Source organism: Bos grunniens, chromosome 3 (genome assembly GCF_055505025.1).
Source record: "Bos grunniens cultivar Pamir isolate PY7600 chromosome 3, Bosgru_T2T1.0, whole genome shotgun sequence".
In the NCBI taxonomy this organism is placed as follows: Eukaryota; Metazoa; Chordata; class Mammalia; order Artiodactyla; family Bovidae; genus Bos; species Bos grunniens.
Window position 1 is genome coordinate 91,225,872 of NC_141167.1, and position 144,179 is coordinate 91,370,050.

General features: G+C 43.5%; 1 long non-coding RNA gene and 1 pseudogene across 7 annotated transcripts; one reads left to right on the top strand and one right to left on the bottom strand.

Annotated features, from left to right (window-relative positions):
- Positions 1 to 22,307: 22,307 nt before the first annotated feature.
- On the bottom strand, positions 22,308 to 22,933 carry LOC147376079 (large ribosomal subunit protein uL11 pseudogene; annotated as a pseudogene). The gene has a single exon (XR_015160706.1). The product of XR_015160706.1 is annotated as a large ribosomal subunit protein uL11 pseudogene (transcript).
- A 7,575-nt stretch (positions 22,934 to 30,508) lies between these two features.
- Positions 30,509 to 88,461, top strand: LOC147376080 (uncharacterized). 6 transcript variants are annotated; one of them, XR_015160707.1, is made up of 4 exons: positions 30,509 to 31,466; positions 34,238 to 34,351; positions 83,755 to 83,952; positions 88,332 to 88,461. It is a non-coding gene; the product is annotated as an uncharacterized LOC147376080 (long non-coding RNA). The 6 variants fall into 6 exon arrangements; XR_015160708.1 differs by lacking the exon at positions 30,509 to 31,466 and adding an exon at positions 32,031 to 32,216; XR_015160711.1 differs by lacking the exon at positions 30,509 to 31,466 and adding an exon at positions 33,506 to 33,726.
- Positions 88,462 to 144,179: the final 55,718 nt, after the last annotated feature.

Here is a 144,179-nt window from a genome sequence, read left to right on the forward strand (position 1 = left end):
CCCTTGTGTTAAGACTCACTTGGTAAAAGCTCCTCTTGGGTTTCGTGAACAAAGTTTATCTCATTTGGAAGTTGGGAAAAGAAAGGTGGTTGGATGGTGAACTATGCTCACTTAAGTAAATCTAGATGGATCTTGGAAGTCCTGGTAGTGAGTTCTCTTGGCTAGGTTTTTATTTTTGCAGTGGCTACTAGGAAGCTCGGGTTTCTATTTGTTGCTTAAGAGAATACTCTACCCAGTTTTGAGTTCTTGATGAAATTAACTCCCCCCTGTCTAGTTTTCCCTCCAATTTTAAAGTGTATTAATCTCTGAATCAGTTTTTTTTTAGGTCATGCCATGCGGCATGCAGGATCTTAGTCCCCAGCTAGGGACCCAGCCCATGCCCCCTGCATTGGGAGCATGGAGTCTTAACCATTGGATCACCAGGAAAGTTTCATCTCTGAACCAATTTTCATTTGTCATGCTTCTAACTACAATATATGAGACTATCACTTTCATCGCCTCCTCTATTAATCTGACATTTTTAATAAGTTGTTTTTTGGTTGGTATTTAAATTGGTTTATCTTTATTGAGCACTTTTTCATGTTATTTTCTCCTATAAATTTTTGTGCTTTATGTCCTGTCCTCATCAATCTAAGTGGTGTTAGTGCTTACTTATTGATCTGTATGATTTCTTTAAATATAAAAATTACCCTTGTGTTGTAAAAAATTTTTTTAAATTGCCCAATAGAGTGTGTGCTTTTATTTTAAGCTGCTCCAGAAATAAGCAGGGCAGAAAATGAATGAACTAATTAAATTTCTTATTTTGTACTACAGTAAGTGTTCATGGAGCAGTCTTTTTTGATATTCTACTTTATCTGCTTTTGGTTTCTGGTGATAAGAGCAATAGCATTTATTGAGTGGTTATTATGTGCTAGACACTCTTCCTTACACATATTATTTCATAACAATATTCTGAGATAGATATTACTATTATCCCATTTTACAGATAAGAAAACTAAGGCCTGGATTAAACAAACTGCAGTGCTCACGCAGCAGCCAATGATAGAGCCAAGATTCAAGCCTGAAGCCTTGAAGCCTATACAGCAGTGGTTCCTAATCAAGGACCAGTCTTACCCACCAGGGTACATAGGAAATGGTTTGAAACATTTTTGGTTGTCACAACTGGGGAATTGCTCACTACCACATAGTGAGTAGAGGCTACAGAAGCTGCTGAACATTCTACACGACACAAGGCAAAGAATGATATGATTCAGATGTCAGTAGTGCCAAGGTTGAGAAATCCCATGTAGATCAACCATTCCATCATCTCTTTAGGACTCCCTGAAAACTCTTACCAGGTTCTTTGATCTACTTGTGCAGCTGAAATGCCTCCCAAGAGGGTGGGCCACTATATTCATCCTGGAGGGCACACCTGGCTCTCTGGGAGCCTGAAGGGCAGAAACCTCCTGGGGAAAGAATGCTGAGTGCCAGAAGCAGAAAACAAAGAGCATTTAGGTCCAAAGTCATTGCTGGTCCCAAAGGGCAGAGGCTGCGGAAGGAGTTTGTGGGCTTGTTACCGTAGGAAGGAGTGCCCCCGTCCCCTGACAGGAACCAACCAAAAAGTCCCAGGTCACTGAAGCCCCCGAACACAGCATGTCACAGGCCCTGCATACCTGCACCCAGCCACCCCGCCCCGGTACTAACCCTGTATCTTACCTCATCCAGACCTCGGAGAGCAGGTCCTTCTTACCCTCTCCATCTCATCTAGATACTGACCCAGCCACCACTGGAAGGATCCTGGGATAGGACGAGTCCTGTTCACCCAGGAATGCTCTCACCGGCTCACTGCAGAACCCTTGTACAGAAGTCCCAGGTTCATCTTTCCAGAGGATACAGAAGGGAAGAATGCTCCTAATCCTGGCAGCTTAGACATCCTCTTTGGAAGGCAGTGCTGCTGTGGAAAGAATACCACGCAAGGAATTGGCAGACTTAGGCTGGTGGATCTGTGTACCCAGGAGCCTGGCATGGGACTCAGCGCAAGCCTGAGTTGCATTTGTCTCCTCCACAGTACCTGGCACAGGACTTTGCATGGGGTTGACTGTCAACAATTACTTGTTGGGTAGAATAAATGCATCACTGCTCAGCTCTGTTCTCTGATCTGGACAGATCAAAGCCATTTCCACAGATGGACCCAGGTGGCTGCAGCCATCTGCTCCATGGCAGAGGATGTGGGATCCATGTCGATCTATGTATGGTACACGACTGAAGGCCGTACCAACCTCCTCCTGCCTGCTGTGCAGGCGCTGGGACACAGCGGTGAGTCCTGCTCTTGCCTGTGGGCTTGTCTCGGCCCACCTCATTCCCCGTCCCAAACATACGCACCTAGGCTAGAGGACCTTTGAGGTGAGGGACTATTAGTGAATTGAACTTATAATTGAGACTTATTAGGGGCCTGTGTGTGTTTAGTTGCTAAGTTGTATCCAACTCTTTGTGACCTCATGCACTGTAGCCCACCAGGTTCTTCTCTCCATGGGATTTCCAAGGTAAGAATACTAGAGTGGGTTGCCGTTTCCTTCTCCAGGGGATCTTCCCAACCCAGGGATCGAACCAACATCTCCCGCATTGACAGGAGCCGGGCCTACTCTGTGCCAGATGCTGGGTCTAGTGTTCAGAAGCAGCAATGAATAAGAAAGACATGGTCCTTGACTAGTGGGGAACAGGGATTTTGAACAAGGAAATATTAGTGGGATGTACATAATGAAGGAAGTACAGCAGAGTTTGTTACTGTTTATTACTATTATAGAAAAATGATAGAAATTTGATGGATATAGTTTTCATCCCAGAAGCCACATTAGTGTCCCATTCCTTCTGTGCTGTTCCGGCCCTTAGGCAAAGGTGATGGTTATGTCTAGGGCATGATTTAATCGCAACTGAGAGTTACATCCACCCCAAATTATCTGACCCAATAGTCTTTTATGATATAAAGAATACAGGAATTTTGAAACGATCTGGATTTGAATCCTGTCTCTTCTGAGACAGTCTCCCCACTCTGTAAGATTAGATTAACAATAACCATCTCCAGCATCTCAGGAAGTACCCCTTGAGTGGCCTTGGGACAGCTTTCATCCTCTCTGACTGGAAGTTCCCACAACCAGAGTGAGGGATGGCCACAGGACTAGGCCACGTCCTAAGAGGCAATAATTAAAAATCCATGTAAGCTGAGAGAGGAACAAAGGCAAGGCCTGGTCCTCTACCCAGTGGGCTGGTTTGTTAGACGAGCCTTGAAGACCCCAGTCCAGGATCCCCAAATGGTAGGAATCAGACGGTGACGTGGGGAGTGAACACTTCTAAATTTACCACCTGATGTTGATTTCAGTGTGTTTTGGGAAAATGCAACCAGCACAGCAAATGCATGATTTTATCAATATTTTTGTCTAGGCTGATGCTAGGTTTTAAAGAATGCATTTATTTAAAGAACCAGGTAAATAATCCTTCAGCTGACATAATAATAATCGTGAAGATGGCTCACGAATGACTCAAGTATGGGAAACACTGATCTTATAAGCCCCCTCTTGTTACCGCTGAAAACACAGAGGTCCAAAAAAGTGAAGTTTTAGGTTGTCAAGAAGCAGAACTGGGTTGAGAAGTGAACCCTCCAGAACCCAGGGTGGTGGTCTTCTTAGGAGCCCAGGCCACCTTCCCACCTTGAGCTCCTTGCACCAGAAGGCATTTTTTTTTCTTTTTTTTAACCAGAAGCTATTTTGATTAGAGCTCTTTTTTTTTTTTTTTCCAAATAATTTTATTTATTTATTTTTGGCCATGCTCGGTTGTGCACAGGCTTTTCTCTAGTTGCAGTGAGCGAGGGCTGCTCTCTAATCGCAGTGCATGGGCTCCTCATTGCAGTGGTTTCTCTTGTTGTGGAGCACAGGCTCTAGGGAGCACAGACTTCAGTAGATCCTGCGCCCTGGGTCCAGAGCATAGGCTCAGTAGTTGTGGCACATGGGCTTAGTTCCACGTGGGATCTTCCTGGACCAGGGATTGAACTCATGTCTCCTGCATTGGCTGGTGGATTCTTTACCACTGAACCAAGAAATCCTCAGGGCTCTTTTGTTTTTAAATAATGCTTTATTGTAATATGACTCACATACCATAAAATTCACCCTTTTGAAGTGTGTCATTCTACGGGGTTTAACCAACAGCATGGTCAATATTAGGACATTTATCACTATCAATATCAGTACATGAGTGTGTGGTCAGTCAGTCGTGTCTAACTCTTTACGACCTCATGGACTGTATAGCCCACCAGGCTCCTCTGTCCAAAAAGTTTTCCAGGCAAAATACTAGGTGGGTTGCAATACCATATCCATTGGTAATCACCTTCCCCCTCAAGCCCTGTCAACAACTAATCCACCTTCTGTCTCTATAGGTTTGCCTGTTCTGGGGCTTTTACATAAATGGAATCACATAGTATGTGGTCTTTTGTGTCAACTTCTTTCACTTAGTGTATGTTTTCAAAGTTCATTCGTGTTGCAGCATCTGTCAGCACCTCATTTCTTTCATGGCTGAGTAGTATTCCATTGTGTGGATATACTACATTTCAGTTACTCATTTATCAGTTAACGGACTTTTGAGTCATTTCCACTTTTGGCTGTCATGATGAATGCTGCTAAGAACACTGGTGTACAAGTTTTTGCATGGATATATGTTACTTCCCAAAGGGCAGCAATATGAAGTTAAAGTTGAAGGGAATGATGGATACCCCCTAAAAGACAAACATCTACTACAACATGGCCAGATTTTGAGAGGGAAAGTCCAGGACTCCTGGAGTAGCAGAACCGGTCAAACCTAGGGCAGGAAGAGGAGGCTGAATGAAATGCAGAGATAGGAGGAGGCGAGGAGAGCAGGTGAGAGAGGCTCAGCCATAGGATGGCCCAGGTTGGGGCCCAGACTAATCTGCCCCTCTATTCCTGCCATCTTAACTTTTCTTCCTTTCTCCTGTCTGGCTCAGGAGTTGTGCTGCACAGGCTTAGTTGCTCTGTGGCATGTGGTATTGAACTGTGTCCCCTGCATTAGGAGGCAGATTCTTAACCACTGAACCACCAGGGAAGTTTGAGACTCAAAATTTTAACCTTGTCCAAATAAAGGATGAGTGTTCCAAAGAGACAGACTCTGCCACACGATTGGCTCCAGTTTGAGAAAATGAGGCCCAACAGCATTGTTGGTTGGAATCTCTTAGGAAGAATCTTCCTCATTTATAAGACAGACACAATAAGAGACTTTCTTTTCCTCTGGACATTGTGATGTGTTGGTTGGAGGGCAATAAATAATTTTGGCATGGGAGAAGCCAGCCTGAAAATGAAGCCAGTGCACAGATGAGGAAAGAAACAAGAGAGGGGCAGAGTGGACAGAGTCACAGTCCTTGGCTCCTACCAAAGACATCCAACCTCTGCGTTTCCAGTTATATGAGCAAGTGTTGCTTGGCTTTTTGGTTGCTTGCAGCCAAATGGATCCTAACCAATACAGTAGTGATAATACATAAAAAACTACTAGAGAAACCAAAAGGCAAGGGAATCAGTGAAGACCTGGGTCCTGTCCCATTTCTGCCTCGCGCCTCTTAGCCAAAGCATTTAATACCTGAGTCGCAGTTTGCCTCTTTCACAGAGCTGCTGCAGAGTGAAACCAAGGGTGGGAGATCCCTGTGTAGACTAGTCTAAGCCGACGGATTTTCATTTTTCCCACAGACTCTTGTAATCAAATGAGACAGGGGCAAGAGTATGGTGATAAATGAACAAACAAACGGCTGTTTTCTCAAAGGCTTTAACATCCCAGGTTCCCACTTGGCCTAAGTTTTCATGAATTCTCTGTACTTGGCAGCTGGGTGGGAGGCAGTGGGAGGTAGGAAAGAGAAGGAAAGGCTTTGAAGTAGAATTGGGTCAAAGCGGATCACTAAACTGCATGTAGATGTGTTCTTAAAGATGCATTGAGAAAGCTATGGGCTCTTGTTCAGGAGGGAGGGAGGAAGGCTGTCTGATGTGCCAAATGTTTTATTTTCTTATCCTCCTAGCAGCCCTTGGAGGTAGGGATATTTGCTTCTGTTTTTAGGTGTGGAAATGCCTTAGCGAGGTCAAGTCACCAGTGCTCGGCATGAACTTGAACTTAGTCCTATCAGATTCCAGACCGCATGCTCTGTTCTGTATCCCTCACCAGCTCTTAGGAAAACATAAAAGCATACTCCATTGTATCTGAGCTCCAGAAGTTTAAAACTGAAGCTTAGAGAGGGCTGAGGGGAGGCACTGTTTCTTCCGGTTAACTTCAAACATTCTTTTTCCCTGAAGGCTACACCCTCAGGGAAATATGTGTAAATACCTAGGGTATCTCTGAAGGACACTCAGGAACTGGTCAGAATGGGTAATGGTCAGAGTGGGTAATATGAGGCTGGCAGGGAAGGGAACTGGGGGGTGGTGAAGAGAGAGGCTTTAACTCTTCACTGCTGACCTTTTCCTTGGTAAACACTGTCCTATGTGTATGTTACCTACTGAGAAAGTAAATTACATGATTTTTGGCGTTAGGTCTTAGATCTGCTGCTTTTCACCAGCAACCTGGTTTAGTAACTCTTTAATATTTCCTCATTTGTAAAATAGGGATTAAAACGTCTACTATTCAGGCCTCCTCAGAAGATTAGATCATAAAATGCACAGGGAAGGGTTTGGCACTGAGTAAACTGGCAACCCACTCCAGTATTCTTATCGGGAGAATCCCAGGGACGAGGGAGCCTGGTGGGCTGCCGTCTCTGGGGTCGCACAGAGTCAGACACGACTGAAGCAACTTAGAAGCAGCAGCAAACACTCAGTAAATGAAGGCTGCGTCTCAAAACTGCAAAGGTCTAGCCACATGAAAATTGTAATTAATAAGTCATTACTGCTTGTTGTTCAGGGCATTTATACAAATAGTTTTGAAATATTTAAAATTTCAGCCTGAACTGCTTCTTGGGCTTTAAATAGTTTGGCAAGTTGACGATGAGAATAAGCTGTATATTACAGGAGAGAACATACGTGTGGAGTCAGACAGATATGACTTCAGAACCTGAGGCTGTGTAACCCTGGGTGAGGCACTCAAGCTCTTTGAGCTTCAGCTCCCTTTTCGCCCTGGGACAGCTGAATCCTCATGGATGGTCTTTGTTCCTCATCAGATTCCTACTGCCCAACCAGATCCAACTCAATAACATATTAGCGAGAAATCTTTTGAGGGGGGATATAGGGAAGAAGACACAGATCACATACTACACGGTTGCCATTTCCTTCTCCAGGGGATCTTCTCAACCCAGGGATTGAACCGGCATTGCAGGTGAATTCTTTCCCTGAGCTCCCAGGGAAGCCCACACACATACTACATAATAGATACTAAATCAAATTCTCCATCAGACACCTTTTTAAAAAAAATTTTAATTGAAGGATAGTTGATTTACAATGTTGTGCCAATCTCTGCTATACAGCCAAGTGACTCAGTTATATACATATTTATATATTCTTTTTAATACTCTTTTCCGTTATGGTTTATCACAGGATTATTCCATATAGTGCCCTATGCTGTACGGTAGGACTTCGTTGTTTATTCATTCTAAACTTAATGGCTTGCATATGCAACCCCAAACTCTCAGTGCATCCCTCTCCCTCCCCCTCCCCCTTGGCAACCACAAGCCTGTTCTCTTTGAGTCTGTTTCTGTTTTGCAGATAGGCTGTGCCATATTTTAGATTCCACATGTAAACGATATCATATGATGTTTAGCTTTCCCTTTCTGACTTACTTCATTTAGTGTGATAATCTCTAGTTTTATCCATGTTGCTGCGAGTGGCATTATTTCATTCTTTTTTATGACTGAGTAGTATCCCATTGTATATATGTACTACATCTTCTTTATCCATTCATCTGTTGATGGACAGTTAGGTTATTTCCATGTCAGGGGTGCATATATCTTTTTTAATTATAGCTTTGTTTGGGTATATTCTCAGGAGTGGGTTGCTAGATCATATGGTAATTCTATTTTTAGTTTTCTGAAGAACTTCCACACTGTTTTCCATAGTGGCTGTACCAGTTGACATTCCTACCAACAATGTATGAGGATTCCCTTTTCTCTACACCTTCTCCAGCAATTGTTAATTGTAGACTTTTTAATGATGGCCAGACTGACTGGTATGAGGTGGTACCTCATTATAGTTTTGATTTTCAGTTCTCTAATAATTAGTGATGTTGAGCATCTTTTCACATGCCTACTGGCCATCTGTATGTCCTCTTTGGAGAAATGTCTGTTAAGGTCCTCTGCCCATTGTTGATTGGGTTATTTATTTAATTTTTGTTGAATTGTATGGGTGTTTGGATGTTTTGGAGCTTAAGCACTTGCATCACACATTTCTTTCCCACCTACCCTCCAAAATTCCTCTTCCCTGTCAATCATTTTCCTGCTGTCTCCTTTTCACCTTTATATCTTCTTAAAACTCTCCCTGTTGTTGGGAGTAGTTCACCTCTGCCTTCAGTGGGTGTGCCCCACTCAGCAAAACAAAGACCAAGAAGAAGCTATCCTTCTAGTTCTTGAGTGTATCTCTTTGGAGAAGGGCTGGGGCAGCCTCAGTCCATCCTGCCATGCATAACTGGGGGATAATTATACTTATCTTGCAAGGCCGTTGTAAGGATGAGCGGAGCTAGAATTCAAGTCCAGGTTTTCTGACCTCAAGTTCAATATCCCTCCCCCCAGCTACAACAGAATAATATAGAATCTTGTTTGCTGGAAACTCACCTAACGATAGGTTGGTTACCAGAAACTCACTAGCTCTCTATCTAACTGCACTTTGTTGTTGTTATACATTCAAATTTTAGAAGAGACAAAGAGCTAGTCAGGAATGTGAAAATAAAAATTCAATTTCCAGAATAAGTGCTGAGGTTAGTATAATTTTATGCCAATATTTTATTTTCTCTCTATCTGTGATGCCAACCAGGGAGACTTGAATTTAGAGTGATGACCCTTGAGGCAGAGCAACATCCTCTCTTGTCAATGAACCATCTTACTATGTTCACTGACCTCCAGTTAGGCAAGAAGGCAGACTACGATGTTTCAAAAGTCATCCACAAGACTTGAGATATGATGAGGTTTTCTTCTTAGGCTGACTTCCCACTTTGTAAACCTACTAGCCAGTTGGGATTTCACTGTATTGACCTCTCAGAAAGGGAACGGAACCAGGATGACCAAGCCTATAAGATGTCCAGCAGAGAGGCAATCTGTCTGAGGCAGGCACTAGTGGGGCCTGGAGTAGAGTGTGTATAAGTTTCTTTGGGCAGCTGTAACAAAGTATTGCAAACTCAGTGACTTAAACCAACAGAAATTTATCCTCTCTGGAGTTCTGGAGACTGGAAGCCCAGAATCAAGGCATCAGTAGGGCTGCTCTCTCTGAAGGCTGTACGAGAGTGTCCTTCTTTGCTTCTTCCTACCTTCTGGCATTGCTGGCAATCCTTGGCACAGCTTAGCTGGTAGATGTATCAATGCAATCTGTGCCTCTCACTTCACATGGTGGTCTCCCTGTGTGGCTCTGTGATCTATTCTTATTTTCTTTCTTCTTTTTTTTATTGAAGTGCAATTGATGTATAATGTTGGGTTAGTTTCAGTACAGTAGGTCCTTGTGATCTCTTCTTATAAGTATACCAGTCACTGGATCAGGCCTGCCCAATCCAGTATGGCCTTATCTTGACTATTTTCAAGACCCTATTTTCAAATAAGGTCACATTCACAGGTCCTGGGGGTTAAGATTTCCCAGAAGATTTCTCATCTTCTACTCATATAGAACACTTCAACTCATATAGAACACTTCAACTCACAGTGTTCAACACTGCTGACAGTGCTCAACAGAGCACTGTTCTTGTCTTCCAAGTCTGTCAGCCACGGTACCTGCTGAAATGATTCAAAAGCTAGGACACAACTAACAGTGACTGAAGGGAGGAGGCTGGTGAGAAGGTGAACTTGTGAGCATTTCCAAAAATGGGGCAGCAGAGGCCTTGAGTGCCCACTCAATTCTTAATCTCTTCCCCCAGCCCTGGTGGAGGCACAGTTTCATACCATCTGAAGTGTAGGATACTCTTCTAGCCTTAATCTAACCCATAATTTCAAAATTAATGCTGACAAATTGACTCCATCATCATTTATAAGACAGAGTTTCACATGATGGTTAACATCCCCTTTCAAGATAGATGTGCATGTAATTCATTCCAGTTTTTAAGAGACATCTCCCAGAATTCTGCTCAGATTTATTGTCAAATAACCATTCCAAATAATTGCATCTGATGCTGACTCAGGCCTGGTGGGGACAGTTGCCACCAGCACTGAACTCTGGCATCGATTTGTGACTTCCCAGCACGAGAACCCCAGGGGTGGAAGCCCACAGGCCTGATTGCCCTCTTCGATTAATATTTAATAGAATGGCTGCCCCCACCCAGCCTGCCAGCCTGGATCGGTGCCACAAGTCAATGTTTGGCCTTGCCATGCACAAGGGCGGTGAGGAAGACTTGGCAAAATTTTAATTAACTGAGATAAATAAATATACAGAGGAAGCGTGAGTCCATTAGCTGGTACCACCACCCAGAGAGAAAAGGCCTCACTAATCACACACCACAGCAGGTGAAAAGACCTGCAGACCAGCAGCATCCATTTACTTTCAAATTAAAAACCATTTTTTCAAAACGAATATGTGTGGGGATCTCTGTCATATTGTTTCTCCTGAAAAGCAGGAAAGCTGGGATATTAATGAGCAACTGTTTTCAATATCTCAGCCCAGGAAAGCTGAAAACATGAGTGCAGCAAAACAGGCTGGAAGGCCCTTCCCTTGGAGGGGAGAGAAAGGGGAGTTGTTCCAGAAGCCAAGCAAAGGCAATCAGAAATTGAGGATCCCACTCCGAGGGAAAACACAAGCAACACAGTCAGACCAGACTGGATCTGCTGAATTCAGATGTGGCAGAAGATCAGGTGTGGCAGAGGTATGTTGTTTGCTCAGAGTCGAGGAGTCAGCAAGGTTAGATTTTGGGTAGGCCTGCAATTCACCAACCTTGGTTTGGATTGCAAGATGAACAAGAGACAGGGCTGGAGCTTCAGTTTACAACACTCTAGAAGGATGATTTTATATAATTTTAGAACCATGTCAGAAAGAGGTACTTCATTTACTCATTATATGCTCATATATTTATCACTTAGTGTGTAAAAGTCAGAGAAGGCAATGGCACCCCACTCCAGTACTCTTGCCTTGGAAAATCCCATGGACGGAGGAGCCTGGTAGGCTGCAGTCCATGGGGTCGCTAAGAGTCAGGCACAACTAAGTGACTTCACTTTCACTTTTCACTTTCATGCATTGGAGAAGGAAATGGAAACCCACTCCAGTGTTCTTGCCTGGAGAATCCCAGGGACAGAGGAGCCTAGTGGGCTGCCATCTATGGGGTTGCACAGAGTTGGACACGACTGAAGTGACTTAGCAGCAGCAGCAGCAGTGTAACAAGTGCTCTCTGGGTCTGGAGGTTAACGAAGTCTCTGTTCTTATGAAGCTTACGTTCCAGTTGGAGGAATTGAATGACAAAACCAGAAAAGATCATGTGGCAACTAAATGAAGAGACCTGAATGGCAAGAAAGAGTTGGCTGTGGCAAGATCTGGAGAGCATTCCAGGGAACAGAAGTGGAAGGTCCCCAGGGAGATGGGAGCTTAGTGTGTGGGAGGAAGGGCTAGTGTTGTCGAATGTTCGAAACTCAGTGAGAAAGGAGATGAGCAGTAGAGGAAAAGAATAGGCAGGGCAAGGTAAGGAGATTGGATTTTGTTCCAAGTGCAATTATTTATACTTATTTACATGACCACCTGGTGCGAAAAACTGGCTCATTGGGAAAGACCCTGATGCTGGGAAAGATTGAAGGGCAGGAGGAGAAGGGGACGACACAGGATGAGATGGTTGGATGGCATTACCAACGTGATGGACATGAGTTTGAGCAAGCTCCAGGAGTTGGTGATGGACAGGGAAGCCTGGTGTGCTGCAGTCCATGGGCTCACAAAGAGTCAGACATGACTGAGCAACTGAGCCAAATTGACATGAAAACAGTCATTCCCACTGGATTACAAACTTCAAGAGAGCAGAGACTATATCTTTCCTATATGCTTACTCCATACCTCATTTGCATTCTAGGGCATGTACTGCTTGCCTTTTCTTCCTTCCTTTGTTGTTCCCTTTATTCCTTCCTTCCTTTCTCTTCCTCCTCCTTCCCCTTCCCCTTCCCCTTCTGCTGCTGCTGCTTTTCTCCTCCTTCCCCTCCTCCTCCTTCCTCTCCTCCTCCTCTTTCTTCCTCCTACTATTACAAGTATGTAAGATTTCTCTCCCCCATCTCCTACCAACTAAGTTGCAAACTACTTGATGGCTTGAGTCTGGTCCTTCTCTTCTGACCCTCCTATAGTGTGGTGGGCCAGCATCCAAGGTGACCTCCAGTGATCCTTGCCTCCCTTCATGGTCCTCTTTCACACTGAGGCAGGGCTGTCCCTGTGTGATGCCAGGGTATGACATTCAAGGCTAGGCTAGGGCACAAAAGTCATTGCAGCATCTGACTTGGACTCTTGGTTTCTTGCCTGGGGGAGGCCAGCTGCCACGCCACGAGGGCACTCAAGCAGCAACATGGAGAGGCCCAGATGGAGAGGAACTGGGTCCCCCTGACAAGAGCCAGCAGCAATTCAGTAGTCAGGTGAGTGAGCCTCCTTGGAAGTGGATCCTCCTGCCCCAGCCAAGCCTTCAGATGATCGCAGCTCCAGCTGATGTATGACTGCAATCACGTGAGAGATCCTGGGCCGGAACTGCCCTATTGAGTCCTTCTCAAGTTCCTGACCAACAGAAACTGTGAGAGAGAATAAATGATGTGTTTTTTTTGTTTTTTGTTTTTTTTTTTAAGCCATTAAGCTTTGGGCAACTTGCCAGGCAGTGTTAGAGAACCAGGGTGCAGAGTGTAAAGTCATGCATGAAGTAGTGGGGTGAAAACACAGCTATGAGGAAGTCCCTTTTTCTGTGGGACAGAGGGTCAGGGAGCACTTGAAACAAGTGGAGAGCTAATGCTGTGCCTAAGGGCATCTAAGAGTCAGGTCTGAAAGAAGACCACTGATGAGACCACTCAAGAATAAATGTGGAAGGCAGAATCTGTCAGTTAATATCTCCTGCAAAAAAGACAAAAGCCAGGAGAGCCAACCAAAATACACCTGCAAGAATCTAGAACCTGTGGAACCTCCCGAAGTTTGTTGTTTTTGCCACTCTGGTCTAGTTTTACAGAGTGGAAAGCTCTTGAATGTTTGTTTAGGGCAGCACGTCACAAAGAGTCGGGGAGTGGGGAGAGACAGTGCCCCACCCAAAGCTACTTGGAGGCAGCTACCAGGAAGAGAGGCAAGTGAGTGAGGCCCTGGGACCTGCTGAGGGAATCAAGTTAGGACAGAGCCCTGCTGAGCCTGAGTCAGGTCCCCGGGGCTTAATAGTTGAAAGTCCCCTGAACATGCATATTGCACGGAGTGAGGATGTTTCATTAACCTCATGGGGCACAGGCACGGCTGTTTCCAAATCTGCCCTCTTCCTAAGACCCTTCTCCTTTGTCAGAGCTGGCACCTCACAGGTGAAAATGTGGAGTCATCAGTTAGCTGTGTGAGGCATGTGCCCAGCAAATTATTTCTCCTCCAACAACCCCCTCCTGACGCATTTGTCTGGCTGCTTATTTGTGTAATTAATTTGCATCGTGCAGTTGAAGTCTGTTGAATTATTTAAAAATAAATTTGATCTGGAATTCCCATGTATGAAGCCATTGAAAGCAGTGCTGTTGCGGTTAGGGTGGGGATGGGAGGGGGTGCTGGGGCCTGCCTCCCCCCAGTGTCCCCTTGCTTCCCAGGAGCCCTAGTGTTCTCAAGATAGTAACCTGAAAGCCGTGGATCAAGGGTATTCTAGAGTCTGCCACATAGTCTTATAACGATCTGCCATTTGTGATTATTTATGCTGCTCTTTTCTTCCAGGACTGAAAATAAATAGATTAATCTTCCTCAGATACCATCTCATCACATACTTCCCATGCTTCACACCTCTGGTGGGATGTTGCTTCTCAGAAGTTAAAGTGTAGATCGTTTGCTTGGTTTTTGCCTCGGCTTCTGGTAACTGAGCTCCTTCTCCAGTCACACTCCCTCTTCACAGTCCTGTGTGTCCCCCCCTCCAGGCCCCCTGTTTGCAACTCCTCCCCCATCCGCACGGGCACTGCTTAGACCCCATTGCCTGGAGATTTTCCCTCCCCGACTCCCCTCCATCTAGAGATTTCCTTCGTCAGCATTCTGTTAGCAAACACTATCTGGACCAGCTGTTGACCCTTAAATTACTACAGGTCAAGAGTCACAGAAACATGAGGGTGGTCAGGAGCCTGAGGGCTGGTCTAGTTCAAGCCCTTATTTCACAGATAAAGAGAATAAAGCCCAAGAGTTGAAGTAAGTTGCTCAAGGTCACATAGCTAATTAGTGCCAAAATCACACACAGTCCAGTTCTCCAGGCTAGGCTCAATTCTGCAGGAGCCTCTTGAAGGCCGAGACTTGTGTTTTCTATTTCTTTGAATTCCCTACATGTAATAATGAATGTGCGTGTTCAATTACATCTGACTCTGTGACTCCATGGACTACAGCCCACCAGGCTCCTCTGTCCATGGGATTCTCCAGGCAAGAATACTGGAGTGGGTTGCCATTTCCTCCTCCAGGGGATCTTCCTGACCCAAGGATCAAACCCAAGTCTCCTGTGTCTCCTGTGTTGGCAGGCAGATTCTTTACCACTGAGCCACCTGGGAAGTAGCAGGTGTTTAGCTAGTCTTGGTGACACTGTTGATTGGTGGTCAAGGACGCCTCTTCACCTTCCCAGTTAACCAGAAGCCAGCACTGAGGATGGAGGTTTAGTGATCGTGAGTGCAGAAGAGAGTGTTTGTTACCCAAACTATAAGTGCCTTCATCTGGAGGGCACACATAAAAGAAGGGCAAAGAAGTGTCCCTGACCCTGAAACTGCATTTCTCTGAATGCTAACCTCCTGGTCTGTAAAATCAGGATAGGATGAGGAAAAATTTATGTAAAGCACTTGGCGAACCTCGGGCATCAGTAAATGTTTGCTATTTTTAACGAATCACACTATTCTTATTTCTCCCATTTTATTGCGACATTTTTCATACACATAGCAAAGTGGAAAGACTTTTACAGGGAACAGCTGTCTACTAGCCACCTAAACTCTACCATTAACATCTTACTAAAATTGCTTTCTCACATATTTATCCATTTCTGTATCCATCCATGAATCCGTTTTATTTTAGTGGCGCTTTTCACTGTAATTTGTAGACGGCAGAACACTTTTCCCTAAATACTTCAGCATGCATATCATTACTAAAGCTTGGTCTTTGTTTAGATTTTTCATTTGATGTAAAATTTAGATACAATGGCATGCCCAGATCTTAAGGGTACTTTTGCTGAGTTTTGACAAATGTGAGGGCCTGTGTAATCTGAACTCCCATCAAGATTCAGAGAGCATTTCCATCATTATAGAAAGTTCCCTCGCACCCCTTCCCATCTTTCCCCAACCCCCAGAGGCAAGCGTTGTCTGGACTTTTTCCCACCACAGATCACCTGTTAGAGAGCACAATACTAATGGAGCCTGTAGTGTGTACTCTTTCATATAAGGCTTCTTTCACTCAGCATAATGTTTCTGAAACCCATCCCTGATGACGTGTGATTAGTGGCCCATCTTTTTTGCTGTCGAATAGTGTTCCATTGTATGAATATACTACTGTTTATTTATCCACTATCCTGCTATGAGGTTTTAATAAATGCTAGCAAGCTCCATTCTTTCCTTACAGTGGCTCATTTTCAATGAAATCAACCACCATAAAACTCAGCTTGAAGAGAATCGGCATTTCTAAGATAGAAAAGGCCCTGGGATAGTGGGAAAAGACACTTCTCACAATGAGTCTTCAGCTAATTCTTTCCTGGCGTAAATCAGCACATAGATTGAGCATCATTTTGGTTGAAGAGTCTATTTTAATTTCCTCCCAGGAGATCTCTCATCCTGTCTTATTCTTATTCAGTGCATTTTTCCTAGCTTCCTCCACCATGAAATGAGTTGGAGCCAATTAAGAGCCTTCTGCTTCCTCATCAGTGATATTTATGACTATGGAAATATTTATGATGCATGGAGACGGTTTGGGTCAGAGAGGAGATCAAGATTTTGCTGTCCTTACAAATGGGATTTGTCTCCTGCCTACTTTTGTCAGGGTTGTAAAAAGGAAGAGTGGGCATCATATAGTTTAGGGTTGCCTTTTTTTCCCCCCGCTTCTAACCTTTGCATTCAGGCTGTGGATTAAATGCTTTTTTATTACTGACCTCCGTGCTTGGAATGAAAGAGACATTTTGGTTTTCTGGGCTCATTGGTAGTGTTGTTTAGTGTTATCTCCTTTTTCTGAGCCTGCCCTCAAATGCCCTGTCTAGGCTAGAGCTATAATGTTCTAGGGTAGACATTTAAAATCTAATGACAGAAATCCTGCATTCTATAAGAGGCTCAAGAGCTTCTGACATCCATCAAAATGACTCTGCATAAATAAAGAGTCAGAGTTATTTCATGTTTTTGGCAAACTTGCTAGGGAAGCCATCCCTTCACCGCAAAATATACATTTTTTCCCACCCTCCCTGCATGCCATCATTCCTGTCTTCCAGGAATGTTTGTTTCTTGACCAAGTCCAAGAGCCCACACCTGGAGCTCATGTTCGCCTATCCAGACCTGGCTTGCCTGCATCTTCAAACACTCCACTGCAAACAGTTCTTCCACCTCTGCCAACAAACTGTTTCTGTCTCCCCTATATATTCATATATATTTATAAAAATAAATATACGTATTGATTACACATTTTTATAAATAGATATATTTAAGGAATGCCTCCTTTGTGCCAAGCTGCCCTTTCATGGGACTGCCCTCTCTTTCCTTCACTTCTGAAATTCTTGGAAACTGCACTTGCTGGCTTACTTTGCTGACTTGCTGGCTTCTTGCAGCATGGCCCACCCTCGGCACTGTACCACGAGGACCCAGAAGGCACCTTCAACTCCTCAGCTGACCTGTGGAGCAGCCCCTCTTCACTCCCGCGTGCTCTGGTCCTGGTGACCTGTCCCCTCCCTGCCGACTTCTGTGAGTCAGCAACATTCCCATGAACTCCCCCAAGCCTGTCATCCTGTCTTTTCCTCAGTTGGGCATTATATTTCCTCCCACATCCTGATGGTGGTCATTTTTTCAAACAATGTCATAGCTTCTCCCACCAGTGTCAGCTCTCCTGTGGGTAGCTGCATCCCAAATCTGTGTCAGCCTCCAAACTCCTCTCTCCTCCTCAGCCCCACATTCCACGTTGATCTCCAGATGCCTCTTCTTGAGTCACCTTACACCTAAATTTCACCTTGTTGTGGTTCTGTCGCCCAGTTGTGTCCAACTCTTTGTGATCCCATGGACTGCAGCGCACCATGCCTCCCTTCACAGATCACCGCCTTGTCATGGCAAAGGGGCTTGTGTAACCCAATGAAGCTATGAGCCATGCCGTGTAGGGCTACCCATGACAGATAGGTTATAGTGGAGAGCTCTGACAAAACCTGATCCACTGGAGGAGGGAATGGCAAACCACCCTAGTATACTTGTCAGGAGAACCTCCTGAACTGTATACAAGGGCGAACTTCACCTTCAGTTCAGTCAGTTCAGTCGCTCAGTCGTGTCCGACTCTGTGCGACCCCACAGATGGCAGCCCACCAGGCTCCCCCGTCCCTGGGATTCTCCAGGCAAGAACACTGGAGTGGGTTGCCATTTCCTTCTCCAATGCATGAAAGTGAAAAGTGAAAGTGAAGTTGCTCAGTCGTATCCGACTCTTAGCGACCCCATGGACTGCAGCCTACCAGGCTCCTCCATCCATGGGATTTTCCAGGCAAGAGTACTGGAGTGGGGTGACATTGCCTTCTCCATAAAGAGGTATAAAACATGGGTTCTGCCCTCTGGGAGCTTATGATTTACTCAGAGACACACAAGCAGGTTTGGAAATGTTCTAGAACAAACCCTCAGAGTTAATATGAAAAGTGATGCTATAACAAGAGTCACACCACATGACAAAATACTACATGAGCCATCGTTGCTCAGAGTGGGGAGAGGCTGAGGGCATAGCGACCTGCTGACCTTGGCTCAGCACGTCCAGGAGGGAGGGACAGAGAGGATGTAAAGAGCTGGGCTAGGACCATTCAGGACATTCTTTCCACCTGCATTCAACCACACAGGTCACAGTGCTTCTTAACCTGAGGTAGTACAGCTTACCCTGAAGTAGTACTGCGCCCTAGGAAGATTTTGGAGTTGTTTTTTTTTTTTTTTAATTGTCACAATGACTGAAAGGTGCTATTAGCCTTTAGTACCTGGAAATCAGAAATGATAAATGTCCTGCTATGAGTAGGTTAGTCTCATGCAAAGATTTGTCCCTCAGTAATGCCAAGGTTGAAAAACACATGCAATGTAATGGGGAATTGACTCCTCCTCACTCCTCCTTGCCCCCTCCATCTTTCCAAGATGACAAAAGAGGGGGAGGTTTACCCTACCCCGCCCCCACCTTGGCTTGACTTTGTCAAGTCAAACTAGTAAAATCCACATAGAGTGAATGGAATTATTCTGCATCATGGAAACCATCGCCCAACAGAGGAAATACATGCCTGGGATCCTACTAAACTGAGAAACAGGAAGAAACATAAGTACAGCTGTAATGAGTTTATTCATATTTTTGCAGGCAAAAAATCTAGAAGAAAGTTGCTTTTAAAATTTTTAGCAATTGTTAGATCAAAAAATAAAATGTTAGTTTTATTTTCATGTGAAGTCAGTCCTTGTGTACTTAGCAGTGCTTGGGGCCAATGAAGACATTAATTGGGCCCAGGGAGTGTTGCACATGAATATTATACATATATGACTGAGGAGTTGTCATATATGAATGGGAAATAATTGTGATGCTGATGAGATGCTTCTCCAAGAGGTAAGACTAAATCTGTAGCCTAATCATTGGTGCTCTATCTTGTCTAGCGGAAAACAACAGTCCAATTGGTTGGTCCGTTGGTCGACAAAAAGCTACCCAGTAACCACTAGGTCCCAGGCACCGGGGTAGGTGCTGGAATAAAGCAAGAACGGGGCAACATCCTTGCCCCCCGGGGGTGGGGAGGGAGGAACAGACAAATACCAGAGACTGAGACACATGCCAACTGAGCTATCAAAAGACGCGTGCTCCTTGGAAGAAAAGCTCTGACCAGCCTAGACAGCATATTAAAAAGCAGAGACATTACTTTGTCAACAAAGGTCCATCTAGTCAAAGCTACAGTTTTTCCAGTAGTCATTTATGGATATGAGCTGGACTAGAAAGAAAGCTGAGCACCAAAGAATTGATGCTTTTGAACTGTGGTGTTGGAGAAGACTCTTGAGAGTCCCTTGGACTGCAGAGAGATCCAACCAGTCAATCCTAAGGGAGATCAGTCCTGAATATTCATTGGAAAGACTGATGCTGAAGCTGAAACTCCAATACTTTGGCCACCTGATGCAAAGAACCAGGTCATTGGAAAAGACCCTGATGAGAAAGGAGATGAGAAGTAGAGGAAAAGAATAGGCAGGGGAAAGGTAAGAAGATTGGATTCTGTTCCAAGTACAATTATTTATACTTATTTACATGACCACCTGATGCAAAAACTGACTCATTGGAAAAGACCCTGATGCTGGGAAAGATTGAAGGGCAGGAGGAGAAGGGGATGCCAGAGGAAGAGATGGTTGGATGGCATCACCAATTCAATGGACATGTGTTTAAGCAAGCTCCGGGAGCTGGTGATGGACAGGGAAGCCTGGCGTGCTGCAGTCCATGGGGTCGCAAAAAGTCAGACATGACTAAGCGACTGACCTTGACACATACACCTTGATAGACATGAAGGTTACAGGTCAGCAGGGAGCCTAGAGGATGGTGAGTCTGAGAACAGCAATTGGGCAGGTGTAGTCTGACCTCTCAGGGAGGCAGGAAGGGGCCTTGGCCACTAGTCATTTGATGACTGGCTCCCCAGGTCTCCCCAGTGATGGAGGAAAGCCCCAGGGACTGAACAGGGCAGGGACGGGCAGCGCTAGGGAAGTCCTGAGAGTCAGAGCCATGAATCAGAGATGAATTTCACACTGTGGGAGGAAACTGGACTTGACATGGGACAAAGTGCACAGGAAGATGATGGTTGGTCACCAGGAAAAGAGTTGAAGGTATGATCTTGGCCTTATTGGCTGCTGGGCTTATGGGGATGTGGTCTGATTCAAAAGCTCTTACCAAGGTGTGGATGAGGCATGCAGAAACCAAGAGATGTTGGGGTGATTCTGCCATGGGTCAGTGGAGCTGTAACCTCCCTAAGTCCTAATTGAAGGGGAGGGAAGTGAATACTGAAACCAGGGAGGGGGAAAGTAGAGATGAGAAGGCTGTCCCGAGAGAGACTGAAGGGCATAACTGGCCTGGGTCCTTCTCTCAGGGAGGCCACAGGGATTAAATACTGTGACCTTTTCCCCCTGACCTCCAGTCTTCTGTCAGCTCCCATTGGCTGAACCCAACGAGAAGTCAGAGAAAAAAGAGCAGGATCCGAGGAGTGAATGAAGATATGGAACCCAGCGTGACCAGTAGGACACAGGCAGCCCTGATACTGGAAAGAAACCTTCCACCGAAAACAAGAGACTGGCTAGCTTCCTGAAGGAAGAGGAACTAGGAACAATCGTGGCTCCAGCCCCTGTTGTGATTCTTCTACCTTGCTGATCTAACTGCATCAGGTACCATAACCTTCCTCTAGGGATCTCTCTACGTCTCCCATCCCCACTGTCACTGCCTCTGGCCACCACCTTCCCTTGCATTTCTCCAAGTTTCCTGCTTGGTCTTCCTGCCTTAGCCCCTATCCAGTCCCCTCTTCACCTGGCAACCAAATCTTTCTAATGTACTGATCTGAGCATGTCATTTCCTTTGCTAAAACCACCTCACCAACATAAAGTCCGAACATCTTACCATGACTTATGAGGCTCTATCATGGTCTGGCTCTGGTTTACATGTCTAGCCTCATTTCTTGCCGGTTCTACTTTTCCATCTTCCCTCAGCTAAACTTTCCTTCCTAAATCTAGCATACTATCTGTCCAGCCATACAGAACTGCTTTCTAATCTCTAATCCCAGGGCCTTTGCACATGCTGTTTCTTCTCCTGAAAGCCAGGAAGTCAATTTTAACCCAACTTTTGCTTATTCCTCATTACTTCATTCCAGCTGCCCTTGGCAAGGGTTCAGCGCCTCTCCTGTGTGCTCCTATAGCACTATGGCCCTGCACAAATTGTAGCATTTATTTTAAAAGTTAATTCAAGAGATATTTACTGAATACCTGTCATACATCAAACCCTTACCATCCCAGAACGATGAATAAAGACTTATGCTGTTCTTTCTGCTTGCCATGTTCTTTTTTAAAAATTCTTCGTTTGACCAACTCTTTTTTAAAAGTTATTTATTTATTTTATTTTTGGTTGCTCTGAGTCTGTTGCTGTGCATGGGGTCTCTCTAATTGCAGTGAGCAGGGGCTGGTCTTCGTTGCGGTGTGTGGGCTTCTCATTGTGGAGGCTTCTCTCGTTGCGGAGCACAGGCTTCAGGCACATGGTCTTCGGTAGTTGCAGCCCGCGGGCTCCAGGAGCTGTGGTACACTGGCTTAGTTGCTCCACAGCATGTGGAATCTTCCTGGACCAGGGGTTCAACCTATGTTTCCTGCCTGGCAGGCAGATTCCTGTCTACTGTCCCACCAGGGAAGTCCATCTGAACCACTCCTAACCTTTGGGTCTCAGCTAAAATATTTCCTATGAAAACTTTGCTTCCTTATTCTCTCTCACAGCATGCTGTGTGATTTAGCTTACTTGACAGTGCTGTCTCCCTCTCCACACCCAGGAAGATGCCGTATCTGCTCCATCGCCCACCGTGCGCCTGCCCAGCCCTAGCTCTGAACCGGGTACTCAGTGGGCATTGGTCACACACGTGTGGAGCAAAGGAAGGCAACTGTGCTCTCTCATCAGACTATGAAAGGGAGTAAACCATGACTGGATGCTCCAGGGATGTCTGTGGGACCTGAAACTTAAGACAATTTGAAGGACCCTCTTTAAGAAAAATAAAAAATTACGAATCCAAAATTGGGTGTGAAAGTGGATATTTGCTTAGATTGAGAAAAATGACAACAAACTGTAGGACTCTTTTTTTTTTTTTTTTTTTGGTTGTCAAATGATCCTTTATTTTTCTTTTTCCTTTGCAGTTCTTAACTAGCGGGGCACTCCACTGTGCCACTGTTGATATCATCTATGATGTCGTGAGGGTGGTGGCCTACGGACTGGGTGGTCCCCAGGATCTCTTTAATGGTTCCAGAAAGTTCTCTAGCTAGAGACTGATGCCACATCTGCCGGGCAGTGTTGATGATCTCATCAAAAGTGATGTTTCCACTGTGCTTAATGTTTTTCTGCTTCTTTCTGTTCCTTGGTGGTTCCTTGAGGGCTTTGATGATCAGGGCAGAAGCAGAAGGTACCACCTGAATCTGGGCTTGTCTGTTCTGAATGGTCAGTTTCACTGTAATCCTCAGACCCTTCCAATCACCAGTTGCCTTGGCGATGTCATCACCGACCTTTTTTGGAGACAGACCCAGAGGGCCGATCTTGGGGGCCAGGGCAGACGTGGCACCGACTTCCCCACCGGTGCACCTCAGGTACACGACATTGATCTCGTTGGGGTCGAATTTAGGCGGCATGGTGGAGGCAGCTGGTGTCGGATGAACCTGGATTTGGGACGACCGAAGAAAGTTGCACCTTTGCCTCCTCCCAGCCGAAAGCCGAAAGCTGTAGGACTCTTGAAGTTGAAATATTTCACAAATATCACAAGATACGGAAAAGTAATACAATGTTTTTATTAATTGCCTAGCACACTGCTGCAATACTTTTCTTCCTCTGCAGTTTTTGTTTGAATACTCTTTTCTCACCTCTTTATATAACAACAGTTTTGTCATCTTTTCTATATAGAAAAAGGAAAGTGAATTAAGTCTTTCCTCCAGCATAATAAAAATAAGATTTATTGTTGATGATTGGGATGCATAAAACATGTGACTTCACAACCAGACATACTGGCTGTTTGTAGGGCTGCTACAGTTTACAAACATATTCTGATAAGTCCTATTTGGCATAATTGTCACCAAAAAAGAAAAAAGGTATAGGATAGAATTGCATCACTGTATTATTACTGAATATTCCTAGTATATACGACTTGGTGTCTGTGAGAACTGAATCCTGCATTTAGAATTTTACACATAGAAGATTTTCCCATAGACTAGCTTTTGGCTCTGTACAATTCAAATCTTGTTTCTCCTCCACTACCCACATACTTCCACTGCCAGTTTCTGTAGGATGTATTCAAATCTGATACGAACTCTGGCCCTGCTCCTTAGTGCCACATGCCAGAGGAGAAGATACCATGGGCAATAGGAGGGTTCCTGGCAGCTACTTCCACACTGAGATGGCTAGAGAAGTTTATTTAAAAAGTGGCTGCAGGACTTCCCTGGTGGTCCAGTGGTAAAGAGTCTGCCTGCCAGTGCTGGAGACACGGGTATGATTCCTGATCTGGGAAGATCCCACATGTCGAGGAACAACTAAGCACCTGCGCCCCAACGACAGAGCCCACGCTCCACAGCAAGAGAAGCCACTGCAACGAGAAGCTCACGCGCTAGAACGAGAGAGCAGCCCCAGCTCCCCGCAGCTGGAGAGAGCCCACGAGCAGCATGAAGACCCAGTGCAGCCAAAAAAATCATAGCAAAGAAATAACGTTTTTAAAAAGTGACTGCAAACCACCTAATACACCCCCGCAGAATGCAAACCTAATCGTATCCCCTACTTACTTGCCCTTGGCCAGATCCTGTCAATGCCACTTCGTTGATGCTCTACCCTGGGGGAAGTGTGACAGAGTCTAAGCAGAAAGAGACCGCATTCCTAACTGAGTGTGGTTAAACTAACTTACTTTTTCAAAGTTGACCAAAACATGAACAGCATTGCTAGCATCCCTTTCAGGACTTGTGCTGATGGGACGCCCTAAAGCTTAAGCTTCCTTCACGTCATGGTAAGTTTGTATCTTGGTTGTTATTGCATGTTGCCCCGGCACCTCTCCTGGCCCAGAGTACAGTGGTCCCCCTAATCTTTTTGTTTTCTACAGTTTCAGTTACCCTGTAGTCAGCCATGTCAGAAAACATCAAATGGGAAATTTCAGAAATAACAATTCATAAGTTTATAATTACATGCTATTCTTAGTAGCCGAAGAATTGATGCTTTTGAACTGTGGTGTTGGAGAAGACTCTTGAGAGTCCCTTGGTCTGCAAGGAGATCCAACCAGTCCATCCTAAAGGAAATCAAACTTGAACATCCATTGGAAGGACTGATGCTGAAGCTGAAGCTTCAATACTCTGGCCACCTGATGCGAAGAAATGATTCATTAGAAAAGACCCTGATGCTGGGAAAGACTGAAGGCAGAAGGATAAGGGGATGACAGAGGATGAGATGGTTGGGTGGCATCACCAACTCGATGGACATGAGTTTGAGCAAGCTCCAGGAGTTGATGATGGGCAGGGAAGCCTAGTGTGCTGCAGTCCATGGGGTCGCAAAGTCGGACATGACTGAGCGACTCAACTGAACTGAGTAGTGTGATGAAATCTGAGTGTCCTGCTTCATCCCACCTCCTCCCACTGAGACGTGAATCATCCTTTCATTCAGGATATCTCTCCCATTAGCATTTAGTGGCCATCTCGGTTACTAGCATGACCATCATAATATTGTGGTACTTGTGTTTGAGTCACCTTTGTTTTACTTAATAATGGCCCCAAAGTGCAAGAGTTGTGATGCTGGCAATTCGGACATGCCAAAGAGAAGTCACAAAACGCTTTCTTTCAGTGAAAAGGTGAAAGTTCTACATTTAATAAGGAAAGAAAAAAAATCCTATGCTGAGGTTGCTAAGATCTATGGTAAGAATGAAACTTTTGTCTGTGAAATTGTGAAAAGGAAGAGAAATTCATGCTAATTTTTTTTGTTTATTTTGTATTGGGGTATCGCCAATTAACAATGTTGTGATAGTTTCAGATGAAGAGCGAAGGGACTCAGCATATACATGTACCTAATCTCCCCTAAATTCCCCTTCCATCCAGACTGCCACACAACACTGAGAAGTTTGTGCTAGCTTTGTCGAAGCTCAGACTGCAAAAGTTAATGCCACAGTGTGTGGTAAGTGCTTAGTTCAAATGGAAAAGGCATTAAATTTGTACCATAAGATATTTTGAGAGTGAGAGAGAGGGAGGGAACATGTTTATATAACTTTTATTCTAATATGTTGTTATAATTGTTCCATCTCTTACTGTGCTAATTCATAAATTAAGCTCTTTCACAGGTATGCATGTATAAGGAAAAACATAGTGTGTGTAGGAGACTACAGTCTCAGTCATCCACTGGGCATCCTGCAACATATCCCCTTGGGTAAGGGGGACTGTGGTAGTTTGCTTAATAAATACAGGCTGAGTGAGAAAAAGTGTTGCTTGGCCTCATTATCCAGGAGATATTCTTTTCCCCAGTAGATCTCATTGCCTTGATTTAAAGCTGGTGCTCAAGAAATAGTTCGGTAGAGTTGTTGGAGGCCATGGGAGGGGGGAAGAGGGGACCGCTAGGCAGGGTGAGTTTCCCATCCCCTCCTCACTGGGCAAAGAAGCCAATGCCAACACATCATCTGCCCTCATTAGCGGCCACGCTGCCCTGGCTGCCCTCTCTGGGTAATTCTAATTGGCTCCAATCAAGGAGAGCCGAGTCCAGGCTTTATTAACACTGACAGCAGCTCCTCTGTTAGAATCGCAGGTAGAAAGGTCACATTGGAAACACCATTTCCGAACGCAGAGTAATTACGGACAGAACTCATTCTGGCTTTCACAGCTATGCTGAAGAATCTTTATTTATCCAGCCCTGCTGCTGGGGGCCTTCTGTGTCCTGCTTCTATTTTGTTCCTTGCTGTGAGGAAGGTTGGCCTTACGAGTCACACCTAAGTTTTTTCTTCATGGCTGAAGGTCCAGCAAACAAAACCAGTCTGGATCCCCAAGGGGCTCCACGGGGTTCCACTGCTGAAGAATTCGAGTCTAAAATTCCAGGGAAAGGAGAATGGGCTGCACTTCTAGACAAAAGATGGCAGGTCCTTGGTGCTTGTGTGCTAAGCAGCTTCAGTCGCGTCTGACTCTCTGTGATCTTGTGGACTGTAGCCTGCCAGGCTCCTCTGTCCATGGGGTTCTCCAGGCAAGAATACTGGAGTGGGTTCCCATGCCCTCCTCCAGGGGATCTTCCTGACTCCGGGATTGAACCTGCATCTCTTGTTTCTCCTGCACTGGCAGGAGGATTCTTTACCACTAGCGCCACCTTTACATGTATTGGTGTATGAGAACCGAGGACACTTCACACTTTCTTGCAGCTGCTTAGTATGTGCAGCTCATCTGCGACACTTAGGTGAAATCTTCCCTGATCCTCAGGCAGTGAGTCGCTCCTCTCTTTGTGCTCCCACAGCATCTGGCTCATGTCTCTATTACAGGACTCGTCCCACTGTATTTTATTTATTTGCTTAGCCATCTGTCTTTCAAGATGGACTGCCAACTCCTTGAGGGCACTGACAAAATCATTCGTATTTATATTCTTGGTTTATTCCCTAGCTCAGGCCCTGGCACTTGGTAAATATTTATTGTATGATTCTCCAAATGAAGGGAGTGGAAGACTGATAATATTGTGAACCAGTGTGGGCATAGAGTTGTACAGTAGAAACAGCATGTCAGAGTGGTTAATTTGGGCCTTTGGTGTCAAACTGGTTTAGATTCCAGCTCCACCACTATGTTAATTAGGATTAGGTTTGGCTGTAAATGACAGAAAACCCAAAATAATGGTGGTTTAATCCAGCTGGGTGTTTATTTCTCTTTCATGTAAAAGTTGAGACGTGGTTACCTCAAGATGGCTGAGTGGACTTGGCTCCATGGAGTCCGTGGAAACCCAGGCTCCTTCTACCTCGTGGCTCTGCTATTTGTGGCCTTGGTCATGTCACGGCTCAAGCTGGCACCCTTCCAGCTCCAGCTCTCAGGTCAGCATTCCACCAGCAGGAAGGAGGAAAGAAGACTGACATTTCCAGGAAGTTGCACAGAGCATCTTTTAAACTTTTTATTTTGTACTGGGGTATAGCCGATTAACAAACAATATTGTGACAGTTTCAGGTGAACAGCGAAGGGACCTAGCCATACATGCACATGTATCCATTCTCTCCCAGACTCCCCTCCCATCCAGGCCACCATACAACACTGAGGAGAGTTCCCTGTGCTATACAGTAGGTCCTTGTGTACAAAGCATTTTTGCTTACATCTTGTTATCCATGATTTAGTCACATGGACTCGAATAGCTTCAACAAAATCTAGCAAATAAATATAGTCTTGATTCTAGAAGGCCACATATTCAGCTAATAATGGGAATCTATTATTCTACAAGGAGAAAATGGATTTTAGAGGATGTGGTTGTTTAGTCGCTAAGTTCGTGTCTGACTCTTTGCAGCTCCATAGACTATAGCCTGCCAGGCTCCTCTGTCCATGGGATTTTCCAGGCTAGAATACTGGAGTGGTTTGCCATTCCCTTCTCCAGGGGATCTTCCAGACCCAGGGAGCAAACTTGCGTCTCCTGTGTCTCCTGCGTTGGCAGGCAGATTCTTTACCATTGAGCCACCAGGGAAGCCCTTAGAAGAAAATACTCCCTGTCATACCTGCTTACTAATCATGTGACTTTGGGGAAGTGAATTAACCTCGCTGATTCTCTGTTTCCTCATTCAAGAGTTTGAGGAATGCAAGCAGATGCCTTAGCAAAGCACCTGGGACTTAAATGGTTCAGTTTAATGATTATTATTACCGTGGTGCGGCTAGGCTGGCAAAAAGAGGCGTCCCTAGTGGGGAGCTTGTGCACTCCACTCAGACTGTCTGAATCTGGTCTTAACTAATACCACTTACCTGCTATATGACTTGGGGTTAGTTACTTGACCTTTCTGAGCCTTTTCTCATCTATAGAATTTCTCATCCATAGAATGGGGGTAATAATACTCCTTTCTTCATAAAGTTATGTGGATCATTTGAGATATTTATGTAAAGCATTTTGCTTAGTACCTAGCAGTAAATACTCTTCATAGTTGGCTTCTTCTATTGTCAGTCAGGGCAAACCCTGAATGACCTTTGGATGGGCCATGAAGAGGATGATGGAGAAAATTCCATAGGATTCTGCCCAGCCACCAGACTCCAAACTCAATTCATCCTAAGGGGGCGGGACCACTGCTGTAACCACGAGGCAATAAATTAACTTGGTCAACAGCGACTGCACGAGTACGCTTGCATTTTGAATTGCCTCCAAATGGAGCTGACTTTCAATGCAATGAGAACGTCCTCTGTCTTCCTGCTTGTTTCTATTTCCCAAGGCTGTCAGTAGTTCTCACCAACTGGGGGCTTTTCCCAAAGGGGTCAGGTAAGAAGCTCTGGGAGGAGAAGTGTGGAGAGCCAGAAGGGATTTCTGGCTGGGGCAGGACTGAGGGGGGTTGTGCATTTGGGTTGGGACTTCTGTCCCTTCAGGCAGAAGTTGCAGGAAAGCAGAAAATATGCCAGGATCAGGTTAGACAGAATGCAACTTGATGAAATGAGCAAAATCCACCATATTGCTTCTGCTCAGCCTCCTGGGATTAGTGGTTAGGTCCTCCAAGTTGCCTGAGTATTATCAGGAGACCCAGTGCTCTGCAGCCTGGGAAGAGCCAAAGGCACAGAACCTTCTTAGGTAGCTTGTTGGTTTGGTTTTTACGGCAGCCAAAATGGGACCCTCTGTCATTTACCCCCTGTGTTCACAGGCTGCTTCCTACCTCAGTGCTAGCTGAGTAGCTGCCAGGGGTCCCTGAGAGGCAGGAAAGTCTGGGTGGGAAAATGCATGATCCCGCCTGACTCTAGCTCGCTGGCTCCCAGCCCTTCCTCCCCACCCAGCCTTCCCTCTGTGCTGACCTCTCCATCAGTCACCACAGCCTCAGGGTGATTCCTGGGCACCCACCTGTAAACGGAACCACTGTTTGATACCAGAAAACTCCCAGGTAAATCAAGAATCAGCCGCTTTTCTGCAGTCTGCTAAAGAATGGGTCATTTGAAGTGAAAACTTGGAAACAACCTAATGACTAAGGAAAGGAGAATTGTGCAAATGAGGGCTCCATCACTTCAAGTGATCTTATGCGCCATTAAAAAGATTATTGTGATGATTATGTGGCAATGTGAGAAAATGCTTCTATTATGATGTTAAATGAAAATATAAAATCTCATCTTTGCATAACTGTAAAAATTACATGCATATCTGGACAAAGAAACAAAGGAACACCAAAAGAAAAAATGGAGGTGATAGGGTTATGGGTATCAATTTGTCTTTCTTTTATGTATTCTGATATCAATTCTTGCTATTTGCACCTATCACATACTTCTGCCCCACCCCCAAAAAGGAAAACGAATTCAGACCACTGGAATTTGCTAGTCTGGCTCCTTTGCTTATTTTGATATCAACTTTTCAATGTTCTCAGGAAAAGACACGACTATTTTAAGTTGAAAGCAAACTCCAGATGAAGCCTCTTCAATTCTCCTCCCAGTAGGTGGTAAACGATGAAAGCAGATCCTTAAGGGCCAAATCAATCCCGCCCTTGCACTGAGGGCTGTTAACAACGGGGTGGGGGGTCGGGACCTCAGGTGCTGAGCATCTGAATTCCAGGATTGCCTTCAGCAGGCTCACCTGAAGTAGGAGTGAGAGGCAGGGCCAGTTACTGTTTGGATCTGGGAACAAAACCACCCACCCCAAAGCTCCTGACTCCGAGTTTGGCTGAGTGAATAGGAGAAATAAGAAATCATCACTTAACAATGACCCAGAATTTCAGGAGCTGCTTTAATACCATTCCTGCCACCAACTTATTGTGTAAACTGGAGAGAATTGCTCAGCCACTCTCCAGATTAAGGGGCCAATTGTAACCTGTCTCTAAATGGCTGATGGTCAGAAAAACAAATGACAACAATGGCACCAAGCACTCTGAGAACAAAGCAAGTCTATTGGAAAGAACATGGGGTCTGGAATCAGAAACTCTGGATTCAAGCCAAGGCTCTGTTACTCTTGAGCAGTATGACTTTAGGCTAATAGCTTCTTAGGCTCAGTGTTTCATCAATAAAATGAGGATAATACTCTCCACTCAGTTGGATTGTTGTGAAAATTAAGTGAGCTCAGGTATGAGAAAACAGCTTTATAAATCGTAAAGCACACGTATTAGTTTGCTAGGGCTGCTATAACAAGATACCATGGACTGGGTGGTTCAAACAACAGAAATGTCATTTCTCACAATTCTGGAGTCAAGTCTGAGATTAGGTGTCAGATGAAGCAGTCATTTCTTCCTGAGGCCTCTCTCCTTGCTTTATTGAGATGGCCATCTCTCTCTGTATCTTCATCTTGTCTTTCCTCTCGTGTTGTCTCTGTCCTAATCGCCTCTTCTTATGAGGACAGCAGTCATATTGGATTTGGGCGCACTCTAATGACCTCAGTTCAACTTAATTACCTCTTTAAAGACCCTGTCTCCAAATATAGTCACATTTTGAGGCATGGGGGGTTAGGACGTCAACATGTCAATTTTAGGCAGATTCAGCCTGTAACAGTACTATATAAATAATTTTCTGGACCTACCCAGGACTGCCCATGATGGGCCTTTAGAACACAGTGGAAAAGAGCCTTGCTGGTCATTTTCTATTATGGCATCAAGGCAAGAGGCAGTCAGAGACACCTGCCAAAACTCTGAGTGAGCTTCTCTCGCTGCAGGGCCAAAACCTTCTCAAGCTCTGCTGCCACCAGTCTTGTTCAGCAAATAAACAAGCAGTCTTCCCTCTGGGTTCAGGATGCTTTTTTGTAGGAAAGGAGTTATTAGTACTTAATAGCTTCTAACTCACGGGGAAACAGGTTTGTGTGGGCTGTGGGTGTTTGTCTCTTTTTACTTGGATGGGTGTCTTCGAGAACAGCCCATCCAGGTCTTTTAAGGAGCCCTCATCTGCTGATGGATAAACCACAAATAGGGAGCCCAGGTCATTTTTCAAAAGTACTTACTCTGACCTGCTGAGAAAAGGCCTCAGCAAACATTTATCAGGTGCCTCCTTGGTGCCTGGGGCCAACTGAGGAGTGGGAGGGGAGTTTGGCTCACTTAGCAAACACTCTGCTTGACCCACGAGGAAGAGAGGAGACCTGTCGCAGTGTCAGGAGCTAGGACTGCACTTCTGTGGACACTACAAGCTGAAGGTAAAGCAAAGCAGAGGAGGGTCCGGTCAGGAAGTCCGGCTGTCTGGGCTGTTAGGTTATTTTGGTCTTTTAGGGAGATCAGGAAGAGACATGTCTGGCTTACCCACGAGCCCTCCCTGAGTGGCACAGAAGCTGGTCCCGCCAATTTTACAGTCACTCTGGGTCCCTGGGTTTCCAACATGGTGTGGGGAGGAGAGGGCTCAGTACTCTTCATGAGAACCTGATTCCAATTTAAGGCCAATTGACTTGCTCTCCTTCCAAATATCTAGAATTTAGTCTAGCGGATAGAGGCTCTAGCTATATCAATTTGCACCTTGGCCCCCAAATGGTTCTCTCCTATTGACCAGAAGTCGAGGACTTGTGATGTTTTTGCCTGCCCAGCTTACCCTCCTTCTAGAAATAAAGCCACTCTTTTCTCCATCACACATGGTTCAGGTGCCACTGCCCTCACCTCCCCCAACACAGGGAGGTACCTGTCCTCAGTCTGGCCAATGAGAATAGACCTCTCACCCTTGACACCAATGATTGGCACAGGGTCGGGCACATGATTGAAACACAGGTAATCAGCATCTGTTTTAGTCATTGTTAGGAAAGCCAGAGGAGAGAGGCTCTGCCTTCCTTTTGGATAATAAGCCTTGTTCTGAAGCTCCACTCAGCCATCTCCACCAGTGTTGAGGGGTATAGGAAACCACACCATCTGGAGGAAATAAAGCCAATGAGCAAAGAGAAACACAGCTGAGAGATGTAAAGGTAAAGGAAACCTTAAAGTCACAGTTTGAGCCCCTGAATCCACCTCTTCTCAGGAGCCAGTAAATCTCCTATTCTGCTTATCCTCCTTTGAAGTGGGTTTCTGCTACTTGCCATGGAAAGAAAATCCTGATTGTTGTAACAGGGTTATACCAAGGCTTGTACCGGGCCTCCATGGAAGTAGTCCGATTTTCTCATGCTCAGCCTATCATGTTCCCCGCTGGCTGGAGCCCTGATTATTATAAAGCTAATTATGGACAGAGTATGGGGGCCAAAATCACTCAGGGATTGTCTCACCAGTGATGGTAACAGTTTACATTTGGGTTTGGTTTGGGGCGGGGGCTTTTGTTTAGGCTTGCAAAATGCAAGCCCATTCTGACTCCAAGGCCTCACTGAAGCCTTTCTGACTCAATTTTCAGGAGTCACCCTCTGAACATTTGCTCTGCATTAACCTCTGTTTCCTTCTGCACAAAGTACTTGAATTGTCTCTCCTCTCAAACGTAAGCCTGACAGCTTGGGTTTCTTTCCCTGTTGTGTGATGGTGTGGGGGTTTGGACAGGAGTCTGATGGTGATTCTTTTTTGTTGTTTTTGTTGCTGTCAAGTTATACCTTCTTAAAGGTCGCCTCTTGTCCTTTGAAGCAGATTTTTTTTTTAAAAAGTGGCTATGTGTCTTATGCCCTACATGTATAAAGAGCCTTTTATTATTGATGAAGATATATTATTCCAGGAGACTCTCAGCTTATCCAGGTCAAGAGCTGGGCACCTTTCTCCAGACCGTGTTCAGCCTCTAGTCCCACAGTGATTTGAATACAAAGCAGTCTTCACTGCAAGTGTTCAGCACACAGGCCTAAACTCAGGCACAGTGTATGGCATGCAAAAAGAGGCCCGCTCTCTGGAATGGATGCATGAACATGTATGGCTCAGTCCCTTTGCATTCACCTGAAATTATAACAACACTGTTAACCAGCTATACCCCAATAGAAAATAAAAAGTTTTTTTTATTTTTAAAGAAGAGGTCCACTTTCTGCTTTAGCTTCTGGGATGCTAGTTAACTCAGAGAAGGAAGACCAGGGAGAGAAGTAGTACCCCTACATTCTGTCGCTTTATTTCTCTGAAGATTGATGATGATTATAATTTGTTGAGGATCTGCTAATGTGCCAGGTACTTTAAGTAAGTGCTTGGCATGTTATCTCAAAAAAAAAAAAAAAACAACTCAAAAGAATTGTTGTATGGGGTAGAGTGTTATTCTCATTTTATAAGTTAACAAACTCAGAGATGTTAAGAGACTACCTGAAAGAAATGGAAGGGCTATTCTGAAGCTAGAGGCGGCCCTGGAGTCTTGAGGGCTGGCAGGTGGCCAGCACACAGGTGGGAGCTGCTGGGTGGTCTGCAGGCCCCCAGAAGATACAAGACCGAGATCCTGGACAGGCTCCAGGACGGTGGGCCCTGTGTAACCCCCCAACCCCCAGCTCCCACCCACAAAGCCAGACACATCCCCCAGTGGGGTGGCAGGTGAGTGGCTGTGTCATCTTCCTGAAACACTTGCTGACTCAATGTTATATTTTGTCATTTTGTTGATTACATTTGTTAATATAATCTTGTGAGTGGGTCTTATAAGATGTGGACCTGAGGTAAACCATCATTTGGTTTATTGTACTAGTTTTCCCCACACATTTCACATACTAAGCAAAGCAAAGTGTTTATAAAATTCTTAATCTGAGACCCTCGGGCCAGTAAGCAGAGGTTATAGTTCTTTCTTGGTCCCACTGGTGAGTTAAATTCCTGAGTAGCTCTGAGTTATCTGTGTCAGTAAAACGTGGGTCAGGCAGAGTGAGAAACGTGTTGCAGTATTGACTCTCAGATGCTAAAGCCAAAGCCCTTTTAAATTGTTTTGCCAAGGGTAGCAAAGCCAGTAAGTAGGATCAGGCATGGGAGGGCCAGGGATCGCCACTGATCTTTATTTTTCAGATTTGAGAGTCTTGTGGCCTTTACAGAATCCATTCCCCATTCTCTCTACCCACAGAATTCATATCAGAATTGTGCAAACGGAAATGTCCAAGAAAACAACTATAGTCCCAGGTTACCTGGTTGGTAGCTGGTACAGTGGGGCCAGAGCCCACGCACAAGCATTTCCCAGGTAAGCGTATTCTTGTGAACTGGTGATGCTGATTCTTCAATGTGGGAGAAGGCGAGGCTGCTGCCTTCCCCTTCACAAGCATCTGCCTTACCTGATTAGACTCTGATGTGTCTAGAAATGAGGCCAGTGAAACAACCAGAGTGCAAGGCAGCGTGACACATGTTCTTCAAAATCCTTCTTGTCTTTCCCCGTGGAGCAGCAGTGGTTACCCTTTCTCTTCATTTTAGCCCCTGGATGTGTCTTGGACATGTTTTTGGCTCTCTTTTTCGTAAGGGACACACTTGGGCAAGGATTTGAACAGATGTCTGCCCCTGGGGGCTTTCATAGCTTTTCTGGCTGTCCTTTGTCTTCAGCCTTATTTCTCACTTTCATCTTTCATTGTACTTTTAATTCTCACTGGCACGTGGAAGACTATGCACATTAGAGGAAGAAGCCATCTCTGGGCAGGTGTAGCCTGAGCTGGGCTGCATGGCTTGGGTGAGATGGACTGGATTTCAGCCCCCAACTTCCCCTTCAGTGGGTGTTTTTGTGCAGTGAACACCCTGCACAACTGGATGTGGTGGCTCTACTGAATCTTGCTGTGTTCTTACATCTTTGTTAGCTTCAGAGCAAGGCCAGGTGTAAAATGAATGGATGAATGAGACATACATGAGTAGGCTGGTTCCCCACTGCTAGGTTGAGAGGAGCAGGTGCTCATAGAAGAGTGTTGTGTACATCTGGTGGAGAGAAGAATGAGCAGTGGTGGAGGAGGCTGCTTGAAAAATGCGGAAACTCTGAGCAGAGTTGGCGCCCGGAGTGAGCGTGAGCCTGGCCTAGACAGGCATTCAGACTGGAATTTGAGAAACCTGGATGTGATGATTTTGGAGCAGGGGCAGTGATGTGATTTGATGCCAAACAACAGCTGAAATATACAGCAAGAGTTGTCATTACCTGAGCCGAGCCAGTGCCTTAGGAAAGGCAGGAGGGAGAGGAGAGGCTAGGAGGATGATAATCATGGACTATTTCCCAAGGTCTGGGGGGATGTATTCTACCTGTGCTGACTATATTACAATTGCTTCCCTCCTCTGTTGGATAAACATTTGCTGAGTTTCTCCTATGTGCCAGGCATTTTGATATAGAGCTCATAATGGAGAATACACACATGTAAAGCAACAATGGCTATTGGTCTAATATAACAGGTGCTATTAGCCAATAATGAGTTAATAACAGGGAAAGGAGAGGGATGACTCTCTGTTCAAGTAATTATGTGCATAAGAGTGTTCTTTGCTAAGATATGGAACCCAGGCACCACAAACTGAGAGGAACAATACAAAAGAAGCAAGTTTGCTGAATGTGAGAATAGTTCAGTAGGTTGCACTTGAGGTGGGACCCCAAGAAATAGGCCATAGACAGATATGTTCCAGGAAGACAGGGCTTTCTGCCTACTTTGCCCAACTCTGCAGCCCTCTGGCACATGTCAGGTGCTCCATGGATATCTGTGGAAGGGCGTACAAGTCAGACAGGGGTATCCCTAGGGAAGACATTCCCATTGCCCTACTCGCATCTTTATTTATTTATGTCTGCACTGGGGCTTCCCTTATGGCTCAGTTGGTAAAGAATCCATCTGCAGTGGAGGAGACCTGGGTTTGATCCCTGGGCTGGGAAGATTCCCCTGGAGGAGGGCATGGCAACCCACTCCAGTATTCTTGCCTGGAGAATTCCCCTGGACGGAGGAGCCTGGCGGGCTACAGTCCATGGGGTCACAAAGAGTCGGATGCGACTGAGCACAGTACAGCACATGTCTGCTCTGGGTCTTCATTGCTGCGTGGGCTTTCTCTAGTTGTGGCAGCAGAGGCTGCTCTTTGTCGCGGTGCGCAGGCTCCTCACTGCGGTGGCTTCTCTTGTTGCGGCTCGAGGGCTCTAGGGCGCAGGCTTCAGTGCTTGCAGCTCACGGGCTTAGCTGCTCCACAGCGTGTGGGATCTTCCTAAACTGGGGATCGAACCCATGTCCCCTGTGTTAGCAAGCAGATTCTTAATCACTGGACCATCAGGGAAGTGCCCCTATACCCATCATGATGCTGCCCTCACTCTGCGACTCTCACCCTCGGAGCCCACTTCACAGTGTATTAACTGACTGTCACATAGGAGGTGCTCAATAAGTATTTCTTAATGATCAGTAGATATGATAATGCATTATTAATATATCCATTAATCTAACAGATACTGTATTCATAAAAAATAGACATTATATATAGATTAACAGATAATATGCCAAAGATTTCAAGGGGAATTAGGCTATAATAATGACATTGTCCACCAGACAGCAGAAACATAGTTTCTTCATTCCTGCTTCCTCTTTCCCTTCCCTCATGAGCCCTCTAAACTCTCCCATTAACTGAGGTGTTCCTCTTTGGCTCCCAGCTGGCACCCCTCAGCGAGCATAACAAAAGCCTGGTCGTCACCCAGCAGAAGTCTTCAGGGCTTCTCTCTGTGGACCAGTTCAACCTGCCACAGAAGGAGCTGGGGCTCAGACGAGTCTGGGCAGGAAATATAGACTCAGAGCCAAGGGGAGAGGGAGGCGGATGCAGAGACAGAGGGAGAGAAGGAGCTGAGTCGAGACCTTGTGAAACCCTGAAGGTGTGGAGGGAGAAAGAGGAGCCTTATGTGTACCTGGGTTCCATCAGCTCACCTTCCCAGCTTCATGCACAGTGTGTGTTGGGCCCATCACTGCAGTGTTAGATAGCAGCATAGTATCAGGAACAAAATAAGCAATAAATAGTTTTTGAATGAGGAAAATTCCTGCACTTCCCATCAAAATGGACCCCTTGCTCTAGTAATTCTGAAGTAAGTTCAGCTTCCAGAACATGTCATGTTCTTTTTTTATCTGTTTCATCCATTCGTCCATCCACTTATTTATTCACTCAGCAGGTCCAATGCCAAAGCCATTCCCACATTTAAGGGCTTTGTTATGGCAGCAGTCCACTTCCAGGTACCAGAAATACGTGGGTATACTTTAAATTTCCTGCATATCCCACCAGACTGAAAGCCCCTTGAGCACAGTGAACTGAGTTCGCCTCTGCCTTGCCCTGAAGGCCCCGCCCTGACCGGACCCTGGCCCTGTCTGAGACACAACAGTTACAGGCCTGCATCAGCTCTTCAGGCATCGCCTTTTATCCTGGTATCATGATACAGTTCAGACAGCTTAACAGCCAAATGGGCAGCTAAAGAAGAAGTACTCCTCCAAAGGTGTGACCATCAGAAACCAAGGGGAAAACAATGGCTCTCTGTAAACCCTCTTGGGAATTTAAAAGGCTACTTGAAATTGGTCCAGTGATCGACTACAGAACCAACTTCAGGATTCTCATCTGGACGGAGAATTTTTTTAATATTAATTTTTTGTTGAAATATAGCTGCTACATAATATATAAATTACAGGTGTATACTATAGTTAGTGATTCACAATTTTAAAGGTTATACACCATTTAAAGTTATAAAATATTGCCTATATTCCCCATGATGTACAATATATCCATGTAGCTTATTTTATACCTGATAGTTTGTACTTCTTAATCCCTCTTCCCTATATTGGCTCCCTCCCACTGATAACCACGTGAGTCTGCTTTTTTTTTTTTTAATTCTGTTCATTAGTTTTTGTATTTTTTGGATTACACATGTAAGTGATACCATACAGTATTTGTCTTTGTCTGTCTGACTTTTGCACTTGGTATAATGCCCTCAAAGTCCATCCATGTTGTTTCAAATGGCAACATTTCATTCTCTTTATAGACTACTCCCTGGAAGTGGACTGCTGCCATAACAAAACCCTTAAATGCGGGAATGGCTTTGGCATTGGACCTGTTGAGTGAATAAACAGGTGGATGGATGAATGGATGAAAACAGATTAAAAAAGAACATGATATGTTCTGGAAACTGAACTTACTTATATAGCTGAGTAGTGGTATTCCATTGTACATATATACCACATTCTCTTTATCTGTTCATCTGTTGGTGGACACTAGGTTGCCTCCATTTCTTGGCTACTGTAAATAATGCTGTTATGAACACTGGGGCACATGTATCTTTTCGAATTAGTATTTTCATTTCTTTTAGATATATACCCAGGAATGGAATTGATGGGTCCATACTCTTGCCTGGAAAATCCCATGGACAGAGGAGCCTGGTAGGCTGAAGTCCATGGGGTTGTGAAGAGTCGGACACGACTGAGCGACTTCACTTTCACTTTTCCTTTCGTGCATTGGAGAAGGAAATGGCAACCCACTCCAGTGTTCTTGCCTGGAGAATCCCAGGGACGGGGGAACCTGGTGGGCTGCCCTCTATGGGGTCGCACAGAGTCAGACACGACTGAAACGACTTAGCAGCAGCAGCAGCAGTTGGTAGGTCTATTTTTAGTTTTTTGATAAACCTCTGTAATGTTCTTCACAGTGGCCATACCAATTTACATTCCCACCAACTGTGTAGGAGGGTTCCCTTTATAATTCAGAGGCTCCACTGGGAAGACATTCCTCTGTCTCTCTGTTCTCATACTTTCTCTCCGCTTACCTCACCCATCTCCTCCAAAGACATCACAGTTATAAAGTCATTCCTGACCTGTAAGATTTTTTGGCTCTTGAAAATATAAATATCTCTGGGAGCAGTATATACTAGGCCCTATCAGAGTCAGAGGGAATTCACCTACCAAGTCCTTTGCTAGGGCAGGTTTACAGAAGATGAGGAAGCCATTGTGAGGATGTTCAGAGCAAGAGTAGGAAAGATGCTAGTTGGAAGGGACAACAGGGGAGTCCCTTCCAGGAATTTGGGAAAAAACAGCCAGGAATTTGGGGATTTCAGAAAAGCCAATATTCTGTTTTTGTGAATATGGCAGAGGCTGGCTGAGTGCTGCCACCTGCTCTGGGGCTTCTTGGCAATAACTTTGCCTGTTGCTCAGTTTACGGTCAGCAAAAATGTGGCTGCTTCACCCATCCAGCAAGGACTGTGGCTAGGTCAGGCAGCACCAGGGGCCATGGACACTCGGACAGACCTAGATGAAAGGACCAAACATCTGTCACTCCAGAGATCCAGGTCGAGCTCGAAGCTGCCCTCGCCCTAGGCCACTTGACCAGTTTGGGAAGTGCACAGGCTTTGTGGTGGGACAAAGCTGAGACAAACCCAGACCTGCTCCTCGCTAGCCCTGTGGAGCTAGTGCTTATTGCCCTAGTGCTGTGTGATCTTGCACATGCTTACTGCCCTCTCCGAACCCTGGCTTTCCCCCTTTGCAAAGTGAGGATCAGCATAATTAATACAGAAGGTTGGTATGAGAATAAGTGAAAAGAAGTTTGTAACCTGCCTGAAATAGGGTCTGGGATGCAGTAGATGCTCCAAGACAGCTGTGCTCCTCCCCCTCCCCAATCAACTCTGTCTTCTTGCATTTCATTAGTCTGATCCCTGTTGTTTTCTTAGACCATCTCTGACTGTGAAGCAATCACGACTGAAAACCCAGAAGGAGGGGTCAAATGTGTAATGAGGAATTTCTAGGGACATAAAAGTGATATCATTTCTGTATGCTCATGTAACTATCAATCAGCTTTAGTGACAACCGGGCTTGCATAGCTGAGTGGACACCACCAGCTTTCTGCTGCTTCTCCAGACTGAATTTTATTTTTATTAAGAGCAGAACAATGAGTCTGATTTTTCTGCTTGGGTACTAAAGAAGACAAATTAGCCAAAGGGAAATTCTGCTGAAACTGTATTTCATACTTGAGATCCTGGGCCCTCAGATGGAGCCGTCAGTGTGACCTTGAGAAGCTGCGGACACGCTCACAGCTGGATCTGTCTTATGTTGTCACAGCTGGGTCAGCAGTGGGGGAGCCTCAAGGCCGTGCTGGAGCCTGGTCAGCAGGGCAGCCAAGCAGCACATGTAAAATGAGAGTGACCCTGCTCCTTGGTAAGACACAGATCTGCTTGAGCTGCTTGGGGACGCACTGCCACAACATGTTGTGAGAACTGTCACCCACACTGGCCCAGTTCAAATCAACAAGCAGGCGCTGAGAGCCTACTGTGTGCTGGGCATTGTTGGATGTGGAGGGCATGGGCTACACAGTCTAGACCAGGGCTGCTTCACTTTCTGGTGCCTTAGGTAATCAGTGAAGGTACGGACCTCTTCTTAGAATAATGTTTTTAAAATGTGTAAAACGGGGACTTCCTGGTGGTCCAGTGGCTAAGACTCCCTGCTCTCAATGCCGGGGCCCGGATTTGATCCCTAGTCAGGGAACTGGATTCCATGTGCCCCAATTAAGGCCTAGCACAGCCAAGTAAATTAATTTAAAAAAAAAAAGGGGGAAGACACTAAAAATGTGTTAAATGAAATAAGATAAATCAATTTGATCAAAACATAGGCAGTCTCAGGCACACACAGAGGAATGTACTGTTGCTAATATAGATGGGTGAGCTGATCATAATGGTGGTGGGTGTCTGGAAACTTGTAGAGGGGATGTTACAGACTTCCGAGGACAGAGATGGGGAAGAGCATTCCGTGGGGGTGGGAATGGCATGAGCAAAGGCTTGGTAACAAACGTATGCAGGCGGTTGAAAGTGAAAAGTGAAAGTGAAAGTTGCTCAGTGGTGTGTGACTCTCTGTGACTCCGTGGACTATACAGTCCATGGAATTCTCCAAGCCAGAATACTGGAGTAGGTAGCTGTTCCCTTCTCCAGGGGATCTTCCCAACCCAGGATTGAACCCAGGCCTCCCACATTGCAGACGGATTACTTTACCAGCTGAGCTACGAGGGAAGCTCATGCGGGCGTGTTAAGGAAACAAAATTATCAAGTGGGTAGGGGAGCGCTGATGGGAAGCACTGACCCCTTGTAACTGAGTCTTCTCTCTGAGCCTTAGCCAGTAACAGTGGTGGGCTAGGTTTACAGTGAATTACCCGTCCTTCTCTTGGGCCATTAATAATGCGGAAGTGAGCCCTTGGCATCTATCCTGTAGCAACAATCTGCTAAGGAAGTTCAGAAAATCAGACAGAGGTGAGGGAGGCAAGGAAGATCTGGGAAGAGAGCGCTAGGCAGCAACTCCATTTTGCCCCAGAAGGACCGCGTGCAGGATTAGAGATGGACCTCTGCAGCAGCTGAAGTTCCCCCAGATGACGCTCATTCACAAGCTAGCCACTGTCATTCTGTTGAAACAAGTTTCTGGCAGAACTGTCAGAAGGAAAAGGTTCAAGTCAACATTGATTCCATGAGCATATCAGCCCTATGTTATTTTAGGTTCTAGGGGAGACTGGAGTCTGTCCACAGATGAGGCTTGTGTCTAAATTGGAGACTTCCTAGAATCCAGGCGAGCCCAGAATGACCACAGCCCTGCTGAGAGGGAGGGCCAGCCAGGGCTTATGCAGCTGCCTCGGGGAAAGTATTTCCCAAATGCAGGGCTGAGGACACAAGTGTGGTTTAGACCCAAAGGCCTGGCCAACAAGGGAGGGTGATTTTGAGTTCTGCCATTAGATGGGCCTCAGAGACCAGACTGAGGGGCTGTAGCAGCTCATGTTGTGTAACACTTGGGCAGCACCAGGCACGGGTTTCCATTGTTAAAGCCAAACCACCACCAGGTATGCAAGAAAGATCTCCCTTTTCAGGTAAGGAAACAGGCTTAGAGAATCAGGTCACTTGCCCAGGGGAACACAGCTGCAAACTGGTAGAGCCAGGCAGGGCCTGGGGCTTCTCTGCCAGGCTCTTCCTCTGGGCATGAGTACTGGCAAGTAGAACAGAAGAAACCAGAACACACAACAGTGTCACTGAGGCCAGCTGCTGCTAGTGGGCAGTTTGTGCAGTGAGGCAAGCCAGACTCCAGTGGGCTCGGCTGCGTCCACGGACCAGAGGACTGGAAAAAAGGGGAAGGATAGGAAGGGTTAAGGAGAGGAAAGAGAGGGCAGGGGAGAGAGGTCAATAAAGTCTCTTGTTCCTTACCTGGTTGGGGCACTCTGGCCAGTTGTCTGCATCGGGAGGAGACCAGGGACAAAAGGGTCCCAGCTGCGGCTGCTGGGTCTGGTCCATTGGCAGGCAAGCTGGCCCCTGAGTACCCTGAGTGGTTGGGGTATCAAGAGTCCCCGCCAGAGTCGCCATTTTTTGCAGGAAGGGGGACCCTTTCCAGGTCCTGAAATCCGGCTCTTGTCCAACACTTGGAAATGAATTGTCCGAGGAGACACATGTGCTGACAAAGCAAGAGATTTTATTGGGAAAGGGCACCCGGGCGGAGAGCAGCAGGGAATCCAGGAGAACAGCTCTGTCACATGGCTTGCAGTTTCGGTTTTATGATGATGGGATTAGTTTCTGGGTTGTCTTTAGCCAATCATTCTGACTCAAGAGTCCTTCCTGGTGGTACACGCCTTGTTCAGCCAAAAAGAATGCCAGAGAGAAGGATTCTGGGAGGTGGGCAGACATGTGGTGTCTCATTTTGACCTTTCCCGAACTCTTCCAGTTGGTGGAGGCTTATTAGTTCCGTGTTCCTCACCAGGACCTCCTGTCATAAAACAACTCATGCAAATAGTTACTGTCGTGCCTGGCCAGGGTAGGCGGTTTCAATCAGTGTGCTTCCCCTAACACCCACCCTGGGCTCTGAGCCTGGGCACCAGTGAATGGATGCTCCCCACGGTGAGCATGGGGAGCCCATGTGGATGCCTCAGTGCTGCTGAGGGGGAAGCATCTCTAGTTTTCAGATCATTCCAGACACCAGCAAAAGACTTCAGGACCACGTAGGGAACTAATGCTATACAAGTAATCTTATATCATAGAAGATGGGTTACATCATAGAAGAAGAAGTTCATGGGTACAGGTGAAAGATCATGCATAGGTGCTTGAATCAGGTGGGTGATATCCAGTAAATCATTTAACTGCAAAGAGCCTGTTCTCTCATCTATGAAACGAGGATGGTAATTCTAACTTCCCCTCTTGGCTCTGAGGATTAAGTGAGATGATGTTCCTAAAGAAGCTCAAGAGAGGTCTTGACAAACTCCATGTGCTCAATATACATTTTTCTCCCTTTTCTCTTTCAGAAGAAGTTTCGGAGACTGTGTAGATTTTTACAGCTTTATGTAAATTTATGTGAGGTGACATTCAGTGAAATCGCTCATCTGTATGATCCCTTTAATTCTACCTGCAGCTTCAGTAAAATTGAAATTTAAATCATACATTTAACTTAATGGTACAACTTAGATGTCAGGGGAAAGAAAAACCACTCTGTTTAAGAAGAAAAGACCTTAGCGCTAAAAATAACTATTGAGGGACGAAAGAGCTTTTGTTCAATGGACTCTTATCTGTAAAAAAGAAAAGGCCAAATTTTAATCCAAAGATTTAGATTCAAGTCAGGTTTTGAAAGAACAAATGGCCTCAGTGTGGGGGTCTGCCATTTCATATTAAAATTCCTTTGTCTTATGATTTTTCCCTCTGTTTCTCATGTATCTTATTTTTCTCAGTTGCTCTTATTTTACTACATGTATATATTAAAGGCCAAGTGTAATGATTAATATTACAAAGCAGAACCGTTGGGCCATTCTGAAAAAATTATTTCGGGCTTTTAAGTATTAAGAAAAATGATGTCCATCTATATCCTTTAAACTATTTTTTCCCCAAACTAACTGATTTAATGGATTAAAATACTTACTATAAAAAAAAAATTAGTAGTACAGAAGACTGTTTAGAAGACAGTAGAAAGTATCCCTAATCTCACTATCTTGATAGTAGGATTGAGAAGCAAGTTTTATTGATTTAAAAAAGCATTTTGTACTTTGAGGATATTAACCTTATGTGGGAAATAATGTAATTTCATAATTTGTTCTTTATCACTCAACCTTTTATTTTTTCAATTAATAAATTTTATTTACTCAGTAAAACTTGAAACACAGTATAAAATTATATCCAAGATACAATAAACAGATGAATATCAGAAAAAATAAAAATATTTCAATATAGTACTGATGGTGGTAGTAGTTCAGTCGCTAAGTCATGTCTAACTCTTGTGACCTCATGGACTGTAACTCACTAGGTTTCTCTGTCAATGGGATTTCCCAGGCAAGAATATTGAAATAGGTTGCCATTTCCTTCACCACACTCAACCTTTTAAATGTACATTTCTTTTTGGTGGCAGATGTATAGAACAGTCTTGTGGACTCTGTGGGAGAGGGAGAGAGTGGGATGATTTGGGAGAATGGCATTGAAACATGTATACTATCATATAAGAAATGAATCGCCAGTCCAGGTTCGATGCATGATACAGGATGCTTGGGGCTGGTGCACTGGGATGACCCAGAGGGATGGTACGGGGAGGGAGGTGGGAGGGGGTTCAGGATGGGGAACACGTGTACACCCGTGGCAGATTCATGTTGATGTATGGCAAAACCAATACAATATTGCAAAGTAATTAGCCTCCAATTAAAATAAATATATTTAAATTAAAAAAAAAGAAAAAAACAATTGCCAAGGCAAAAAATCACTTGCCAAAAAAAAAAAGATTTAAATTTTATATTGAAAGTCTACCAGTACTTCCTATTCTGAATTTTTTAGTGTTATAAAAGTCTCTTCATTTCTTCTGTAAGGCAATTATCCTTCAATAAAAAATGAATTTAAAAAAGTCTCTTCATCTCCAAATTATGAAAAATTTATTTTCTATTATAATTTTATAATAATAAAACCATTATTATTTTATGGTTTATTTTCAATATGAACTTTTGATGATGTTTCTGGATTTTATTTTTATATAAAAAATGAGATTTTGATCCATGCATACTTTTTCCAGATGGCTAGCCAGTGTTTTTTACCACCATTTATTGAATAATCCATCTTCTATTGATTTGAAAAATATTACTTTTATAATAAACTTATTCCCATATATATTTGGAACTGTATGCCAGTTTTATAGTCTTTATGTCCATGATCAAGTCCATCTAATCTTATTGCTCTAACAACTGGAACTTTAAAAATACCTGGTTAAGTCAGTTTTGTGTATTCTCTCTCTCTCTCTCTCTCTCTATATATATATATATATGATATCTATATGTATATATAGGCTTCCCTGATGGCTCAGATGGTAAAGCGTCTGCCTGCAATTAGGGAGACCTGGGTTCGATCCCTGGGTCTGGAAGATACCCTGGAGAAGGAAATGGCAACCCATTCCAGTACTCTTGCTTGTAAAATCCCATGGACAGAGAAGCCTGGTAGGTTACAGTCCATGGGATTGCAAAGAGTCAGACATGACTGAGCTACTTCATATGGTCATGTGTGTGTGTGTGTGTGTATATATATAAAATGTCTTTTTTATAAACAAAGAACTTTACAAAACAATGCTTTAAAAAAATAAAAACTGCTGCCTATAGGAGGGAAGAAAGGAAGATCAGGAGGGAGGGAAGGAAGAAGAGGAAGGGAAGGTGGAAAGAGGAAGGGAGGAGAGAGAGAAGAAAAAGAGTAAGAAAGGGAAGGATTCTTTTTCTGTGATTAAGGCAATTAGTGTGGAAAGCACTGCTTTTAGCTGGTCTATATCAGAAGTACTAACTAAAACTGACTTCAAGCAAAATGAAAACAAGGGAAGGAAGACAAATGTCCTTTAAGTTGCAATATAATGTTGAGGAATTGGCACAGTTCTTCCCTGAAGAAAATTGTCCCTTCTGAAAATAAAGGAGCTAAAGTTTTATGTAAGAGTGTAGAAGGAAAAAAAGGATTATACCACAAAAGAGAGTCATTTGGGAGGTCAGGCCTCTTCCCAGGAGCGAGATGCTCTGGACCAGTGGCAATTCCATTACTTTTTGACCAGCCCTGAAGTGTTTGGATGGAAATGTCATTCTGCAGACAAGTGTGGGGCACACATCTAGATTCTCACCTCCAGTGAATGCCATGGAGACCCAAGCTTGCCCGAGCTCCTGGAGGCTCATTGTGTGCAGCCAGGGGCCCAGGATTGTGGGAACAAGCCAAGAGTGGAGAGGGGCCCACAGTTCTGTTAGCACAGCCAAACAGAACTGAACTCCATGTTTGAATAATTTGCTCAGCAAGCAACCTCACAACTCATTCCCTGAACACTGTTTTATCTTCTGAAATGATGAAGGGTAATCTTTCCTCTCTGGCTTATTTACTTCTAACTCAAAAATGTCAAAACTGAATGCATTTAATAAGCAACAAGTCCCTACTGTGTAGCACAGGGAACTATATTCAAAATCCTATGATAATTCATAATGGAAAAGAATATATATATAAAAATCTCTTTCTGGTAAAGCAGAAATTAACACAACATTGTAAACTAACTACATTTCAAAAAAACAACCCCTCCAAACAATGCATTTCCCCTCTGTGTGAAATGGAGACTTCTTGGGGTGAGTTGGACATAGTGAAGACTTTGATTAGTAACATGGTCATGATTCTCTGACAGTTAGTTATTAAGGGGAAGATATACTTAGAAGGAAAGTCCTTTTGATATGGGATCAGAAGATCTGGGTTGAGATTCAGCTCTACTATTTAATAGTTGTGACTGTGGACAAGTCATGAATTGAGTCTGTTTCCTCATCAATAAAAAGGCATTACAGAGCCTGCTTTGCCTGCTTCCCATGCCCAGAGTGAAAGCATTCACTTAGCAAATTTATGTTGAGTGCCAACTGTGTGCCAGGTACAGTGGTTAGACACTGGGGCTACCACAGCTAAATGGGACAGACAGGGTGTAGGTCCTTATGGAGCTTATAGTCTGGAGGAAAGTCATATTAAACAGGTGCTGTGATGTGCTCAGTCACATCCTACGTTTTGCGACCCCATGGGCTGTAGCCTACCAGGCTCCTCTGTCCATGGAAATGTTCAGGCAAGAATACTGGAGTGGGTTGCCGTTTCTTACTCCAGGGGATCTTCCTGACCCACGTCTCTTGAGTCTTCTGCATTGGCAGGTGGATTATTCCCAGGCACCACCTGGGAACTCCCATGTTAAATGGGTAGCCAGAGGTAAAAGAGGAGAGTAATTACTATGGGGAGCACAGAGTACGCTAAAGCATGGAGTTTCACAAAACTGAAGAAATGTGAATGGTGAAAAATTCTGTTAACAGTTTTCCATGAGTTAGGATAAGAAAGGACTTTAACTTTCTAAGTTATGTATTTATATATTATTTAAGTATTTTACTTTTGTAAATTACTTTTTTACTTATAAAACTAGACATTAAAATTAAAATTGGAAAAAAGAACAGTATTTAAATGTTCTCAAGAGTATGAAAATACTTGGTTTTGGGTGTGAGTTTTCATGTTGCGATTTATTTTTTGCTCCATGACTTGAGGAAGATAAAGGATGAAGTATTTCAACAGAAATCAGGACTGCTGCTGCTGCTGCTAAGTCGCTTCAGTTGTGTCTGACTCTCTGCGACGCCATAGATGGCAGCCCACCAGGCTCCCCCATCCCTGGGATTCTCCAGGCAAGAGTACTGGAGTGGGTTGCCATTTCCTTCTCCAATGCATGAAAGTGAAAAGTGAAAGTGAAGTCACTCAGTCGTGTCCGACTCTTCGTGACCCCATGGATTGCAGCCCACCAGGCTCCTCCGTCCATGGGATTTTCCAGGCAAGGGTACTGGAGTGGGTTGCCATCGCCTTCTCCGGATGATTGGGGCAGCAGACCACAAATCCAATGGCCATTTTTCATAGAGAACTGGTGGGGACTCTGAGGGCTGGACTTGGGGCCTTCTTCCCTGTTCATTAAGTGTCTTCTTCATTAGTAGAAAAGTTCCACAAGGTCAGCGTGCACAATGCAGAACTCCTCACACCCTGTATTCCTGGTCGGCGCACGCTGCTCTGTGGTCAGCCTTTGTCAGAGGCATAGAGCTCACAAGCCACAGCTCTTTGTTTTCAAATGAGAAAGCCAGGGCTTTCCCCCTCCTTTATTTTCTTTTTCTGGCTCTGAATAGGTCTGTGCGTACACAGCAGATGGCTTTCTGACGAGGCTCAAATTCATCCCATCTTTGGGGAAAAAAAACTACAGCAAGAAGGGCTGCTATTCCAATCTGATAAGGTTTTCTATTTTCAGCTAGAAAAATGAGTGTCTGTAAGTAGAAAAGGAAAAAAATTAATAGGAGAGTGAAAGGAACAAAAGCAGTCAGTACTTAACCCGAGACATGGATTTAGGGAGTTTTCAGTTGTGTACCTCTTTTCCGCCTCCACACATGGTTCTCACCGGTAGCTTGGAAGCCACTTGGAAGATAGTTCCAAATAGGAAATATATACCCGAAGGTGGGTATGCATCAGCTTCAGGACAGTGCTTACATCTGAGGAAGGCTGGAAGGCACCAGAACCAGAAAGAGTTAAAAAAGGAGCGTCTACTTTCTACAAGTTTTTTCCCTTTAAGATATTTTTTCCTTCAAAAAATAAATGTGTCCTTTCCTCACTCCTTCTCCCCACTAGTAACCACTAGTTCTCTTTATCTCTGATTCTGCTTCTTTTTTGTTATAACCACTAGTTTGTTGTATTTTTTAGATTTCAGATATAAGTGATATTATACAGTACTTGTTTTTGTCTGATTTAATGCCCTCCAAACAAACAAAAAAAAGATGTCCTTTTCATTATAGGGGACTGGAATGCAAAAGTAGGAAGTCAAGAAACACCTGGAGTAACAGGCAAATTTGGCCTTGGAATATGGAATGAAGCAGGGCAAAGACTAATAGAGTTTTGCCAAGAAAATGCACTGGTCATAGCAAACACCCTCTTCCAACAACACAGAAGACTCTACACATGGACATCACCAGATGGTCAACACCATCACACAGATTGATTATATTTTTTGCAGCCAAAGATGGAGAAGCTCTATACAGTCAGCAAAAACAAGACCAGGAGCTGACTGCGGCTCAGACCATGAACTCCTTATTGCCAAATTCAGACTTAAATTGAAGAAAGTAGGGAAAACCACTAGACCATTCAGGTATGACCTAAATCAAATCCCTTATGATTATACAGTGGAAGTGAGAAATAGATTTAAGGGCCTAGATCTGATAGATAGAGTGCCTGACGGACTATGGAATGAGGTTCGTGACATTGTACAGGAGACAGGGATCAAGACCATTCCCATAGAAAAGAAATGCAAAAAAGCAAAATGGCCGTCTGGGGAGGCTTTACAAATAGCTGTGAAAAGAAGAGAAGCGAAAAGCAAAGGAGAAAAGGAAAGATATAAACATCTGAATGCAGAGTTCCAAAGAATAGCAAGAAGAGATAAGAAAGCCTTCTTCAGCGATCAATGCAAAAAAATAGAGGAAAACAACAGAATGGGAAAGACTAGAGATCTCTTCAAGAAAATCAGAGATACCAAAGGAACATTTCATGCAAAGATGGGCTCGATAAAGGACAGAAATGGTATGGACCTAACAGAAGCAGAATATATTAAGAAGAGATGGCAAGAATACACAGAAGAACTGTACAAAAAAAATCTTCATAACCCAGATAATCACGATGGTGTGATCACTGACCTAGAGTCAGACATCCTGGAATGTAAAGTCAAGTGGGCCTTAGAAAGCATCACTACGAACAAAGCTAGTAGAGGTGATGGAATTCCAGTTGAGCTATTTCAAATCCTGAAAGATGATGCTGTGAAAGTGCGGCACTCAATATGCCAGCAAATTTGGAAAACTCGGCAGTGGCCACAGGACTGGAAAAGGTCAGTTTTCATTCCAATCCCAAAGAAAGGCAATGTCAAAGAATGCTCAAACTACCGCACAATTGCACTCATCTCACACGCTAGTAAAGTAATGCTCAAAATTCTCCAAGCTAGGCTTCAGCAATATGTGAACCGTGAACTTCCTGATGTTCAAGCTGGATTTAGAAAAGGCAGAGGAACCAGAGATCAAATTGCCAACATCCGCTGGATCATGGAAAAAGCAAGAGAGTTCCAGAAAAGCATCTATTTCTGCTTTATTGACTATACCAAAGCCTTTGACTGTGTGGATCACAATAAACTGTGGAAACTTCTGAAAGAGATGGGAATACCAGACCACCTGATCTGCCTCTTGAGAAATTTGTATGCAGGTCAGGAAGCAACAGTTAGAACTGGACATGGAACAACAGACTGGTTCCAAATAGGAAAAGGAGTTCGTCAAGGCTGTATATTGTCACCCTGTTTATTTAACTTCTATGCAGAGTACATCATGAGAAATGCTGGACTGGAAGAAACACAAGCTGGAATTAAGATTGCCGGGAGAAATATCAGTAACCTCTGATATGCAGATGACACCACCCTTATGGCAGAAAGTGAAGAGGAACTCAAAAGCCTCTTGATGAAAGTGAAAGTGGAGAGTGAAAAAGTTGGCTTAAAGCTCAACATCCAGAAAACGAAGATCATGGCATCCGGTCCCACCACTTCATGGGAAATAGATGGGGAAACAGTGGAAACAGTGTCAGAGTTTATTTTTCTGGGCTCCAAAATCACTGCAGATGGTGACTGCAACCATGAAATTAAAAGACTGCTTACTCCTTGGAAGGAAAGTTATCACCAACCTAGATAGCAAATTCAAAAGCAGAGACATTACTTTGCCAACAAAGGTTTGTCTGGTCAAGGCTATGGTTTTTCCTGTGGTCATGTATGGATGTGAGAGTTGGACTGTGAAGAAGGCTGAGCACCGAAGAATTGATGCTTTTGAACTGTGGTGTTGAAGAAGACTCTTGAGAGTCCCTTGGACTGCAAGGAGATCCAACCAGGCCATTCTGAAAGAGATCAGGCCTGGGATTTCTTTGGAAGGGATGATGCTAAAGCTGAAACTCCAGTACTTTGGCCACCTCATGCGAAAAGTTGACTCATTGGAAAAGACTCTGATGCTGGGAGGGATTGAGGGCAAGAGGAGAAGGGGACAATAGAGGATGAGATGGCTGGATGGCATCACTGACTCGATGGATATGAGTCTCAGTGAACTCCGGGAGTTGGTGATGGACAGAGAGGCCTGGTGTGCTGCAATTCATGGGGTCGCAAAGAGTCGGACACGACTGAGCAACTGATCTGATCTGATCTGATCTGAAGTCCATGTACGTTGCTGCAAATGGCAAAATTTTGTTCTTTTAATGGGTAAGTAGTATTACAGTATGTGTGTGTGTATCACATATATATACTACCTATATATGTATAAATACCACATAAATAGATATATAGATAGATAGATACCATATTTCGTCTATCTGTTTTTCTGTTGATGGACACTTAGGTTGCTTCCGTATCTTGGCTGTTGTAAGGGAACTTGTAGTGCTGCTGTGAATGTTGAGGTGCGGGCATCTTTTTGAATTGGTGCTTTTGTTTTTTTTTGGATATATAACCAGATTGGAATTGCAGGGTCATGTGGTAGTTCTGTTTTGGGATTTTTGAGAAGTCTCCGTACTGTTTTCCACAGTGACTGCACCAATTTACATCCCCACTTGCCAGAATTTGTTATTTGTGTTCCTTTTGATGATAGCCATTCTGACTAGGCTTCCCAGGTAGAGCTAGTGGTAAAGAACCCACCTGTCAATTCAGGAGACATAAGAGCTGCAGGTTCAATCCCTGGGTCAGGCAGATCCCCTGAGGGAGGGCATGGCAGCCCACTCCAGTATTCTTGCCTGGAGAATCCCCATGGACAGAGAAGTCTGGTGGGCTACAGTCCATAGGGTCTCAAAGAGCTGGGCACAACTGAAGCAACTTAGCGTGCACACACTTACGGGTGTGAGGTAATATCCCTTTGTGGTTTTAATTTGTATTTTTCTGATGATTAACAATGTTGAGCAGCTTTTCATGTGCATGTTGGCTATCTGTATGTTTTCTTTGGAAAAATGTCTACTCTAGTTTTCTGCCCTGCCCTTCCCTCCCCTAAAAGATAGGAGTAGGGGATTAAGAGGTATAAAGTATTATATATAAAATAAATAAGCTACAAGGATACATTGTACAACATAGGGAATATAGCCAATATATTGTAATAACTATAAATTGAGTATAACCTTTAAAAATTGTGAATCACTCTGTTGTATAACTGAAGCTTATATAATATTGTACATCAACTATACCTCAATGAAACAAAACAAAAACATACCAAAAAAAGTGATGTTCACTCTAAAAAAAAGAATAAAAATAAATGTGGATACTGGGTACGTGAGCATCATTCGTTGTTAAGAACAAGGTCTATGGAGCTTTCCTGGTGGCTCAGTAGTAAAGAATCTGCCTGCCAATGTAGGAGACACAAGTTAGATCTCTGGTCCAGGACGATCCCACATGCCTAGGAACAACTAAGCCCTATGCCACACTCCTGAGCCTATGCTCTAGAGCCCAGGAACCAAACTGTTGTGCTCACATGCAGCAGTTACTGATACTCATACACCTAGAGGCTGTGCTCTGCAACAAGAGAGGCCACTGCAACGAGCGGCCCATGCACCGCAACCAGAGGGTAGCCCCCATTTGGCACAACTAGAGAAAAACCCATGCAGCAACTAAGACATGTCACAGCCAAAAATAAATAAAATTATATATATATGTATAAAGAACAAGATCTATGGAACCTGCTGGGGTTAGGATACCAGCTCTTCCACTTAAAAGTTATGTAAACTTAGCAAGTTACCTAACTGCTCTGTGCTTCAGTTTCCTCTTTAAAATGGGAACAGTAATAGCAAATATCTTATGGGGTTGTGGTGAAGATTAAATGAGTTCATTTCCTCATTCAACAAGTATTTATTGAGCCCCACTACCTCCCAAGTAGTGTTCTAGGTGCTGAGATACATAGCAATGATCAAAGCCCACAGAAACCAGTGTCCTCAGGGAGCGTATATTCTGGAGAGAGAGAGAAGTGAGAAGCTAGATAAAGAAAAATATAGGATATTAGGTAGGGATGAATACTAAGCAGGAGAGACTTAGAAAAGTCAGGGGGTTTTCCTCTTAGAAAAAGTGGCCAGAGAAGGCCTCGCTGAAGGGGACATTTGAACAGCTGATTACTATAAAATCCCTAGAGGAGTACCTGATAATGTTAATAAATATCAGCTTTTTTAAAAATCTGTATTTGAAATATACCCTATTTTTATGTTAATAATAAGACTTTTTAAATGGCCAAGAATAAGGATATATGGCCATATTGAAATGACTGGAATAAATAGCAGAACCTTCATAACATTTAAGAAACATTGATCAAGGAATGCTTAGTTGTATCTAGAAGCCTTGTCACTAGGTGATACTGACCCACAAAGGGAAAAAAGACAGCCAAGAAACAAAGGAGTCAAAAGTAATTTATGTTTTAAAGAGAAAGACATTAATAAGACTTCAGTCATCTTCTTTGAAAATTGAGAACAGAAAACTACTGAATGTATAGAACTGGAAATGGACAACTATTCAGTATTACAGAGGAAAAATGTAGATGCTAGAAAAATTCGATTTTAACCTGTTAAAGAGGGAAAGAAGGGTAGAAAAAACTAATGGGAAAGAAAAAATCAGGAGAATGAAATTGGCACATAGAGTGAACGATAGAAATGGACAAGCTGACACCTACCCAAAAATAGAGAAGGGAAATATGAAATGGCAGAAACACCATCAAAAAGAGCAGGAAAAAGGCAGAGAATTTCATGGAGCCTAATCCCCATCTTGGATGTTACCATTAAGAACTAAAATTAGTGCTGTATTTGTGTGACTTCAGATGTTAAATGGTGCCCACTATTGGTGGTATTTTCTTTACTGGAAGAATAAATGGAATTAAGAGCACAGGGGGCCCCCACCCATGAGAAAGCAATCAGGCTTGTTCAGAATTAGGCTTTAAATGTGGTAGAATATTCTTAGATTCCACCTGTGTCTGGAACTAGAGAGGGTGAGCCCAGGTACCCGAAGACCTCTTTCCTTCGTCCCCCAAACTACTCAAAACTAGTCTATTTTTACTCAAATAGACAGTGAAAAATGTAGCAGCCTGAGCATTTTCCTCTGCAAATTTTTGGTAGACAGATTATATTTATATACAGAACTCATCGAGTTTTTAAGCAAGCTCTCTTTTAACTGAGAGTACACCAACAAAATCATAGGCAGATTTAGTCATGCAATTGCCTAAGAGATTCTGAGACAGACTAATAAGACTAAGGCACAGATATTCATCCACCAGCAAGTAGATGAACAGAAAGAATATCACAGCATAAGCTGTAGAGGTAACAAGGCTGAGAAGCAAAGGACCAGAATCCTGATGAAGCTTCCTATACAGAAGAGCCAAAATGGAAATTCAGGCTAAATGCAAAATGCAAAACGTTATTGGAAGGGAGCCCTGTAATAGTGTTTCAGAAGTACATTCTGATCCTGGTTGCATGAGCTCAGAGCAAGAAGCTGATTCCCCGAGGCCCAGAGGAGCTATGTGTGGGGAACAGCAGCAAAATAGAAGGAAAATCAAACAGAACTGAGGACCACTCTTCAAGGAGAAGTGATGTAAGAGAAAGTGGAGCATCCAGAGAGAGGGTGGCTCACGGTGACAGAGAAGAGAGCACTTCCATGAACCTCTGCCAGAATGTAAATCACGTGCGAGGAAGTCCATGCAAAGCTTCTTCACATTGCTCATATTCCTAGGTCCAGCAGGTCTTCAGGTAGTGTTTCATTTTAAGGAAATGAATAATGTAGGCAAAAATGTGCCTGTAAAAAAAAAAATGTGCCTGTAAGGCAAGGTTAAGTAAATTATGGTATATCTACATACAAGAGTTATTATGCAACCATTACAAATACTTATTTTTTAAAGTATTTTAAACAGAATATGGGCACTCCTAGTTAAAGGTGACAAACTGAACATCTACACCCTTGGAAAACCCTATAAAGTTCCATTAAAAGTCTCAACAAGACAAAAGCCCAGAAAGGCGAGGAATAGGAGGAGACAACAGCACATTGGAGATATTGGCAAAATTTTTGAAGCTTGAAAGCAAACAGAAGAGCAGTGACTGACTTGATGCACCAAAAAGATGACCACTAGGTGCCCAGGGGTCACGGGGCCATGGCAGCACAAGAGGCAAGCCAGTCTCTTCCTTAGAAATGAGGCAGGTGGCAGCAGGTACCAATGAAGCTGAAAGTGTGGGATGATGGAAAGATAAAAGCTATCTAGGCCCTAAGTTACCTTTTCCCAGCCATGGGTATATCCCTTCTCTTTATTTCCACACCAAGCAAGCCCCGAGGGTCCCTCCTGGGAGGTGCTGAGTGTGCCCACCATAAATGATGGCTCACCAGGCACAGGCAAGGATGGGAGAGGCTTTGAGATTTTGCTTTTCACTTTTGCCTACTTTGTGGCTTCCCAGGTGACACAGTAGTAAAGAATCCACCTGCTAATGCAGGACACGCAAGAGACGCAGGTTCAATCCCTGGGTTGGAAAATCCCCTGGAGGAGGGCATGGCACCCCACTCCAGTATTCTTGCCTGGAGAATCCCATGGACAGAGGAGCCTGGTGGGCTAGAGTCCATGGGGTCACAAAGAGTTAGATACAACTGAGCAATTGAGCATATACACACACATTTCTCTATTTTACAAATTATCTACAATAAATATTCACTACTTGTAATCAGAAAATATATTTTAAAATTATAAAAGTAATATGAAAATGTTAGTCATCTCCAACTCTTTGCAACCTCATGGACTGTAGCTCTCCAGGATCCTCTGTCCATGGGATTTTCCAGGCAAGAATACTGGAATGGGTAGCCATTCCCTTCTCCAGGGGATCTTCTTGACTCAGGGATTGAACCTGGGTCTCCTGCTTTGCAGGCAGATTCTTTTACCATCTGAGACACCAGGGAAGCTTAAAGGTAATATGTTCCTATGGTAAAACAGAATTTTAAGAGTGCTGAAGGGAGCAAAGTTAAAAGTCCCCTCTTGCCCATGCTGTGTAGGGCCACCCAAGATGAACATATCATGGTGAAGAGTTCTGACAAAATGTGGTCCACTGGAGAAAGGAATGGCAAACCACTTCAATATTGTTGCCTTGAGAACCCCATGAGTGGTATGAAAAGGAACAAAGATAGGACACTGAAAGATGAACTCCCCAGGTTAGGAGTCCAATATGCTACTGGAGAGCAATGGAGAAATAACTCCAGAAAGAATGAAGAGATGGAACCAAAGCAAAAACAACACCCAGTTGTGGATGTGACTGGTGATGGAAGTAAAGTCCATTGCTATGAAGAACAATATTGCATAGGAACCTGGAATGTTAGGTCCATGAATCAAGGCAAATTGGAAGTGGTCAAACAGGAGATGGCAAGAGTGAACATTGACATTTTAGGAATCAGAGTACTAAAATGGACTGGAATGGGTGAATTTAACTCAGAGGACCATTGTATCTACTACTGTGGGCAAGAATCCCTTAGAAGAAATGGAGTAGCCCTCATAGTCTGTGAAAGAGTCTGAAATGCAATACTTGGATGCAATCTCGAAAACAACAGAATGATCTCTGTTCATTTCCTAGGCAAACCATTCAATATCACAGTAATCCAAGTCTATGCCTCAACCAGTAATGCTGAAGAAGCTGAAGTTGAATGGTTCTACGAAGCCTTACAAGACCTTTTAGAAGTAACACCAAAAAAGATGTCCTTTTCAGCATAGGGGACTCGAATACAAAAATACAAAGTCAAGAGCTACCTGGAGTAATAGGCAAATTTGGCCTTGGAGTACATAATGAAGAAGGGCAAAGACTAGAAGAGTTTTGCCAAGAGAACACACTGGTCATAGCAAACACCCTTTTCCAACAACACAAGAGAAGACTCTATACATGAACATCACCAGATGGTCAATACCGAAATCAGATTGGTTATATTCTTTGCAGCCAAAGATGGAGAAGCTCTATAAAGTCAGCAAAAACAAGACCAGGAGCTGATTGTGGCTCAGATCATGAACTCCTTATTGCCAAATTCAGACTTAAATTGAAGAAAGTAGGGAAATCCACTAGACTATTCAGGTATGACCTAAAGCAAATCCCTTACAATTATACAGAGGAAGCGACAAATAGTTTCAACAGATTAGGTCTGATAAACAGAGTGCCTGAAGAACTATGGGTGGAGGTTCTTGACATTGTACAGGAGGCAGTGATCAAGACCATCCCAAAGAAAAAGAAATGCAAAAAGGCAAATGGCTGTCTGAAGAGGCCTTACAAATAGCTGAGAAAAAAAGAGAAGTGAAAGGCAAAGGAGAAAAAGAAAAATATACCCATTTGAATGCAGAGTTCCAAAGAATAGCAAGGAGAGATAAAAAAGCTTTCCTCAGTGATCAATGCAAAGACATGGAGGAAAATAATAAAATGGGAAAGACTAGAGATCTCTTCAAGAAAATTAGTGATACCAAGGGAACATTTCATGAAAGATGGGCTCAATAAAGGACAAAAACTGTATGGACCTAACAGAAGCAGAAGATATTAAGAAGAGGTGGTAAGAATACACAGAAGAACTATACAAAAAAGATCTTCATGGCCCAGATAACCATGATGGTGTGATCACTCACCTAGAGCTAGACATCCTGGAATGTGAAGTCAAGTGGGCCTTAGGAAGCATCACTATGTATAAAGCTAGTGGAGGTGATGGAATTCCAGTTGAGCTATTTCAAATCCTAAAAGATGATGCTGTGAAAGTGCTGCACTGCATATGCCAGAAAATTTGGAAAACTCAGCAGTGGCCACAGGACTGAAAAATGTCAGTTTTCATTCCAATCCCAAAGAAAGGCAATACCAAAAATGCTCAAACTACTGCACAATTGCACTCATCTCACTTGCTAACAAAGTAATGCTCAAAATTCTCCAAGCCAGGCTTCAACAATACATATACCATGAACTTCCAGATGTTCAAGGTGGATTGGGAAAAGGCAGAAGAACCAGAGATCAAATTGCCAACATTTGTTGGATCATCAAAAAAGCAAGAGAGTTCCAGAAAAACATCTATTTCTGCTTTATTGACTTTGCCAAAGCCTTTGACTGTGTGGATTACAACAAACTGTGGAAAATTCTTCAAGAGATGGGAATACCAGGCCACCTGACCTGCCTCCTGAGAAATCTGTATGCAGGTCAAGAAGTAACAGTTAGAACTGGACATGGAACAACAGACTGGTTCCAAATCGGGAAAGGAGTACATCAAAGCTGTATACTCTCACCCTGCTTATTTAACTTGTATGCAGAGTACATCATGGAAAATGCTGGGCTGGATGAAGCACAAGCTGGAATCTTGATTGCTGGGAATATTGCTGGGAGAAATATCAATAACCTCAGATACGCAGATGACACCATCCTTATGGCAGAAAGTGAAGAAGAACTGAAGATCCTCTTGATGAAAGTGAAAGAAGAGAGTGAAAAAGTTGGCTTAAAGCTCAACATTCAGAAAACTAAGATCATGGCATCCGGTCCCATCACTTCATGGCAAATAGATGGGGAAACAGTGGAAACAGTGGCTGACTTTAGTTTTCTGGGCTCCATAATTACTGCAGATGGTAATTGCAGTCATGAAATTAAAAGATGCTTTCTCCTTAGAAGGAAAGTTATGACTAACCTAGACAGCATATTAAAAAGCAGAGACATTATTTTGTCAACAAAGGTCCATCTAGTCAAGGCTATGGTTTTTCCAGTAGTCATGTATGGATGTGAGAGTTAGGCTATAAAGAAAGCTGAGCGCCAAAGAATTGATGCTTTTGAACTGTGGTGTTGGAGAAGACTCTTGAGAGTCCTTGGACTGCAAGATCCAACCAGTCCATCCTAAAGGAAATCAGTCCTGATAATTCATTGGAAGGACTGATGCTGAAACTGAAACTCCAATACTGTGGCCACCTGATGAGAAGAACTGACTCATTAGAAAAGACTCTGATGCTGGGAAAGATTGAAGGGGTTGAAAGAGGATGAGATGGTTGGATGGCATCACCGACTCAATGGACATGAGTTTGAGCAGGCTCTGGGAGTTGGTAATGGACAGGAAAGCCTGGCATGCTGGAGTCCATGGGGTCACAAAGAGTTGGACATGTCTGAGTGACTGAACTGAACTGCCCATGCCTTCTTCCACAGAGATAACCTCATTTTATAGCTCCTTTGTATATATGCACAGACAAAAAAGTTTTAAAAAAATTAAATGGAAGCAAGGCAGAAAACAAGATGGGATGAAGACCAGCAGATTCCTGTTTTGTAAAACTCAGAAAAGAGACAGAGATTAAGACTTCTTAGAGATTCTAAGAAGAGGCTCCATAGCAGGGAAGGGGTATGGGTGTGGGGGGTGGGGAGGCGAAGGAGACAGGAAATTAATTCTGTCTTGTCTTCAAAGATGTTGGTGGAGGTAAGGGGGCCCTCATTTTTCCATCATTAAAGAAACAACCGTTGGTACAAAAATAAAATTAAAGAAATGATGAATTGCTCATCTCTTCCCTGTGGTCCATACATTTGCCCATAAGATTCTGACTTCCTTGGGTTTTTAATGAAAACTTTCTGCAGAACCATTTTTGTTGCTGTTAACAATTTATCTACACAAGTGGCTAAATGTCATAGCAAAAGAGAGAGGGAGAGAGAAAAATAGGAGAGAAGATCCTAAAACAGAGACTGTTTACAAACTGTATTGTGTGGTGAAAAGATTGCTCGCTGGCTCTACTTCTAGTAATTAGATTTGGGGATTGCACCCAGCCCTTGTTCTGCCGCCAGAGTAAAATCACAGTTCTTCTTGCCTTATGCAAATACACAGATTTGGTTTCATCTGTCACTGCTGGCTATCTTGCCAAGGTGAATAATCTAGATTAAACTAAGAATTCCCCAGGTCTTTGTACACTTAAGGAAATACACCACCTATGAAGAGGAGGTGTGAAATGCCTTCTATATGGGCTAGCCAGGCTATTTCTTAAATCGAATTAGCAAGTTCAAAATGCTTTAATATGCCAAGCGGTTTCCCTGGGACTTCGGTACTTGAATCATGATATTTGTTAAAAGGAACGATGGAATGGACATAGAAAAAATTCTTATTATACATGGAGCTGTACTTTAGATCATTTTTCTTATAATGTTCCTAAGAAATGTTTTTAATATACTCAAGAGCTTTGAGAGATTATAGAAGATAGGGAACGCAAGGTTAACCTGAAATATCACAGATGGCTTTGCTCTTGAATGTAGATCAAAGCCAGGGGAATTTGGGGGCCTGTTAAGCATATTTGTGTTTTACCAGAAGGCAGCAAATCCACTCAGACAATCCACTGCAGATCATCACTAGATTGCTCCATGGTTTGTTTGGAGGGCTTTGCCTTAGAATTTCTGAGACGCATAGGCTTATTTCCACCAGACACATTGAATGTTAAAGCCCTTTTCTTTAGAATTTGTTGCACATTCTCTTGTTTCTTGAGATTCCACAGGCTCCCACATGAACGTGTAGGGAGTAAGCTAGAGTGTTCCGTCAGGAACTTGCAGGGTGCAGTAGGCACAGCCCTTCACTGGTTTCTCCGGGCCTGAAGAGTACTCTGCAGCTCGCACTTTATTTTGAGAGGAAGGTTGCATTGCCCAGTTCACCCCTCTGTGTCTGTGACTTGCTTCCTCTCTTCTACCTCAAGCTTTTTTGCTTCCTTTTACTGAAGTCTGGTGAATTTCCTCTCTGCCTCTCTTGGCGATACCTAAGAGAATGTCGCTTTTTGTAAAATAATCCAAATCTAGAACAAACTAAAAGACTCTTTGGTCTAATAAGATGTGAGGGAATCAGAATGAGGTTAAATTTAGTAATGAAATAGGTCTGCTGGTCTTTTAAACACTCCATTCTGAGGCCAGACCGCTGCAAGGGTCTCTACCCTTCTTTCTTTCAGTTTCATGATCCGAAGCTCTTTACTTTCTTCCTCCCGCTTCCGGTCACAGGATTAAAATGTACTGAAGTGACCAGTAACTGGGGTAGAGCCTGGGTGGGGACTGGAGACAAAGGGATTGAAAATGGCTAAGGGAGTTGGAGAAGGGAACTGAGAGAGGGGAGGGACATGAGAGTGTTGTCAAGGAATGAGGGGCTGGTTATGGCTGAGGGATGATGACCTTGTGGTACCTGCCAGGAATCTGGGAGTAGAGCCCCACCCTCATGCACCAAGAAAGAAGGGTCAAGATCTTAAGATAGAGATGAGCCACTATGAGTGCCCCAGCGACCACAGTGTGAGGACTGTATCTGTTGGAGAGGAGTACAAGCCTGACTGAATACCCCCCAGGATTCCATGTGTGTGCTCACAAAGCTAAAATTACACCTTTTGTTTATTTGGTTTTTTAGACTGTATGCCCTCTTCCTTCCTTCTGTGATAAAGGGTATAAAGATGGTGTAACACAAGTAGTATAAGTTATTAGCAGCAAAATCAGAAAATACAGGTACGTGGGGAAAAAATTGTAACATATTCTGAAATCTCAGCATCCTGTCAAGTCCGCAATTTAAGACTCTGGTATAGAGACAACCGGGCTTCACTGGTAGCTCAGAGATAAAGAATCTGCCTGTAATGTAGGAGATGTAGATTCAATCCCTGTCAGATCCTCTGGAGAAGGAAATGGCAACCTACTCTAGTATTCTTGCCTCGGAAGTCCAATGGATAGAGGAGCCTGGTGGGCTATAGTCCATGGGGTCGCAAGAGTCAGACATGACTTAGCAACTAAACCACCACCATAGCAACGACTAGATATTTTCCCATGAAAATGGGTACAAAATTAGCCAAGAGCACAGCAGATTCATACTAGAGCTGGCAGAGAGTTCCAGGAGGGATGTCACCTGGGAAAAAAATTGAGCTGAAGTTTCCTAGTGTGTTTGACCACATTGAGGGGGATTTCACAGTTTTGACAGAATCTAGGAAGAACTGGTACTAGGTAAAAAGTAAATCAAAGCAAATAAAATATGAGGCAACTTTTAAATCTAGAGGAAAAACGTGTCACACAGAAAGAGCTGTAGTCATAGTATACTATGTGTTTCAGCTATGAGCTGTATTTAGACTTTATAATATAAATACCATGTATTATTGTTTCTTTAAGATTTATTTTATTTTTGGCTGTGGTGGGTCTTTACTGCAATCCATGGGCTTCTCGTCATGGTGGCTTCTCTTGTTGCAGAGCACGGGCTCCATGCATGAGGCTCAGTAGTTGTGGCTCACAGGCTCTAGAGCTTGGGCTCAGTAGTTGTGAGAAACAGGCTTCGATGCTCCCCGGAATGTGGGATCATCCCAGACCAGGGATTGAACTGATGTCCCTTGCATTGCAAGGTGGATTCTTAACCACTGGACCACCAGGGAAGCCCTATGTATTATTTTTTAAGTATCTATTTTATAATGATTATAGATACACAAGAAGCTACAAAGACAGTGCAGAGTTACCACTGATCTTTCAGCTGGTTTTCCCAAATGGTTATATATATATAACTACAATCCAATATCAAACAGGAAATTGACATTGGTGCAATGTGTCTGTATTAATTGCATGCCATTTTATCACATGTAGATTCATGTGATCACCCCTGCAATCAAGATATAGAACCATTCCATCATCCCAAATCTCCCTTATGTTGCTCCTTTATAGTCTACTGCATACCCCACTCCCTCCATCCCTAACATTACCCTGGCAACCAGGAAGCTATTCTATCTCTGTAATTTTATCATTTGAATAATATTATATAAACAGAATTACACAATATATAACTCTGTAAGATTTGCTTTTTTCATTCATCATAATACCCATCTAGTTGTTGCATGTATCAAGCTGCTGCTGCTGCTAAGTCATTTCAGTTGTGTCCGACTCTATGGACAACAGCCCTCCAGGCTCCTCTGTCCACAGGATTCTCCAGGCAAGAATACTGGAGTGGGTTGCCATTTCCTTCTCTGCATGTATCAAGAGTTTGTTGCTTTTTATTGTTGAGTAATATTCCAACTAAATATATTTTTGATAATTTTCTTTTTTAACTTTTTGTTTTATATTGGGGTATAGCTGATTAACAATTGTGATAGTTTCCAGTGAACAGTGAAGGGACTCAGCCATCTACATACAGGTATACATTCTCCCCCAAATTCTCCTTCCGTCCTGGCTGACATATAATGTTGAGGGAGTTCCATGTGCCATATAGTAGGTCTTTGTCTGTTACCCGTTTTAAATATAGCAGCACATACATGTCCATTTCAAACTTCCAAACTATCCCTTTGCCCTAGCAACCATAAATTCATTCTTAAGTCTGTTTCCTTCTGTTTTGTAAGTTCATCTGTATCATTTCTTCTTAGATTCCACATATTAGGGTTGTCATACGATATTTCTCATTCTCTGACTTACTTCACTCAGTATGACAGTCTCTAGGTTCATCCATTCCAACTAAATATTATTTTAAACAAAAATTGTAATGTAATGCCTGGCCATCCAGGACCAGTAATGATAACACCTAGCAATTATTGAGTCCTTAAAATTTGCCAGACACTGCTCAGTGCTTCATCTGCATTATCTCATTTAATCCCTACAATAGCAACAACAGCAATGACTTTTAGTATCTTATCTTACAGACAGGAAACTGAGGCTCAGAGAGGTCAGGTAGCTTTCTCAGGGCTAAACAGCTAATAAGCTTAGTCTGGCCCAGAGTTCAAGCTCTTCTCATGAACATATACTGAGGAAAGAGTACAGCATTTTATTCCTAGGCCTCAAAAGGAGAAAAGCCAAAGGCTGTAACTGCCGTATTATCTCCCTGCAGGAGACGTGCTAGCTGGCCCAGCCCTCCTCTAAGTAAAGGCTGGACAGCACAGACTCTCAAAGCTTAGAAACTCAACTTCCGGTATTAAGCCACTAAAATTAGATTTATCTTTACAACAGAAGTAGACCAACTTATAGATGGCCTCTTAGCTTTATAACTTCACCAAAGACTCCAGGATCCTTCACTAAATGGAGGCCATTAAGAGGGTGTAAGTGGCAATATGAAGATTTAATATGTACATAAATATAAAAATCAAACTCAGAGCCAATTTTGAGACAAATGCCTTTAGGCCCTAAATAAGCCTGAGTGGTTTTTTACAAAACCTTATAAAATGCTTATCATGATAAATGAGCAACCAAATGTTCTGACTATAGGGTTAAATTACAATAATTTACTAACTTGCCAAAACCAGAGGAAGAATAAACATGTTTCTAATAGAAGTTCCCAAAGAAAAGGCATCTTAGACTAGAGATGAGCTGAAGGGGCACCATTTAACCCTCTCTGCCTCCTAGAACTCTTCCTGGGAGAAGCATGACTGCTCAGGTCCCCAGATGACTTGGGCACTTGCTTTGCTGATTCAAGCACCAGCTCCTGCGGTCTCCCACCAGCCCTTTCTGCAGACAGATTGACGATGATGGACATAAACATCGGCAAGAAGCGCTAGGCAGAAGGATGGGTCTCCTTCTTGGGAACAACTCTGTTGATGGCTGCAGTAAGCCCGAGGTAATGACAAAATCTTCTCAGCATCCTTGTCCTGTGTCCTCAGGGTGCTGGTGATGAAAACCTTGCTCTAACAATGAAAATAAGGATAACGGCTCACATCCCTGAAATGCTGGCATATTTATGTGTGTCATTTCCTTTAGACTTTACGAAAATTCTGAGTTAGGTAATACGATCATTCTCCAACTTCGCTGGAGACATGAGATGACCATGGTCGCTCAGCTGACCTCAATGATGCTGAGGTGAACCAAACAGGCTGATTTTCTTATATGAACCTCGGGGTCACCAAATAGCTGACGGTGACCCTCGGTGTTTTCTGACATTGTTAAAAACTCAGTCAAACATTACATACTGTTAACGCCACCTATGAAAGGTTGCCAAAGAAGGAGAGCTTGAATCTGATTAAGCCTCTAGGTGTAATGACCAATTTGTATGAAATAAAAAGAATAGAGGAACATGTTAAAGAAATGAGGGGATGTAATCAGCAAAATATAGTTTGTGGGAAACTCCATAGGATAAAAAAATCTAATTTCTCCAACAGAAAAATTGTAAGAAAAAGAAAAAAGACTTGGAGAGCAATTCTATAAATTACAAGATACTTAGGAGACATATTAAACAGTAGGAATATATGAACCTCATTTGAATATCCATTCCAACAAATAAGCCAGTAAACAACAAGACTGTTTATTGGCCAGTTGGGGAAATGTGAGAACTGACTGGGCATATGACACTCTTAAGGAGTTGTTAATTTTGTGGGGAGTGTGATTGAAGGAATGGAGATTATTTTAAGAAAGAAGTCTACAGAGGCACACCTCATAATTGATGTGATGACTAGGATTCACTTCACAATAATCTATGAAACTAATTCATTTTATAACTGTAAGTTTGTACTTGTTAATCCTCTTCACCTATTTTGCCCATCCTCCCACTTCTATCCCCCGTGGCAACCACCAGTTTATCTGTGAGTCCTTTTCTGTTTTGTTGTGTTTGTTCTTTTGTTTTTCTCTTCCTACATATAAGTAAAATCATAAGGTATTTGCCTTCCTCCATCTGACTTCTTTCACTTAGCGTAACACCCTGTAGGGCTGGTCTTGTTGTCATCAGTTCAGTTCAGTTCAGTCGCTCAGTCATGTCTGACTCTTTGCGGCCCCATGAACCACAGCACGCCAGCCCTCCCTGTCCATCACCAACTGCTGGAGTCCACCCAAACCCATGTCCATCAAATCGGTGATGCCATCCGACCATCTCATCCTCTGTCATCCCCTTCTCCTCTTGCCCTCAATCTTTCCCAGCATCAGCGTCTTTTCAAATGATAAGATTTCTTTTTTTTTTTTTTAATAGCTGAGTAATATTCTCTTCTATGGATGAGTAATACCACATCTTTATCCAGGCATTGATGGACACTTGGTTTGCTTCCATATCCTGGCTATTGTAAATAATGCTGCAATGAACATTGGGGTGCATATATCTTTTCAAACTAATAAGTGTTTTCATTTTCTTTGGATAAATACCCAAAGTGGAATTTCTGGGTTGTATGATAGTTCTATTTTTAATTTTTTGAGGAAATTCTATACTGTTTTCCATAGTGGCTATACCAGTTTACATTCCCACCAACCGTGCACAAGCTGACAGATGTGAAATGTAATGTATGTGAAATATAAAGTAATGAAATGTAATTCTGTATTGACTACAAAATGTAGTCAATAATATTGTAATAACTTTGTATGGTGACAGATGGTAACTAGACTCATAGGGGTGATCATTTTGTAATGTATAAAAATATCAAATCACTATGTTGAACATCTGGAACTATTATATTGTAAGTCAACTATACTTCAATAAAAATAAATAAATAAGAGCAATATATGTATCACTTTATAAGAAAACCCACACCCCCTCCCCCAAATAATCTTGAGAGCCAAAGACTGGGAGTCTAGGACAAACAAGAGGCTATGAGTTAATTGCTGTTGAAGCTTGGTGATGGACACATGGGGCTTTGTTGCACTATTTTCTCTCCTTGTATACATGATTGAAGTTTTTTCATAACAAAAGTTAAAAAATAAAAGAACTCTCGGAGTAGCCATAAATGAAGGAAGAAGGAAAAACAGGGAAAGTGTAATATCCTAGGATCCAAGAGATGCTTCAGGAAGGAGAGAGTGTTGGGTGGGGCAGCTGCAACTGATGGTCATGTAGCTGAGCACTGAGGGTGACGCCAGGCCTTCTCTCGCATCAGAGTGAGTTCCATGCTACCCAGGACAGTGTTATGGGGCAGGGGTTTCCTTAGTCTCCTCCCTTGCTGACCTCATCCCTATTTACCCAGAACACTTAGAGATCCTCCTGCAAGTAGTCCTCTCAGAGTCCTTGAGGCAGCTGTGCAGGTGACACCGTCCACCTCTCCAGTGGATGCCACGCCAGGGCTCTTTTTTTTTGTTTGCTTGTTTTGTTTCTCTTTCCTTAAAATTATACTTTTCTTCCACTCCAACTCTCAGTAGATAATTGTTTTACTAAATAAAGGAGATTATTTAAGCAACTATCTCTTCACTCTTAGCAGTGTATTTCTTTTCTAATTTCTTTTGGCCATACCATGCCACATGCAGGACTTCAGTTCCCTAGCCAGGGATCAAATCTGCATCTCCTGCATTGTAAGCACAGACTTTCAAACACTGGACTGCCAGGGAAGTTTCCCAGGGGTCAGTTTTAAAAGATCTGTTGATAGGATGGTCAAGGGGGACTTAGTGAAGCCACCATGAGCATGCAAATTTAGTTTCCAGAGTTAAGACCAAAGGTTCTGCTAAGTCACTTCAGTCGTGTCCAACTCTGTGCGACCCCATAGACAGCAGCCCACCAGGCTCCCCCGTTCCTGGGATTCTCCAGGCAAGAACATTGGAGTGGGTTGCCATTTCCTTCTCCAATGCATGAAAATGAAAAGTGAAAGTGAAGTCGCTCAGTTGTGTCCGACTCCTCGCAACCCCATGGACTGCAGCCCACCAGGCTCCTCTGTCCATGGGATTTTCCAGGCAAGAGTACTGGAGTGGGGTGCCATTGCCTTCTCCAACTGACTTGTTAATTATAATCTCATAAAGAAGCTCTTATTTGTTTCAAGATTACCTCAATCATGTTTTAGGTTTTGGTAGTGATCTTATTCTTAGAAGGAAGAAAATTTGCAGGAGAAGATATTAACTGCTTGGGCCACATTTTCCCAATTCTGTTAAATAGCCTCCCTCTCTCTGGCCATCTTTGTTGCCCCACCCCACATCCCTCCTTCTCCCTTTCTGTTAACTGTCTACTGTAGGCAGTGAATGTGGTGTCTGGAAGTTTCTGGCTTATAGCCCCCCTGGTTCCTTTTTAAAAAATTTTATGTTAGAGTATAGTTGATTAATTTCATGTGTGCAGCAAAGTGATTATTACACATATACATATATTCAATTCTTTTTCAGATTTTTTCTCCATATAGGTTATTACAGAATATTGAGTAGACTTTCTTGTGCTATACAATAGGTCCTTGTTGATTATCTTTTTTATCTTTGTTTTGTTGTTCACTCGCTCAGTTGTGTCCAATCCTCTGTGACTCCATGGATGGCAGCATGCTAGGCTTCCCCGTCCTTCACCATTTCATTTAACTCAAACTCATGTCCATTGAGTTGATGATGCCATCCAACCATCTTATTCTCTGTCACCCCCTTCTTCTCCTACCCTCCATCTTTCCCAGCATCAGGGTCTTTTCTAGTGAGTCAGCTCTTCACATCAGGTGGCTAAACTATTGGAGCTTCAGTAGTAGTGTATATCTGTTAATCCCAAGCTCCTAATTTATCTGTTCCTCCACCTTTCCCCTTTGGTAGCCATGAATTTGTTTTTGAAGTCTGAGAGTCTGTTTATGTTTTGTAAATAATTTCATTTGTATCACTTGCAAAGATTACATCAAAGTGATATCATATGATATTTGTCTTTGCCTGTCTGTCTGTCTTCACTTAGTATACTAATCTCTGCTGCTGCTGCTAAGTCACTTCAGTCATGTCTGACTCTGTGTGACCCCAGAGACGGCAGCCCACCAGGCTCCCCCGTCCCTGGGATTCTCCAGGCAAGAACACTAGAGTGGATTGCCATTTCCTAATCTCTAGGTCCATCCAAGTTGCTTCAAATGGCATTATTTCATTCTTTTTTTATGGCTGAGATAAGAAAGCCTTCCTCAGTGATCAGTGCAAATAAATAAAGGAAAACAATAGAATGGGAAAGACTAGAGATCTCTTCAAGAAAATTAGAGATACCAAGGGAACATTTCATGCAAAGATGGGCTCAATAAAGGACAGAAATGGTAGGGCTATCAGAAGCAGGTGATATTAAGAAGAAGTGGCAAGAATACACAGAAGAACTGTATAAAAAAGATCTTCATGACCCAGATAATCATGATGGTGTGATCACTCACCTAGAGCCAGACATCCTGGAGTGTGAAGTCAAGTGGGCCTTAGGAAGCATCACTACAAACAAAATTACTGGAGGTGATGGAATTCCAGTTGAGCTATTTCAAATCCTGAAAGATGATGCTGTGAAAGTGCTGCACTAAGTATGCCAGCAAATTTGGAAAATTCAGCAGTGGCCACAGGAAAAGGTCAGTTTTCATTCCAAACCCAAAGAAAGGCAATGCCAAAGAACGTTCAAACTACCGCACAATTGCACTCATCTCACGCACTAGTAAAGTAATGCTTAAAATTCTCCAAGCCAGGCTTCCGCAATGCGTGAACTGTGAACTTCCAGATGTTCAAGCTGGTTTTAGAAAAGGCAGAGGAACCAGAGATCAAATTGCCAACATCTGCTGGATCATCAAAAAAGCAAGAGAGTTCTAGAAAAACATATATTTCTGCTTTATTGACTATGCCAAAGCCTTTGACTGTGTGGATCACAATAAACTGCGGAAAATTCTGAAAGAGATGGGAATACCAGACCACCTGATCTGCCTCTTGAGAAACCTGTATGCAGGTCAGGAAGCAACAGTTAGAACTGGACATGGTACAACGGACTGGTTCCAAATAGGAAAAGGAGTACATCAAGGCTGTATACTGTCACCCTGCTTACTTAACTTATATGCAGAGTACATCATGAGAAATGTACTGAAGGAAGCTGGGCTTCGCTGGGCTGAAGGAAGCACAAGCTGGAATCAAGATTGCTGGGAGAAATATCAATAACCTCAGATATGCAGATGACACCACCCTTATGGCAGAAAGTGAAGAAGAACTAAAGAGCCTCTTGATGAAAGTGAAAGAGGCGAGTGAAAAAGTTGGCTTAAAGCTCAACGTTCAGAAAACTAAGATCATGGCATCTGGTTCCATCATTTCATGGCAAATAGATAAGGAAACAGTGGAAACAGTGGCTGACTTTATTTTTCTGGGCTCAAAAATCACTGCAGATCATGATTGCAGCCACGAAATTAAGACACTTGCTCCTTGGAAGGAAAGTTATGACCAACCTAGACAGCATATTCAAAAGCAGAGACATTACTTTGTCAACAAAGGTCCATCTAGTCAAGGCTGTGGTGTTTCCAGTGGTCATTTATGGATGTGAGAGTTGGACTATAAAGAAAGCTGAGCGCCGAAGAACAGATGCTTTTGAACTGTGGTGTTGGAGAAGACTCTTGAGAGTCCCTTGGACTGCAAGGAGATCCAACCTGTCTATCCTAAAGGAGATCAGTCCTGGGTGTTCATTGGAAGGACTGATGTTGAAGCTGAAACTCCAGTACTTTGGCCACCTGATGTGAAGAGCTGACTCATTTGAAAAGACCTTGATGCTGGGAAAGATTGAGGGCAGGAGGAGAAGGGGATGACAGAGGATGAGATGGTTGGATGTCATCACCGACTCAATGGACATGGGTTTGGGTGGACTCTTGGGAGTTGGTGATGGACAGGGAGGCCTGGGGTGCTGTGGTTCATGGGGTCGCAAAGAGTCAGACATGACTGAGCAACTGAACTGAATATTCCATTGTACATATGTACTACATCTTTATTCATTCCTTTGTCAGTGGACACTTAGGTTGCTTCCATGTCTTAGCTATTGTAAATAATGCTGCAATGAACATTAGAGTAGATGTATCTCTTTGAATTATGGTTTTCATGGGGTATATGTCCAGTAGTGGGATTACTGGGTCATATGTTAGTTTTGGGTATTTCCCTCATAGCTCAGCTGGTAAAGAATCCACCTGCAATGCAGGAGACCCTGGTTCAATTCCTGAGTCAGGAAGATCCACTGAAGAAGGGATAGGCTACCCACTCCAGTATTCTTGGGCTTCTCTGGTGACTCAACTGGTAAAGAATCCACCTGCAATGTGGGAAACCTGGGTTCAATCTCCTGGGAAGATTCCCCGGGAGAAGGGAATGGCTACCCTCTCCAGTATTCTGGCCTGGAGAATTTCATAGATTGTATAGTCCATGGGATCACAAAGAGTCAGACACGACTGAGTGACTTTCACTTTCATGGTAGTTTTATTTCTAATTTCTTAAGGAAACTCCATGTAGTTCTTCATAGTGGATGTACCAGTTTGTAGTCCCACCAACCATGCAGAAGGGTTCCCTTTTCTCCACACCCTTGCCAGCATTTATTTTTGGTAAACTTTCTGACGATGGTCATTCTGACTGGTATGAGATGATACCTCATTGTAGTTTTGATTTTCATTTCTCTAACAATTAGTGAGGTAGAGAATCTTTTCATGAGCTTTTTAGCGATCTGTATGTCTTCTTTGGAGAAATGTCTATTTTTGATTGGGCTACTTGGTTTTTTTGATATTGAGCTGCATGAGATGTTTGTATATTTTGGAGATTAAACCCTCATTGGTCACATTATAGCAAATATTGTCTCCCATTCTGCCAGTTGTCTTTTTGTTTATGGTTTCCTTTGCTGTGCAAAAGATTTTAAGTTTACTTAAGTCCTGTTTGTTTATTTTTGTTTTTATTTCATTACTCTAGGAGGTGAATTGAAAAAGATATTGCTTCAGTGTAAGTGTTCTGCCCATATTTTCCTGTAATAGTTTTATAGTATCTGGTATTTACATTTAGGCCTTTAATCCATATTGAGTTTATTTTTGTGTATGGTATTAGAAAATGTTCTATTATATATATATATTTTTTACATGTAGCTGTCCAGTTTTCTCAGCACCACTTATTGAAGAGACTGTCTTTTCTTCATTTTATATTCTTGCCTCCTTCGTTGTAGATTAATTGACCATTAATTAATAGTTTTGGGCTTCCCAGGTGGCTCAGTGGTAAAGAATCTGCCTTCCAATGGAAAAGATATGGGTTCAATCCCTGGGTTGGGAAGATCCCCTGAAGAAGGAAATGGCAACCCACCCCAGTATTCTTGCCTGGAGAAGCCCATAGAAAAAGGAGCCTGGCAGGCTACAGTCCATGGGGTTGCAAAGGGTCAGACATGACTGAATGGCTAACACTGCCCCTTGTTAGAGCCCGGTTTTCTGGGTTTCCTGGCCATTCTGTGATCTCTCTCCCTGATCCCTTCAGTCATGGCCTGTTTTTGAGATGAAGACCTGATTAATTTATCCCTGGATACCTAGCACTTGGATGTGTTGTTCTCACCTTGTTGTAGCCACATGTTCTAGGAAACAAACTCACTCAGAAGGACAATGCAGATAGTGGAGTGCAGTTTATTACACCAGCGGGCCCAAGGCAGAGTCTCCTCTTAGCCAAGGACCCCAACCAGCATTTGTGAAAATCTTTTATACGCCATATGTATGTGTCTGAACCCACCACTCCAAATTCCTTGAGACTTACATGCTGCTGCTGCTGCTGCTAAGTCGCTTCAGTCGTGTCCGACTCTGTGCGACCCCATGGACGGCAGCCCACTAGGCTCCCCCGTCCCTGGGATATTCCAGGCAAGAACACTGGAGTGGGTTGCCATTTCCTTAAACCAAGGAAAATACAATCCCAATAACCCCATCATTCACATGCTATGTGCTCATGTGCTCAAACAGTCAAACAATTAGCCAATAATCAATAAACCCGAGGTTACACTCCGATAGATACAGAAAAATTTATGGCCTGTCTGGAGGAAGGGGTGACTAGTGTATGTTTTCTCTTAGGCAATGAGTAACCTAGATACGATCTTCAAGGTTCCCTTGTCTGGAGGGGGTCTTATCCTTCTGTTGTTGTTTTCATAGGCACTAAACACAGAGTTCAGAGTCCATTGGAAAGGTGGCCGAGCATGATCAGCATGAACAGGCCTAAGATGGAGTCCAGGCCCTATGAATTCCTTCTTCAACCTACCTTAGTCATTCATCTTGCTGCTTAGTTTTGCTTATCATCTTTCCCAGTCCTTCTGATTTGATCCATTCCTTTGCATTCCTTGCGGCAACCCTGGCTCCCTTTAAGGCTGGCCTCTGCTCCTCTATTCCTGCAGAACACTCCGGGAACAGTGGCATCACTTGGCTGGATGGTGGCCCCACCTGCCTCTCCTCTGTCTGTTGTGTGAGTCCACAATAATGTTTGCAGAATCCCTGGAGGCCAGCTTTGAGTCATGTGTGATGCACAGAGAAGATGTGTATCTACTGTTTTCAGACCTTACATTGACCGCTTTGTGGTATAAGATGAATTCAGAGGACCTCCATCATGCCTTGCTAACCTCTGTGGAGGTAATAAAGGATCAACTGAGTCACATGCTCTAGAGCCACCAAGAATAGGTGAGCTGCATCTTGGCCTCAGGTTTGGCTCGTTTCTGTAACCATCTGCTGCTAATCGCTTTCCTCCCTGCGGGGCTCCCATGGGAGCAACTGTCCAGCTGTGCCTCTTTACAAAGACTATTGTCTCCTGGGAATGATCACACCCCTGCCCTGCCCCATATGGTGCTCCCCTTACACACCCACATACACAAACCCACATAACCAGGACTTGTATGTAGGTTGTAATCACTTAATTAAAAAAAGAAACTTAGCAGGACTCAAGAGCTTTCTTCTGATTGTTTTACATTTTCATCTTGTAAGCTTTGTTTCTGTGTTGATGGGTTGACTATTCAAGCTATATTAGGATGCTGGTCCTGTATTTTCCATAATTATCTTTTCTTCATACACACTTGTCTTTTGTGTTAATTCTGACTTTAAGTGTCTCCATTTCCAATGCTGTTATTTCTCTTGTGTGATTACATTGTTTGTGTTTTTCTGTTTGTGCAGAATCTAAAATATATAGGAAGTTACACCAACAACTCAGCTCTCAAGAAATTGATTTTTGTAGTTAGCTTCTTTCAAGTGGAAGACACAGAGACTCACTCAAGTTGCCTCGAGAAAACTGGTGTTGGGAGTTAAGATCCACACAGAAGAGGACATTCTGTCTCTATCTCCTACAGAGCACCTCTGCCTCACTCCATGCATTTACTTCTGTTTCCTCCTCCTTCTAACCAGCTTTCCTAGAGATTCTGCTGCCTCGTCATTTCAGATGGCTCATGATGCATCACCGCCTCATGCACTGCAGCTCAACCTCATGAGCTTTTTGTTTCAGATAGCACCTCTCATTTACTTGCCTCAATATGGTTTTCAGGATTGGATGGGTATATCTTTTTTTTAAGTTGACAGTTATGGTGACCATGAAGGGACCCAGAGTGGACTTCCTTACTTCGATTGGACTCCACAAGGAGCCAGAGCTTTGGTACCAGCAGTGGCCCCTTGCACCCATCCACCTCCTCTGGGAGTGCAGACAAATTTGGCTCATACCCCGTGACATTGAAGGGAAATTGACTCTTGAATTAAATCCCACTTCCAAAGGCCCCTAAGCTGGACTGGTCTATAGAGAGGCCTGCTGACCTCAAGCTCACCTTAAAACAATGCTCAAACAGAGAAAACTACACTACACTAGGACGAAAAGACAACATCAGAAGTAGACAGCTTGCCCAAGATGCTGATCTGACTTGTATTATCATTTATAACGTTTTCTTGATTCCTTGGACCTATGCCTATCAATCAAATGTTTTCTGTCATGGACATGATTCTATGCTAGTTTAAAACTCAATCCAATTGTTGCATTGTGGCCAATTACCTGTCTCTAGTACTTCTGGGTTACTTTGATGGATTTCTGTTCTCTAGGGCTCTGATTTGATACCCCCCAGGAAATTTATTCAGAGAAGGCAAAGGCACCCCACTCCAGTACTCTTGCCTGGAAAATCCCATGGACGGAGGAGCCACATGGGCTACAGTCCATGGGGTCGCTAAGAGTCGGACACGACTGAGTGACTTCACTTTCACTTTCATGCATTGGAGAAGGAAATAGCAACCCACTCCAGTGTTCTTGCCTGGACAATCCCAGGGATGGGGGAGCTTGGTGGGCTGCCGTCTCTGGGGTCACACAGAGTTGGACATGACTGAAATGACTTAGCAGTAGCAGCAAACTCAGCTTATCTTTTTATCATGGTTGTTGGCCAATCTGTGGTCTGGTTGCCCTTGGGTCTGGTGCTCTGCCTATCAGTATCATGCAGTGTGTGTGGCTGGGGAGAGACCATGATCAAACGGGCAAAGCATAACCCCCAAAGAAGCCACAGGCTGTGGCTGATGACAGTTTCCTTTAAAGGAGGTTGTTGGGGAAGTGTACCAATGAATATGTCTAGGATATTGCTTAACTAACAATCTCTTCAATTATTGACCCAGAGAATCAGAAAGTTAAAATAGACATTTTAAGTTCTATTCATGAAAATTCATGTTTCCTACGCACTAGAAATCCTCTCAGTCATTAAGTGAGTATTTACTTTTTTTCCCCAAACAAAACAGGCCTAAATATCTTGGTTTCATATCCGCCACAGATAACTAGTAGGAAATCTAAGAGGGCAAATAAAGACTAATGCAGACAGATACTAATAGCACCGAGAGTCAGTAACCAAGAGGCTGACAGCATGGCAGAAAATCTATGAAAAGCAGACACAAGAACTCAAATAGTGTGGTAGTCTGGGACCACTTGAAATGTAGGTTAAAAACAGCCATATGTACTTCAACAGTCCCGAGGGCATAGCTGTCTTAGAGCCTCGCTAACTGCAGCTAATGTTCACATTGTTGAACCTAGAATATATAAGGAAAGGCTAAAGGCTAAATTATGTTTAGAATATCTAGCTTAAGAAGGCAAAACATTATATAACACACTTAAGAAAATTTTCCATGCACATTTAAAAATCGGTGTTTAAATTAGTAAGCCCTCAGCTATTGGAAGCAAGCCATTTCCTAAGTGTTGTCGCATACCCACAGTTGCAAACATGTGCCCTTTTAATACTGGCTCTCAGGAATAAGGATGGTAAAGTGCCCTTATCTCTTCAAGCTGCCCAGAAAAGACTATCCTATTATCTCTCAAAACCAAGATATATAACAGGAGGCAATGAGGTATGGGAGTTAAGAGCATGTGCTTTGTAGTTCACTTAGTCTGGGTTTGAATTCTGGGAGCTCGACACAATCTCTTGACAGGCCTGAGCCTCCATTTCCACATCAGGAAAAATGGACACAATAATACATCTCTCAAAGAATCATGAGAGTTTAATGTTTAATGTCCATAGACATTTTTACCTTCTTTGGAATTTTTATGTAGTCTTCTTAATAGATAAAACAATGAAATTCATTTGCTTTTAATTTATTTGGTTCTCAATTATTTTTTCCCTATAGGATAGTGGCTCTTAATAGAAAGAGACTACAGTAAACCTCAGCTCAAATCTGTTTATAAGATTAGATGAGGAATCACATAGTTTTTCTAGGGGTTAGGACAGAGATGGGAAGCTCTAAAAGAGACAGGGGAGGGAAAAGTCGGCTTCAGTGTCTAAGTGGAAGCATGAAGACACAGAGTTTGTTAGTTTGTTTGGAAAACGGAAGGAAGGAAAGCTGGGGGGGTGGTTTGAAGGTGAGAAGGGACACAGGAGAGCAGCTGAGAGATGGAGAAGATGGTTCTTAAAGATCTCAGAAATATTCCTAGGGTTACTGCCTTGGCTAAATTATGATTTTTTAAATGGTCTCAAATAATATGAGAATTTTAGTCAATATAACTTTTCCTTTTTGTCCCTACTCCTGTCCTCTTTAGTAGGTGACTTGATTCAGAGTTCAAAAACTCACCATGAAAGATTAAGTTGACTGTGATGTCTTCAGAATCTTTACAATCTTGAGTTAGAAAGTGCCTCTGACACATGGTTTGCCTGCCTGCCCAGGAATTCAATCACCTTGGTCAATTTTCTTCAAATAACCATTATTACATTCCTTTTTAAAAATAAACAACTTTTGGCTTCTCAGAATCCCTGATAGATGAGAGAGAGAAATTTAACTGTCAGTTGCAAGGTGAAGACATCAAATTCATAAACAGAAAATTGAAAAAGAGAGGGCGTATTAACCTCATGCTCTTCCCTAGACCTGGTATAACACTGTGCATTGAACAGACTTCAAAACAATACATGTACCAACGTCCCCTTTCACCATCTACTTGACTCATCCAACTAAAATTAAGGATTCCACCTCTGAATCATCCTATAAAATTGACAATCTTCCATCACAGACTGGACATACGGGTCCATCTCGTCATAGTAGTCTTCTTTCTTTTTTAGGGATTCTCCCACTGTTTTCTTTAAGGCAGTTTAACATTTTTCTGATGTTACTGGAGCTTTGGGTTTGCTTGTTTTTGATAAAAATGTCTTTTGGCACCAGTAGATTGCTATTGTTGTTTTATAGCCAAATTCTCAAAAGTCATGATAAAAAGATCCCAACCATATTCATCTACAGAGCTAATAGAACAGAATTTTTGCAAATAGGTACTGTGTGCACCTGATTAAACAGTAGATGAGACCTTCTGTCTGGAAATTATCCAGTGAAAACCAGCCTCTCTTATAAATAAAAAGACTGAGGATGGCGAAGAGGTTTCAAATGGTGTGCTAAGCCAAATCAGGTAATTGTCAACGCATTTTGCTGAGTGCTTTGTTGGGAAGGGTTTTAAGGCTGGATCCCTGCTCATCAAGAAAGAGTTCTGTGATGAATTAGGGATGTCTGCCTTAGGTACAGGTTAGGAAGGTGATTGCATGTTCGCCACTTATTTACCACTTTGGTAAATCTTTGACATTAGAAATTTAGAAATTGTCATTTTGGCCATTTAGCAACTTTCCTGAAGAATCTATGATGTATAGTAGTTTGCAGGTTTTATTGGAGGATAAAGTTTATATATATTTGAGCAAAAATTCTATTCCACTTATATTTTAACTACATAGCAATTATTCCAAAAGCTTGTGGCTTAAAATAGCAATTTTATTATGCTTATGTGTTCTGTGGGTCAGAAATTTGGAAAGGGCACAAAAACACCTTGTCTCTGTCATACAAAGTCTGTCTCCTTATTTGAAAGGACTGGAAGACTGAAGGCAACTCAATGGCTGAAAACAGAAACCACCTCACTCACATGTCTGGTGGTTAATACTGCCTTTCAACTGAGATCTCAGTTCCTCAACTGGGCTGTTGGCCAGAATATTTACATATGTGGCTGCTTGTGCTTCCTCACAGCATGGTGGATAGGTTTCAAGAGAACCAGGAGGAAGCTATATTCCTTTTATGACCTAACCTCAGGAGTCACATAATTTAATTTGTGCCATGGCCATAAACTCTCCCAGATTCAACTAGAGGGAGCATAGACCCCACCTTTCAATGGAAGGAGTGCCAAAGTCACATTATAAGAGGAGCATATTGGATAGAGTATGTAGGATGCAGTCATTTACAGAGAATACAATCTGCTGTAGTCACCAGTTTGGTAAATAAGCTGGCCATTTTATCTCAACATGCTTTGCAGTTTTTCTTCTCTTCTCTCAATAAGTTACTTGTTTTGAGTAATAAAAACATTATTTATTTGTGGAACATGGTTAACAGCAAGAGATCAAACATTAAGGACAGTTTTTAAAATTGTAAATCAAGGTATAAAAACCTGTGCATTGAGCCAATGATAAGGAAATAAAATTTAGAAGAAAGTCATTTGCCTTGATATATATTGTAATCTTTGCAAATACTAGGTTTGTTAATGGTCTTTGGATGTTACCCTAGATAATATCCTAATGTTGACAGACCACAGATATCTATCTAATTCAGGATTCTCATTCTTAGCACTCCTGACATTTTAGGCTGGATCACTCCTTGTGTGTGCATGTGGAGGGGTGCTGTCCTGAGCACTGCAGGATGTTTAGCAGCATCTCTGGCCTCTAACCTCTCCCTTCCAGTTATCAAAGCCTAAAATGTCTCCAAAAATTGCAACATGTCTCCTGGGAGGCAAAATTGTCCTCAGCTGAGAACCACTGATCTAACTAACTTCACTATATGGAGTTGCAAAAAATATTCTTCAGAATCCGTTTCCTAGGCTACTCTTCACAGGTTTGCATGGGCTTAGGCCGTAGAAAGCACTACAGTTGACAATCATTTTGCATGTTTCTTTCATTCAAGATATTTAGATGTATGTTCAATAAAATGAATCTTTTCCCCATTAATAGTATTCATTCTGAAAAGCAGAAATCCCTCCTGTACCGCTAAGACTGAAGAGTTGAATCAGGCTGGAAAATTTCAGTGAAAGGAAGAGGCTTGCCATGTCCTGGCTCCCCCTACTGGAGAATGAGTGGGCGCGCCATGGGGTGGGGGCTGTGAGCACAGCTGCACATTCTCTTCCCTGTCACCCACCCTTAACAACCCACCCCTCCCACATTCCAGGGAGATGTGAGTGGGAAACAACTCTCCTAAGAAGTGGTGTGGTGACTACTCTGTTTCTTGCATTGACAATGTGCTGGGGGCTGACAGTGTGTGCTGAGAGGAAGGTGTGACATTAAGGAGCAGTTTCTGCCCTGAGGTGTTACAGCACCAGCTACAAGGCGCAGGGTGGAGTGCAAAAATCACTGCGTTACCACAGGTGGAGGGAGGTGGTGGAATCAGTGAACCTGAACTCTTTCCCATATACCCACCAATATATGGACATGCTGGGATGAGGGGCTGGCTGACCATAGGGGCGATATGTACAGGCAGGCAGTTCTCAGCTTATGAATAATTCTTAAGTAAATTAGTTAAAATTTGTGATATATATCCCATAGGAAAACAGTGTTATATATGCTAGTTATGCCCACAGATTGGTTGGCAAAAGCCTACTTAACTCCTTCAGGGCCACATCATGGTATCGAGCACATAATCACCATGATATGACAGCACTTCTAGGAAAAGTTGCATTCAGATTGCCAACGTGGGCAGTCAGAAACAAATCTTCCCTCACTGCAGACCAGTCACCTGGCTCTCCCTCCAACTCCTCTTCAGTTTAGCAAGGTTTCACTGAGCATCTTATGTGCCAGGCAGGATGTAGGTGCTGGGGGTTCAAAGGAAAACAAGTCTCTGCTTTGAAGGAGTTTAATTCCCAGCCCATGCCATTCATAGTTCCTGTACACACCTTGTAAGTAGGGAGAGCAAGGACTCCCTTTCTGACCTGGAGGTGACCTCTATGGTGGCTGGGGTTGAGGCTCCCGCAGGAGGAGGTAAGGAGGGGGATGGATCTGGGAACTCAGCTTGTATTTTCTGTTTTGGATCAGAGTCCCTGACTAGTGTTCCTATTCTTCCTAATAACCAAGTACTACAGAACAGATACAGCATGTGCACTTAGTCATGTCCAACTCTTTGTGATCCCGTGGACTGTAGCTCACGAGGCTCCTCTGTCCATAGAATGGACAGAAGGTAACTTCACAGTTTCTCCCCAGACATCCAGTCCTTGAAAAACACAGTCAAATATTTTTGGAAAGTTTTATAAGTAGAAGAATAAAACTCAACCCGGTGATGGGGTGGAGCATTTTAATCCCCATTACTCCTGTTCCCATGCCCACTGCCCATAGAGAATAAGAAAAGATGTGGTCTAAAGTATAGAAAAATGTCATTGCAAAGCTGACGCTAGATGTTTGGACATTGCAGTGTGAGAAATTGCCTTATGCAATGGTACCCTCCAAGTCCAATAACTGATAAGCTATCTCAGGTCAAGGAAGAAAAGGCGCATATATCTGATGAAGATACTCCAATAATACAGTTTATTGAATCCATTTAAAACATAAGCAGGGGAAACAAGGCAGGTTAGCACACTTGTGGCACAGTGCAAGTGGAGTGGAAGGGCCACTCTGTCTGGCTCCTGCTTGTGCAATGCTCACACTTCTGTCTCTTTCTCAGCTGCATCAGCCTTGCCCAGTGATGGTGAAGTTACAAGAACCAAAGCTGAAGTTTGTGGTAGTTAATTGTATGGGTCGACTTGGCTAGGCTACAGTATTTAGATATTTGGTCAAACACTGTTGAAGATATTTTTGTGAAGGTATGTTTTGGGGGAGACTGGAAAATCCCATGGATGGAGGAGCCTGGTAGGCTGTAGTCCATGGGGTCACTAAGAGTCGGACATGACTGAGCGACTTGACTTTCACTTTTCACTTTCATGCATTGGAGAAGGAAATGGCAACCCACTCCAGTGTTCTTGCCTAGACAATCCCAGGGATGGGGGAGCCTGGTGGGCTGCCGTCCATGGGGTCGCACAGAGTCAGACACGACTGAAGCGACTTAGCAGCAGCAGCAGCAACATTAACATCAGTAGACTTTGAGGAAAGCAGATTGTACTCCATAATGTGGGTAAGCCTCATCCAGTTGTTGAAAGCCTTAACAAAAAGACTCACCTTCCCAGAAAGAGAGGGAATTCTGCCAGAAGACTGTCTTCAGACTCAAACTGCAACTTCTTCTGGATGTCCAGACTGTTAGCCTACTCTGAAGATTTTGGACTTGCCAGCCTCTGTAGTCACATGAGCCAATTCTTTAAAATACGTCTCTCCTTCTACCCACATGGTGGTTTAGTCGCTAAGTTGTGTATGACTCTTGCGACACCATGGACTGTAGCCTGCCAGGCTCCTCTGTTCATGGGATTCTCCAGGCAAGAATACTGGAGTGAGTTGCCATTTCCTTCTCCAGGAGATCTTCCTGACCCAGGGATCGAACCTGGGTCTCCGGCATTGCAGGCAGATTCTTTACTGACTGAGCTGTTAGTGCTACACGTATATACACATCTATATATCTACTGTATATAAAATGCATATATATACACACACATTTTATTGGGTTTGTTTCTCTGGAGAACCCTGACTAATTCGAAGTTCAACACGGGGCCTCAGCCTGGAGCCGACTCACAGCAGGTGTCACAGGTCCAAGGACACCTGGCCAGTAGATACAGCTCACTGATCAGCCTGCTCTGTGGCCAAGGCTTTTGTCTTCATTTCTAGGGCAGAGCACACAAGAGGCTGAAGTGGGACCAATACAGGAGTCTTCAGATTGGCCAGTTTGGAGATGATTTAGCTATCAGCCTGGCATGCTTTGCGCCATATGACCTGGTCTCTCCATTCCTTTCTATCTACAAGGAACACTCTTCTTTAGTCTATGTTTATGGATTCCTTACTGTTTGTAACACATCTCATGCATTTTGCTCACAGTTCAAAAGCGATTTGCTTTTTATCTCAACTTAAGACTTCTTATGAGTAGTAACCATCCTGTTTGTTTCTTATCTTCTAGAGCAGAATTGAATATTATCACATAGTACCTCAAAGTGTATTTTGATTTCTGTCAGCCCAGAGGCACTGCCTGGACGCCAGGCTCAGGGTGGGGGAGCTGCACCAGAGAGGAACACTGCTCTGTTTACTAATTGCTGGATCCATCCATTGTGGGCAGGGATCTACGCAGATTACGCGACACTTACAGCAATGATTGCCTCCCTTGATGTGGATCTAGATGGTACCATTTCTGAGAATTAAAGCTTTTCTTTAGGAGATGTATTTGTATTTGAATGACAGTTACCCTACCAATAGAAGGAAGAGCCCCTCTTTTGAACACGGGCTCTCAGATTCAGCTGATGGAGTCACCTGTTATTCCTTCCTACAGCCCTACCCACTTCCCAGTTCTAGGATTAACATAGGGGGGACCAAGCACATCAGTTCAGTTCAGTCACTCAGTTGTGTCCAACTCTTTGTGACCCCATGGACTGCAGCATGCCAGGCCTCCCTGTCCATCACCAACTCCCGGAGTTCACTCAAACTCATGTCCATTGAGTCGGTGATGCCATCCAACCATCTCATCCTCTGTTGTCCCCTTCTCCTCCTGCCTTCAATCTTTCCCACCATCAGGGTCTTTTCAAATGAGTCATCTCTTCGCATCAGGTGGCCAAAGTATTGGAGTTTCAGCATCAACATCGGTCCTTCCAATGAATATTGAGGACTGATTTCCTTTAGGATGAACTGGTTGGATCTCCTTGCAGTCCAAGGGACTCTCAAGAGTCTTCTCCAACACCACAGTTCAAAAGCATCAATTCTTTGGCGCTCAGCTTTCTTTATAGTCCAACTCTCACATCCATACTTGACTACTGGAAAAACCATAGCTTTGACTAGATGAACCTTTGTTGGCAAAGTAATGTCTCTCCTTTTTAATATGCTATCTAGGTTGGTCATAACTTTCCTTCCAAGGAGTAAGCGTCTTTTAATTTCATGGCTGCAGTCACCATCTGCAGTGATTTTGGAGCCCCCCAAAAATAAAGTCTGCCACTGTTTTCACTGTTTCCCCATCTATTTGCCAACCAGGCACATCAGACTTTGGCAAAAGACCATAAGGAATTACCATGTCCATCTAGAGAGAGGAAGAGGACACATTCTAGGGTGAAACCAACTGTGTGGGTCAGAAAGCAGACTTCCTAAAGAGGAGAGGGCTTCCCTGGTGGCTCAGAGGTAAAGCCTCTGCCTGCAATGTGGGAGACCCGGGTGTGATCCCTGGGTCAGGAATTCCCCTGGAGAAGGAAATGGCAACCCACTCTGGTACTCTTGCCTGGAAAATTCCATGGGCTAAAAATCCATGGGGTCACAAAAGAGTTGGACATGACTGAGTGACTTCACTTTCACTAAAGAGGAGAGTGGATATTTGCCCTGTGGCCTGAAAGAGGGGAGAGCTGAGGGTAGCAGAGTAAAACAAGAAATTCGAGAGTCCCAGTGAGGCTTCCTTATGCAAGGTTGGACTTCTGTGATGCTTTACTCTTGGATCAGGAGCAGAATCATATGAAATGGACAAACTTTCCCCTCTGATGTAATAATTCTCTCTGTTTATCCTCAGCCATTCAGCTAAGTCTGACACATCAAGGACCGCTGGCGCAGTCATGTTATGGGGAGTGAGGTGGAGCATCAAGCAACAGGATGCAAAAGGGAAGGGCAGTCTGCCTCACCATCATCCCACGGGACTGCCCTGGGGAGGACAGATGTTCTATCAAGGGATTGCTGCCTGGGAGACCCACGCACAGATGTCAGCAGAAATGTGAGTGGAAGAAAAGGCAGCTGCCAGCTGGACATCCCTGGGACAAAGGGAGACAAATGTCCTCATTCTTGAAAGCAATGAACTTGACTGCAACACATTTTGAGTTTCTCCTCAGGCCAACTCCTTTATCCCTGTGCCTCCCAGAACCTATAAAGAAAAGGAGAAAACAAAACAAAACATGCAAAAGCCAATTGCATTTGGTCTAGATTATACAGAGGGCTGAAGTGGGATTCCTCTGTATATCTGAGGAATGTCAAGCTCACTGGGATTGCTAGGCATTTTGGCATACAAAGAAGATGAGGCCTCATGTTGGTGGCCTTCCCCTCCGCCCTGCTGTCATCAGTCCTTCCACAGATAGCCCAGGCCTGCTTGTTCTCCTCCCCTCATCCTGGAGTAGAAACGCACATTCATTCCCTTCATCTTAGACTGCAATTACCTGATTCCCATCCATCTCCCCGACTGCCTTGTGGTTTACTTGAGGTCAGGGAGCAAGACTTCCTCACCACTCGGTGCAATGCTTAGCACATGGTCAGCACTCAAAAAAGATTTGTTGAATGAACAAATAAATGACCCAGCAGTGGACCCGCCAGGCCTGTGGCTGGGATCTCCAGGCAGAGTTAAAGTCAGCGGTGGGGTAAGGAGCAAAGGAAAGAATCTCCCTGCTTTCCTTTTCTTTATAGAATCTTCTTTTCTTTAAAGAATCTCCCAGCAAGGCCTCTGCAAATGTAACAGGCATGTAGATCACGTTGGAGGCTACCTCTATCAGAAAATAAAAATTCTAACACTTATGTGAAGAGGCAGGCAAACTTATTAAGCAACCAAATGTCAGATCTCAAATATTTACACACGGTCTTGCCATGAAACATGTTTCTCCACCAGGGAACCTAGGGAAACTCTGTTCTCCCAAGCACACCGTTGCCAGAGAGATAGTCCTGAAGCCTGCTTGGAAGCCCCAAACACAGAGTTTGTTTACTGTTTGTGGTCACAACATTTTTGAGGATCTGATGAAAGCTATGGGTTTTTTTCCTAGAAAAACATACCAAAGTTTGTATGCAATTTTGCAAAAATTTGCAATTATAGAGGTGGTGGTTGTAGCCCACCTCCCCCTCTGGTGGTCTCCCATGGCCTTGGATAAGACCTATCCCCTGAGCTGGGCTTCCAAGACCCGGCCCCCACCCCACCCTACCCTGGTCCCTCTGCCTCTGCCTTCCCTGCTTGCTCACTGCTCTGGCCACTCTCTGTTCTCATTCCCACACCCTAAACACAGCTTGTAGTTTCCCACCTTTGAACTTGGAGTCAGAGGTCCTGAGGTTCCTAAGGTGCCCGGGGGGCAGGAGCTGGGCCCCCACTCCCCCGAAAAGCCCAGGCCATCAAAGGCGGAGGAGCCGCCACAGCCTGCTCTGCGGCACCCTCCCACCCCACCCACCTGCTCTCACTTGGTGTGGTCTCTCGGTCTCTCTGACTCACCTCTGTCCTTGGACTAGCATTTCCTGCTCTCCCCAACCCCTCATGGCTCAGATTCCTGGAAATTCCTGGCGTCAGAGCAAATAGGATTTGACCCTTCAGCCTTTCCTCCTCGACCTAGTTATTTAATGAAGAATGAGTCAGGCATGGCTGGGTGTCCCTGCGCTCCAGGGAGGCAGGAATGCAGCCGAGAGGTAGACCTGGGTCCTGCCTCGGAGCTCAGTCTTGGAGTGGTGGCAGGCACCCACACCCCAGGAGTCACGCCAGAGACCCAACCACCTGGTGCTGGGTGGGAAGGAGGTGACTTCTAAGATGAGGCCTGAAGGACAAGGCCCGGAGGATGTCCTGAAGAGAAGAAAGTCAGTGGGAAACATCTGAGGCCAGAAGAGAGAGGGCGGCATGAAGGTGTGGGAAGGAATCCAGGACATCCGGCTTCCAGAGGACCGGGGGTGGGGGTGGGGGTGGGGGAGGTGGGGAGTAGAGATTGTGATTCTGGAGAAGATTGAGGGTGGGATGAAGGGCTCTGTTCCCACTCTACCCTGAGGGCAGGAGGAGCCACAGAAGCAGAGGTGTGAGGTGGATCACACGCCTCCACTCAGGCCAGCCGCTCTCGCTGCAGGTGCTGGGGTCTTGTTAACAGCCCCCCACGCCTCCCACTCTGTCCCTTTAGCTTCGGGCCCTGCAGCACCAGTTACAGGCCCTCCCGTCTCCTTGCTGCTTTGGCAGACAAACACAGAAGTCTGCATTGTTTAAGAGCCTGATGTTTGTTTGTTTTTTTTTTTTTTAACTGCTAATCCCTAAACAGAGCCAGAAAAGGATAAAATAATAACCTGTGGGGTGGGTGGGGCCTGTGGTGGAGTGACAGATTCCAGCACCTTCCACACCCAGGCCCTACCCCTTGTCCGGATTCTCTTGGTCATAAAAACTCTCCCTTCTCTTTTGTTCCTTGCCTGTTGTCATTTCAGTCCTGCCAGATGCCTTGCGACGCTATGGACTGTACCCCACCAGACTCCTCTGTCCATGGGATTCTCTAGGCAAGAATACTGGAGTGTGTTGCCATTTCCTTCTCCAGGGGCTATTCCTGGCCCAGGGATGGCACACACATCTCTTATGTCTCCTGCATTGACAGGCAGGTTCTTTACCACTAGGACCACCTGGGAAGCCCTGGCTGGGGGGTAGGGGGGTGCTTAATAACTACCCCCCCAAACCTCATTCTCTCACACACTACAGAGAAGTGGCTCAAAAAGTTTTTGACTTCTGACCCTTGAAAGATATTTTACAGCATGACCCAGTAGACGGATATACACACACGCACACACATACACACTTAAGCAAAATAAATTTCCTGGAACAGCATTATGCTTTCTAAAGATGATGCCTTCTGATCTATTCTAGTTCAGTTTATTTCTTTTGAGGGGGGAGAGAGGGTCGGTCATGACCTGCTCAATTAATTTCGATATCCACTAAGGAGGCGCAGCCTGCAGTTTGAAAAGCATTGCCTACCCAAAGGACATGCTGAGACCTTCCCTAAGAGACCCTCTCTCTAGCCGAGGCAATACAGATGCAGCCCCAAATGCCCCCTGGCTTCAACAGTTATTTTGAGTTTTGAGCTGCTTCCTGAGCCTCTGCTAGCTGAGGAGTGTTCCTCTTTGGTCATTGCCTCGAATGGTACAGATCCTAGAAAAGTGTTAATTCTGGTTCCACCCATGGTCTGCTGGTAGGGGATGGTACAGGGGAAAAGGAGCAGGCTGTGTTGTTCCTGCCTGCTAGCAACAACAACAGCAGTGGCAACAGCAATAATAGTAACAACAACATCTGCTGAGGTTGACCAGATACTGACTGTGCTGGGCTTTGTCTCACTCAGTCCTCACCACAACCTCTAAGTTCAGTTCAGTTCAGTTCAGTCGCTCAGTCGTGTCTGACTCTTTGTGACCCCATGAATCGCAGCACGCCAGGCCTCCCTGTCCATCACCAACTCCTGGAGTTCACTCAGACTCACGTCCATCGAGTCAGTGATGCCATCCAGCCATCTCATCCTCTGTCGTCCCCTTCTACTCCTGCCCCCAATCCCTCCCAGCATCAGGGTCTTTTCCAATGAGTCAACTCTTCACATGAGGTGGCCAAAGTACTGGCGTTTCAGCTTTAGCATCATTCCTTCCAAAGAAATCCCAGGGCTGATCTCCTTCAGAATGGACTGGTTGGATCTCCTTGCAGTTCAAGGGACTCTCAAGAGTCTTCTCCAACACCACAGTTCAAAAGCATCAATTCTTCGGTGCTCAGCCTTCTTCACAGTCCAACTCTCACATCCGTACATGGCCATTGGAAAAACCATAGCCTTGGCTACACGGACCTTAGTTGGCAAAGTAATGCCTCTGCTTTTCAATATGCTATCTAGGTTGGTCATAACTTTTCTTCCAAGGAGTAAGCGTCTTTTAATTTCATGGCTGCAGTCACCATCTGTAGTGATTTTGGAGCCCCCCAAAATAAAGTCTGACACTGTTTCCACTGTTTCCCCATCTATTTCCCATGAAGTGATGGGACCAGATGCCATGATCTTCATTTTCTGAATGTTGAGTTTTAAGCCAACTTTTTCACTCTCCTCTTTCACTTTCATCAAGAGGCTTTTTAGTTCCTCTTCACTTTCTGCCATAAGGGTGATGTCATCTGCATATCTGAGGTTATTGATATTTCTCCCGGCAATATTGATTCCAGTTTGTGCTTCTTCCAGTCCAGCGTTTCTCAGGATGTACTCTGCATATAAGTTAAATAAGCAGGGTGACAATATACAGCCTTGACATACTCCTTTTCCTATTTGGAACCAGTCTGTTGTTCCATGTCCAGTTCTAACTGTTGCTTCCTGACCTGCATACAAATTTCTCCAAACCTCTAAGTTGGATATTATCTCCATTTTACAGGATGTGAAGGGGCACACAGAGGACCCAGCAAGGTGATAGCACTAGTGGGAGGATTAGCCTAGATCCATTGGACACTGGAGCCCGGGATTTGACAAACCTGAGAATTCTACAGCACCCACTCATCTTAAGGTATGGGGGAGACCTGTCACCTCTAATTTCATTTAGAATGTTGTGTTAGTCTGTTAAAGCTGAAGTGACAAAGCAGCATAGACCAAGTGTTTATAAAAAGCAGAAGTTTGTTTCTCACAGTTCTGGAGGGGTGAGATCAGGTGCCACCATGGTTGGGTTCTGGAGAGGGCTTTGGGCTTTCTTCTGGGTTGCAGGCTGACCCTTGTTGTCTTCTCACATGGCAGAAAAAGGGCCTGAGAGCTCTCTCTGGGGTCTCCTATACAAGGGCACTAATCCCATTTGTGAGGGCTCCACCCTTATGACCTGATCACCTCCCAAAAACCCCACCTCCAAATGCTATCATATGGCAGGGAAGGAGACCAGGGGGCAGGGGGTAGTGGGGAAGTGTTAGAACTTCTACATATGAGTTTTAGGAAGACAAAACATTTGATCCATAGTTAAGTGTATATGTTTCATATGTTGCCCTGTCTTGGGGATTCCGAATGTTTCATTCTCAGAGGGTTTGTGGGCCCTTGAGATCATGGAACAAGACCTTATGTGTGTGTTTTTCTGGCTAAGTTCTCAAAGTGGTCCTTGACCCACTGACCTGTCTTGCTGAACTGAAGGATCTGAGTGAAAATACATTTGCTCAGCAATGATAGATTCAAGTGTGTGTATGGCAGGGAAGGGTTTCACTGGTGGCTCAGACAGTAAAGAATCTTCCTACCATGCAGGAGACTCAGATTCAGTCCCTGGGTGAGGAAGATCCCCTGGAGAAGGGAATACCTACCCACTCCAGTATTCTTGCCTGGAGAATTCCATGGACAAATGGGCCTGGCAGGCTACAGTCCATGGGGTCCCAAAGAGTTGGACATGGCTGAGTGACCAACACAATCACTTGAGGAGAAGATCAGAACAATAAGAGATTGTGTGTAGATCCCTGTGGGATAGGAAATTCACATGGGAAGGTGATGTACGCAACTGCAGTGAGTGGGTGAACAGGGAAGACCCTGCCCAGAGAGGGGTTGGGGGGCTGGGCAGAGCTGCTTCCTGGTCTATAAATGAGGGATTGTTCTCGACTGGACTTCCTGCAGAGTTTCCTGAGGCTCTTCAGGCTCTTACCAGCAGGTGCTCGCTCCTTGTGCTTTGGGGGAAAGGAGATAGCTTTTACTACTACAAAAACGTTGGTGGGGAGGAAGGAAAACATTAGACCAATCTAAATTGAAGGACATTCTACAAAATACATGACCAGCACTCCTCAAAATCGTCAACCTCAGCCATAACAAGGAAAGTCTGAGAAATTGTCACTGTCAGGAGGGCACTAAGGGAGCGTGTTGACTCAATGTGATGGGAGATCCTGGCTAGGATCCTGGAACAGGAAAAGGACAGTGGGTAAAATCTAGGGAAATCTGGATAAAGTGTGGGTTTTAGTTAGTAATAATGTATTGGTTTTGGTTAATTAATTGTTCATGAGTGGCACCACCTTTCTCCAGTCACCTGTGCCAGACAGTCATCCCAAAGCCTTCCCCTTCTTCACCTCCCACACGCAATCAATCATAGCATCCTGAGGATCGCTCGCCCTGTATCGCTGGCACCCACCTGCCCTGTCGATCTTGCCTCTCCAGCTGCATTCTTGTAGTAATAACCAGTAGTGTCCAGTTGCCAAGTCTTCTAATCCAATCTTTACAAAATATTGTGATGTAGATTCACAGGCATAGAAAAAGACTTATGGTTGCCAAAAGCAGAAAAGGGTGGGAGGGAAAATTTGGGAATTTTGGATTAACAGATAACACACTGCTGCTGCTGCTGCTGTCACTTCAGTCATGTCCGACTCTGTGCGACCCCATAGATGGCAGCCCACCAGGCTCCCCCGTCCCTGGGATTCTCCAGGCAAGAACACTGGAGTGGGTTGCCATTTCCTTCTCCAATGCATGAAAGTGGAAAGTGAAAGTGAAGTCGCTTAGTTGTGTCCGACTCTAGCGACCCCATGGACTGCAGCCTACCAGGCTCCTCCGTCCGTGGGATTTTCCAGGCAAAAGTACTGGAGTCGGGTGCCATTGCCTTCTCCGATACAATTAATTTATTTATTGTACCTATATAAGCCTGTAGGGACTGCCACAACAAAATACCATAGACTGGGTGTCCTAAACATCAGAAGTTTGTTTTTTCACAGTTCTGTAGGCCGAGATAGTCTAAGATCAAGGTGTCAGCAGGTTTGGTGTCTCCTGAGGCCTCTGTCCTTGACTTACGGGTAGTGCCTCTCTGTGTCCTCTTGTGAGTTTCCCTTTGTGCCCATCTACTCCTGGTGGCTCTCTCTTTTTTGGGGGGCTGGGGCGGGGGGAGGTGTTGCACTGTTTGGCTTGCAGAACTTCCCTGCACAGAGATCAACTCGTGCCCCCAGCAATGGAATCATGGATACTTAACCACAGGAAAGTCCTCTGTGTCTCTTGTGTGTCCAGATTTCCTTTTCTGGTAATGACACCAGTCAGTTTGGATTAGGAGCCCCCTAACCCTCATATAAGAGTTGGACCATAAAGAAGGCTGAGCACTGAAAAACTGATGCTTTCAAATTGTGGTGCTGGAGAGGACTCCTGAGAGTCCCTTGGACGGCAATGAGATCAAACCTGTCAATTCTAAAGGAAATCAACCCTGAATACTCATTGGAAGGACTGATGCTAAAACTATGCTTCAATACTCTGGTTACATATTGTAAAGAACTGACTCATTGGAAAAGATGCTGAAGGCAAAAGGAGAAGGAGTGTGGCAGAGAGATGGTTAGATAGCATCACTGACTCAATGGACATGAATTTGAGCAAACTCTGGGAGACAGCGGAGGAGAGAGGAGCCTGGTGTGCTGCAGTCCATGGAGGCACATAGAGTGGATATGACTTAGTGACCGAACAACAACAAAACCCCCATTTTAACATAATTACCTCTTTAAAGATCTTATTGCCAAATATAGTCATACTCTAAAGTACTGAGGGTTAGGGCTTCAACATATGCATTTGGAGAGGAACATAATTCAGCCCATAATAATATCTATTGTTTATTTTCTGCCTTTCATTACTACAGCATATACCCAGTGTTGTCTCATCTGTTTTATTCATTGGTGAAGTTTGAGAGCCTAGAACTGCTCCAGGCACATAGTAGGCACTTGATAAATTTTTGTTGAACAGAATTTTCACCTTGACTCTGACTTTCAAAACAAGGCTAACTTGAAACAATTATATTAATAGAATTTACCTTTATTTTCTTTCTGACTCCAGTGGAAATGGTTTTAGAGTTTGACCATTAAGTATGATTATGTTTGCTTCAGGCTTCCCTGGTAGCTCTGACGGTAAAGAATCTGCCTGCAATGCAGGAGTCCTGGGTTTGATCCCTGGGTTGGGAAGATTCCCTGGAGGAGGGAATGGCTATCCACTCCAGTATTCTTGCCTGGAGAGTCCTATGGACAGAGGAGCCTGGTGTGCTGCAATCCATGGGGGTTACAAAGAGTTGGACATGACTGAGCGACTTTCACTATGTTTGCTTCAGTATTTCAATAGATGTACCTTTTATCAGATTAAGGAAGTTCACTTCTATTTCTAGTTTGCCGAGAGTTTTAATTTGAATTTTATTGAATGCTTTCTCTGCGTCAGCTGAGATGATCTTGTAGTTTTTTTCCCCCCCTTTAATCTGTTAATATGGTGTTTTACAGAACCAGATATCCTTGCATTCCTGGGATAACGTTGCAGGGTTTTAATCAGGCGATTAACATGATCTGATTTACATTTTGCAAAGTTCACTCTGGCTGCTGTGTGGAGCAGGCATTGTAGGGAGTGAGAGTGAAAGCAGGAAGATCAGCCAGAAGGCTATTAGAGTAATCTGGGCCAGAGAGGATGGTGAAAGTGGAAATGGAGATACGGGGGAGGATTAGGAATGTATTTTAGAGGTAAACCCAGCAGAACTCAGTGATTAGAGGGAAGGAGGGAAAAGGGAAAAGGATCGAGGATGACTGCTAGGTTTTGCTGTGTGTCACTAAGTGGTCCCGTTTTACTTAGTGGAGAACATAGTGAGGGTAGGAATCAAGGATTCAGATTCCTATTGGACACCCCTTTGTGGATATTGAGCAGATGGTTGAATGTGCAGCTCAGAGGCAAGTCTGAGCTGAAGATAGAGATGGAGGAGGGATCACATAGAGGTGGCCCTGTAAGCCATGGCCACAGATGCCTGTCACCAAGGGGGAGGGTGGCGGAGAAAACGACCAAGCTCAGGGCTCTCCTAGCCAGTCAGGCAGTGAGCCAAGGGCCAGCAGGGGAGCCTGAAAAAGAAGACGACTGTAAGGTGGGAGGAGAAGCCCAGAGAGAACAAGGGCTAAGACAGGACTGGCCCGCTCTGCGAGTGCTATTGCGAGGTGGTAGACAGTAGGGGCAGACGAGGGTCCAGCAGCCACCAGTGGATTTTATTACATGTTGTTATTTTGTGTACTCAGCTATGTGAAGGAAAAACCAAGGGCTATTTGCACAAGGTACTGAATAAGCCACACGTGTCCTCAGCCTCAGAGAAGGAAATGGCAACCCACTCCAGTATTCTTGCCTGTAGAATCCCATGGACAGAGGAGCCTGGCAGGCCATGGTCCATAGGGTCGCAGAGAGTCGGACACGGCTGAAGCGACTACGCACGCATGCACGCACGCACATCCTCAGCCTCAGGAAGGGTGGTTTTTCTAAGTTCCTCCTCCTGGAAAGAGCATCTCTGGGTTCATTCCAGGTCAGCGGTTCTCAGCGCTTCTGTCGCTGTGACACAGTGCGTCGAGTTTGATTTTGCTTGACTCACAGAGCTGTGAGTGCAAGTTTCTACACACACTGGACTCATCCTCTCAGTCAAGCACCCTGCAGGGCAGTGGAGTTCACAGAAGGGAGCACCACCTCACCTCTGCCCTGAAGGTTTGTTTTAAAAATTTCAACCAAATTTAAATCACCTTCATAGAGGCAGTTTCATGACACACCCTTTGAGATAACATTTACAAATAACATTGGGAATCCTTGTTGGAAGATGCCAAAACAATCTCTGTCACGGGTCCCCTGAAGGCACACAGGTTGCAGAGTCCAGAAAGACAGGATGTTAATGCCTTAACTGGGTGCCATTGGAGCTTCACATTTCTGCCTTTGAGATTCATGTTTGGCCTCCTCTCAGTCACTCTCATTTTGTTTGCAAAAAGCCCTCCCTCCCAATTGCAACAAGCCCTCCCTTTCTTAAATAACCAAGATGATTCTCAACAAAGGTAATTTTCTGCTTCTCTGGTTCAATTCAATTTATCTTTTTTAAATCAATTAATATCCCTTTAGAATTCTTTTATGCCTGACTAATCGTGCCTTAGTTCACGAGTTAAAGCTTCTCTCTATTCTTTTAGGCAACTACAGTAGTATCTAATTAAAGTCCAGACCAGACAAAAATGCATGTTTTGGATAACATACTATCCTTAGCTTTTTAAGTATTTAAATTTCCCCCAGTTGGGGAGTGGGGAATCTTTATTTTAAGGCATTCTTGAGAAGGGTGTATTTCCATTAACTGAATATCAGAATAATTGGAAGCTAGCACAGCTAGAGAACTTAAAGTAAGCCTTAGGAAGCATTACCAAGAACAGAGCTAGTGGAGATGATGGAATTCCAGCTGAGCTATTTCAAATCTTGAAAGATGATGCTGTGAAAGTGCTGCGCTCAACATACCAGCAAATTTGGAAAACTCAGCAGTGGCCATGGGACTGGTAAAGGTCAGGTTTCATTCCAATCCCAAAGAAAGGCAATGTCAAAGAATGCTCAAACTACCACACAATTGTGCTCGTTTCACATGCTAGCCGAGTAATGCTCAAAATCCTTCAAGCCAGGCTTCAACAGTACGTGAACCGTGAACTTCCAGATGTTCAAGCTGGATTTAGAAAAGGCAGAGGAGCCGGAGATCACATTGTCAACATCCGCTGGATCACAGAAAAAGCAAGAGAATTCCAGAAAAACATCTGCTTCATTGACTATGCTAAAGCCCTTTGACCGGGTGGATAGCAACAAACTGTGGAAAATTCTTCAAGAGATGGGAACACCAGACTACCCTACCTGTCTCCTGAGAAACCTGTATACAGGTCAAGAGGCAACAGTTTGAACTGGACATGGAACAATGGACTGATTCCAGATTGGGAAAGGAGTACGTCAAGGCTGTATATTGTCACCTTGCTTATTTAACTTCTCTGCAGAGCAAATCATGCAAAATTCCAGGCTGGATGAATCACAAGCTGGAATCAGGATTGCTGGGAGAAATAGCAACAACCTCAGATGTGCAGATAATACCACGTTAATGGCAGAAAGCGAAGAGGAACCAAAGAGCCTCTTGATGAGGGTGAAAGAAGAGAGTGAAAAGTCTGGCTTAAAATTCAACATTCAGAAAACTAAGATCATGGCATGTGGTCTCATCACTTCATGGCAAATAGATGGAGAAAAAGTGGAAACAGGGACATTTTATTTTCTTGGGCTCCAAAATCACTGCAGATAACAATTGCAGCCATGAAATTAAAAGATGCTTGCTCCTTGGAAGAAAAGCTATGACAAACCTAGAAAACATATTACAAAGTAGAGACATCACTTTGCTGACAAAGGTCTGTATAGTCAAAGCTTTGTTTTTTCCACCAGTCATGTATGGATGTGAGAGTTGGATCATAAAGAAGGCTGAGCTACAACCAAGAACTGATGCCTTTAAATGTGTGCTGTAGACCACTCTTGAGAGTCCTTTTGAGAGCAGGAGATCAAGCCAGTCAATGTTAAAGGAGATCAACCCCGAATATTCATTGGAAGGACTGATACTGAAGCTGAAGCTCCAATCCTTTGGCCTCCTGATATAAAGAGCTGACTCACTGAAAAAGACCCTGATGCTGGGAAAGATTGAAGAGAAAAAGAGAAGGGGGCGACAGAGGATGAGACTGTTGAATGGCATCACCAATTCAATGTACATGAATCTGAGCAAGCTCCAGGAGATAGTGAAGGACAGGGAACCTGGTGTGCTGCAGTCTGTCGCTCACAGAGAGACAGACACGACTTAGCAACGGAACAACAACAAGAGAACTTAAATATGCATTAAGAAAAATTCCACTACTCATTGGAAACTAGTTGGTAGGCCCCAAGGTATTAGAAACACCAGGTAGCTTGTATTTTTCCTTTGTAAACCACACTACTTATTTACCTAAGCCTTGTAAGGCAATCTGGACTCACCAACACACTGACCCTATTACACCAGCCTTTTGACACTGTAGACAGCTTTAGAGATGTTCCAGGGGTTGTGGAAAAACAGCTGGCCCTTGGACACTTTGTTTCCAGAAGAGAGACCAGTTGAAAGAGAATTATAGAATAGAATAATCTTTACAGCTCAAATAATCTTAGGACAAAGTCACCTGTATAATTTTATAGGCCAACAAATTCATTAGTGGCAAAGGCAGGATTTGAAAAGTTATTATTTGGGGCCTTCCCTGGTGGTCCAGTGGCTAAGACTCTGTTCTCCTAGTGCAAGGGGCCTGGGTTCGATCCCTGGTCAGAGAACTAGATCCCACATATCACAACTGAAAGACCCTGACGCTGGGAAGGATTGAGGGCAGGAGGAGAAGGGGGTGACAGAGGATGAGATGGGTGGATAGCATCACCAACTCAATGGACACGAGTTTGAGCAAGTTCTGGGAGATAGTGAAGAAGGGGGAAGCCTGGTATGCTGCAGTCCATGGAGTCACAAAGAGCTGGACAGGACTGAGCGACCAAAAAGCAACAGCTGCAACTAAAAGATCCCATGTGCCACAACTAAGACCTGGCACAGACTAGTACATAAATAAATATAAACATTTTTTTTTGAAAGTTGATCATTTTATTCCCAGCCCATTGGTCTTCTCTCTAGAGTGGTGGTTCCGAACCCTGCAGCGCTTTGGAGTCACCTGGGGAGTTAAAGCAAAAACAAAAACAAAACCTTCCCCAGAGATAGAGATTTAATTGGTCCGGGGAGCAGTCTGGGCACTGGGATTTTTAAATATTCCTTTCCCCCACCCTGGGTAGTAAAGAGAAGAAGAAAAAAGCTACTGAGTAGCAGGGCACTTACTGTACATATTTGCACAGTATCTGCTGTGATCCAGTTGACCTCACGTATCACTGGGATGAATTCCCGAGTCAAAAGAGGCTGTTACTTAAATTCAACCCACAGACTTCCTTTTCAATTTACAACATATAGCAGTCTTTCCTTCTTTAAGTTAGAGAGGGCCTGGAACAGATTTCTCCTTGGCTCCTGGGCTGGAGTGTTCATTTGGTAAACAGAGAATGGTTTGCAGAAATCTAGAGGTTGTGGGAGCCAAAAGAATCATCTCATCTCCTAGGATCCAATTAGGATTCCAGGATGGCAAAACTCCCATTAAAAAAAAAAAATTCACAAAACACTGTGAAGAGGCACACTCAGAATTACTCTGGAACTTTCCACCATAGAGGTGAGGGCAAGAGGCTCTGGGCCAGTTTAGCAGAGAGTTGGGCAGCAGCTTAGCACTCAGTGATGAGAAGAGATGGGGTGACCACCAAAATCCAATCCCATGACATAACCCGTGGCAGCGGAGGCACAAACAAACACAATGGATTGATTTTGGCAGTGGTTCCCCATTATTCCTTTTATGTCAGAAGCCACTTGAAAAACTATTGGCTGCCCAGGTCTCAAGTTGAACTGATACCTGGTGGGCCCCCCCTAGACCTCTCTCTCAATTCTGTCTCCTTGCCTCTGTTGGGGGATCCAGTCTCTTGACAAAAGGATGAAGAGCCATGGAAGCTAAGCCCCAGCTTCTAAGCTTTCCCAACAGTTCCAGGTAAACCATTCACCTGATGAAGTTGAAAGTTTCCTCTGTGAGAAAGAAAAAGAAACTCAACCTGCCCAACTGGTTCTGAGACCTGCAACTCGTCCAGCGCCTTTATGTAATGCATAACCCAGGATGCCAGTCCCAGCTCCACTCCACTCCCTGTTCACAGCAACACCCCACCACACACAGCTTCTCCCCAGAGAGACGTGCCTCTCTTTAACAAACCCTAAAGATGTTGGTGTTGCTCATTTTTCTTCAGGATCCATAGGAAAGCAAGCAATTTTCAAAGAAGCGTTTTGTAGTAACAAAGAACAAGGAAGTGTGCCTAAGTGAATGACAATCATAGAAACAGCCAATTAACTGGTAAATCCCTGTAGTCTGTAAGCTGAACCAGGAATGAGTGCAGGAGGAGGAAAAGCAGCTGCAGCCCAATTACTCAGTAGCTCAGGTGCCTCGGGAGGATTCTCGCGTCTGGTTTACCTAAACAGATCTGCTTTCTTAGATCTTGGGGGACCTCTGTACAGCAGCACGGGCTCTGATGATTTCCTTCTTTATTGCTGTTGGTATGTGAACTAAACTATGCATCTGAGAAAAATGGAGGATGGAAGGGTTACCAGCCTCAAAAAGCATGCTTTTCTTGGCATCTGGGAAGGAGAGAAAGGGAGACCACTGAACCCTGCAACTCACCACACTGAAGAAACTGTACCTATGCACAGCCCAACAGCTGGGGGAAAGAGAATTGCAGAATTGGCACCCACTGAGGAAATCTTTGGACTCCAACTGATCCTTCAGTTAATGAGTTTGGAGCTTCCAGAATGGCCTGTGATAAAATGGGCTCCTACAGAAATGATGACAGTATGAAACCCTAGGAGGCGGGCATCTGGTCAGGTCCGAGAAATACTTCATTTTGCAAGTTCTTCTCACATTTGATCTTTCCCGTGTTTTTTTCCATATGGAAAGAATTTTCCAGCTTCAATTCCTGATCAAAAGCAGTCTATCAATAAATATCTGCTGAGGGTTTGTTTACTACCTGGAGTAGTGTAACACTAGAGCAGATTCTTTCAATGTGGTCCTAGACTCTCTGGGTCAGAACCAGCTGGGCTGCTTGTTTAAAAGACCTCCAGGCTAGAATCAAAATCTCCTTGGTGCCCCCAAACCTGCACCATTTTTTAATTAAAAAAGATTTTTAAAACTGTTTCTCACGAACAGTTAAACATACACAGCATTATAGAGAACAGTATAACACCTCATATACCCAGCTATCACTCATCTTCAATAACAATATTTTGTTTTTCTTGCTTCAATTCAATTTACTTTTTGGAGGAGGTGGGGCAGCAAATTTAAAATGAATCCCAGACATCTTATCCATTACCAGTGTGCTCCTCTAACAGATACAGATTTTTGATTTTTTAAAAAAAATTTATTTACTTATTTTTGGCTGTGCTGTGTCTGTTGCTGTGCGGACTTGTCTCTAGTGGGGCAAGCAGGGCTGCTCTCTAGTTGCAGTGCGTTGGCTTCTCGCTGTGGTGGCTTCTCCTGTTTCAGAGCATGGGCTCTGGGACGCGTGGGCTCAGCAGTCGCAGCTCCCAGGCTCTAGAGCACAGGCTCAGAGGTTGTGGCGCGCATGCTTAGTTGCTCCGCGGCATTTGGGATCTTCCCAGATCAGAGATAGAACCCATGTCTTCTGCCTTGGCAAGCTGATTCTTAACTAGTGGACCATCAGGGAAGCCTGGGACTTTCAATTTTTAAAAAAACATAACCACAATGCTATAATCACACTAAACATTAACTATAATTTTTTAACATTACCAAATTTCAGGTCCTTGTTCAGTTTTCCATAGTAGTCTCAAAAATGCCTTTTTTTCTATATTTGGTTTGTTCAAATCAGAATCCAAAAAGATTCACATGTTGTGTTTGGTTGGTATGTCTTTTTAAATCTGTAGCAGGCCTTCTCCATTATGTTAATGCTATTTATTTGTTGAGGAAATTGTATTATTTGTTCTATAGATTTTGCCACATTCTGGGTTTGAGTGAGTGTATCCTTCTGGAGCTATTTTTAAAAAATATTTATTTTTAATTGATTGATTGCTTTACAATATTGGTTTGATTTCTGTCATACATCAACATGAATTAACCATAGGTATACATGTATCTCCTCCCTCTTGAATCTCCCTCCCACCTTCCACTCATCCCACCCCTCTAGGTTATTACAGAGCCCCAGTTTGAGTTCCCTGAGTCATATAGCAAATTCCCACTGGCTATCTATTTTACGTATGGTAGTGTGTATTTTTGACACATTCCCCCATCTCTCTTATTTTCTATAAGTGGATAGTCAGAAGCTTGATTAGATTCAATATTTTGGTAAAAATATTCCACAAGTGAAAAAATTATAGTCGGCTGTTTCACTTTTAGTTAAGATGCTCAACAGGTTTAAGTGTTTTCAGTCTGATCCATCTATTTTGAAGTTCTGCATCAACATTTTATTTAATGGTTTTAGCAATCAATTTGATCATTGCCTGATTCTACTGTTTCATTAGAGGTTACAAAATGGTGATTTTTTTTTTTTCAGTTCTTTCCTCCTGCATTTATTAGCTATGATTCTTTCATATAAGAGGAAATTTCCTTCACAAACTATTTGGCTATCAAGAAATATAATCTGTACAGAGCAGGCAAGATAAAAACCTTATTCTTTCCCTTTATTTATCATTTTTATATTTATCAGAATGATTGATACTCTAGTATTCCCAAAAAGATGACAAATGAAGTTTTCTTTCTTGTTTGGAGTTAGGAGGGGAAGGGAAATTATGGGCTCATAGATTTTTATATATAGGATGTGTCTTATTTATTTATTTTTACTTTACTTATTTAAATTGAGGTATAGTTGCTGTATAATATTGTAAAGTTATAGGTGTACAATATAGTGATTCACAATTTTCAAACGGTATGCTAAATTTATAGTTATTATAAAATGTTGGCTATGTTCCCCATGTTGTACAATATAATATTTGATATATTTTAATCCATTGACGTTATTATTCTTTTTCAAATTCCAATTGTCCTAGCATTGGCCAATGGGAACCACTTCAAGTTGGGTCCTATATTGCTGGGTTTTTTTATTGTGACCCCATAGTCTCCATAATTTTCTTTCTTTCAAGTATAGCAAGATGCTCCAGGCTTATCTACCTCAGAATCGTAGTTAGCTGTTTCTCTAAGGAGTCCTGATTCCTTTTATTGGGAAAAGGTATGTAGAGATTACAATCTAGGGTCCAGGGTACTAGTTGCTCATTAATCCTGGGCAAGGAGTTCCCATATATCCAACATCCAGTTTCCCCTATTATTAACATCCTGTGTTAACGTGGTACGTTTCATCACAATGAATGAACCCATATTGGTACCTTATTCAAGTTCATGCTTTATTCAGACTTCTTTAGTTTTTACCTAATGTCCTTTTTCTGTTTTAGGATCCCACTCAGGACTTCCCATTACATTTGTTCACCATGTCTCCTTAGGCTTTTCTTGGCTGTGACAGTTTCTTGGACTTTCCTTGTTTTTGATGACCTTGGCAGTTTTGAGAAGTACTGGTCAGGTTTTTGTAGAAAGTTCCTCAACTGGAATTTGTCTGATATTTTTCTCATGATGAGATTAAATGATATGTTTTGAGGAGGAAAACCCACAGAGGTAAAGTGCCATTTTCACTGTGCCATGTCAAGGATATCTACTAACCACATGATTTATCACTGTTGATGTCAACCTTGATCACCTGGCTGAGGTGGTGTTTGTCAGATTTCTCTGCTATAACGCTACTCTTTTTTTTCCCCTTTCCACACTGGACTCCTTGGAAAGAGGTCACTACTCAAACCCATGCTTAAGGAATGGGGAGTTATGTATGCTCCATCTTCTTGAGGTTGAGTATCTACCTCAAATTATTTGGCATTCTTTTACATGGGAGATTTGTCTCCTCTGTTTGTTTTTATATTTAATTAACTTCACATTATATTTATTCATTTTATACTTTACCCTGTAATCCAGTTCTGCTTCACTAATTTTGTTGCTCACATTGGTTCCATTTTGGCCACTGGGAGATCGTCAGTTGGCTTTTGTGTCTTTCTAACATACTTCTATAAATTTTTATGCCCTTTCCTTACTTTCTGGCACTACTGGATGCTCCAGGATTATTTTCTATCCTTCTCACCCTAGTCCTAGAATTGGCCATTTCCCCAGGGAGCCTTGGTTCCTTCTGTTAGAGAATAGTATTAGGAACCAAGATCTGGGTGTTAGGTCTGCTTGTTGCTATTGGGGTGTCATTGCTTCAAAGTAATTGACAAGCCAAGGAAATACAATGCATGTGTACTAATGTGTGTATATTCACAGATCTATAAATACTTCTACTTATAACGAGTTGTATCTATATTGAGCTAAATATGAGTTTACACTGATGTCTCCAACTCTAACTTATTACCACAAGGATAATTCTGGCTTCCTCCTCCTGCTTATTTGCAATCTTCCATTCAAACAGTGAGAAACCAATTGTTCCATTCCTGTAAATAAAAATATAAATAAGTAAATATATATGTGTGTGTTTGTGTGTGTAAAGTAAGTAAGTGTTAGTTACTCAGTCATGTCTAACTCTTTGCAACCCTGTGGATTGTAGCCCACCAGACTGCTCTGTACATGAAATATACTGGAGTGGGAAATTATTCCCTTCTCCAGGGGATCTTCCTGGTGCAGGGATCAAGTCTGGGTCTCCTGTACTGCAGGCAGATTCTTTACTGTCTGAGCCACTAGGGAAGCCCATACATGTGTGTATACACACACACACACACACACACACACACACACACACATTTCAGTTTGCTTCTAATATTTTCTTTTGGCTTACTCTTGTTTTGGAATCATGTAAAATACTTGGTTTCAGGGTTAAAACTATAAAGCAAGGTGCATTTAGGGAGATCTACCTTCATTCCAGTGTCTTCTCTATTGATTTCTCCCCATGAGAGATGGCTATTTTTTTTTAGTGCTTAATTTATTCTTCCATTGTTTCCTCTTGAAAAAATAAGCAAATATATAAATAGTCATACTCTTACCTTTCTTACAAAAACAGTAGTGTATTGTACATATTTTTATTCACTTTGCTTTGTTCACTTAACAATAGATTCTGGAGATCATCCAAAGCACCCTTATCCATTCCTCCTCATTCCTACACAGTACTCTTTTTATATGAATGTACCAGAGTTATTCAACCAGGCCTCTGTTGATTGACATTGGTTTTTCTCCAGTCGTTAACTTTTACAGATATTACTGCCAAGTATAGCTTGGAACATACTGCATTTCAGATTTTTGCCAGTGTATCTTTAGGATGAATTCGCAGAAGTGGGATTACTGGGTCAAAAGGGATGCACATGTAATACTGCTTGGCTGCCAAATTTCCTTCCATGAGTGTTGTGTCATTTTGCACTCCCATTAGCAATGTATGAGAGGTCCTATTTTCCTACAGCCTTGGCATCAGAATATGTTGTCACACTTTTGGATTGCTGTCTCTCTGACAGGTGATAAATAGTAACTCGGTGAAACTTTGTAAGTTATTTATTATAACGAGGTCCAGCATCTTTTTGCACATTTAAGTACCATTTGCATATCTTACCCTGTAAGCTGTTCTTTGCTATCTTTCTGTACTAAAGTTGCAGAAACTGCCCTGGTGAGTACAAGAATAGGCCTTTTACTTTTTGTCTGTACCTCAAGGCACAGTTCACTGACCAGGGATCGAACCTGCAGCCTCTGAATTGGAAGTGTAGAATCTTAACCACTGAATTGCCAGGAAGTCCCAACAGGCCTTATCCTTGAAGGAACTTGCTTATCCAAATGATACGCCCAAAATCATAATAGGGAAGCAAACAGCATGAGTTCAAGTTTTAAAGTCCTTGACATGGAGTAAATGTTTTGAGAGCTTGGATAGTGGAGATAACTGAAATAATTAGAGAAGGCTTCACAGCAGAGGAAGAATTTGAGCTGGAATTTCTGGCATAAGCCGAGGAGAGGTGGGTAGGGGGATATGCCAAAAGTATATTGAAAACAAAGAGTATATGTATCTAGAGAGAAAGCAGTATGTTTAGCTGTCAGGATTTTGAGCTCTGGAGTTAGGCTGCCTGGATTCCAATTACAGCCTTACCATGTATTACTTTTTTCAAATCCTTCATCTGTAAAATGGGGATAATAACATTATTATTATTAATGATAATAATGCTTATTTCAAAAGATTATTTTTAGGGTTAAATGGTATAATGCTTAGCATAGTGAATGTCCAATGAGTATTAACTGGTATTACAAAACACAGAACACCAGACTCAAGTCAAGTGTTCTATTTGGAATTGTGGGAGGTTTAGTTAAAAAATACATGTGAGCTCAAGTCATAGAGGACATCAAACTCTATTCTTAGGAGTTTGAATTTAATCTAAAAGGCAAAGACATTGAAGGATGTTCTTAAAGCAAGAGAATGTCAAAGTGAAAGCTTCTTTCATCTGTGCGCAACCGGAATGTTGAACTTGAAATGTAATCAGAAAGAAACTTTGTTTTGAACTCCCACTGTGTCTTAAAAATGGGGCAAGTTCTGCTAAACCTTAGAGTCTCTTAAAATCATAATCACACTTCTGGCTCAGTAATTAATAGTGTGCAGGTCATGTAATAATCAGGCTTCCCAAGTGGCACAGTAGTAAAGAGTCCTCCCACCAACTCAGGAGACACAAGAGACGTGGGTTTAATCTCTGGGTTGGGAAGATCCCCTGGAGGAGGAAATAGCAACCCACTCCAGTATTCTTGCCTGGAGAATCCCATGGGCAGAGGAGCCTGGTGGGCTACAGTCCATGGGGTCACAAAGCATTGGACACATCTGAGCACCTGATCGCGCTAGCATGTAATAATCAGAATTTCAGAGTTGAGCCTCCTCCTATTTCCCAGCTGACCCTTCTGCGGAAAGGAGATGGAGGGGTCTACTGTCTCTTTTGTCACCTCCTGCTCGCACCTTTCCTCACCCTTGTAGCTAAGTGTAATTTCCGGCCTCTGTGAGGTTGAAAGTGAGTAGGGGATAACAGCTAAAGGAAGCAGTGAGGTTCCTACTTGACTAGTACTACTCCAACATGGTTTCACTGTTTGGGGACCTATTTTATTTTGTTTTTGTTTATTGTGTGTTTATTTGACTGCGTCAGGTGTTGCGGTGCATGGGATCTTCATTGCATCATGCAGGATCCTTCCTTGTGGTGCATGGATTCTCTAGTCTGGGAGCATGTGCTCCATAGTTGGCAGCATGCAGGCTTAGCTGCCCTGTGGCACGTGGGATCTTAGTTTTCCCATCAGGGATGAGACCTGCGCCCCATGCATTGCAAGGTGGATTCGTAACCACTGGACCACCAGGGAAGTCACAGGCAAGACCTATTTTAAAGCTGACTCTCTTCTGGGCCTTTTAAGAGGTTCTTGGGAGGCTTCATTGGGAAGATGCAACAGCATTGCCTGTGACACAGATGATGCAATTTCCTCTGAATGACACCCTGCCCAGCCCCAGTTTCCCAGCAGCCCTTGCTGCACAGACCTCTGGGTGGTTTTATTGGGCAGAATTCAAAATGGCTCCAAGCTAGCCCTCATCCCTACATGATCCAATTCCATGAGAAATAGCCTTGCATTCTTGGCCCCTACACTCCCTGCTTGGACAGGCTGCCAATGCAGTCACTGCTGCTCTACCTTGGCCATCAGAACAACTAGCCAGCCCATCTTTACCTTTTAGATTTTCCAGGCAGGAGTCAGTCACCAGACTATGATGCCCCCTAACCTTGCTGCTTATGCATCAAACTTGCTAAATGATTCCCTGAAGCCCTTTACTCCTGATCTTACATGAAAGGCAAGAACCTTCTCCCTTTCCTTGGTAGGAACAGGATTCACAGCCAGGTCACACATTGTCCTTTGCACAAAATCTTTCAATCTCCACCTTCAACTCATGTTTTAAAGATATGGACAAATATGTTTAAGGATTTTCTAAGCTGCTAACTATGAAAATTCTGCATGATAGTATTTTAAAGATATAGCACCTTTTGTCTTCTTGCCTTGACAAACCCGAAATAGAAAAATCCAATTTTAGCACCTATTACATATCATTTCCCAGGACAATGCCTAGCCCTAGGTGGTTAATAGCTGGTATAGTAGGAGGACAGATCGAGCTGAATTTTGCATGATAGACTGGTGTTGGGTTGAAGGAAGACTAGCTTGAATCTGCAGTGATCCAGGAATAAGAAAAAAAATTAAGTCAGGGACCTTTAGCCTAGAGAAGAGAAAACCTAGAGGGGTATAATAATTCTCTTCAACATAAGTAAAGGAAAGGCCTGTCATGTAGAAAAGAGGAAAGAATTTATTTTGTTGAAGGAGAAGAACTAGGATGAAAGTAAATTTGCAGGGAAACATTTGGACTCAATATAAGACTCTTCTATAATCAGTGGCATGAGACCCTGTCTATGCAGTGATTGTCCCATTATTAGGAATGTGCAAGCCACACACTAATCAATCCCACCCCAGACTTCCCCACTCCATGAAATAACATCACTGTCCATCCATTGCTTGTGCCCAAACCTAAGGGTTATGCTTGCTGCAGCTGCTGCTGCTAAGTCGCTTCAGTCGTGTCTGACTCTGTGCGACCCCATAGACGGCAGCCCACCAGGCTCTGCCGTCCCTGGGGTTCTCCAGGCAAGAACACTGGAGTGGGTTGCCATTGCCTTCTCCATTGTGTGAAAGTGAAAAGTGAAAGTGAAGTCGCTCAGTCACATCCAACTCGTAGTGACCCCATGGACTGCAGCCTACCAGGCTCCTCCATCCATGGGATTTTCCAGGCAAGAGTACTGGAATGGGTTAGTTCTTCTCATTCCTTTATCCCACACCCAGCCTATCAATGCATCCCATAATTTCTGTCTCTATGATACTTTGAACATGTCTTTGTCCAGTTGCCTCCACCTACACTGCTCTCACACAGTCAGACCACCATTGTCTGTCAGCTGGCCTCCTGCAAATGCCTCCTGATTGTTCTCCCTCTCATCAGTAGCCCTCTTCTAAAATGAAAACAATTCACATCACCGCCTTAACCGTCCTATGGCTTCACAATGAACCCAGAATAAAGTTCCAACTTCTCAACCTAACCTAAAAAGCCAAGATCTGGCCTCAGCTGCCTCTCCAAACTCATCTTTTATGGTTCTTCTCTTAACTCACTGCAGTTGAGCCATATCAGCCTTTCCCCCCCCCCCCCCAAAAGAGCCAGGTTCATGCCCAAGGGCCTTCACACCAGATGTACCCAGCCTATTTACCCCTGGTGCTCAGCAAGACTATCTCCTTTTCATCACCTGGGTCTGAACTGAAATGTCACTTTCTCAGAGAGGACTTCTGACCATTGAATCTAAAAAATTCCATGCTACCTCCTCCAACCTCCCTTTCTCCTACATTAGAGTGTGTTTTGTTTTTCTCTACCAGACTTCAGTATCTGAAATGATTTCATTTATCCACTCATTTGTAATCTATCTGCCTGACTATAATATACACTGTATGAGAGCAGGAACATTACCTTCTCTGTCCGGCGCTCTGTTCCTGTATGCATAATAGATTCTCAATAAATAACTGTTGAATGAATGAACGATTGAATCATCTTCGCCAAGAGGATTAGAGAGACTTCCTCCTCCTCATAGGAGGAAGGGGAAACTAGACCTCTGACATCACTTCAAAGTCTGTATCTTGGGTGGATGAAACAATAGGAATGATGAAGAAGGAATGTATCTGTGACGTGCTTGAAAGATGAAACAGACGAGACACATCATGTGTGGAGGATAAAGGTAGGACACCATGAACGTTAGCTCCATGATTGGTAGCATGGTGAACTCGAGAATAATAAAATCCAAGTTTGGAAACTGGAAAGGGGTTTTTTTTTTTAACTATGGAAAAATACTCATGCCATTAAATTTTTCCAATTTGACTAGTGTAAAGTGTAGAGCTCAGCAGATTAAGTACATTCACTGTGTAACCGTCCTTCCACGGAACTCTTTCACCTTGCAAAACTGAAACTCTGCATCCATTAAACATTAACTCCTGTTCTCTCATCCTCCACCCCCCTGGAAACAACCATTCTGCTTGTCTGTATGAATTTGACTACTCTAGGCACCTAATTTAAGTGGAATCATTACATCTGTCCTTTCACGACTTGCTCACTTAGCGTAATGTCCTCAAGTTGTGTGTATGTTGCATGCGTGTCTGTACTCAGTTGTGTCCGACTCTTTGCAACCCCATGAACTGTATGAACTGTAGCCTGCCGGGCTCCTCTGTCTGTGGAATTTTCCAGGCAAGAATACTAGAGTGGGTTGCCATTTCCTCCTCCAGGGGATCTTCCCAACCCAGGGATCAAATGCATGTCTCCAGAGTCTCCTGCATTGGCAGGTGGATTCTTTACCAGTGAGCCCCCTGGGAAGCCAGCATCCATGTTGTAGAATGTACCATAATTTCCTTCCTTTTTAAGGCTAAATAATATTCCATTATAATGTATATACCACATTTTATTTATCCATTCATCCATCAGTGGGAAGCAACTTGGACTGCTTATATTAATACCTTTTGGCTGTTGTAAATAAGCTGCTATGAACAGGGATGTACAAATACTTCTTTGACTCCCTGCTTTGTTATTTTGGAAATATACTCAGAAGTAGGATTACTGGATTATATGTTAACTCTATTTTTAATTTTTTGAGGAACCTAAAAGTATTTTTGCAGGAAAAATTTTGAGCACATTTTTGAATATGCTGATTTTGGAAATATGACAACAGAATCTGGGAGAGAGAAGTTTGGACTAAAATATATTTGGGAAATCTTATACCAAGTGTTGGTCATTAAGCTGGGAGGCAGTGTTCACTGAGATAATTAATGACAGAAAGATAGTTAAGTCTCCTAAGGCTTAGGCCAAGAAATGATCTGGAACTGTTTGTTGGTGCCCACAATGAGAGACCAGGAGCTACAAGGAAGGTAAATGTCACTGTGATCAGAGAGGTAGGAAGACAGTCATAGCAGATCAACACCCAGCAAGTTAAGAATGAGAGGTTTTAGTTTTGTTTTGTTTTTTAAATTTATTTAGTTGTGTCAGGTCTTAGTTTTGGCATGCGGGCTTTCTAATTGTGGCTTACGTGCTTAGTTGCTCTGTGACACATGGGATTTTAGTTCCCAGGCCAGCGATTGAACCTACATCCCCTGCATTGCAAGACAGATTCTTAACCACTGGGCCACCAGGGAAATCCCAAGAACAAGAGTTTTAAATGAGAGGCGGAGGCAAAAAATCAAGAAGCCTTTACATACACATACAATCTAAGACAAGCGTAGGATGAAAATCGTAGGTGATCTTTAAGAGAAATTTCCATAATATGATGGAGTAAAATCAAATGGCAAGAGATAAAGGAATGAGTAGAGGGAATATAGAAAAGCAGATGGAGAAAGTGCCAGGTGTTTAAAGATACAGATGGAACATAAGACAGGAAAATGACTGAAACAGGGCTGTCATAAGGCATTTTGTGGTTTAAAAATTGGAAAGCTGTTGGGAATTCCCTGGTGGCATAGTGGTTAGGACTTGGTACTTTCACTGCGGGGTCCCAGGTTCAATCCCTGGTCAGGGAACTAAGATCCCACAACCCAGGTGGTGTGGCCAAAAGAAAAAAAATTTTTTTTAATCTGTGCATATTTAAGGAGAGTAGGATTCAGTGTGGGAGATCCTTCAGCAACGGTAAAGAGTGGGGTCCAGAACATAGGTAAGGAAGTTACTTTCAGAACGAAGAGGGGTTTCTCACCAGAGATGGGCTCTCTGTGCTGCCAGCTCCTCTCCTCTTGTCCTAAGGTGACTTTCCCATACTTCTCTCAAAAGATGTTCCATACCTTCTCTTCTCGCCTCAGGTGCCCTTCCCCACCCACCCTCTGTCCTCACACATGACTTGGATTCTCACTTCATGGAAGAGAATGAAGGCCTTGGACTCTCCCCCTCAACTCACTCCTTCCTGCTTCCACTCACACCTGCTTCTCCTAGGATCTGAGGGATGGGGCTCACGTCACTCCGTCTCATCTCTTTCACAGCACTGGTATCCATGTCTCTATCACTGTCTTCATTCAAGGTCACCCAACTCCTTCAATGACAAGATGGGATGAGTTAACTCATTAATAAATTAAGAATGAGATCAATCTCACCATCTTAAAAAAAAAAAAAAAAAAACAGCCTTAAAAAATACAAATCAGACCTTTTAGTTTTCCTGCCTAAAATGCTCCCCCAGCTTCCATCTAGACTGGAAATCAGCCTCCTTATCATGACCTAGAAAGTCCCACATCCTTGGCCCCTGGCTATGTCTCCACTCATCCCCCCCAACCCTCCCCCTTGCTGGCAACACTCCAGTCACACCAACCCTCCCACTGTTCTTCCAACCCGTCAAGCTTGTTCCAGCCTGAGGGCCTCTGCAGTGAAAGCTTCCTGCTTGCTGTGCTGACACCCACATCTTCCCTCTTTCAGCCCCTGCTCAAATGTCCTTCCTCAGGAAGGCAGGGCTACATAATTTGCAGGGCCCAGTGCACCGTAAAAATGTGGAGCAGAGCCCCTGTTCAAAAAGCAGGATGACAATCTCTTCCCTTCCATGGTCTTTCTTGACCTGTTGTGGTGTTTTGCTTGCCAATTGATGCCATGCTCCTTTGGGCACAAGGATACTCGTGGGTTAAGTACAGGCCTTCATAAGTACCCTACCTATGCCGCCCTCACTCTTGCTGTTCTCGCAGCTGGGCTCCCACTGAATCAGAGGGTGTCTCCAGCTGCTTGGAGCCTGGGAGAGCAGGCAGCCAAGGACCCAAGGGAGGTGGCAGGAGGAATGACCCTGAAGGAACTGAAGCTCCAAGCCCAGGGCACATGCTCCGTTGTGAGCATGAGTCTCACAAGTCCCGTGAGACTTCACCTGCAAATCATGAACTCAAAAATAATGTTATTTAAATTTTTAAGATGTCAACCGCAGAGGATGAAACCCCAGGCACAGTGGCTGAATGTGGTAGTTTGTGCAGTTGCACTGATAAACATACTCATGAAGCTGCTCTGCAGAGGGACGTTCTTGACTCGTGTATCCCAGTAGGTTCTCTTTATCTTCATTCCCATCTTTCTCTGTTACCTGGATCTGCTTTGTTTTCTCATAGCACTTACAACTGCCTAAACCTGTATCTGTTTCTGATCTTTCCTACTAGAGCGCAGGCTCTGTGAGGACAAGTACCTTGTCTGCCAGGCTTGTAGCCGATGCTCATTAAATAGCTGTTGGATGAATTGAATGAAAAGTTTGCAGAATCAATTCACGTGTTTCATCTGCTTTCAGTCACATGTTACATCACCTCATAGAACCACCATGAACTTTAAAAAAATAATAGTAATACCATATTTGGCATATTTTGCTGCACTGGAGCTAAAAGAGGAAACTTTTTAATGTTTCAGATCTAGAATATGTTGCATCTTTGCTAAGTCCTCACTTTTATCTTTCAAAAGAGATTAAAAACTGAAGTTTTATCTCAGTGAGGAAATAAGGACAAGGACAGTCCATATTTCCTGTTTATCAAGCACTAACAGGACATCAGCAGACAAGCCAAGGAGAATAATTCCCTCTCTTGTTCTTGTCCATGGGGTCACCATGTTCACTTTTGCTCTGTCCTACATTGCAGCCCAGTGTTCAGGATGAGACTCAGGAAGGCTCACGCTGCAGGAATCCATGCACAGGCCCACAGCACATCACCCATAGAGCACTGCACAGTCATAGGGTCAGAACCACTCATTCACATTCCTGTCTTCCAGCTCCACTGGAAGCTTTTGAAGAAAGAGATCCTACTACCTCCCACACCCCAATATACCCCCATCCACACTTTGTTAACTCCTTTGGTTCTCAGCTTAAGCATCACTTGCTGAGGGAAGCCTTTCTCAAGGGCTCAGACCAGCCAGACCCTCATCATACTTTCTCACAGCATCTGTGTATCTCCATCGATTTCTCCAATTTCAATGAGTTACTCAATTGTGTGATTATTTGTTTAATGGCTGTCTTCCTTGCCAAGCCATAAGCTCTATGAGAGAAAGTGCTGTAGACTGAATGTTTGTGTCCCCTTAAAATTACATTTGTTGAAATCCTAACCCTCAGTGTGAATGGTGAAGGAAGGGGGTCTTTGGAAAGTGATTGGGTCATGAAGGTGGAACCCTCATGAGCAGGATTAGTGCCCTTATAAAAGGGACTCCGGAGCACTCCCTCATCCCTTCCGTCGCGTGAGCATATGTGAAAACAGACATCTACAAACCAGAAGTTGGCTCTTAGCAGATACTGAATCTTCTGGAGCCTTTATCTTAGACTTCTAGCCTCTAGAGCTATGAGAAATAAATTTCTGTTGTTTATAAGTCCCTACCATCCCAATCTATATTTTCATTATGGCAGCCTGAACAGACTAAGATAGAGGGATTGTCTTGTTCATCACCGTGTCCCCAGTACGTAGCTGTCTGATGAAGAGCAGGCACTCCGTAAATATTGATGCCTGGACGTGGATCTCCTAGTGCCTAGTCATGGTATTTGATAGAAACCTATAGGCATTTATGGAATTATGTTGGGAAAATATTTTTTATCTCACCAATTACGACTTGCTTAGAATGGGTTGTTTTCCCTTATTTTCAAAATAAAAGACAGCTGGAATAATTAAGCCGTTTCCCCCTCCCCCCCCCCCAACACACACACCAAAAACAAAAAAAGGTTTTTCTTAACAGGAAGACTAGGCTGTTAAACCACGTGGAGATAATAAGTGAGCAACTCTTGGGAAAGGTGCAAAGCTCTAGAGTGGACCCAAGTGAGAGCATTTTCCTTCTCTTATTCGTAGCATCGCAGACTCACCTTTCTCTGCTCCCAGGCACAGCCGGTTGTGTACTATATTCAGATTATCAGAGGCCAGGCTTTGCATCTCTCAAAATCATTCTGTTCCAGCTTTTAGAATCATTTGAAACTGAAAGCAATTATAGGCAGGCTTCTGAGACAAAAGCCTAATTCCTTTATGGTTTCTCTTATCAAAATAAAGACTCTGAAGGTAAGGATTCAAATGAGACTGAAAGTTGCAAATTGTATTGTGAAGGAGGATAAATCATTCTTTGTCACAGCTGTGGGGGCTTGTCCTCTCTCACAGGCAGAATCAATAGTGACAAATGGCGAAGCCAGAAACAAATGCTTTGCTCTAGTGACCGGGCCTTGTGGTAAGTCCCAGTAGATTTACCTTTTTTTGGCGATTGTGATTTCTGCAGGTCTTTTATGTTTTAATCTATCGATTCTCTATTTAGTAATAATGCAACACGGCACTGATAAATAATGCATGTCAACAACAATATCCAGGACTGAGATTAATGCTTTTCTGCAGGGCTGGGTAGTTTGGTTTTCTAAGCTAGGCAGGTGTCATCCCCTGGCGTGAAGTCTGCGAGCACTGGCCCCTCAGGCCAAGTGCCGAAGGGGTTGCTGCCTCTGCTTTCCCCTTGTCTTATTTGCTGCCACCCCTCCTTTTCTGTTCACCTTCATCACACCTTCCCTGGTGTGACATTAATCACAGTGTGCCTTGCCAAGTGGCTTTGTGCAGAAACCACTCTATGAAACTTAATTTATGGCCTTAATACTGTTAACCATGTGGCATTCTTTGCGCTCTTACAACTGATTAGGCAGCAGCCATAATGTGATTTGAGAGAGAGAGAAGGATGGGGGTGTGGGGGGAGAGGGAGGGAAAGAGAATGAATGAATGAGACAACTTATTCTCACTTGCCTTTCCATTTTATCAAGGTGAAATGAATCATTCTCCTCATCAAATGCCAAAAAAAAAAAAAAAAATGCCCCACCCCCCACCTCCACGACCAAGATATATTTAAGCAAGTTTCCCTCTTTTGAAAGGCTCATTTAACAGTTTTCCTCTGATTCAATATCTAGATAATGGAGCCACAGATGAAAGGTTCAAGGACCTTGGAGGTGGCAGTTTGTGATGAGAGAGATTGAATCTGAGCTCAAATCATCTTGTTATGAGAACTGAAAGACTTCAGTAAACATCATTAGCCTTGTTTTGGCTACTCCCTGAAGGTGACAGCAGAGTCAGTTGACAATAAGGATGTAATATAATTTGGGCTGGAAGGGGCTCTGAAATGAAAAGCATTGATGTGAGAACAGGTGATGCTGAGTCCTACTTAGGAATTGAATCCGGGTTTAAAGAACTCTTCTCCCCACTGTAATAGACTCGGGCTATAGCATTGTCCTTCACAATTCTGCCCAGAGACCGTTTCACTGGTGCAAAAACCAGGCAGTTCCTTCACTATGTACAATTCTTATTAGCACATACCATCTAGAAATGTGCTTATTTGTTTTTATAATCTCTCTGCTCCTACTAGCTTTTGAGCTCTGGGAAGAAGCAGCCTCTTTATGGCCTTATCCTGCTAGTCAAGGTGCTCAGATGGAAGCCACATGTTTACTGATAAGCAGATAGGTACCATGGAAGGGTTTCCTTGAAGAGTTGGCCTTTTAAGTTTTTGTCTCTATTTAAGAAATGTTTTATTATGAAGAATTCTGCAAATACACAAAAAGTTTCTGTTATACTATACATTGGGCTTCCCTGGTGTCTTAGACTGTAAAGAATCTGCCTGCGATGCAGGTAACCTGGATTCGATCCCTGGGTCAGGAAGATTCCCTGGAGAAGGAAAAGGCAATCCACTCCAGTATTCTTGCCTGGAGAATTCCGTGGACAGAGGAGCCTGGCAAGCTATAGTCCATGGGGATCACAAAGAATCGGACATGACTGAGTGACTAACACTTTCTTTCACTTTCATACCGTCCATCAATTTCATACCTACCTGTGGCTAAGCTTAACTTGTTTAGTCACTAAGCCATGTCCGACTCTTTTGTAACCCCATGAACTGTAGCCTGCCAGGCTCCTTTGTCCATGGGATTCTCCAGGCAAGAATACTGCAGTGGGTTGCCATTTCCTTCTCCAGGGGATCTTCCCTAACCAGCGGTCCAACCTGCATCTTCTGCATTGGCAGGAAGATTCTTTACCACTGAGCCACCTGGGAAGCCCAAGATTAACTAATCACCACCTTATCCTCTTTTCCCCTCTGTGTATATGTTTCCATGCTACTCTCTCCATTTGTTCCACCCTTTCCTTCCCACCCACCCCATGTCCATTAATCTGTTCTTTATGTCTGTGAATCTATTGCTGCCCTGCAAATAGGTCCCTTAGTACCATCTTTCTAGATTCCATATATGTTTGTTAAAATACAAACATATTTGTATTTGTTTTTCTCTTTCTGACTTACTTCACTCTGTATAATAGGCTCTAGTTTCATCCATCTTAGCATTCATCTTAGCACCTACTCATATGCATTCCTTTTTATGGCTGAGTAAAACTGCTTTATTGACTATGCCAAAGCCTTTGACTGTGTAGATCACAATAAACTGGAAAATTCTGAAAGAGATGGGCATACCAGACCACCTGACATGCCTCTTGAGAAACCTGTATGCAGGTCAGGAAGCAACAGTTAGAACTGGACATGGAACAACAGACTGGTTCCAAATAGGAAAAGGAGTATGTCAAGGCTGTATATTGTCATCCTGCTTATTTAACTTCTATGCAGAGTACATTATTAGAAATGCTGGGCTGGAGGAAGCACAAACTGGAATCAAGATTGCTGGGAGAAATATCAATAACCTCAGATATGCAGATGACACCACCCTTATGGCAGAAAGTGAAGAAGAACTAAAGAGCCTCTTGATGAAAGTGAAAGAGGAGAGTGAAAAAGTTGGCTTAAAGCTCAACATTCAGAAAACTAAGATCATGGCATCCGGTCCCATCACTTCATGGCATATAGATGGGGAAATGGTGGAAACAGTGGCTGACTTTATTTTTCTGGGCTCCAAAATCACTGCAGATGGTGATTGCAGCCATGAAATTAAAAGACACTTATTCCTTGGAAGGAAAGTTATGACCAACCTAGACAGCATATTCAAAAGCAGAGACATTACTTTGCCAACAAAGGTCTGTCTAGTCAAGGCTATATTTTTTCCAGTGGTCTTGTATGGATGTGAGAGTTGGACTATAAAGAAAGCTGAGCACAGAAGAATTGATGCTTTTGAACTGTGGTGTTGAAGAAGACTCTTGAGAGTCCGTTGGACTGCAAGGAGATGCAACCAGTCCATCCTAAAGGAGATCAGTCCTGGGTGTTCATTGGAAGGACTGATGTTGAAGCTGAAACTCCAATACTTTGGCCACCTGATGTGAAGAGCTGACTTACTGGAAAAGACCCTGATGGAAAGATTGAGGGCAGGAGAAGGGGACGACAGAGGATGAGATGATTGGATGACATCATCGACTCGATGGACATGGGTTTGGGTGGACTCTTGGGAGTTGGTGATGGACAGGGAGGCCTGGCGTGCTGCGGTTCATGGGGTTGCAAAGAGTCAGACACAATTGAGCGACTGAACTGTACTGAATATTCAATTGTATATATGTATCACAGCTTCTTTATCTATTTTTCTGTCAATGGACATCTAGGTTGCTTCCATGTCCTAGCTATTGTAAATAATGCTGCAATGAACATTGGGGAAAGTGTGTCTTTTTTAGTTATGGTTTTCTCAAGATATATGCCCAGTAGTAGGATTGTTGGGTCATACGGTAATGTTATTGCTAGTTTTTAAAGGAATTTTCATACTATCTTCCATAGTGGTTGTATCAATTTACATTCCCACCAACAGTTCAAGAGGGTTCTCTTTTCTCCACAACCTCTCCAGCATTGTTTGTAGATTTTTTGATGATGGCCAAGTTACATGTTCTTATAGTTTGAATCAGGATCCAAATAAAAAACACGCATTGCAATTGATTGATGTGTCTCTTAAATCTTGTTTATGTGGGAGGCCCAGGTTTGATCCTGGGTTGGGGAACTGTATTCCACATGCCACAACTAAGACCCCGTGCAGAAAAAAAATTTTTTTTAAAGCGTGTGAGAGAGAATGCCATATAAATCATACAGTAGGTAAACTTTTGAGATTGGCTTTTTCCCCCACTCAGTGTAATGCCCTTGGATACATCTAAGCTGTCATGTATATCTGTAGTTTAGTTTTTCCTTTTTATTGCCAAGTAATGTTCCATGGAATGCAGGTACCAGAATTTGTTTTACTGTTCACTCAATGAATGACATCTGGATTATTTCCAGCTTTTGTCATTTACAAATAAAGCTTCTATGAGCACCTGTGTACACATTTTTGTATGAAGTTATTATTTCTCTAGAATGAATGCCCAAAACTTCAGTTGCTGATCTATTTGGTAAGCACATGCTTTATAAGAAAGTGTCATACATTTTTCCAAATGGGTGTACTATTTTACATTCCCACCATGTAATATGAGTGACCCAGTTTTTCTGCATCCTCATCAGCATTTGGTGTTATTGTTATTTTTAAGACATTTTGATAGTTGGGCAGTAATATATTTCCTTTCAAAAATGTTAATATTAGCGTATGTATATTAGCTCTTTTTTCCCCTAGTATAAAATCTTATTACAAAAACCATAGAAAATTAGACAATTATAAAAAGGAAAATAAAAATCACTCATATTCTCTCTACCCAGACATATATAGATCACATTGGTATGTATCTTCTGGGAGTTTTTTCTTCTAAATATCAATATTTATCTGTCCAGCAATCTATATTTTATAAAACCAAAAACATAGGACAGATACAGTTTTGCATCTCACTCTTTTTCATAATGGTATATGAGAAAGTTTCCTATGAAATACTTTTTGAAAACATATTTTTAATGGCTATTAAATGGTTAATTTTTAAACCATTTTAGATTTTTGAACACTTACTTTCAAGTTTTTGATATTATAAACACTGTGTTATCCACGTATATATATATATATGTATATATATATACACACACTACATTTCTACTTATTTCTTTATAATAGATGCCTAGAACTGGCAATACTAGGACAAAGCATATAAAACACGTTTAAGACTTTTGATACCTGCATACAGTATATACAAAGTGCTTTCCAGAAATATTATATTTCATACTCACCCGGAAATCAATCTTACTAGACCCTCAACAACACTGAACATTATGTATATTTTTATCTTTGCCAAGTTGATAGAGGAAAAATATGTTCTCATTGTTTTAATTTACATCTCTTTGATAATAAATGAAGTTGAAATGTATTCATAGGTTTTCTTTGCTATTTGTATTTCTTCTTTAATTGTCAATGTTTGTTCTTTGCCTGTTTTCCATTGTTATTTCATATTTTTCTTATTATTTGAAAAATATATTTATAGATTATGGGGAATAATCATTTCTTGTATTTGTTGAAAATAGGTTCCCCTGTCAGTTACCTTATTTTTGACTGTGGGTTTTTTTAATCCATTTGTTCATTCTGTAGACATTTATTATGTGTGTGTGTATGTATATGTATATACATATTATACATATTGTATGTGTATGTAGCCACACTGTATAACATGAGAGGTCTTCAGTTCAGTTCAGTCACTCAGTCGTGTCCGACTCTTTGCGACCCCATGAATCGCAGCACGCCAGGCCTCCCTGTCCATCACCAGCTCCCAGAGTTCACTCAGACTCACGTTCATCGAGTCAGTGATGCCATCCAGCCATCCCATCCTCTGTTGTCCCCTTCTCCTCCTGCCCTCAATCCCTCCCAGCATCAGAGTCTTTTCCAGTGAGTCAACTCTTTGCATGAGGTGGCCAAAGTACTGGAGTTTCAGCTTTAGCATCATTCCTTCCAAAGAACACCCAGGGCTCATCTCCTTCAGAATGGACTGGTTGGATCTCCTTGCAGTCCAAGGGACTCTCAAGAGTCTTCTCCAACACCACAGTTCAAAAGCATCAATTCTTCGGTGCTCAGCTTTCTTCACAGTCCAACTCTCACATCCATACATGACCACTGGAAAAACCATAGCCTTGACTAGACAGACCTTTGTTGGCAAAGTAATGTCTCTGCTTTTCTTGGTTCACTGAATTTGATTAGGTATCAAATTCATGTTCCCTGCAGTGGAAGCACAGAGCCTTAACCACTGGACCTCCAGGCAAGTCACTAGATATATTTTATATAGCAAAGAGCATACTAATCATAGAATGTTTTTTAAAAATTGAATATCAGATTTTATGTCCTCAAGGAAATTGGAGTTTGTGAGAAACATACACATGTAAATAAATGTTTGCACTATGCCATTTGATAAAGTAATAGCAGAGAAAAATACATGGCCCTCTGACTTCTTTCAAGAGGTGATGTTTGAGTTGGACCTGAAAGGATGACTAGGAACACGGTGCAGAGCTGGGAGCCCCACAGGAATGCCTGCCTGGGCTCCTTCCCTTCAAACAAGAGGGCCTCAGTCATTTTGACAGTAGACAGTCTTAAAAGCACATACCTGGCAGTCCTGGGTCTCCCTCTTTACAGTGAGTTATGTTTTCAGAGCGGAGAAGGCAATGGCACCGCAGTCCAGTACTCTTGCCTGGAGAATCCCAGGGACGGGGGAGCCTGGTAGGCTACCGTCTATGGGGTCACACAGAGTCGGACACAACTGAAGTGACTTAGCATAGCATGTTTTCAGAGAGCTTTCATTCTCAGGAATTTAATATCAGGATGTCAGTTGTAAGTCAGTGGAATAGAAAGTAGAATAGAAAGACAGCTGCACTGAGACCAGGGATTTAAAAAATAATCTAGGGTCTTTAAAAAATTTTTTTTGACTTGAGTTTCCTCTTGAAATAAACTTGGCTGAAAACAGAGTCTCCTCTCCTGGAATGCTGTTTCATGGTGGAAATGAGCACTCAGGATTCTTTCACGAAAATATAGATAGTAAGTAGAACACCACCACCAGCTCTGAAGTGAACATAGTAATCCACCATGTTGGTATTTCAGAAACTACTGAGAAAGACAATCTGGGCTGAAAAAAGGAAGAGAAATAGGATGAAAGTCATTGTAAAAAGTCAGAGAGCAACTATATGCCAGGTACTGAATACCAGTGATTTCAGTTCCTCCTACGGCATGCCAGGAGGAATCAATGATCCCATTTTACAGAGGAAGAAGCTAAGGTTCTAAGAAATAAAATAACTTGCTCAGTTTCACACAGCTAGAAGTGTTGAGGCAAACCTGGGCTCACTTTGAGTTCATGACCAGTTTCTCCTGCAGGTGAGGAGTCAAGGAGAGTGGAGACTTAGTACAAACACTTGTATCCATTTCTATTTCTTTTTTATCTGGTTGCAAAATACATTTTTATTTTGTAGTAGAGATGAAGTGAAATTTTAACAGAAATAAGATTTTCAGAGCCAGAAGCCACCTTTTGTTCTACATGTAGCAATAGCAAATTCAAAATCCATTTTAATTTTTAAAATTTATCTTTTTATTTCCCTATTTCAATGATGAAGACAAGCTATTTCCTCTTCCTCTTCTCAACAAAATTCTGAAAAGCCCAAGAAGAAGGTCCTATTATCCCACCCCCATCCCCCCAACTACAATTTCTGAATAATGTCAGGGAAAGTTACCTGTCAATGCTAAACCACCTTCATTTGCCCTAAGCTCCTTGGGAACAATATGATTTGTATATGTCAACCCTACATATTTTAAAAGAGGACTTAACCCTGGATAGTTATAATCTTCATTTTATCTTCAAAGCACTTTACAGTATTAACTAATTAAACCTCAGCAACACCCTTGATTAACTCCTTTTTATAGATGTGGGAAAAGAGGGAAAGAAATAATTTTTAAAATGCCCTTGGTCATGATGGAATCAGCATTCCAAGGTAGGATGTAGGATTAGAATTTGAAATTTCCTGTCTCTACCTTTCATAAAACCAACAGACCAGCCTCCTACCTGGATGCTGTGATGAAAGAATGTGATTTGGCCATCCCAAGCCTCATATTGTTTTAATAAGAGAACTTTCTCAAAAGTGCCTATCATTTCTCCAGGGCTCTTCACTGTTTATTCTGTAAGGCATTATGCCATGACTTTATTCACTTCTTAAATCAAAAGAGTTATTGGAAAAAGTGAACAAAATGCCCAATTCTTATGGTTCCACTCTGCTCTCTTGCATCTCCCCATGGAGTCTATTCTTAGACATACCATCCGTTCAGGAATCCAAGGTAAGCCAGTTTTATCTGGCAACATCCCCAAAGAATTCTTCTTTCCATATGTTCAGACAGAAAGCTAAGCAGTAATTCAAAGACAAAGAGGTCAGCCATAACCATTTTCACAGCTATCAGGCAGAAACTCATTGTCAATTTCATCTTCAACACAATTTCTCAATCTTTTTAACGGTGGAGGAATTACCTGAAATGTGAGATTTATAGGTGGCTGTTCCAGCCAGGTGAAAATCTTGCTGACAGGTATCAGACTGTTATTAGCATTCTATGTTCTAAATGAAAGGAGAAGACTTATTTCTGAATGTATACCCTAGCCTTGGAAGGTTGATGGGAGTAAGATGGTCATTGGAATACCCAAGTCAAACAAACACTTGGCAGAGACTAAATAACCTTTAAGAACCCGCTTCTCTAAGAATTTATTATTCACTGAACTTGATAGCTTTGGTATACTTCAAGTGGGATCATCATTGTGGCAATAAGACTCTTACATCAAAGCCCAGTCCAGTATATCCATGGCTGATTCATGTCAATGTATGGTAAAACCCACCACAATATTGTGAAGTAATTAGCCTCCAATTAAAATAAATAAATTAACAACAACAACAACAACAAAAACTCAGCCCAGTCCTAAAATTTGGTGCTTGGAGATTGTATGACTGGCCCCCTTTTCTCTCCCCTCCGACCCTACCCTCTATCTAAATCAGAGTCAGCAAGTTCAGTAGAATAGCACAGGCATGGACATAGAAAACCTCAGTATGAGTTTGGACTCTGCTACCTACTAGTTAAAGAAGGCCGAGTGCTGAAAAATTGATGCTTTTGAATTACGGTGCTGGAGTAGACTCTTGAGAGTCCCTTGGTCTGCAAGGAGATCAAACCAGTCAATCCTAAAGGAAAACAACCCTGAATATTCATTGGAAGGACTGATGCTGAAGCTGAAGCTTCAATACTTTGGCCACCTGATGCAAAGAGTTGATGACTCATTGGATAACAGGGCAGGAGGAAATGGGGGCAGTGGAGGAGGAGATGGTTGGATGGCATCACCAACTCAATGGACATGAAAGATTGAGCAAACTCAGGGAAATAGTGAAGGATAGGGAAGCCTGGTGTGCTGCAGTCCATGGGGTCACAATGAGTCAGACATGACTTAGCGACTGAACAGCCATAATGCTACTAGTTACGTTAATCTTGCTGAGCTATGGTTTCCTCACTCCAAGATGGGATAATAATAATAATCCTTACCTTACATAGTTTTTAGGAAAATAGAATAAAAATATTTTCTGCACTCTAAAGAAATTTTATCAATTTTAGTTATCAGTGATAATGGCCAATATTTACTGAGCCCTTACCACATGCCAGACATTGTGTGTGAGGGGTGCTTTTATGTACATTGTCTTATTTATCCTCCCAACAGCCCTGTGAGATAAGTACTGCACTTATATCCCTTTTCAGATGAGGAAACTGAGACTAAAACCACCCATCTAGTAACTGGAGCAGCCACGATGCAAACCCAGCTGGCCAGACCACTGCGTGTGACCACCACATGATATTGTTTTTACTCTCCTGTTACCTGCTGGACATCTCTTTTCATATACTGTGCAGTTCTCTCAAATGTAACCAGTGTCAAAGTTCACTATCTTCTCTCAAGCTACAGTATTTCATTAACTTTTTTGTCAGAGTTACCATTTTGCCCTCCCTGACTTAAAATCTCTGGGTCATCTGTGTCCTCCTTTCTACCCGAGGAAGAAACTGCCATTCAGTTTCATCCTCAAGGTAGTTCCCTACCCTTTCTTTCCAATTTCCTTTGTCACTCCCATGGATGAGGGCTCATCCCCTCAGACCTCGGCTGTGTAATAGCCTCCTAACTTGTCTAATCTGAGCCTGTCCTGCTGATTATTCCTAAAATGTCATCTTCAACAGTTACTCCCTTAGTCAAAACGTTCAGCTGCCTGGGCGGGGAAGTCCATGTTCTGGAGCCTGACATGGCCTTTCATGTTCACAGCCTGGCCCTGCGAACTCTCACCCCTTCAGGCCCCGAGCATGCCCTGTGTTTTCTCGCCTTTGCACCTTAGCTCACCATCTTCCTCTTCTCCTTTATGTCCTTATTCTTCCTCCTCTCTACTGACTGAAGGACAACTCTCCAAGATCTAAGTCAAATTCTTCCTTGACTCTCACCTCTCTTCTCCCAAATCCGTGCAAGTATCCATACGGGCCTCTGATTATTACCACACGTCACTCATTAATTTTTCACAAATAATGTGTGTATCTGATTGTACTTTTTTCTTTTTAAAATTTATTTTTGGCTGTGCTGGGTTTTTGTTGCTTTGCACGGGCTTTCTCTAGTTGAGGCGAGCAGGGCTGCTCTCTAGTTGCGATGTGGGGGCTTCTCACTGTGTGGTGGCTTTGCTTGCTGCGGAGCACGGGCTCTAAGTGCTCGGGCTTCAGGAGTTGCAGCGCACAGGCTCATTAGTCACAACACACAGGCCTAGTTGCTTGGCAGCACGTGGAATCCTCCCAGACCAGAGATCGAACCCGTGTCCCCTGCACTGGTGTGCATGCGAAGCCACTTCAGTTGTGTCCAACTCTTTGCAACCCAATGGACTGTGTGGATTCTTATCTACTGTGCCACCAGGGAAGTCCTTACTGCACCTTTCTGATAGGAGGATAGCAGGGATATGAAACATGCTTTGTATTTCTCTGCCTCCCACACAGCACCAAATGGGCACCTACTGCATGCCAAGCGCTGTACTGCTTACTGGGAAAACTGAGAGGAAAAGACACATTGGGAGCTCACAAGCTGATAGTACAGACATGTAAACACACCATCGTGGCTGGTACGAAATGAGCTGGAGTGAAGGATTTGGGGAGAGCAGAGAAGGGCACTAACAACTAGCAACTCCCTGGAGAAACCAGGGGTGGCCTCCCAAGGTGACCCCAAGTTGACCCTTGAAGGATGAGTAGAAAAGGGGAGCTCTCTAAGCCGAGAGGCAGAGAAAGCCTTCTGAGGAGCAGAGACCACCACATTCACAGCACCTCAGACAGCTACTGTAGGTGCGAGGCCTGGTGCGGTGGGAGAGCAGAGCCCAAGGGAAAGGGCCCGGGACGAGGCTGCAGAAGAAGTGAGTGGCGCCCAGATCAGAAGGCCTTGGTCGTGGAGGGAAGATGGGCGTGTATCCTACAGGCAGGGAGGGGGCCATGGAGGTTTGCAAGCAAGAAAACGACTCGGTCAGATTTGAATTTGAGAACATTAGCGCTGGCAGTGGCATGTGAATAAACTGCAGCAGGAGAGTCCGAAGGATCTCCAGGAAAGATTTTGAGGGCCTGAGCCTAGGCCAGATTCATGGGGATGGTAAGGTTTGTTAATCTGAGATATGTGAAGGAGGAGGATGAATGGTGGGACTTGATAGATGATTGGTTGTGGCAAGAAAGTCAGGAAGACTCATGGCAGAGGTTTTTCCCTCCAGGGACTAGGGCAGGTGGAGAATTGAGAGGTAAGTCCTTCTGGCTGTTGTGTGCTGTTATCGTTCCTTTTGTTCAGGTGGGGCGGGAATGAGATAATGGTGGGTGTTTTAAGTTAAAGGTGAGGTTGAGCAGCAGGTAAATATTTCTAGTGCCTCTCAGTGCCTGGTGCCCAGGGAGTGCTTAACACATGTTTGTGGAGAAATGAAGTGAGGACCATACAATGTAGGCATGAAGCCACCATGAGTGGATTGAATATCCGTGTGAGACGGTGCCCTTATTCTCAGCAACAAAGAAGGCAATATGTACCAGTGCTTCTGGTGATGTGAGATGGCCCCAAAGACATGCTGAGGGTCCTCAAGTAGGTCAGTGCGTGCCCTGGTTGGCACCGCTGCCCGGCCTTCCCTGACAGACCGTCACCCTCAGGAGAGCAGGAACCGGGGGGCCTCAGACAGCCATGCTCAGACGTGACATTGATGTACGGCTGCATGAATGTTGCACAGGGCCTGTGAGGTCTGCCTCAAAGACACTGAAAACTGTGGATTTCAAGGACGATAAATGTAGATCTCACATGAATATTTAAAATGAGACATGGGTATTTAGTACATTTGGGGTATTTTTTCCCCTAAGAAATATGAAATATATCCTGACAAATTATAACCTGTTCCATATGTATAAACCTTTCTTGATCTCTTATGAGTAACATTCTCAATTAATCCCAGGAAACTGGGAGTAAGGTAGGGGAGAAAGATGGAGGGACTGAGAAAGGAAGGGAAAGAGAGAGGAAAAAAAAACACACCCAACAGCGAGAGACTTGAGAAACGGCCTGATCCACCTCAGAGATCCAGGACTTTCAGCTTAAGTCAGCAGAGATGAGTGATGTCCTGGGATGTGGGATTTTAAATATCAGTGGACATGTTTCAGTAGTACAGCACAAAGCCATTCATTTCCTTGGCATTTTCAGTATTTTATTGCTGCTAAGCATTCCCAGTATGTTAAAGTTAATAGAAAATTTGCAAGACAAGAATATTTTATGGTTGCTGAGCTCTAGTTAAAACACACAGTACTGGGCAATATTTATAAAGGTATCGGCTACATTCACACAGGTTCAACAAAAGCTATTTAAAAGGTGATAGTGCACTTTTTCACTTTAATTGCTTTTTTTCCTACTAGATTCAAATCACTGTACCAATATCATCATGCTCAAGGGCACATTTTGACCCATGATGTAAATGGCATTCAAGGTGATTATACACATTTACTATCCACAGTGATGCGGAAAGGAAGAGATAATATGTACTTATAGTGGGCACTCAATACATTTTATTGAGTTGATTGTAAGCATGGAAAGCAGTTTATCTGGAAAGACCTGTTTTGCTTCAGAATATTAGAAGGCTTCTACTCCCCCATTATTCTCTTAAAATCAGAATTATAGGCCACAGATAGATATTATGTTCTAGCAGACTCCCCCATCCTGTAGATGAAAAATCTGATTAGGGATGTGTCATTAGTACTCTCTTGGTGGCAAGTGACAGAAAATCTAACCCAAATGGACTTAAGCAAAAATGGGATATATTGGCTTCTATAAAAGAAACATCCTGAGGGGTAAGCATAGGTTTGGAGGTGGCTGGATTCACATCTCAAGCAATGGTCCATATGATATAGCCATCTTCCTCCTCTGCACAGGATAGGAAGCAACAGCTGCAACCCTCAGCTTCCTTCAACACAGAGCACATGTCTCAAGCCCAGGCATCTCGTTGGCTCTGGTGGGGTCATGTGTTCATCCTTGGTGACTAGAATGTGCCTGTGGCTTAACCTAGGTCACATTTCCAACCTGGGAGCCATTGTGGGAACAGCGTTTTACTCAAGGATATGGGCTGTGGGAAGTGGGGGGTGGGGGTTGGGGACAGAGGGAGAGAGTGGGGAGGTGGCTGCCTCAATGCAGAGCTGAGGTAGGATGACACAAAAGGCTAGTGAGCCGGGATTGCTGCTGCTGCTGCTGCTAAGTCGCTTCAGTCGTGTCCGACTCTGTGCGACCCCACAGATGGCAGCCCACCAGGCTCCCCCGTCCCTAGGATTCTCCAGGCAAGAACACTGGAGTGGGCCAGGATTGGGGCACAATAAATGGCCTTGATACCCTTGTATTCTTAAAATTAAATTTTAAAAATAACCTTTAAATCGCTCCAGGTAAAAATCTTCCCTTACTTCAAGGAGGTGTCCCAATAGAAAAAAAAAAAATTTGATAATTATAGATAGTGATTGTTTGAAGAAAGCTAAATGAAGCTGAAGTGTTTTCCCCATTTGTGTCTCTACTCTACCCTTCCATTCCCCTCTGTTACCACCACCATCAACTCAGTTCCCCTTGATGTCTTCTTCAGAACAAAATATTTAACAAATATTTCATTCTGTTCCCTATGGGGATGTTATGGAGTCTTGGCTTCCTTACTGAATCCTAAACATTTTATTTATGTTGCCACCTCCCCCACCCATAGTCTTGACAATTTTGGTGTCACCTTAATCTAAGAATACAACTCCCTTCCCATTTTGCCTGCTTTTCTGTTTGGGAAAGTTGCTGAGTATTAACGTTGTTTACTTTTTGACCTGTTGAGCTAGAACCACATGGAAGGCCGAGACTTTTGTGGGCTCTCTCTGCTCAGAAAACATCCATTTCTTTTGTTTCTCATCATTATTTTGAGTCCTTTAGACTCTTTTAGAGTAAATTCTCCCTTCACTAGTCATAAGTAGAGGTGATGCAGCCATAGGCCTCAGCTGTGTCCCCCAGATTCTCCTCAACCACTTGGTTACATTCCTTTGCCAGGTGAAAGTCCATGTTCTCCAGAAAGTGCTGAAAATGCCTGTATGATCATATGTATTAACCATCAGGGGCAATGTGTCCTGTGCACTCACAGCATGATGTCAGGGAGCTATTCCCAGGAGCCTGGCGTGTCCTTGCTGCCAGAAAACCTCTCTCTGTTTCTCTCTCTCTCTCTCTGCCACTCAGAAATTCTCACTCTGCTCAGGTGCAGGTTTCATCATCACACTTTGAAAATCACAGACTCCACTTCTATTCTTATTTATCTAGCATCAACTAAAATGAATAAATGGGCTTTCTGGACTTGCCCCAGTGAATCTCATTCTTTTATCAAGCAGTAAAATGCTGTGTTTATTCTTGCCTTGCTTTGCTAGAAATACATTAAAGAGGCTGAAAATGTCTGCCACTGTATTTATAAATTTTAATTTCAGTTATATCAGTTATCCATTGCTTTGACAAACCTACCCAGCACCTAGAGGCTTAAAACAACCACTATTTTATTTCCTTACTATTCAGTAGGCCAACGATTAGAGCTGAACTCAGCTGGTTTCTTCTGGGCTCTGTTTTGCCCAGGGCTGTGCACAGGGCTGTGGTTATCTGACAACTCAGGTGGGACCTGATGACAATCTAAGATGGCCTCACTCTTAGGTGTGGAGGTTGGCGCTGGCCTTCAGCTAAATCTTTAACTCCAGTAGGCTAGCTTGAATTTCTTCACATGGTGCCGAAAGAGTCCCAGGAATAAGAGAGAGTCAGGGACTTCCTCAGTGGTCCATCAGTTAAGACTCCGTGCTTCCACTGCAGGGGACATGAGTTCAATCCCTGGTTAGGGAACTAAGATCCCACATGCTACAGGTGTGCCCCCCACCCCCCAAATAAAAAATTTTTTAAAACACAAAAGCCAAGTCCAGCCTGCTTCAATCATCAGCTTGGATCAGATTTGCTAATTTCCTTTAGCCAAAGCAAGTCATATGCTGTGGGCAGGCACCTCACCCAAAGGTGTGAGTTTGGGGAGGTGAGAGCCACTGAGGCCATTACTGTAAAGGTCTTTCACACAGGTAAACATCATTTCTTTAACTGAAAAATGAGATTTACCTGGGAAGGTGTCAAGTCAAACCCATTACCAGGAAGAAAGTCTGTCAGAGATTTATAGCTACAGTGCAGTAATATAACCCTCTTACAGATCAGTTAGCCCTGGAAAAGCATGACCAGTGTACTGAAGCATTATCCCAAAGGTAAAACCAAGCATACTTCAAAAATGAGCCTAGGCCTGCACGTGGGGCCTGTCAGCCGCGTTTAGGGCCCTTCCAAAGGACTCCTGCTAGAGGGGAAGGTGAGGCCTTTATTGGGTTAAATAAATCGGGTTGGTCTTTCCAGTCCTGACAAGTAGGAGACACTAAGGCAGCTCTGACAGTCTTCAGAGTAGCTAGCATTGCCTGAGTGCTTGTTCTCAGCCACTGGGTACGGGCTTCTTTTCTCTAAGCCTTGAAAAACTGTGAGTTGGGTAGTAGTCTTGTCTCCACTTTACAAAAAGAGGGAACTGAGGTTCAGAAAGCTTACCTTACCCACGCTCACACAGCTAAAAGAGAAGGGGCTTGAGCCCTGTCTGTCTCTGGAGCCTCAGCAATACACAAGGTGATGTTCCTTGCTCCATCACATGGGACAGATAAATGGAGTCCATGAAACGATCTCTCTCCCAGGCCCATCGATCCAGATGTAAAGTCCTGTTGTTGTCTGCTGTCCTTTTGGGAACGAGTTCCTTGCCCTGGACTTCAAAGCCATCCACAGGGAATTGGGAGAGTGCGTGGGAGGGAGGTGGCTTCCTTAGTCCTCACAGCATAAGATTTGTTGATGATGGGATTGATTGCTTCCTAATTAAGCTCTGGGACCCTTTCCCAGTTAAATTATTCCTGCAGAGAGCACTTTCAGATTGCTGCAACTGAATTCTGCTTGAGAGAAGTCAAACCCGTTTCTCACTTGACCCAGTTCTATGGTGTTATCCCTTATGTTTCTCAGTGAAGTAGCTGCAAGCCTAGCATACCTGGGTTTAAGGTATAAACAATCCTCTGTTTATGCCAGTTCCTTCCCATCAAATAGCATAGTTGAAGCCTGGAGATTTAGAGTGACTGCCCTCCAATACATCCTAGTAATGGAGTTATTCTAATAATATGATTATTATTAGATGATTGCGAAGAGATAAGGGGGTGAGGAGTGCTATTCTGGAATTAAGTCAATTTCCCTATACACATTAAAAAAACGTCACAGCAATATAAGTAAATTTAGTCCTTCTCCTTCTGTGCTCTCTTCCCAAGAGCACAAGGTGGGGACCTCCAGCCCCAGGCAACTTGGCCTCTATTGTTTAATCTTTCCTCCAACATACTTTGAGCTTCATCCAGATGTTAAATTGGATTTTTGCAAAATGAGGCCCCGGATTTTTTGCCATCGTCCAGTCGTATATTTTTTTGGCAAAGAGGAGGAAAGAAGCAATAGCACGTGTCAGACAAGAGCTCTTACATCTGCCTTTGCAGGGGGATTGATGTAATGGAAGGGAAGGCAGTGTTTAACTAATTTTGAAGAAGAATAAATGTATTAGATGGTATTCAGTGGAGCATGATTTGCATAGCATGTAAATTGTATAGAATTATAATGCAGAAAACTCAGAGCTTTCTGATGGTGAATGGGTCTAATTTATAGCTATTTCTAGAGACCAAACATTCTGTAACAATAACTGAAAGATTTACTTTCCATTTGATCATTTGTAGAAAACACAACATAGGTTGCTGCTAAGCTGCTAAATCGCTTCAGTCGTGTCCGACTCTGTGCGACCCCATAGACGGCAGCCCACCAGGCTCCCCCGTCCCTGGGACTCCCCAGGCAAGAGTACTGGAGTGGGGTGCCATTGCCTTCTCCAATGCATGAAAGTGAAAAGTGAAAGTGAAGTAGGGTCTTCTTTTTTCAAAGCTATCCTCTTGACTAATAAACTGCAATTTAAAAAACAAAATGCACTAGTTTTTATTCTAGTTCCACACTGAAGATGTATATATATCATCTGCCTCAATTTTCCAGATCTTGGTTTATATTTGTGTACTTACAAAGTTTGCTGTTTCTCTAAAGTAGAAGACATCCTAGAAAAATTAATTATTTAATGAGTTCCAATATTCAGATTTATGGTTGTTTGCTAAGAAACAGACTATGAATTTGGAGACACATTTAAATTTTAACAACAGCTCAATGCAAATTAATACCCACATGGGCAATGCAGTCAGATAAAAAAGGATGAAAAGGATGTCTTCAAAGATTGTAGGACAGAGAGTCTTTTTCACCATAAAGCCTGCCATTTAGACTCAGTGACAAAATGAAGGTACGAGGCAAGAAGGTCTAGATTCTGATGCCAAATCCAGACTTTAAAGTGCTGTTCTGAAGAAGAAGTGGGGAAGAGGGCATCTGGAATGCCATTTGACGAGAATTTACAGGACGTGGAATACAGGATACTCTCAGAATATGTAGACGAAATAGACACAGTCTTGGGCCTCAAGAAATGAACTCTCCGATGTGGTAGATAAACATCTACCAAATATGAGGCAAAATGTACTGTATGTTTGTAACTTGATAGAGTTGATGGTTGTGCTACTTTGCAGATGTCATATTAATACATATCACTGGATTGTACACTTAAATTTTTATTTATTTATTTTTGGCTGTGCTGAGTCTTTGTTGCCTTGTGTGGACTTTCTCTACTTGTGGCAAGTGGGGGCTATTCTCCAGTTATAGCACGAGTGTTTCTCCTTGTGATGGCTTCCTTGTTGTGGGGCACAGGCTCTAGGGCACGCAGGCTTCATCAGCTGCAGCTCATGGGCTTTAATTGCTCCGTGGCATATGGAATCTTCCTGGATCGGGGATGGAACCCACGCCCCCTGCAGTGAAAGCAGAGTCTTAACCATTGGACCACCAGGAAAGTCCCTAAAATGGTAAATTTTTATGTTATGTGAATTTCATATCAGTTTTTTTTAAATGTGCTGTAAAGAGGCACACAGCAAGAAAGGAGGAACCCTATGTTCTTGGGAATCTTTGTTCATCATTCCTGAAGAAAAGGTTAATGCTTGGAAAGGAAGGGGCATCTAGGGGCTGAAATTAGCCATGAGAGTAACTCAGCCCTCTTGTTTTATTAGCAGACATTTGGTAGTTTGAAAATTCTGCCATTCTTTGGCCGTTCTGGGTTAGGACACAAGTCCAGCGAAGAGCAGTTTCACTGGAAAGGTATTCGGTAAGAGCTGGGAACCCCACAGGCTCTTCTGACCAGAACACCAGTATATGAACGAAGGAGCATTAGATTTAAAAACCAGCTCTGCCCCCACTCACAGGGTAGCCTTGGGACAGTTCAGGTATTTAACCTCTCTGAAATTCTGTTTTCTCACTAGCAAATTGAGAATCGTTAAAAACTACCTCACATGGTTTTGGAACAGATTATTACCACATGCACTGTGTCTTACACAGAAGAGACACTAGTAAATGCTAATGCACTGTCTTCCTTTCCCATTTCCCGGCCCCCTCACCCTCGCCCTCTAACTTGACTTGAACTTATCATAGAAGTCATTTCCTACGAGGTAGCAGCAACACTGGCCTAAGAAACAACTCTTATTAGGTTGTGGTCACACTGGTACATAATCTTGGACTGAGGGCATTAGAAGAAAGTGAAGGCTGCTAGGAATCAGAATGCGGCCAGGAATCAAGGAATAAAGACCTTCCTTTTTTAGACCCAGAGAATGTCAGGAACATTGTCATAGACCAAAAAATGTTAGACTTGGCTCTTAAAGACCACTTAACCTTACCTTTTCTTTTTATGGATAAGAAGCTCAGGTTCCTAAAAGAACGGAATAGTCCCGCTCCCCTTCTCTTCTTAGCATCTCTCTGGTTGGTTCCTGTTAGAGGATGGGCTGGAAGTTGTCCAGTTGTCCCAGATCCACTCTCTGCCCTACCACACCTCCTGCTCCACCTGGGAGGCTCACCTGTCCAGACATCAGTGGGCTCTTTTGCCCTCTGGTTTCTAGTTATGTTTGGCTAACAGGAAGCACCAAATGTGGATCAAAAGACAAAGTGTGTGAAGTCAGAATACATATCAGTATTTTGATATGTATCCTGGGTTGCCTCACTGCCAGGTCACCACAGCTTCTATGTGACCCTCTACTGAAAGGCCATGCTTCTGTGGGGCAGGCTTCTCCAGGATAGCTCTTCTCTCTGGATCTAAGAGAGACTCCTTCCCTTGCCAAATCAGGCCTCAGGTAGGAAAAAAGTTCAGTTCAGTTCAGTTCAGTTCAGTCACTCAGTCGTATCCGACTCTTTGTGACCCCACGAATCACAGTATGCCAGGCCTCCCTGTCCATCACCAGCTCCTGGAGTTCACTCAGACTCACGTCCATCGAGTCAGTGATGCCATCCAGCCATCTCATCTTCTGTCGTCCCCTTCTCCTCTTTCCCCCAATCCCTCCCAACATCAGAGTCTTTTCCAATGAGTCAACTCTTCGCATGAGGTGGCCAAAGTACTGGAGTTTCAGCTTTAGCATCATTCCCTCCAAAGAAATCCCAGGGCTGATCTCCTTCAGAATGGACTGGTTGGATCTCCTTGCAGTCCAAGGGACTCTCAGGAGTCTTCTCCAACACCACAGTTCAAAAGCATCAATTCTTTGGTGCTCAGCCTTCTTCACAGTCCAACTCTCACATCCATACATGACCACAGACATTCCCAATGTCGCCATCCCCAGGGTACTACATTGTCTCTTGTTAGTTTCCCTGAACCCTTCCCATACCTTGGTAAGAATCCCATTTTTAAGTTTTCCCCAGGTGCAGAGTTTGAATATATCACCTGCAGAGACCCTGACTCACACAAGGAGGAACTCATCTCCTAACTTCATATTTTCTTGTGGAAGGACTTCCACTTGGCAAGTCCTTGCAGACCAAATCCAGCCCACTGCCTGTTTTTGTATAGCTGTGAGCTAAGAATGGTTCTTAGTGTTTTTTAAATAGTGAAGCATAAATCAAAAGAATGTTTTGTTACACTTGGAAATTCAAATTTCAGTGTCTATAAATAAAGTTTTATTGGAACACAGCCATATTCATTCATTTATGTATCGCCCATGGCTGCTTTCACACTACCGTGGCAGAATTGAGTAGTCGCAACAGAGACCAAATAGCTTGCAAAGTGTAAACTATTTACTCTCTGGTCCTTTTACAGAAAAATCTGTGACCCCTGTCCTAGACACCATTCCTGGCCTTTTCCTTTACTCTTTACTCATTCTTAGTTGGCAGCTGAATCTCTTGATTGAGTAGATCCAGTCTATTAAAGACTGAAAGATTTCATCCTCTTTTCTGTTTCTTCTTTCCTTAGACCATTGAGTCAGTCAGTCAGTTCAGTCGCTCAGTCGTGTCTGATTCTTTGTGACCCCATGAATCACAGCACACCAGGCCTCCCTGTCCATCACCAACTCCTGGAGTTCACTCAAACTCATGTGCATCGAGTCGGTGATGCCATCCAGCCATCTCATCTTCTGTCGTCCCCTTCTCCTCCTGCCCCAAATCCCTCCCAGCATCAGAGTCTTTTCCAATGAGTCAACTCTTCACATGAGGTGGCCAAAGTACTGGAGTTTCAGCTTCAGCATCAGTCCTTCCAATGAACCTATATCTATATCTACTCTTCAGACCCTGACTTGCCCTGGGAGGGGTTATCCCATGGTCTAGCCTGGGGGAGGAGGATAGCAGGGCCCAGGGGATTTGAGGAAGCTCTTCTGGCAGCAGATGTAAAGCCGTATTCTCTGATGGGCTGTCTCTGTTCGACCCATGTGTCCATTTCTTAATTGGTTCTGAACTCAAGAGGGAAGAGGGTATGATTCACTGACTCCCTAGAACTCCAGGATTCCGTTTCTCCACAGCCTAGCCCCTTAATGTGAACCCTTATCATCTCTCATCTGGATCACTAAAACATCCTCACACCTAGCCTCCCTGCCTCCAGCCTCACCTCCCTCCAACCCCAAATGGCCAGTCTTTCTGAAACACAAATCTGTCCTATTTCTTCTCTGCTGTGAAGATGGATTACATTAATGACCCAATCTTTCAGGCCTCTCTTTGCCCAGTCCCTTCCCATACTAATCTAGACTTAGGCACATGACGTGCTTTTGCCAAGGGGATAATGACAAACTTGCCACAGCAGAGACTTCAAAAAGCACTGGTATATTTCCTCCTTCCTGGACCTCTGTTAGTGTCATAAAAAACATGCCCATACTAGCTTGCTGAGGGAGGTGAAAGACATGTGGAGAAAGACAAGTTGTTTTGATCAAGGCCATCCTAGATGAGCCAGGCCCCAGCCTACCTGCCAGCTGCCTATACACATAGCAAGCCCAGCCCAGGGCAGCATAGTAGACTTGTGGGGAAAAAGAGTTTTAAATCTCTAAGCTTTGGAATGTTTTGTTACTCAGCAACAGCTATCTCATGAACCTACTTAAAAGTCTTCAGTGCCTCTAATTGCCTCCACAATGAAGCCAAAACCCCTTAACTTATGCATAAGGTCTTTCATCATCTTCCTGAGCTCCATACATCTAGACTAACCAGCCCACTCGCATGATGCGCAGCTATCATGGTAAAAACTGCTTCCTGACACCCTTGTCTGGTTCACCACTGATCCCCTAAGATTTGTACCTTGTTTCTTTCCTGATAATTTCCTGGTTTCCTTTGCTCTTGTTGCCCCTCTGAATGACCATACTTCCATCTTTGACCGTAATTTAAACTCACCTTTTATTTAGACCAGTGGTTTTCCAAATTTTGAATAACAACTTATTGGGTCATGAGATAAGCTTAGAGAGCCATGACTAGCATTTTTTTTAAGCTGAAATAGAAAAAAAAGAACAGAATGAAGTAGAAAATATCAGAGTGAATTGTGTGTGAGAATAAATTTTTAATGTGTATATATTGATTTGCCATGTCAAATATTTTTACACACATTTCACATTTCATTATTCATAATTTCATTATTACACACACTTTATTATTTCACATTTTTCTGTGAAACACAGTCAAGAGTTAGAAAACGTACCGCTTCAGAATATATCTTCTTCCGGCTCCTCTGAGTATATACTTCCCCAGGTCCACCCGGGTCCTCACGCCCTACCCCAGGCGGAGCACTCATTGGCAGCTCTGCCCTAGGGCTTGCCCTCCGCCCTGACCTCATCAGTCTCTCCACCCACATGGCCCTCTACTCCCCAACACACCACCATGACCCTAAAGCACCAGCTCTGCTTTTGCAATTGTTTTTTCCTCTATTAAGAACAACCTTTCTTTCCTCGTTTATCTGGGAAATTCCTGTTTGTTACGAGTGCTGTAAGTGCTGCTCCATTATTTAATCTTTTTAATTAAAAAAAAATGTATTTAGGCTGTGCTGTGTCTCCGTTGTTGCTCAGGCCTTTCTCTAGTGGTGAGGAGCTGGGGCTACTCCCTGGTTGTGGTGTGTGGGCTTCTCCTTGCCATGGTTTCTCTTGTTGCAGAGCACAGGCTCTAGGCGGGCAGGCTTCAGTAGTTGCGGCACATGTTCTCAGTCATTGCGACTCGCAGGCTTTAGAGCACAGGCTCAATGGTGGTGGCACCCAGGACTAGTTGCTCTGCTTCATGTGAGATCTTCCTAGATCAGGAATGGAACCTGTGTCTCCTGCACTGGCAGGCAGACTCTTTACCACTGAACTTCCAGGGAAGCCTCATTATGTAATCTCAGTGTGTGAAAGAGCCAACATGCTCAAATAGCATATTCTCTGGGACACCACTCCTTCTCTTCCTGCTGCTTCCGATTTCATCCTCACTTTTACACCAAAGTGTGGAATGCATCAAAGCTAAGGAGCTTGCTTTTTAAACTTTCATTTCCCATGTTTCCATTGGAAAATCATCCATGTTCCTACATGCTCCCATAGCCCCATGCATGCAGCTGTCATGACCCTTCATGATTGCTGAATTCTGATTGTTGAGTGTGTGTGTGTTTCTTACACACAAGGTTGGGAGCTCCTTGAGATTAAGGCCTGAGTCTGTTTATCTTTGTATCGCCAGCACCTAGAGCAGGGCTAGGCACCCGTGTGAGCTGAAACTGTCCCCTTGTATATTTGGGACAGCACAAGGGACCTTGGGTGTGAGATGCAGAACCACTAGGTCTCAGTGGGAGGACGATGGACAAGGAACAGGAGGGCAGACTCTAGGCTGGGGCACCTGTGGAGGGAACGTGTGAGCCAGCAACCAGGTCCACATAGCCACCTTACAAATTTGACCAGCCCTGTTCTCCAACACTTGAAACAAATCGGGATCAGAAAGCCCAAACCTACATGGTGTTAAGCAGGAAAACACCGCACAGCCTTGTCTGATGAACTTTGTGTGTTGCAATGCAGGAGATTAATAAGAGAGCACACAAAGTAACCAGAGATAAGGAAAAACCCATGAAAGACACAAAACCTCAGTGCTGGGCAAGGATGGGGCTGCTCATGACTGTGAAGAGGGAGAGATAAGAGCGGAAGTTGAGAAGGACACGGAGATGGGTGTGCAAGGAGCCCCGACAAATCAGGAGAAAAACATTTCTCTCGGATTATATAAAGGAACAGAAATGAGCAGGGAAGTAAAGAGAGCTTCAGAGAGACCAGGGGGAATAATCTGGTTACGTAAAAAGTACACCCTGTAGAAAACTTAAATGAATTCTTTACTCTGCACTGCATCTGCACAGGTACTATTGTGGGTTTTTTCCAGGTACCTCTTGCCCTAGATACCAAGTTTCCAATAAATGGCTCTGTGGTGGCCATTGTTAATTAATTACAGCTCCAATGAATGGTTGCTGGGCGCCAAATGGAAAAAGTTAGTGCTGGAAGCATTGACAATTTCACCCTAAATTATACAAATCAGAAAAAGGGAAATTAATTTATATTCAGGGGTTATAAACAAGTCTGTACCTAGTACAGTGGCTGGCACATCTGAAGGAGGGAACAGCTGAAGAGGAGCCAATGAATCATTTTATAATTCTTTTACTTCTTCTAAAGCATCCAAACCATTTTGGTTTGTAAGAATAGCATTTCCAGAAATAGCCAGGATATCTTTAGAAGGCTGTGTTAACCTGGCAATGAGGGGCAGAGAGGAGAAAGTGAGGAGGGTGGGGGGAAGGGTGAAGGGAGAGAAGGAGAAAAAGTTCAATTCTCTTTCAGGCCACATCAGCCAATTTCAAGGAGAAATTTTTCTATATGAATGTATAACACAGCCAACTCAGTCAGATTCAAAGGGAAATAAAGAAGGCAGGTGAAACCCAGAGCCAGGAAGAGTGGAAGTGATTTTGGACTCAGAATTTGCAAATAGGTAAGTCCAAGAGAACATGAAATCCCTGTCAGTTTCTTGTAGCAGAGCCAGCTTCCTGCTTTTTTAATGGCTTGTATCGTCGACTTGGAACATACAGGAATTTGAACCAGATGATGGATCAATTACCCCAATGAGATAAAATGCCCAAACTCCACGAAGCCATCAGGAAACAGAAACAACAGAAAGACGCAGTCAGGTGACTTATGAGAAGCAGGTTGAGCAAATGCCCTGATATTCATCTCATAGACCAAGCTTGGGGTTCACAAACTCTTCCTATGCACCCAGCTCCCAGCAGTGCCGCATTGCAGGCTGTTGCTTAGGCCAAGACAACAAGCCACTGCCCCTAAGTAAATAGAGGGTACTAATAAAAATAAGAAAAGAGATAGTGGGGAGCAACATAGAGGGGAAAAGGGATCACTCAGGTAACCAGGGGTTAGACAAGGTAACCTAGGACCAAAGAAGGAAGGAAAGAGTAAAACTAGTAAGAAGACATTTGAGTGAGGAGAACTGGGGCTTCCACTACATGGGCTGCTGTAAGAAAAAGTTCATTTTATATCAGACATCTGTTGACTACTGCCTTTAAAGGGGGTTCCTAAGAACCCCAGGCAAGTCCCAGGACAAAAAGCTCTCAAGTAACTCAGGGAACTGAAAAAAGAACAGGAATACTACAGGACAATAATTTTAGAATAAGAGAGCACCTACAGAGAGAGAATGGATGCTTAGATTGAGTCACAGTGTTTATACCTTTAACACAGCTTGATATGTAAAATTCTACGTGAGTTGTAAGCTATCAGTTCAGTTCAGTCGGTCGTGTCCGACTCTTTGAGACCCCATGAATCGCAGCACACCAAGCCTCCCTGTCCATCACCAACTCCCGAATTTCACTGAGACTCACGTCCATTGAGTCAGTGATGCCATCCAGCCATCTCATCCTCTGTTGTTCCCTTCTCCTCCTGCCCCCAATCCCTCCCAGCATTAGGGTCTTTTCCAATGAGTCAACTCTTCGCATGAGGTGGCCAAAGTACTGGAGTTTCACCTTCAGCATCAGTCCTTCCAAAGAAATCCCAGAGCTGATTTCCTTCAGAATGGACTGGTTGGATCTCCTTGCAGTCTAAGGGACTCTCAAGAGTCTTCTCCAACACCACAGTTCAAAAGCACCAATTCTTTGGTGCTCAGCTTTCTTCACAGTCCAACTCTCACATCCATTCATGACCACTGGAAAAACCATAGCCTTGACCAGACAAACCTTTGTTGGCAAAGTAATGTCTCTGCTTTTGAATATGCTATCTAGGTTGGTCATAATTTTCCTTCCAAGGAGTAAGCGTCTTTTAATTTCATGGCTGCAGTCACCATCTGCAGTGATCTTGGAGCCCAAAAAAATAAAGTCTGACACTGTTTCCACTGTTTCCCCATCTATTTCCTATGAAGTGATGGGACCAGATGCCATGATCTTCGTTTTCTGAATGTTGAGCTTTAAGCCAACTTTTTTACCCTCCACTTTCACTTTCATCAAGAGACTTTTCAGTTCCTCTTCACTTTCTGCCATAAGGGTGGTGTCATCTGCATATCTGAGGTTATTGATATTTCTCCCGGCAATCTTGATTCCAGCTTGTGTTTCTTCCAGCCCAGCGTTTCTCATGATGTACTCTGCATAGAAGTTAAATAAGCAGGGTAACACTATACAGCCTTGACGAACTCCTTTTCCTATTTGGAACCAGTCTGTTGTTCCATGTCCAGTTCTAACTGTTGCTTCCTGACCTCCATACAGATTTCTCAAGAGGCAGGTCAGGTGGTCTGGTATTCCCATCTCTTTTAGAATTTTCCACAGTTTCTTGTGATCCACACAGTCAAAGGCTTTGGCATAGTCAATAAAGCAGAAATATGTTTTTCTGGAACTCTTTTGCTTTTTCCATGATCCAGCGGATGTTGGCAATTTGATCTCTCATTCGTCTGCCTTTTCTAAAACCAGCTTGAACATCAGGAAGTTCACGGTTCACATATTGCTGAAGCCTGGCTTGGAGAATTTTGAGCATTACTTCACTAGCGTGTGAGATGAGTGCAATTGTGTGGTAGTTTGAGCATTCTTTGGCATTGTCTTTCTTTGGGATTGGAATGAAAACTGACCTTTTCCAGTCCTGTGGCCACTGCTGAGTTTTCCAAATTTGCTGGCATATTGAGTGCCGCACTTTCACAGCATCATCTTTCAGGATTTGAAATAGCTCAACTGGAATGCCATCACCTCCACTAGCTTTGTTCATAGTGATGCTTTCTAAGGCCCACTTGACTTCACATTCCAGGATGTCTGGCTCTAGGTCAGTGATCACACCATCGTGATTATCTGGGTCGTGAAGATCTTTTTTGTACAGTTCTTCTGTGTATTCTTGCCACCTCTTCTTAATATCTTCTGCTTCTGTTAGGTCCATACCATTTCTGTCCTTTATCGAGCCCATCTTTAGATGAAATGTTCCCTTGGTATCTCTCATTTTCTTGAAGAGATCTCTAGTCTTTCCCATTCTGTTGTTTTCCTCTATTTCTTTGCATTGATCACTGAGGAAGGCTTTCTTATCTCTCCTTGCTATTCTTTGAAACTCTGCATTCAGATGCTTATATCTTTCCTTTTCTCCTTTGCTTTTCGCTTCTCTTCTTTTCACAGCTATCTGTAAGGCCTCCCCAGACAGCCATTTTGCTTTTTCACATTTCTTTTCCACAGGGATGGTCTTGATCCCTGTCTCCTGTACAGTGTCACGAACCTCAATCCATAGTTCATCAGGCACTCTATCTATCAGATCTAGGCCCTTAAATCTATTTCTCACTTCCACTGTATAATCATAAGCGATTTGATTTAGGTCATACCTGAATGGTCTAGTGGTTTTCCCTACTTTCTTCAATTTAAGTCTGAATTTGGCAATAAGGAGTTCATGATCTGAGCCACACTCAGCTCCTGGTCTTGTTTTTTTGACTGTATAGAGCTTCTCCATCTTTGGCTGCAAAGAATATAATCAATCTGATTTCGGTGTTGACCATCTGGTGATGTCCATGTATAGAGTCTTCTCTTGTGTAAGCTATATATATATGTTATATTTCTATATTAAGTGTGTATATACACATGTCCTGGTGTATACATGCCACTCTGCAAGCTGTGCCTGGCTCCTAACTCTGCTACTGGTCACAATCTGGATAGCTAATCATTTAGATCCCTACTGAAGCTTAGCCCTTGCTCTCATAAGTGTGACCAGCTCTGACCTCAGACAACAGGGATTTCTGGAGCTACAACCCAGCCTCCCAGAATGAACCATCAGATCATCCAACCACAAGCCTAGCCCTGGCCCTGTGCCCACATTTGGATAACTAGGCTTTTTGTATTACTTAAAACACCCCTATCAGCTCCTTGTACTAAAGGGTACAGGGATTGCTAATGGGTTTCTACCTCAGGAACAGTCTGCGTGAGATCTTGTCCAGATAACCTGAACCAATTTTTCTAAAATTGGACTCTAACAAGCCCCACTCACCCCCATTCTGTCCCAACTCCACACAGGCATGGAATGCAAGGCTTTTAGGTGTTCAGCAACAAATGCATGCATGAAGTAGCTTCGGTCATGTCTGACTCTTTGCAGCCCCATGGGCTGTAGCCCGCCAGGCTCCTCTGTCCATGGGATTCTCCAGGCAACAATACTGGAGTGGGTTGCCATGCCCTCCTCCAGGGGATCTTCCCAAGCCAGGGACTGAATCTGCAACTCTGACATCTCCAGTATTGGCAGGCGAGTTCTTTACCACTGGTGCCACCTGGGAAGCGATGAAGGACAGAACCAAAAGGGAGGAGAGCCCGGCAGCAGCTGCCAGCCCCCAGCAGGGGAGCAGGGACCTGGACACAGGAAGCCAGGGCCGAGTGTGAGGAGGGAAGCTGGGTGGCCCAATCAGCATCTTAGGCCTTGTTTCAGAGGTCCCAGTGAGTGCAGGGACAGAGCGACATAGGGGCATTTGTAGGGAGGTGATCCAGTCTTCACTCACAAGCACCGGTGCTGCAGACAGTAGGCTTGGACCCTAGAAACAAGACTGGATCCCAGAAAATGGGTCTGGCAAGAGTTCTGCAAAGCATCAATCAAAGGGGTTCTCATCCTAGAAAGAAGAACTAAAATCCCAGGCAACATAATTGAGCACCAAGGGGATGTGTCGATCAAGATATACCTCATGGAGAAGAAGGATACCAGACAGACCAGCAAGCTAAGTCACGTGCTCGTGTCTCAGGCTTTTCCCTGCCTCCAATCTGGCCATTTTCAGTCGGCCCTACCTCTTACATTCAGACTGGATTTTCTAAAACCCAGCTTCAGCGGGTCATTCCCTGTTCAGGCTCTCGGTCAGATGCTTGCTCATGAGCAGGTATTTGTGTCTTCAGCTGTCCAGCCCAGCAACTGTCACGAATCCTGCAGAACAGGACGGTTTGGTGGCATCAAAGCCACGGTCAGAAGTGTGCTATAGAGAGGTTTACGAGCCGAAAATTGAAAATAGACAGGTGTATTTGGTGCCTGGAAGGCTGTTGGAGACTTTTAAGTGAAGCATTTTTATTGCAGTTTTGAGAATGGATGACAAATTATGAGGCACTGCTGGAAAAAAAAAGAGAATAGGAACTGGGTTTTGATCAGCTGAAGAGAAAAAGACTAATAATGCTTGGTGTTTGGTGAAGTTATATGTGGTCCATGAGTTTTTTTCACACTGTGCTTTATCTGCCTAATATTTATTCATTTATCTCACACATATTTGTTGAGTACCTTCTCTGTGCAGGTGCTGTAGTAGAGAAGACACAGTGGTAAATAAGATATACATAGTTCTTGGGCATATACCCTGCGAAAACCAGAATTCAAAAAGACACATGTACCCCAACGTTCATTGAGCGGTATTTACAACCAGGATATGAAAGCAACCTAGATGTCCATTGACAGATGAATGGACAGAAGTTGTGGCACTTATATACAATGGGATATTACTCAGCCATAAAAGGAGTGAATTTGAGTCAGTTTTAGTGAGGTAGATGAACCTGGAGCTTGTTATACAGAGTGAAGTAAGTCAGAAAGAGAAAAACATCATGTATTAATACATATATATGGAATCTAGAAAAATGATACTGATGAACTTATTTGCAGGGCAGGACTAGAGATGCAGGCAGAGAGAACAGACCTGTGTACATGGCAGGGGAAGGGGAGGGTGGGATGAATTGAGAGAGTAGCATTGAAACACAGACATTACCATATGTAAAATAGATAGCCAGTGGAAAGCTGCTGTATAACACAGGGAGCTCAACCCCATGCTCCGTGACGATTTAGAGGGGTGGGAGGGAGGGTCCAGAGGGAGGGGTCATATACTTATGGCTGATTCACACTGTTGTATGGCAGAGGCCAACACAGTGTTGTAAGGCAATTATCCTCCAATTAAAAAAAGATATACACAGTTCTTCCTGCAGATCATTACAAAGAAATGACGAGTGTGACCAAAGAAGAGGAACAGTGTGTTACAGGAGCACACACAGAGGGCATGTAACCCTGACTTTGGGATCCCTTGGGTCTGAACTGCTATTGTTCCCACTAGCCAGATCGTTTCCACCCATTTCCATGCACACGTCCTACATATTCCTGATGTCAGGTCTGGGCTTATACTTTCACCCAGCCTACTCAGGCCTATAAATTCTTTCTGGCCTATCCTGTGTCTCAAATTCCCCCTGAAGAGGTTTCTAGTGAAGATGGTATGCAAGCTTACACTTTTAGGTCCACACCCTGTCCCTGGGCTCCCAACACAAAACAAAGCAGATACAAATATTTTCAAAGACACCTGAACACAAATGGCCACGTTGAGAAACATAATAAGTCTTTTTATGGACCAAAGACAAAAGAAAAACGCAAAATCATAAACAAGGCTGAAGTCATAGGCAGATAGGTGTGAAGGCAAGCACAGGCTGTGAAATGTTAGTATCTGTGTGGTAATAGGGACCAGACGTGTGCTATGAGAGGTGGGGAAGAGAGCCAGTTTCTTTGAATGAAACTGTCCTCTGGACTCCTCCGCCCGTAAAAGAAGATGAAAAATATGCAGTGGACTCTTGCCTAGAGCAGTGGAGCATATGAAGCTGAAAGGTGGGAATTAATGGTTCTCACCTTGAAGCAAGAAGATGGGTTCAACAGCTCACTGGGTTGGTAACTAGATTGTTTTAAAATTTCAGTGAGACAGAAGCTTCTGAACTGGAAGGAAAGCAGGAAGGAAAAAAGGGAGGGGAGGGAGAAAAGGGAGAGAAAGAGGAAAGGAGAGAAGGAGGAAAAGAGGGAGGAAGAAGAAAGACTGAGAACTACACTGAGACTTGAGGGGCCAGGATAAAGCAACCACAAAATTATCAGACCTTGGGAAAACAGAGAAAAACAATAAAACCTCCTACCTGTGATGTACCTTCAAAATCAAATTCCAAAACACATGGAGAAAAGTGAAACAAAAGATATAAATAACTAGGAGATATATTTACTCCAGGTGAGATAAAAATAAGAGATTAATATGAAAATGTCTGAAACAGGAATGTTTAAGATCATTACCAGAGATAAAGGAGAGAATCAGATCAGATCAGATCAGTCGCTCAGTCATGTCCGACTCTTTGCGCCCCCATGAATCGCAGCACACCAGGCCTCCCTGTCCATCACCAACTCCCGGAGTTCACTCAGACTCACGTCCATCGAATCAGTGATGCCATCCAGCCATCTCATCCTCTGTCATCCCCTTCTCCTCCTGCCCCCAACCCCTCCCAGCATCAGGGTCTTTTCCAATGAGTCAACTCTTCGCATGAGGTGGCCAAAGTACTGGAGTTTCAGCTTTAGCATCATTCCTTCCAAAGAACACCCAGGGCTGATCTCCTTCAGAATGGACTGGTTGGATCTCCTTGCAGTCCAAGGGATTCTCAAGATTCTTCTCCAACACCACAGTTCAAAAGCATCAATTCTTTGGTGCTCAGCCTTCTTCACAGTCCAACTCTCACATCCATACATGACCACAGGAAAAACCATAATCTTGACTAGATGAACCTTTGTTGGCAAAATAATGGTTCCAAATAG